Consider the following 113,984-nt stretch of genomic DNA (forward strand, 5'->3'; position numbering starts at 1 on the left):
CTTACTTAAGTATTCTCTATACCCACTGTGGGGCTTGAACTCACCACCCCAAGATCAAGAGTCATAGTTCCTCTGAGCCTCCAGCTTACAAAAGGCCCAGACATACCAACTCTTGACGCGGAGCACGAAACAGGAAAGGGTCTTGTGGGCCAGCTGCGGACGGCTGAAGATCTGACATATGATTTTAAAAACAAAACAAACAAACAAACAAAAAAACCCGTTCATTTCCATTTGCACCACAGTCTTAGAAAAGCCCAGACTGTTGTGACCAAGAACAGGTCCAAGGTTGTGGGGAGGGGCTGGGGGAGACGATAAAGGGGCAGAGTGAGGGAATGTGGGAGCCATGGAACATGTTCTGTGTCCTGATCACGGTGATTACACAAATCTCTGCACAGGTTAAAATTCACAGAGCTACATAACAAAGGGGGAAAGTAAAGTTTTCTTTATAATCATTATTTTTTAAATTTTTAAAAAATATTTATTTATTTATTTGACAGGCAGAGATCACAAGTAGGCAGAGAAGCAGGCAGAGAGAGAGGAAGGGAAGCAGGCTACCTGCTGAGCAGAGAGCCCAATGCGGGGCTCGATCCCAGGACCCTGGGATCATGACCTGAGCTGAAGGCAGAGGCTTTAACCCACTGAGCCACCCAGGCACCCCAGAAATGCACGGTTTATAGCCTTTTGAGACTGGCTCCTTTCATTCAGCATAAGGCAAATGGATTTTATACTTTTTTAATAGACTTTATTTATTGGGTTCACGGCAAAACTGAGTGGAAAGTACAGGGAATTTCCATATGCCTCCTGCCCCCAGATGCGTAGACTGTCCCCCTAGCAACATGGCATAAGGGTACCTTTCTCACTGTCGTCGAAACTGCACATGCATCATTACCCCCCAAAGTCCGCGTTTGACATTGGGGTTCACTCTTGGAGCTGGACATTCTGTGAGTTTGGACAGATGACTGATGAATGTATCTGCCATTTTAATATCATACAGAATAGTTTCACTGCCCTAAAAATCCTATGTGCTCCGTCTGCTCGCGACCCCCTCCTCGCAAGCCCCCACCACCACTGGTGTTTTTACTCCCTGTGCTTCTGCCTTTTCCAGAATGTCACCGAGTTGGAATTCTACAGCACATGGCCTTCTCGGACCGGCTTCTCTCACTTGATCATGTGCATTGAAGGGTCCTCCATGTCTTTCTTTTTTTTTTTTTTTTAATTTATTTTAATTTTTTATTTTAAAATATTTTTATTTATTTATTTGAAGGAGGGAGAGAGAGAGAGAGCATGAGTTGGGGGAAGGTCAGAGGGAGAAGCAGACTCCCCATGGCGCTGGGAGCCCGATGCAGGACTCGATCCTGGGACTCCGGGATCATGACCTGAGCTGAAGGCAGTTGCCTAACCAACTGAGCCACCCAGGTGCCCCCTCCTCTCTTTCTGTGGCTGGATGGCTCTTTCCTTCTTAGCGCCAAGTAATTTTCCATTGTCTGCCTGTCCCACAGTTTATATATCCAATCCCTCCTGATGGACATCTTGGTTGCTTCCGAGTTTTGGCACTTCTGAATAAGGCTGTTACTAACATTCGTGTGCGGGTTTCTGTGTGGACATAGCTGTCAACACCTTTGGGTAAATACTGAAGAATGCATTTGCTGGGTCTTATGGTAAGGATATGTTTATTTCTGGAACAAAATGCCAAAATGTCTTCCAAAGTGGTCGCACGGTTTTGCAACAGCGAATAAGACTCCTGCTGCTCCACGGGCAACAGAGTTTTTTCCGTTTTGTTTTGTTTTTTTGTAAAGATTTTTTTTTTTAAGTTTTTTTTTGTTTTTAAGTGATCTCCACACCCAACGTGGGGCTTGAACTTATGACCGTGAGATCAAGAATCATGGGCTCTTCTGACTGAGCCAGGCGGGCACCCCACCAACAGGGTTTTTAAAAAAAGACTTATTTATTTATTTGACAGAGATTAAGAGAACACAGCAAGGGGAGTGGCAGACAGAAGGAGAGGGAGAAGCAGTCTCCCTGCTGAGCAAGGAGCTGGATTCAGGACTTGATCCCAGGACCCTGGGATCATGACCTGAGCTGAAAGCAGACGCTTAACCAACTGAGCCACCCAGGCACCCTGCAACAGGATTTTTTTTTTTTTTTTTTTTTTTTTTTTTTTTAGATTTTATTTATTTATTTGACAGAGATCACAAGTAGGCATAGAGGCACAGAGGCAGGCAGAGAGAGAGAGGAGGAAGCAGGCTCCCCGCCAAGCAGAGAGCCCGATGCGGGACTCGATCCCAGGACCCTGAGATCATGACCCGAGCCGAAGGCAGCGGCTTAACCCACTGAGCCACCCAGGCGCCCAACAGGATTTTTAAATCAGAGAGATCCCAGCCAAAATATTGGGTTCTAGTTACTTGCAACTTTTTCTTAAAATATTATGTGAAGGGGTGCCTGGGTGGCTCAGTGGGTTAAGCCTCTTGCCTTCAGCTTGGGCCATGATCTCTGGGTCCTGGGATCGAGCCCCACATTGGTCTCTCTGCTCAGCGGGGAGCCTCCTTCCCCCTGCCCATCTCTCTGACTGTCTCTCTGCCTACTTGTGATCTCTGTCAAATAAATAAATAATAATAAAAATTATGTGAAAACACTTTGTCTTATTAAGAAAAATCTTTCTAGGGGCGCCTGGGTGGCTCAGTGGGTTAAAGACTCTGCCTTCAGCTCAGGTCATGATCTCAGGGTCCTGGGATCGAGCCCCGCATCAGGCTCTCTGCTCAGCAGGGAGCCTGCTTCCCCCCTCTCTCTCTACCTGCTTTTCTGCCTACTTGTGATCTCTGTCTGTCAAACAAGTAAATAAAATCTTTAAAAAAAAATGAAGAAGAAAAATCTTTCTGTGTTGTTAGAAAAACCTTCCCATATTGTTCTTAATTGTTCAAAACATTTTTGATGACTGCATGATAGATTTCATTGTGTTATTTTTTCCTGTCCTTGTTATTATTTATTTACTTATGTCAAAAATATTTATTTTATTATTTTTTGTATGATTTTTTTTTTAGACTTTATTTATTTACTTGACAGAGAGACATCGAGAGAGGGAACACAAGCAGGGGGAGTGGGAGATGGAGAAGCAGGCTCCCTGCTACGCAGAGAGCCCAATGCAGGGCTCGATCCCAGGACTCTGGGATCATGACCTGAGCCAAAGGCAGATGCTCAATGACTGAGCCACCCAGGCGCCCCAAAAATATTTATTTTAGGGAGAGAGGGAGTGCACGAGCGGACAGAGGGGGAGAGGGAGAGAATCCCAAGCGGACTCTGCATTCAGGGTAGAGCTCTATGTGGGGCTCTCATCTCACGACCCTGAGATTATGCCTGGAACTGAAACCAAGCCCTGGACGCTTAACTGACCGAGCCCACCCCCCCAACCCGGGTGCCCATTTATTTATTTATTCCCTTTATTATTATTTTTTAAAGATTTTATTCATTTACTTGACAGGCAGAGATCACAAGTAGGCAGAGAGGCAGGCAGAGAGGCAGGGGAAGCAGGCTCTCTGCCAAGCAGAGAGCCTGGTGTGGGGCTCGATCCCAGGATCCTGGGATCATCACCTGAGCCAAAGGCAGAGGCCCCAACCCACTGAGCCCCATCCCTTTATTTTTAAAGTAGGCTCAATGTCCAGCATGGAGCCCAACACGGGGCTTGAACTCACAGCCCTGAGATGGAGACCTGAGCTGAGATCGAATGTCAGAGGGTTAATGACTGAGCCGCCTAGGCACCCCTGTATTTCTTAATGAAGGTTTTATTTTAATTCCAGTCTGGCTATCCTTCAGTGTCATGTTGGTTTGAGGTGTGAACTGTCATGTTATTGTACTCTAGCTGGCTTAACTGTGTACCTCGGGCTTTGCGCTACCTGAGTCTTGAAATAATACTACCACCAGTATTGTTGTGGGTAAATATTTGCCTACTTCTCATATTTCTGCAGAGTGAATTCTCAGAAGTGGAAATACTGGCTTGAAAGAGGCAAACATTTGATGATTCTTGGTACACGTTGCCAAGTGCTCTCCAGAAGGCTGCAATTTATGCTGAAAACAGCAAGCCAAAGCGAGATTCTGTAAATAAAAAAAAAAATAGTCACTATTGAAATAGACAACGAGATGTCTCATTTCCTCCCAGCAACGAGTATCTGGGAGAATTCAGGCGTTGAATGTGTTTTGCTCATGTGTCCGCACGGCTGGTCTGCCTGTTTCACCATGGTATTTGTGATTTCTCTGTTCATGGTCTTTTCCTTCTCCGGGCTGGAATATTAACATGAATCGATTCGGGTAAAGCTCTTTAAGTTTTAAAGAGAGACAACCCAGTCCCTTCCTTTCTCATCTCTCCCACTGCTCGTAAGCTTAGAATGAACTCTGAGATCTCAGAGTTTCAAAATCCATTTACTCTTATTCCCTTCTTTTTTCTTCTAGTTACACGGAACTGTGTAGTTCGATTTTTAGGTATTTAATTCTTGAGACCACCTTGTGCTTATCGCTGATTGTTGCGTAACTAATGACCCCAAAACATAGCGGCTGAATATAGCAGCAAACATTTATTTCCTTCCCAATTTTCTGCAGATCAGAAATTGAGAGGATGTCAGAGCCGGATGTCACCCTGGACTGGACTCATTTTGAAGGTGACATGCTCACAGGGCTGGCAAAGTTGGTGCCGGTTGTTGGGGGGAGGTCTCAGCCCCCCATCACCTGGGCCCTTCCACAGTGCTCCTTGAATGGATCAAGCAGTCTGAAAGATTAGAGGTGGTCAAAATACCACCTATGGGTCAAAACTGGTCCATTGCCTGTTTTTATAAACTTCTGTTGGCATAGCTGCACGCCCATGTGTTTACATGTTGGCTGTGGGTGCTTTTTTTTTTTTTTTTGCAAGAACAATTTTAGCAGGTTGAATCGTGATGAGGATCACATGGTTCATGACGCATAAAATATTTACTATCTAGCACCTCATGGGAAAATTTGCCTAGCCCTGCTGATGACCAAGACAGAAACTGCAACGACGTTTATGACCTAGCCCTGGAACTCATATACTGTCCTTCTAGAGAATTCCATTGATCACACAGGGCACCCCACCTCTGATTTAATGTGGGAGGGATTCCAATATCAGGAGGTGACATTCGATCACAGGGGGCCATCTTGGGGGTTGACCACTCCATTCCTGGAATTCGTTTGAGGGTATTTTTTCAAAGATGCTTGGTTGCTTGTCTATTTATTTTTGTTTATTTATTTTTTTAGAGATTCTTATTTATTTTATTTATTTGACAGAGAGAGAGAGAGAGAGAGAGATCACAAGTAGGCAGAGAGGCAGGCAGAGGAGGAGGGGGAAGCAGGCTCCCCGCTGAGCAGAAAGCCCGATGTGGGACTCGATCCCAGGACCCTGGGATCATGACCTGAGTTGAAGGCAGAGGCTTAACCCACTGAGCCACCCAGGCGCCCCTGCTTGCCTATTTATTGTCTCTTTTTCGTTACTAAAAAACATTGATTTGGGGGTGCCTGGGTGGCTCAGTGGGTTAAAGCCTCTGCCTTCGGCTCAGGTCATGATCCCAGGATCCTGGGATTGAGCCCCGCATCAGGCTCTTTGCTCAGTGGGGAGCCTGCTTCCTCCTCTCTCTGCCTGCCTCTCCGCCTGCTTGTGATCTCTGTCTGTCAAATAAATAAATAAAATCTTAAAAAAAAAAAAAAGAACATTGATTATGTCCGGGACAGCAATCTGCTCAGTTTAAAACACAAGTCCCCAGACTCCCTTATAGCTAGAGGGGGGCCTTGACCTGTTTATGGCCAGTGAGATGCACAGGGACATAGAGGCTAGGACTTCTGGAAAGCTCTTGTTTTTTATTAGAAGGGAAAACCAACCTCCTTTTTCTTTTCATTCTTTCCTTTTCTCTTTCTTTCTTTCTTTCTTTCATTCTTTCTTTCTTAGTCATGCATAGCCACATGCAATTCGAGTGGTTCTGATGTAGTATGAGACCAGGATTTTATTTATTTTTTGTCTCCCAAATACTTAACTGCAAAATCAAACACACACACACACACACACACCTGTGTGCATCATGCAAGATTTTGGTCCATGAATTTGGTTTCCAATCCTATTGCTAAAGCAACATTGTTTCCATGGTTCCCGCTGCCTATTATGTTTTCATATCTGGCAAGGCTTCCTTCCTTTTTCATTTTGCTTCGATTATCTTTACCACTTTATCCTTCTTGGGACTTATTTATTTATTTATTAAAATAATTTATTTATTTATTTGAGAGAGAGAGAGTGCACAAGCTGGGGGGAGGGGCTGAGGGAGAGAGAGAGGCAGACTCTCTCTATTGAGCAGAGAGCCCAATGCAGGGCTCCATCCCAGGACCCTAAGATCACCACTGGAGCCAAAGGCAGACGCCCAACTGACTGAGCCACTCAGGTGCCCTGGGGATTTTTTTTTTAAGATTTTACTTTTAAGTAATTTTTAAGTAATTTTTTTTAGTTTTTTTAATTTTAAAATTTATTTTTTTAATTTTTAATTTTTAAAATTTTAAGTAATTTTTAAATAATTTTAAAGTAATTTACTTTTTTTAAAAAAAGATTTTATTTATTTATTTGACAGAGATCACATGTAGGCAGAGAGACAGGCAGAGAGAGAGGAAGAAGCAGGCTCCCCTCTGAGCAGAGAGCCTGATGTGGGACTTGATCCCAGGACCCTGGGATCATGACCTGAGCCGAAGGCAGAGGCTTAACCCACTGAGCCACCCAGGCGCCCCTTAAGTAATTTACTTTTAAGTAATTTCTATACCCAAAGTTGGGGTTTGAACTCACAACCCCAAGATTAAGAGTTATGTGCTCTCCCGACTGAGCCAACCAGATGCCCCTCCTGCTTGGGAATATTTGAGCTGATCTGTCAAGGCCCCCACCAATTTCCCATAGTATTTTAATTCAGGGTCTGGTATTTAAGGACAGCTGCTCAGGTCTGGAGCAGGTCGGCTATTGCTTTGTCTCCCTAGTTTTATTTTCTAGACCATTTATGGGGGCCGCACTGGATCATGCCGGACGTGGTTCTAAGGGTTACCCACCACTATCTGGTTTAGATTACACAATTTCCACGCTGGGCATAGGTACAATTATTTCCTCCATTTCACAGCTGAGAACACAGACGTCCCTAAGCTGCCCAGTACCTTGAGGCTAATAACTTAAACACCCAACTCTGAAGACTGTTGGAGCTCCTGCACAGTCCTGCCTCTCCACTGTGGTGCTGCTGTCCCCAGAGAAGCACTGTTCTCACCTAGAGATGACTCAAGGGATGGCAGATGTCTTGAGCCAGTCTTGGGAGGCAGCCAAATGCCCAGAGAGAATAATTTCTGTGAACCCCCTGCCTGTGTGGCCCTGGCTTCCCGGAGGGAAATAGAAGCAGCTCTGGGAGGGGCTAACTCTCTTGGCTTAGCCACACAAAATGCAGAATTTTTGTTCCCCTGGAACTTTTTCCAACAGCGTGTATGACGGAGGGCTCTCTGCCACCGCTATCCTCTCTTAAGCTGGCTGAGTCTCGATCATTCCACCAGTCCATCCATCAGTGGGAGCTTCAGGCGGGACTTGGGATTCCCCAAGGGTGAGACTGTTACCAGGTTGGCTGACTGTCCATCGAGTCTGGGTCTATGCCCAGCTGTGGCACCATGTGGCTTTCAGTCACCTGGATGGCTTTGAAGGTCTGGCTCATCCTTTAGGCACTGTGCCCAGGGCCCAGGATACTATTGGGGGCTCATGAAAATGTTTTAAATTTTATATTTTTTAAGATCAGAAGAAAAAAAGCGCATAGACAATGATGAATACATAATCATGAACCTGGCCTGGAGTGCATTAATTTTTATACCCATGCAATTCTCATTATAAATGAAGGAAGGGGCCCGTGGGTAAGTGCTTATGACCCACAAAAGTCATTCTGAGACCCTGGTGCTCTCCTCCCAGGAAAGCCCCAGCCCCACCTGCCTCCTTACCCTGTTAGGGGTTGGGTCTCATCCTATCCCTGCTCGAAATCATCATGCAGCTTCCCAGCACACTCAGAGGGACCACAGCTGACAAGGCCCCCAGAACCTCCCTCTGCTACTCACTCCTTTGCTCTCTCTACTCCAACAGCACTGGCTGCCTTGTTATTCCTCAGACACCCAATATCATTCCTACCTCCGGGCCTTTGCACTTGCTCTTCCCTCTGCCTGGAGCCTTGTTTCCTCATTCTTATCATAGTTCACTCTTTCTCATCCATCAGGCCTCAGCTCAAAGGTCACCTCCTCTAAGAGGTCCTCCCGGATTCCCCCATCTAAAACAGCCCACTCAGTCCCATCACTCTGCTTTCATGTCCCCATATCCCTGGCTGAAACTCACTTGTTTGTCTCTTTGATAGCTGTCTCTCCTGGTTCTAGAGAATATGATAACAAAACATATTATCTCTCGCAATTTGGGGGGTTGGGTGGGTCTAGCTGGGTGGTTCTTATTTACGGTTTATGGTTCTGTTTACGGGCGACTGGAGTAATTTCCAGGCTTCCTGGCTCACCCCAGTGGCTGTGGATGCTGGCCACCGGCTGGGAACTCAGCTGGGGCTGTGGACAGCACCTGTCTGTGGCCCCTCCCCATGGCTTGGGCTTCCTCACATCATGGCGGCTGGTTCTAAGAGGGAGCGCCCCAAGAGGGACCCGGGTAGGAGCCGCATCACCTTTTATGACTCAGTCATGGGGTCTAACGTCATTTCCACTGCACTCTAGTGGCTAAGATAGACACAGTTCTGCCCAGCTTCAAGAGGGGATACCTAGGGGCACCTGGATGGCTCAGTGTGTTAAACCCTCTGTCTTCAACTCAGGTCATGATCCCAGGGTCCTGGGATCAAGCCCTGTATCGGGCTCTCTGCTCAGCAGGGAGCCTGCTTCCCCACCTCTCTCTGCCTGCTGCTCTGCCTACTTGTGATCTCTCTTTCTCTGTGTGTCAAACAAATAAAATCTTAAAAAAAAAAAAAAAAGCGGGGGGAGACCTAGATCCCCGGCTCTTGTCCAGGGGTGTCAAGTTCATGCTGAAGAAGAGCAAGTTGCATGGTCAAGATTGTTACAGCTCTTTTTGGAGAATACAGTCTGCCCCATCCTCCACTGGAATGCCACGTGCAGGAGGGTTTGGATGGCTCGCTGTGGTGTCCTCAGCACCTAGAAAGTGTCTCACTCACAGTAGGTGCTTGACACACCAGGTACTTCTACTGAAACATCCTAATGCATTCCTGAAAAATCAGGTGTTCTGAAAACTCACATTTCAAAACTAATGGGATATTATTTATATGTTTATGTAATATACAAATAATATATTACTAATGTTAGAGCAGGATATTCATTACAATATACATTAAATATATATTAAATATTATATTTAATAAAGATAATTGGGGGAAAATGGGGTTGAGGGGAGAGCAGTACAACTCATGGCACTTTGTACCCAGAGCACTAAGAAAACCAGCTGGTGTCTTGGTCAAACCCTTACTCCAGGTAACCCTTCCCTGGCATCTGTGCCGGTCCTTCTCCAGGCTCAAAACCCGGTGCCTGCCTGCCTCCTCCTTTGTGGTGATGGCATTTGCTTCTAAGGCTACTTTTAACCCAGTTTAAATCTGATCTGGCCTGTGGTTGTCTTTATTCATTTATTGTTTCAAAGTAGGACAAAATGTCTTTGCAATGTCTTCACCCTGAAAGTTCCCCAGGCAAGAGAGCAGAAGGTGTCAAAGCTACTGAAGCCCTAAGTGAGCCATGGAACCAAGTCACAGAACACAGCTGTGAAATGCAGCCATGAACTCCACAAAACCCAGCCATGTGGGGCGCCTGAGTGGCTCAGTGGGTTAAACCTCTGCCTTTGGCTCAGGTCATGATCCCAGGGTCCTGGGACCCAGGTCGTCAGGCTCTCTGCTCAGCAGGGAGCCTGCTTCCCCCTCCCTCTCTGCCTGCTTCTCTGCCTATTTGTGGTTTCTCTTTCTCTCTGTCAAATAAATAAATAAAATCTTAAAACAAAAACAAAAACAAAAACAAAAAAACCCAGCCATGAAACCTAGCCACAGAACCCAACACAAAACCCAGTCACAGAACCCCAGCCATGGAACACAGCATGGAACCCAACATGAAACCTAGCCATGGAACCCAACACAATACCCAGCCACAGAATCCGGCCATGCAACCCAACCATGAAACCCAGCCATAGAACCCAACCATGAAATCCAAGGCAAAACCCAGCCGTGAAACCTACCCACAGAACACAACATGAAAGCCAGCCACGAAACCCAGCCATGGAACGCAACCGTGAAACCCAGCCATGCAACCCAACCATGAATCCCAGCCATGGAACCCAACTGTGAAACCCAGCCATGGAACCCAACCATGAAATCCATAGCAAAACCCAGCCGTGAAACCTAGTCATAGAACCCAACATGAAAGCCAGCCACGAAACCCAACACAAAACCCAGCCACAGAATCCAGCTGGGGAACCCAGCTGTGGAACCCAACACAAAACTCCGCCATAGAACTCAACACAGATTCAACCCCAGAATCCAGCCATGGATTGTAGCCACAAAACCGAGCCACAGAACCCAACAAAAAACTCAGCCACAAAATCCAGCCTCTACTTGCCTGGTGGGAGGGCATTTTATATTTTTTTTTATAGCTCTTCAGATTTTTTTCTTTTTAATAAAAAAGTCTTTTAAAATAATAATTTAATAATTCTCTTAAAATCAGATTTTCCATACGTTGTTCAGACTTCTCTTTAATTGTGAAAAAGTGCTAGAGGAAGAACACATGTGAACCAGCACTTCTCTGTTCTCTTCACCTCTGCTCTTTCTCCACGCATCAATTCTAAGTGTCAATTCAAATTTACAAAAACAACGCGCGCTGAAGGAGAACCAGCTGTTGGTGCTGAGCTGGCCGGTAGGGACTGGAAGCCCAGGTGGAAGTGCAGGACCTCCTTCCCACCTCTCAGAGGCGGCCCAGGTGTGCATGGATGAGACAGGTGTCGGCAGTGCTGTGGCTTCCTAGCTGGGGGCACTCAAGCACATTGTGCCCTGTTTCTATTAAAGGGAGCCCCAAGACCAGCTTCGCATGTGAGAGCTGTGTGCCTGCGTAGAGAGAGGGCCCTGCACCGGCTCTGATGCAGGTGTACATAAGGTGTACAATGTGTCAATTTGATACGTTGTGAAATGTTTCCCAGCATAACCATGTTAGCTACCATTCCGGTTGTGACACAGACTTACAAACCGTTCCTTTCCTTGCCGTGTGTTAGCAACATTTCAAGTGTATGATACAGTGTTGCTAGCTGTAATCGCAAGGCTGGACCTTAGATCCCCAAGCTTTTAAAATTATAACTAGAAGTTTCTGTAATATCTCACCATTTCCCCCACCCCCAGTCTCTGGTTAACTACCACTCTTCCTCTGTTTTGCTTTTGTTTTTGTCCTGACTTTGTAAATACTCCATATATAATGGAGATCATACAATCTATTTGTCTTTATCTGACTTTTTCCTCTGAGCTAATGCGTCCATCTGGAAATTTTTTTTTTTTAAAGATGTATTTATTTGACAGAGAGAGACACAGTGAGAGAGGGAACACAAGCAGGGGGAATGAGAGAGAGAAGCAGGCTTCCTGCTGAGCAGGGAGCCCGAGGCGGGCCTTGATCCCAGCACCCTGGGATCACGACCTGAGCCGAAGGCAGACGCTTAATGACTGAGCCCCCCAGGCGCCCCAAGAGAGAGAATCTTAAGCAGGCTCCACTCCCAGCGTAGAGACCACTGCAGGGCTGCATATCATGACCCTGAGATCATGACCTGAGTCAGAATCAGAGGCCAGAAGGGAGATGTGGGCCCCCCAGGCTGGACCTTACCAGGGTCGGTGGGAGTTCAGACGTAGTAGTCGATGATCACTGTTGGACTGGTTGTGATGTGTCTAAGCTCCCCCAGGGGAAGGGACAGGAAGCCCCCAGCTCTAACACGGGGTGCCTTTGGGGAGCCTGGCTGCCTCAGTCTGCAGAGCATGTGACTCTTGATCTTGTGGTTGGTGAGGTCGAGCCCCACGTTGGGCGTGAAGATTACTTCATAAAAATAAGTAAATAACCCTGGGTGGCTTTGTGTAGGCGGCAAAAACCTGTACTTCCTGAAAGGCAGGAGCACACAGGGGTCACAGGTGTGGGCTGTGGGGTCTGTGTGCCAGGCGGGCTGCCTTGAGTAGCTTATTCAACCTCTTTGAGCCTCAAAGTTTGCTTTTGTGCAAAGTTGGGGTGGCAGTGGTACCCGCACATTGTGTAAGGGGCTGGCTGGGAACTGGATAATGTATGTAAAGAGAAAGGCAGTGCCTGGCACAGGAAAACCATATTCTGACTCTTAACATCCCCCACTCGTATGTGACCTCAAGTCCGTACGGGGACCTGGGGGCACAGATTATCATTTCCATTTTCCAGATGGGAGATCAGAGCCCAGAGAGCTTGAACCCAAGAGGCTAGAGCTATGGATCAGATGCTGATAGAGCAGAGGCATCCAGCCTGTACACCTCTCCAGACTCAAGGACCCTCTCTTCACCCCAGTTAAAGCCTCAGACACCAAAGGGAAACCAGGCATCCGGTCTATGAGTGGTGTAAGTGGAGAAGAGTTCATGGGAGCAGAGTCCCGCAGAGCTCACGGGAGCAGAGGCTGGGCCTCCTAATTCCAGCCAGAATTCTTTGCTCTTTTTCTGGGTTCTGGGAAGATGGTTCCTTGTGTCCCGCACTGACACATGGATGACCCCAGTAGGACTGCCGCTGCTTCCTAATCCGGGCAGATCTCATCCTTCCTACCTGGGGCCACACACAGTCTCCAGCAAAGGGCTGTGCTCCCGGCCAGCTTGTCTGCTGCTTGTAGATTGTTAATTTTTCTCCCCAGGATGGTATTTGACTTGCAAGGGGCTGTGGGGTTCACTCGCTGGAGCCCCCACTTGGCCCATTTGGGGTTGGATGTTTCTGGAATGCAACTGACAACACGTATCCAAAAGTTTAATAAATGGCCTTTCACCCAGAAATTCTACTTTTAGGTCTTCATTCTAAGATAAAAATTAAAGAATTAGAGTTTTAGCAACATATATAATATATAGAATATATAGTAATATATAACATATATGCATACTACCTACATATAACATATTTATGTATATATATTCTATATATACATAAAATATATATGTAACGTAGTTAAATAACTATATGTAATTATATATAATAATATGTACACAATATAGTTATATATATATAATATAGTTATATCTATTATAACAATGGTAATAAATCAGAAAGCACCTAAGTGCCCAATAATAGAGTATTGGTTAAGTATATAATGGTATGGTCAAGTAGTAGAGTACTATATGATCACTAAAAAAAAAAAAAAAAAGATGGCTGTGTATCTATTTATTGACACGGGAAAAGGTCTATTATCATGAAACAAAAAATGTAGTTGGAAAAGGAACCAGACATAGATGAGGCTAGTTAATGAGAGATGGGAACTATGGAAGGAAAAATTTTAAGGGACATGGAGGTTAAATCCAAGTATTCCAATAAAGAAGTTTCCAGAAGGAACTAGAATGGTCAGTAGAGAAGGTTCCAGAAGGAACCAGAATGGGCACACTCCTGGTGGGAGGAATGACCTGCTTTGCTCAGCGTGTACTGCCGGTGTCTCCGATGGTGCTGGTCAGTGAGTTGGCATCCAATGAAAGACTACTGAGGAGAAGAACTAGGATTTGAAGAAATGGCAGGGAGGAAGTTGATTCTTTGGTGAAATTAGCTTCCACCTGAGAGGTAACCGGTTGTGAGGAGGCAGGTAGCGGACGTGCCATGTCGAGAACAAGGGATGCTGTGTGCGGGGGTGTCTGTGGCTCAGTCACTTACGGGTCTGACTCTTAGTTTTGGCTCAGGTGATGATCTCAGGGTCATGAGATTGAACCCCACATAGGGCTACACACTTAGTAGGAAGTCGGCTTGAGGTTCTCTCCCCCTCTGCCCCTCCCCCCATAAATAAATAAATAAATACAAAACAAAACAAGGGATGGGGTGAAACTTCTGTATTGGAGGTCTCTAGCCCCTTCCCTGGTGGGTCCCAAGAAAGCCAAGGGTGCTCCCTCCACCCCATCAGCCCAGGAGACTGGAGTCCTCTCTGGGGAAACCTAATGGTCTCAGAGAAAATCTCTAGGGACTGACCCATAAAGAGGAGGGGCTCAGCTTCAGTGAAACCCCCCACCAATATGAACCCCCACTTCCATCACTGTCAGCCCCTGTGCCTCGCATCCAAATACAAGATTTGGAGACACTGTCAAAACGAAAGGCAGAAACCAGCGTAAACACCGGACAAACAAACAACGTCAGGGGGAAAAAAATGCAAAAAGTGACAGAAAAAGCAACAGAACCCCACCATGATTATCTTCAGAGAAAGAGCAGAAGATGTACTGATTAGATCAAGAACGTAAGAACAGAATGCTGGTTTTTAAAATAAAAAAGAGAAACAGCCAAGTTCATTGCATCATTGTTTTTGCTTGGTGGGGGTTTGGAGGGGCTTGGGCTCCCTCGCTGAGGGAGTGGGTGGCGAAGGTGGGGTTGTACAGCCCGGGGTCCTGTGGGGAGCTGGAGGGAACAGACCAGACTCCCCAGAAGCTCTGTGAGAGAATCTTCCTAACCCAGGGCTTCGTAACAGCTAAAACCTGGAAACAGTCCACATGCCTGTCAACCGATGAGTGGATGATGTCGTCACATCCTTCCACATCCTGAGTCTCATCCAGCCGTAAAGTCTCATTTCAGCGGGGGGCGAGTCTTGAGGACTGCAGTGAAAGAAGGCAGCCGTGAATCACGGTCACATACTGTAGGATTCCATGGATAGCAAACGTCCACAACCGGCAAATCCGCAGAGACAGAAAGCAGATGAGTGGTTCAGGAGTGATGGCACGGGGGAAATGAGTTTTTTTTTTTCATTAGATGAGAATGTTCTGGAATTAACCATGCAAATCGAGTAAAAACCACCGAATTGTACACTTCAAAGGATAGATTTTATGGTGTGTGAATTGTATCTCAAGAAAATCCATAAATAAACGCATGCAGATTCTGAGTCAAACAAAAAGCAAAATGCCAATTGAGATAGGAAGAAACAAGAGCTAGAGATAATACAGAACCATGTGGGTCGAGGTAAGACTCGTGCACACAGGACGGTATACATCTGGCAGAATCAGGGACAAAGAAAAAGATACGCCCAGATTCTCTACAAAGGGTGGGATTCTCCAATGGAAGAGATAAAGCGAATGAACAGAGGGAGAAAACCATGATCCCTGCCCCCACACTCTGGCCACCCTCTCTTCCCCAAACCTGCCCTACAGTGTCTTGAATGACACAGGAAGCCAAGAGGGGAACTTGGGCACTATTTAGTAAACAGTAAAAGGAACTTTTTTCTCCCTAAAGATTTTATTTTGGGGTAATCATTATACTCAATGTGGGGCTCAAACTCACAACCTAGAGATCAAGAGTCATGTGCTCTTCCAACTGGGCCAGACTGGCGGGCCTGAAGAGAACATTTTATATAGAAATCCCCGGGATACCTGGGTGGCTCAGTTGGTTAAGCATCTGCTTTCCGCTCAGGTCATGATCCCAGGGCTCTGGGATCGAGTCCTGCATTGGGCTCCTTGCTCAGTGGGGAGCCTGCTGCTTCCCCTGCTTGTGCTCTCTCTCTCTCTCTCTGACCAATAAATAAATAAATCTTAAAAAGAAAAGAAAAGAAAGGAATCCCTGAAACTGATAAAACTACTCTTGGAGAAATATCCAGAGCCTTAATCACCCCATTATTAAAGAAAGGGACCATGAAGGAAACACAGACCTGCCTTCACGAATCAGACAAAGAACGAAACAAATATAGGAAGGAGATGTAGGCCAAGTAGTAAGAACGGAATGGATTAGAGATGAAAAAAACCCAAATGAATCAAATAGAGAAAAAAAGGTGAACACATACCTAAGAAAGTAGATTCTTTTGAGGAGACCCAGGAACAGATAACCTCTTACCACCCTGGCTAATTTTAAAAACTCAGAGCAGAAATGTAAACAAGATTAGGAGCTAAGGTCTCAGTCTCCAGGTAAACATGAAATAAGAGATCGCTCCATGCAGGTCCAGGCAACATTCTGAAAAAGCGAGACGAAATGAACAATTCCTTTTTTTTTTTTTTTAAAGATTTTATTTATTAATTTGACAGAGATCACAAGTAGGCAGAGAGGCAGGCAGAGAGAGAGAGGGGGGAAGCAGGCTCCCTGCTGAGCAGAGAGGCTGATGCAGGGCTCAATCCCAGGGCCCTGAGACCATGACCTGAGCGGAAGGCAGAGGCTTTAACCCACTGAGCCACCCAGGCACCCTGGAAATGAACGATTTCTGAGACAAATGCACATTTTGATCACTGACCCAAGGGGAACATCTGATGAGGTCAGTTGTGCTAGGGGAGAATACAGAAAACTCTTACGATGCATCTGTAACTTCATTTTATGAATTCCATTTCATGACCTCAATTCCAAAGCTTAACAATGACAGGACAGAGGAGTACAGAGCACTTGAGAATGTAGAAAAATTCTAGGGGCACCTGAGTGGCTCAGCTGGTTGACCGTCTGCCTTCGGTCGGGTCACCAGGATCTGGGGATAGAGCCCTGTGTAGGGGCCCTTCTCCTGGGGAGTCTGCTTCTCCTTCTCTCTCTGCCCCAACCCCTGCTCATGCTCTCTCTCTCTCTCTCAAAATAAGTAAATAAGTAAATAAAGAAATAAAATCTTTAGAAGAAAGAAGAAGAAAAAGGATGTAAGTCCAGGAACATATCCCAGTCTATATATGAGGAAAGTGGTATTTTAATTCTCAGGAAATAGGGTGATTTATTTTATTTTACTTTATTCTATTTTTAGGGTGATTTATTTTAAAAATGGTGTTGGCCCAATTCTGAACATCCACCTGCAAAAAACAAGTAGACCCTTAGTAAAGCCTTTGTTTATTGTTGAAACGATAAGCAAAAATATAGACCAGATAGGGCCAATACTCAAATACAAAAGGATAAAAGTTCTTCTGGGAAATTTAAGTGACTATGTGTACAATCTGAGGACAAAAGAGAGTTTCCTTAGGAGCAAAGAGAATTCTGGGTGGTAAAAGATACCACAAAATTTTGAAGCAAGTAAATCAGATGACAAAGAGTATAAATTGAGAAAAAGATGATTCAAAAAAAAAAAAAAGAAGACACAACGTGAATAAGTAGTGTACAGAGAAATGAATCCAAGTCACTCAAAATCATGAAGAAGTGCTCAGTGGGGCTGGGAGTCAGAAAATGCATTTTGAGATAACCGTGAGATACTGCTTTCTCAAACTGGGAAAAACTTTTAAAAGTGCAAACCCTCATTGCTGGTGAAGCTGTGGGGAAAAGTGCACTCATACATGGTTGGTGGAAATTTGAATTCTATACCCTGACAATATCGATTTTGGATACTAATTCTTCCCATTTATGACTTGTCAAGGGCAACTTTTGCAGAGCAAATTGATTTTTCTTTTAGATTTTATTTTATTATTTATTTATTTATTTATTTATTTTTTAAAGATTTTATTTATTTATTTGACAGAAATCACAAGTACACTGAGAGGCAGGCAGAGAGAGAGAGAAGGAAGCAGGCTCACTGCCGGCAGAGAGCCTGATGCGGGACTCGATCCCAGGACCCCGAGATCATGACCTGAGCCAAAGGCAGCAGCTTAACCCACTGAGCCACCCAGGCACCCCTAGATTTTATTTTTAAGTAACCTCTACACCCTGTGTGGAGCTCAAACTCATGACCCTGGAATCAAGAGTCATTTGTTCCAGGCACCCAGGTGGCACAGTCACTTAAGCAGCCGACTCTTAGTTTTAGCTCAGGTAGGAATCTCAGGGTCCTGATCTCAGGGTCAGGAGATGGAGCCCCACATCAGGCCCCACATTGGGCTTCACACTGAGCACAGAGTCTGCTGACATTTCTCACTCCCTCTGCCCCTCCCCCACCCCAAGGTTGCTCTCTCACTCTCAAATAAATAAATAAATAAATATTTTTAAAGATTTTGTTTATTTATTTGACAGACAGAGATCACAAGTAGGCAGAAAAGCAGGCAGAGAGAGGAAGGGAACCAGCCTCCCCGCTGAGCAGAGAGCCCAATGTAGGGCTCAATCCCAGGACCCTGGGATCACAACCTGAGCCAAAGGCAGAGACTTTAACCCACTGAGCCACCCAGGTGCCCCAACAAATAAATCTTTAAAAAAAAAAAAAGAGTCGTATGCTCTCCTGACTGAGCCAGCTGGCATCCCCCTCCCCCCTGCAAAATTTTAATTTTATTAAAGTTCAACATTTTTTTAACTTTAATGGATTATTCTTTTAATGCTGTTATCTAAAAACCTATTGCCAAACCCAAGATCCCCTAATTTTTTCCCCATGTTTCCTTCTAGAAGTTTTATAGATTTTCATTTTACATCTAAATCTATGATCCCTATGTGTGTGTGTGCGATAAAATATACATAGTAAACAACTTATCATTTTAGCCATTTGTAAGTGTATAACTCAGGGGCATCCATAACATTCACAAGGCTGGGCAACCACACCACTCTTTATTTCCAGAACTTTACATCATCCCAAATAGCAACGGTGCTCGTTAAATAATAACTCTCCACTCCCCTCCCCCTCAACCCCTGGTAACCCAGATTCAACTTTTTGTCTCTGAACTTGCTAATTCAAGGTACCTCATTATGATCCATTTTGGGTTCATTGTTGTGAATGGTGTAAGGTGTGTGTCTAGACTCATTTTTGTGCCTATGGACATCCAATTCTCCCAGCACCCTCTGTTGAAAGGGCTGCTTCTGTGTCAAAGATCAGTTGCCTTTATCTGTGCGGCTCTATTTCTGGGCTTTCTGTTCAGCTTCATTGATCTATTTGTCTGTTCTTTTGCCAACACTATAGTCCTTATTACTGAAGCTTTTATAGAAAGTCTTGACATTGGTAGTGTCAATCCTCCGACTCTGTTCTTTAGTATTGTGTTGGCTAGTCTAGGTCTTTTTTTTTTTTAAAGATTTTATTTATTTGACAGAAAGAGAGAGCGAGAGAGGGAACACAAATGGGGGGAGTGGGGGCGGGAAGAGGGAGAAGCAGGCTTCCCGTTGAGCAGGGAGCCTGATGTGGGGCTTGATCTCAGGACCCCAGGATCATGATCTGAGCAGATCTGGCAGATGTTTAACAACTGAGCCACCCAGGCGCCCCTAGTCTAGGGCTTTGCTTTTCTCTACAAGCTTTGGAATCGATTTGTTGATACCTAGGACCTGACAAAGTCTATTCAAAGTAAAAACACACAAGCCCTTCACTTAACATCTCACTCCTCGAAATCTTTCCCTTAGAATCATTAAGTGCATATAGGCATAGGTATAAAAATATCTATTGCAATGTTTTTTTTACGATTTTATTTATTCATTTGGCAGAGAGAGAGAGATCACAAGTAGGCAGAGAGGCAGGCAGAGAGAGAGGGGGAAGCAGGCTTCCCGCTGAGCAGAGAACCCGATGCAGGGTTCGATCCCACAACCCTGAGCCGAAGGCAGAGGCTTAACCCACTAAATCACCCAGGCACCCCTGCTTTGGTTTTTTGTTTGTTTCTTTTTCTTTTTGATCATGGAGAGAATAAAACCTATAAACTGAGTGGAGACCTGTCCATGAGGATGTGGCTGAATAAATTATTGTTTCATCTACACCATATAGGGAAGATCCTTAAGAAATTAAAAGGAGTGAATTCGGACCTTAGCAGAGGGTCTGAGCAGTTTCCATGGATATCTTGGGTGAAAAAGTGTATCCAGTATGATTACCTATTTATATGACCCCGTCTCTACTTTTGGTCTATGAATATGGACTTTTGCCCAGTGAGTGAGGGGTAGAGCCTGGCCAGAAACACTGTAGATGGTTAACTTGAAGGATGACCAATATAAGAGGAAATGAGAGAAAAAGAGGGTCATTTGCTCCCTTACAACAGCTGAAAATAGTAACTTCTCTCTAAAGCCGGCTTGATTTGGTAGAAACAAACACTCTTGTATTGTCTTACAAGAAATTAAAGGGGTGTCTGGTCAGAAGAGCATGTGACTTTGATCCTGCGGTGGGGAGTTCAAACCCCATGTTAGATGCAGAGATTACTAAAAGAATAAATAAATAAACTTTTTTAAAAAAAGATACCAATGAAATTTTAATAATGTAATTTACTTAGCCCAGTGTGCCCCAAAGATCATCATCTCAACATGTCACAGTATTTTTTAAAGGGCTTAGCGAAGCGTGTTACATTCTTTTTCTTTTACGAAGTCTTCGGATTCTGGTGTGTATTTTTATGCTTACATTTGGATTCGGACTGGCCACATTTCAAGCGCTCACCCTGTGGCCAGTAGCCACCAATCTGCGCAGAGTAGCTTTGGAGACCATCCATAGGAGGACTCGAGTGCCCCCTAGCGACAGGTCCGATCAACACCACCCTCCTGGACAGTCCTCCCAACTTTGAGTGGCTCCTGCCTGAAACCATCGGTAGCTGCTTGCTGCCTTCAGGTTCTGACCTTGGGCTTCATGCCTTTGTCTGGGATTATTGGGGAAACTCAAAGTGATAATAAATGTATATCATCTGGCACACAGATGCCCAATAGGGGTTGACTGAACTAATGGCATCCAGGAAGTTTGGGGGACGGGGCAGGAAGCTGCAAGAAGAGATGCTGAGAGCAGCTGGACGTGAATGGGACACCCGGGAGACAGGCTGGCCAGATCCCAGAACCCCGGAGAGATGGGTGCAGATGGCAGGGCTAAGGGTGGGTGCCCAGGTCCCACCTCCTTAGCAGGACTAACCCACACCTGGCCCAGTGGTCCCAGGTGTTGCAGAACCCACTTGTGATCACCTTCCACAAAAAGCCCTAGATGGATCCCTGCTGACCTTGAAATAGCAAGGATGTCCCCACAGTTCCCCCCTCCCTCCTCTTTCCTTTGTTCCGTGTGCTCTAGCCACACAAACTCACCCAGGGTCTTTGCTGATGCTGTTCTCTCTTGTTAGGATGCTCTACTCTTTGCTCTCAGTTTAACTCCTTGTCTGGCCAATCTCAGAGCGAGGGTCACTGCCTTAGAGAAACCTCTCCTGATGCCCCCCCACCCCGCTTAAGGGTGGGCACTGGGCACCTTCCTTCTGTGGCAATTACCTCGACTAGAATGTTAATTCCAGGAATGTGTGCTATGTTTGATGATGCATCCCACCCCCCGCCAACCCACAGCCCCTAGAACAGTGCCTGGTATGCAGTAGGCACTCAATGAACGTCAGCTGAATGAATGTTCCCCAGGCTCTACAGGAGGTCAAGGTCTATTTCTGCTTGCCTTCCTGTCAGCAGTGCCTAGTACACAGTAAGTGGTCAATAAGTATTTGTGGCAGGAAGAAATGTTGACCCCAGGCCTGGGTCACCGATCGCCTGTGTCTTGGGTTGACCATGTGGACACTGCACATTTCCACCCGCTTGATTTCACCTGATTTTTGCAGCAAAATGAGCAAAAGAGTGATTTTCTTTCCCATTTTGAAGAGGAGGAGCCGAGGTCTGGAGGTCGAGAGGCAGGGCTTGGACACAGAGCTCGGACTCCATGTCTTGCTCATTCCTGGGACCTAGTGCTGAATGGGGAACTCACTGTGGTAGGCTAAGGAACGCACCTCCAGCATCCTGATCCCTGGGACCTGTGAATAGGTTACCTAGGACGGGAACACACTTGCTGATGGGATTCAGTTAAGGACCTGGAGAAGGGCGTACATCCTAGATTACCTGGGGGTCCAATGTCATCACAAGGGTCCTCAGAACCAGGAGGTCGGAAGATTGGAAGGTGCTACGCTGCTGGCTTTGAAGATGGCCACAATTCAAGGAGTGCAGGCAGCTTCTGGAAGGTGCAAAATGCAAGGAAAGGCATTGTTCCTTGGAGCCTTCAGAAGGATTGCATCCCTAAGGACACCTTGGTGCTAGGTAAAACTGTGACCTCCACATTTTTTTTTTAAAGATTTTATTTATTTATTTGTAAGAGAGAGAGAGAAAGCGAGCGAGCACAGGCAGACAGAGTGGAAGGCAGAGTCAGAGGGAGAAGCAGGCTCCCTGCGGAGCAAGGAGCCCGATATGGGACTCGATCCCAGGACGCTGGGATCATGACCTGAGCCGAAGGCAGCTGCTTAACCAACTGAGCCACCCAGGCGTCCTGTGACCTCCACATTTTTTAAACATCATGATGGAATAGGTAGAACCTAAAATTTACCATCTTACCCACTTTTTAAATTCTTACAATTCCCCCTGACTTTATTGAGAAAGAATTGGCAAATATAATCATATTTATTTAAAATGGGCCGTGTGATGATTTGATGTACGTATACATTGTGGAATGGTTAGTCAACACTGGGAGGCAACCATCGCCACCATCCATCTCCAGAACTTTCTCAGCTTCCCAAAACGAAGCTCTGTCCTCATGAAACACTGACCCCCTTCCCCGCTCCCACCATCTACTTCCTGTCTCCATGGATCTGACTCCTCTAGGGACCTCATAGAAGTGGGACCCTATAGGAACTGTCCTTTTGTGTTGGGTTCACTGAGTATAATGTCCTCTAAGTTCACCCTCTAAGTTCACACATGCTATAACATGTGTCAAAATCTCCTTCCCTTTTCGTGCATCATATTCCGTTGTGTGGATGGACCATGTTTTGTTTACCCATTCACCTGGTGACGGTCACTGGGATTGCTTCAACTCTGGCTATTGTGAATCGCGGTGCCAGGACCATGGGTGTCTCCATATACGTTTGAGTCCCTGCCCTCAGTTCTCTTGGTTATAGACCCAGAAATGCAACTGCTGGCTCATGAATGATACTTCATTGCCAACACCGGTTTCCTTGGTTCTCATAACCTCGCTCTGAGTGGGGTTGAGGTAGCATCTTATTGGCATCACCCCAGCTCGCCGCTCAACAGTATGGAGTGGTTGTCCGTTGCCTTCTTCCTTCTGGCAGTTCCCGATGAGAACATTCTCCTGGGACTTCCTCTTCATCTTCCACGTCATGACATTCCAGATGTGGCAGGAGCGTGTCCCTTCTCTGGGCTGTGTCCTGGGTTGGGAGGTATCTGAGAGTCAGGAGCTTTTCCCTTTGGAGACATAGGTCTGTCTTCAGCTCAGGAAATGTTTGCCCGTTATTGCTCCATGGCTCTGTCTGCTTTGTCTGTCATGGGGGTGTCGGGAAGTCCTTCCCACTTGGAGGTCCCTGCCTTGCACCTCTGAGTGTCTTTGCAGGGCGACCTTTCTTCCATTGGTCCCCTGGCCAGCGGTCTGGCACCAGCAGTGGCCATCCTTCCTTCCCCTAGGCTGAGTGATGGCTCGACCACCCGAAGGCTAAGTGCTGTCAGCAGCTCTGAGATGACTCCCAATTCTCTCTGCAGAGCTCCTCGTCATGCCCCGTGGATGTGCTATTCCCACCCTCCCGGTCACTCTGTCTTCATAGCAGTCCCCTGGGACAGTTGTCCCAGGGGCTTCTTGGGCTTCTGCTCCCCGGTGGCTGATCCTGTTGGCAGCTGTCATCTCCCAGGCATCTCTACTCTGTCCATTGTCCCTTCAGCAGACAGGCTGGTTGGGTGGAAGGTGACGATGGTAATTATGGAAGCCGAACCATGAATCCACAGGAGTTCGCCATGCTGTCTACATACTCTCTCTAGTTTTGCATATGTTTGACATTTTCCATAGCGAAAAGATTTTTAAAAAGCCCGTGGGATAGCTAGTGTGAGATGACACCTGTACCAGGCTCTTTCCTGAAATGCTGTCCTGAAATGTTGAAATTTACAAAAGGTTCAACGCCGGCAGGTGCGTCAGGAGATGAGTAACTAAATAAAGGACAGTTCAGCTCATCCATGGAGCCCCCCGTAGACGTAAAGAAGGAAGAGCAAGTTCTCTCCAAACTAACACAGAACTAGGACCAAGATGTCTTAAGAAGTGAAAAAGAGTAGGGGGCGCCCCACTGGCTCAGTAGGTGAAGCATGAGACTCTTGATCTCGGGATTGTGAGTTCAAGCCCCATGTTGGGTGTACTGATGACTTAAAAATAAAATCTTAAAAAAAAAAAAAAAGACATGAAAAGAGCAAGTACATTCGTTGTGGCACTAGTCGCCATTATCAAAAGGTGGAAACAACTGAGACATCTGTCTGCTGGTGAGCAGACACACAGACTAGGATCCATCCCAACAACAGAATACTGTTCAGCCATTAAGAGGAACAAAACACCCACATTTGCTGCATGGCAGAGGAACCTTGATATCATTCTGGGAAAGAAGCCAGATCAAAAGCTGACATTTTATATGATTCCACTTATTTATTTATTTTTACTGGTTTTTTTTTTTTTTTTTTTTTTTTTTTTTTTTTGTTTTGTTTTATGTAGCTCCATGCCTAGCATGGAGCTCAGTGCAGAGCTTCAACCCAAGACCCTAATATCAAGACCTGAGCTGAGACCGAGTCCAACCCTTAACCCAGTGAGCCATCCAGGCACCTCTAGGATTTTATTTTTAAATCATTGCTACACCCAATGTGGGGTTCGAACCCACAACCCCGAGATCAGGGGGTGCTCCCTGCTGAGCAGAGAGCCCGATGTGGGGCTCGATCCCAAGACCCTGAGATCATGACCTGAGCCGAAGGCAGAGGCTTTTACCCACTGAGCCACCCAGACACCCCTAAAATGTCTAATTTTATGTTATTTGAATGTTACCTTAATTTTATAAAAACAGTAAAAAAAAGAAAAAAGACAGTCATCGAGAGGCACTTATTTAGTTTACGAGTAAAATAAGTTTTTCCAAAGAAGAAACGACAACCAAGGACAGAAGAATGTACACAGGCGCTAACATTTGTGTTTACTGTTAAGGAAAAAAGAGTATATGCATATGTATCAGAAAGACACAGCACTCTGTTACCTCCCCTCGCCCAGCAGACTGCGGCTTGGGGCTTTGCGGCCTGGGTTCAAGTCTGCCTGGGTTCTTTACTGGCTGGGAGACTGGGGTGAGTGACTTGGGGACTCTGTGCCTCAGTTTCTCCACTGTGCAATGGGGAAGATAGCAGAGCCACCTCGGGGGTCTGTGATGAGGGTTCAGCCCACACACAGGGAGCACTCCATGAACTGGGGGGTCTTGTGGTGTCCCGAGAGCCAGATGGGGAAGCGCTCAGGGTTCGGCTGCTCTCTTTGCTCCTCCTGGCCTGCTTCTGACCTCCTCTGGGCCTTCCCCTGGCCCTCCAGGACCCACCACCTCCCAGCCTCATGCCCGGGCATCTGGCCAAACTCCCCGCCCATGTGCTCCATCCTCCGGGCTCAGCTGCTTCCTGTGCTCAGACAAAGAGAGCTCTGTCCCCAGGCCACCCGGCACAGTGCCCCACACAGCACAGACTCCAGGCACCCCCTCCTGCCATATGTGTTTGTCTCCTGTCCTGGCCCTGAGCTCCTGCGCATGCTCCGCCCACCCTGTCTCCATCCCTTCCTCAAGCCCAGGTTAATGGACATGGCGGGGGTGGGGCAGGGGGCCGACGGTGGTCTCCTAGCCCAGGACACACGTGGTGGTGTCATGTCTGCCTAAGGGGACTTGAGGACAGCACAGGGGGCGGGAGGGGTACACGTGGGAAGAAAGAGCGGAGCTGGAATGACTCAGACATTCCATCATGACCTCCACAGGGGACAGCAGTGAGGGGGGGTGCTCAGGGTAACAGGGACAGGTGACAATTAGTAGGAGCTGGGAGTGAAGAACAGACAGTGTGACAGCAACAGGTGACAATGAGGACACAGCACGACAGCAACAGGTGGCAAAGAGGACACAGGCTGACTGCGACAGAGGACATTGTAATAGAAGAGCTCTGCCCCGGGACTGGTGTACTGTTGGTGGGGAGGCTCGAATCCGGTGGTAAAGGACAATGAGACAGTGTGTGAACATGACAGGTGGCAGTGGAGAAGCAGTACGGCGATGAGAGATGACCACGTTAAGACAGTTTCTGATGGTGACGGACAGAAGGAAGACGTCGGAAGGTGTGACGGGAACAGGGCTGATGACAAGTTAGGAGCAGCACAGCCTACAGGACCTTTGCCATCGACTTGGTCATCAGGTGACTCAAGGGACCTTTCCTTGGGTCTGGGAAATGCACCCCTCATGAGACAGATCCCACGACAGGACTTCGAGACATCCATTTTCCTGGCCTCCTCACAGCAAGGTGGGGATACGCCCCCTATGTCCCTCCAGCCAGGCACCCCCCTCACCCTCATATTTGACAGATGCTGGCATTGGAAGAGGTGGGAAACCCCTGGACCCCGTTTTGCTGAGGGGGGCACTGATTTCAGGCGTCTGGGACCGTTAAGCTTCATCTGAAACCCGGGGAGCAGAGAAGGATGGAAGGTGTCTTTGTGGGACCAGATCTGTGGGCAACTGGGGAGTCACCCTGCTGGCTGCTTTTCTCCTTTGTGGAGGGATTTGTGTGCAACCAAGAGCCTTTTCTGTGAAGGGTGATTTCTGTCGCTTGTAGTTTAAAAACCCTGGCACTCTGGGGGCCGGTACAGCCATTAACAGGTGACAAAGTCACAGCAACAAGGGTAAGGCGTTAAGATGGCAACACAAATGTGACAGGCAGCAGAGTAGCCAGAGTACAGCAAGGTGTGCTCTGGGTGAAAATAAGCGGGTGACAGCGGCGAGTGACAGGTGACCTTGTATAGGGACTTGGGGATGTGGCGCTAGTGAAAGGGAGACTGTGACATGCTCTGCCCTTACAACAGTCTCTGGGTGGCACTGGGATGCTGGGGAGAGTGTGGGTGAGAACCTAAATGCCCCATCAGGACAGTGTGATGTGACGGAGTGACAGCATAGGTCACAGAAAGATCCAGGTGGGGGAGCCACTGGAAAGCAGGGTGGTGTGGCAGGGGAGGCGGCACAATGACCGGGTACACTTGCTCTACGCTGTCATTGAGAACTTCTGTTCAACTCCCCACCTCCTCCGGCTCACCAAACCCTGTGGATTCCTTGTCCTCTGCTTCCAGAGAGCGGATGGGGAGAATTCTAGAACCGAAACACTGATCCACCAAGCTTCCTGGGCTCGTCCCCAGCTTCTGCACAAGTGCTGCACTGCTTCTGGGGCCCGGGGTGCCTATCCCCGTGCCCACGTGAGACACACCTGTTAGGTGAAGCGTAGACCAGGGTGGGCCCCGGCAAAGGAGCCTGGGAAGGGGGTGACAGAAGTGTCCCCAGAAGCTGGCTCATCCATGACAGCCCCTGGCTCCTTCCACACTAGAATCCTACCTATCACTGCTTTCTGGTTGATCCTGGGGTTCCTTCCCTGGCTTACCCTCCCCCGGGGAACACCAATCCAGCTGCTCCCAGACCAGACCCCGTTCTAACCCCCACAGTGCAGCTTCTAGAGTGATTCTCCTTCCTGGGAACCCCGCCATGTAAGGGGAGCCTCCTGAGGGCTCCTGGCGTCTGCTTACCTGGCCAGACTCCTCTTCCCCTCTTTCCCTTTCTCTGCTCCCCCAAAGCTCTAGCCTCATTCGATTCCTGCATTTCCACACCCTCTTGTCTCTGGGCCTTTGTCTGACCTGTTTCTCCTGTTTGCCCTTCCCTCTCTGATCTGCTCCTTTCTACTGAACCCTCAAGCCTCCCATCCCCAAAGAGAATGCTCCTTTCCTCCGCTTCTCCAGCCCAGGAGTGTCGGAGTCCAAGTCTGTCTCCTGACACCCACACTGGGTGATTATGAGCCTCTCCCTCGTAGGGTTTTTAGTTATTTAATGAGATAATGTGTACGACACCCTCAGCACCAAGCCGGGCATATAAGCATGGAATAAATATTAGCTCAAATTATTTTTACTATTTATTTATTACATTCCTGAAGTGCTGTGATGAAGTATGATCAGCCCAATTAGCTTTGGGAATTCAATAGGATAAACCAACAATTTGGGAGTGGGGCACCCAGGGGAGGGGCTTTTAGAACTGGGTTTTGCCGGGAGCATAGGAGTTTGCTGAGCGGGATAACTAAGTTTCAGGTCCAATGAACAGCTCAAATTTGATCGCCACCCTGAGTGGTGGTGTCTGTTCTCAAAGGTAATGAAGTGGCGGGTGAAATGCAGAAATTTTCACTCAGCTTGTCCAGTACAAACTGGCAGCTACAATTCTGGCCCGTGAGAAAAACTGGGGTTCAGAAAGTCTAGACCTTTCGGATTCTTAAACTCTTCATTTTGAGAATCAGATGAAAAATGTGGACTTTCTCCCCAGGAAAGGCATCTTTGCCCCATGTTTCGAGTACATTCTTAGGGGCCTCCGGATCTTACTCTAGTGAAGAAACCCGGGCTCCAGGAGCCGCCAGGTGAGTTCCCAGCGTCACTCCTGGAATTCTCTCGGCCCGAGGGAAGGGGAGGTGGCTTGAGAGGACGGAGGAGGAACTCCTAGGTGAGTCCCGGGACCTCCCGGCCCTGGCTTTCTTCCCGACCACCCCCAAATTGGAGTCCCACCTCAGGGCTACCTCCAGATCAATTCCTACCCGAAAACGCGGTCCCCGCAGCCCACATGCTCCCTCCGCCAAGCGCCCTGAGCCCCCCCATCCAGCGGCTCAGCCCGGGCCACAGCTCTGGGTCCCCCTCCCGTTTCTCCAGCCCCTCCGAGCCTCACCCGCAGCCCCGGGCCCTCCCCCGGCTCCAGCCCCTCCCCCAGTCCGGATCGGAGCCCCCGGCCCCCGCCCCGGGAGCTTCGAGGTGCAAACGCGCCCTCCCCCGACTCCTCCCGCCCCCAACTCCCCCCGAAGCGGCGGCTCCGGGCTGCGATCGCGGCGGGGTCGGCCTCTCGGTTCGCGTTCCCGCCCCCGGCGCCCCGCGCGGCGCGAGCTACCCCTTGAGCGCGGAGCCCCGCGTCCGCTCGCCGTGCCGGCCTCCACGCGCGCCGGCTCGCAGGTCGGGGGAGCGCCGGGCCCGCGGCGGGGCGCGAGCGGGGACGGCGGGGGCCGGGGAGGCCGGGGCGAGGGAGGGGGAGGGGATTCCTTTGTTCGCGGCGGCAGCCCCGGGCCCACCCGCTCCCCTCCCCGCGCCCGGCCGGGGCGCCGGACCCGCAGGTGAGGGCGGAGCCGAGCGTGGTCGCAGCCCGGGGGGTCCCTCGGTCCTCGGGCCCCGCCGGGTGGCGAGCGTGGTCCGCGGGCCCCTCCTCGTTCGCGGAGCCCGGGACCGCTCGCTTCCCGCCCGCGCCGCGCGCGCCCTCCCTGCTCATTCATTCGAGCACCTCCCGGGCGCGGGGCGCGGAGGCGGGGCGGGGGTGGGGGGTGCCGGGTCAGGCCGGGCCACGGGCCCCGGAGCCTGGGGGAGGCGGGGAGCGAGGCTGCGCGGGCCCTGAGGCTGCCTGGAGAAGGCGTCCTCGGGGCGCAGACTGGCGTGGAATGGCTTGGAAGCAGGAAGGTGGTGTCCCTCCGCAGCCAGGTCGGCTCCTCTCTGCCTCTCCGCCAAAGCGGACAAGGGTCTCTTCCTTCTTCAAGGACCTTGGGACCAGGTCAGGCTCTCTCTGCCCAAGGCCCAGAGAGGGGCATCCAGCTGCCCAATGGCACACAGCACAGTCCTTGCCCGTTCCCTGCCTGAGCCCAGTTCTTCTCCCTGGTCTGGAAAGGAGGGCCCAAAAGGGCTCCCCAGAAGGCCATTTGTCCTACCATCTGCCCCTCCAAATATTCAGCTTCCTTCCTCCTACCCTCCGCTGGTCCTCTCCTAACCAGGAGTGGTCCTGTCCTCATGCCCCGCCTCCCAACCTTCAGGTCCTGGAGAGAACAAGCCACCTCCTGGGAGGCGGTGGGACACCCTCCCCCCTCCACCTCTTCCCCTCCCTCCCTTCTGCCTAGGCTTCAGCACTCGCCCACAGCCAGCCCCTCACTAACTGTGCGATGGCCTTAGTTTGCTTATCCACAAAGTGGGCACAAAAGCTCTTCCTTCCCTGCTGGGTGGAGGGAGTGCCCTACCGAGAAGGTGCACCTGCCACCTCCACCCTCCCAGCCAGGTTTCTGGGAGTTTCCTCCATGTCTCCTGCCTTCTTTGGAAGCAGTCTCCACCTCCTGGTGACTCCACCTCCTCACTTTCCCTGGAATTCTGTCCTCTCCTCTCTCCTCTGGACCCCTGCCCCAGCCTCCTCCACTGCATGCTTCCTCCCAGGTTCCTGAGAGCCTTTCCACGCTCCAAACACCCGTTCTCCTGTGTTCCTCTACGTCAAGCCCTTTAAGGGCTCTCCATCACCCTGGATCTACAGGTAGAAGTTCCACGACACAGTGCACTCCTGCGACACCAGCCCGCCTGTCCCTCTCTCCCTCTGCTCTCACTGTGCACTTGGCCCCAGCACCTTTCTCTTGGCTAACTCCATCTCTGAGACATCACACCTCCTCCAAGAAGCCTGCCCTGATTGTTCCCCTGCTTCTGGGTCAGGGCTCTAGTAGCTCCCCCATCACACCCGGACCCCTCACCCCCCATTTCCCATAGCCCTGCCATCATCCCAGCGCTCCTGGTTCTGGGTAGTCTGTGGCCAAGGGCTTCTGCTGGGGTTGACTCTGTTTCCTCTCGACAGCCTGTAAGGGACGACACATCATGGTTCTGAAGGGGCTGGCAAGGAGAGGGGCTGGTGCTTTCACCATGGCCTGGGGCCCCCTGGCTCGACTCCTGCTGGCCTGGATGGCCATGTTGTGCTTGGTGGGAGTCCAGGGCCGTTGGGACAAGGCCTTGGAGTCTGCAGGTTCTGGACACGTGCGGAGGAGAGGCGGCCCAGGCATCTTGCAGGGGTGCGTGGTACCGGGCATGCTGAGAGGGTGTGGGCTGGGCTGGGCTGGGCTGTCCCGTTGTGTTGGGGGGAGCAAGGCCTGGGGAACATCCCACAGGGCGGGGGCTCACCAGCTATGCCACGCTTTCCCGAAGGCCCAATGTGTGCGGCTCCCGTTTCCATGCCTACTGCTGCCCTGGCTGGAGGACATTGCCAGGCGGGAACCAGTGTGTTGTGCGTGAGTGCCACTGCCATCTGGAAGGGGGGGCGGTGCTCGGGCTGGGACGCTGGGGCAGTTCTCTGACCTGCTGGCAAGCCGAACCCCAAGTGGACTTCCAAGCGGACTTGGCCAGGGGCGTCAGGCTGAACCATGGGATTGGCCCTTGCCTGTCCTCAGGCTCCCGGGCCACCTGCCCTGTTCCTGTCCTTTGCGCTACTACCTCCCTGTCTCTCTGCCTGCCTGTCTCCGCTCTCATTCCCTGTCTCTGTCCCGTCTCTGTCTCTATCTCTCTGTCAGTCTGTACCTGCCACCTCGGGATTCTAGAATCTGACTCCACTCCCAGGAGAGCCCTCCGGCCCAATACCACCGTCACCGACCCAGCATGTCCGGTTTCTGTCCTCGCCGCTCAGCACTTCTGGCCCAAAGAGCCCAGCTCCCGATGGCTCCAGCAGACACCCAGAAGCTGGCCTGGGCACCGATGGGATGGGGAGGGCACAGGAGTCAGGTCCCGGTCCTGACCGTCATCTGATGCGCCCCTTCCAGCCGTCTGTAGGCACGCCTGCGGCAAGGGCTTCTGCTCCAGACCCAGCCTGTGCGCCTGTGCTGATGGGAAGCTGGCCCCCAGCTGCGGGGTGACCCGAGGTGAGCTGGGGAGAGGGGAAATGTCCCCTAGGGAACCCGAGGAGAAGGGTAGAGGCCTCCAGATGCCACTGGGGCACGGGGTGGTGGTGCTACAGGTTGGCTTTGCCGCAGGCCAGAGAGGACGAGAGCTGGGCCAGGCAAGCCTAGTGCTGCGGCTGTTCACAGGCCTTGCGGGACTTGTCGCTTTACTGTGTGTCCCTCCTCCCCGTCCTTAGGGTCAGGGTGCAGCGTGAGCTGCATGAACGGGGGTAGCTGCCAAGGGGAGTCCTGCCTCTGCCAGCGGGGCTACACCGGCACTGTGTGTGCGCAGCGTGAGTATCCCCCAGGAGCACCCGGGCCTGGGATCCCGGTGAGCGGTCTCTGACGTCACCTGCCCACCGCCCATGGGTCCTTTTTCTGTGACCAGGGTTTGGAGGGAGGTGCTCACCGTCCCAGTCTTATTATTGGGTCTGGACCCAATGGTGGGGACTCCTGAGTGAAAATGGGCTTTTCTGGGCCCCGGCTCCCTCTGCCGCTAGGGGACATCAGGCTACTGTCCTCTCTTCTTCCGCAGCTGTCTGTGACCATGGTTGCCACAACGGGGGCCGTTGCATCGGACCGAACCACTGCGCCTGTGTGTATGGCTTCATGGGGCCTCAGTGTGAGAGAGGTACCAAGCTGGGCATGGAGGGAGGGGCGTGGGTGGATGGAGGGGGGCTTCCTGGCAGCCTCTGAGAGGTAGCCAGGCCCTGGGAAGCTCCAGCTGGCCTCCTTTCTGGTGTGTCTGATGCTGTGAAGGGCAGAGAAACTGTTGCTCCGGAGAAGGGTGTGAAGGAGGGCTTCCTGGAGGAAGTGATAAGTCAGAGTTCATGGGGGGGGCCAGCCCCCTTTTATTGCAAACCACCCCCGACTGTCATAATCCTCGGCCATCAGTCAGTGTACTGCCAGGGCTGAGGGGGGCGGGATCACCTGTGGGGGCCTTTGGCCAAACTCAGACGATGGAAGCAACGGTGTATTGTGGAAAGTTGGTGCTGGGGAAGGTGGGAACAGCTGGATGCCAGTCCCCGGCTGCCCTATGCGTGGGCCCGAAGCTAAGCGGGGTGGTTGAGGTTCTTGCAGAAGATCCAGGAGGGCGACTCAGGGTGCAGAGAACTCACGGAGCCCATGGGAAGCTGGGAAGGAGAAAGCCAACAAGAGCGGGCAGCGTGGGACATGCCCAGGCCGGGAGGCTGGTGGGGTCTCGGCTGTGCGGGCGGTCAGACCGCCCCGTGCGGAGCCCAGAGCCGGGGATGCGGGCAGGGCCTGGGACTGACCCCGGCGTTGGGAGGTGCTCCTGAGAGAGGACGCACATCGGGGGCCGAAGCCCGGGCGGAGAGGGTGTAGCCATGAGCCAGAAGCCGGGGCTGGGAGGGTTACCTCGGCACGAGGGGTGGGGTGATTTTAGAAACTGGAATTTGGGCTGGCTGAGCGGGAGGGAGGATCAGTGCGGAGGGTGAGAGGGGGGAGGCCCAAGTGGGTGGTGGATGGTGCGGGCCCCATCCACCCTCTGGAGAGGCCAGAGTGAGGGGGAGTCCTGAGTTCTGGGTGAATTAGGTGAGATTCTAGAATTGTTTTGGCTTCAGGGAGTCAGGACCATTGTAGATTTTTGTGCAGCTCCTCCTCCCCCTGGGTCTGGGGGGCTGGCTTTGGCTTCTCCTTCTGGGAGGGGCTTCCCTTGGTCCATTGCCAGCCCCTTGATTGGAACCATCTGGAGGTTGGAGCCAGGAAGCCACATCTGAGCCCGTGTCCCAAGGCGGGGGCACCGATGAGACCCCTTTGGCTGGGTTCAGGGTTCAGGGGTGGAGTGTTGTAGGCCCAGAGCCTTGGGGCAGATGCTGGGGTCCTCCTTGGGTCTGGGAGATTTGGCAGGGCAAGACGCAAGCTCGTGGATGAGACAGGCTCTCCTGCTGGGTGTCTGTGGTCTCTGCCCAGGCCAGAAGGGAGTTGGGGGGCTGGGGGAGTGGTCACATTCTTCCGGTGTGCCCTGGGATTTGCGAGCTTGGCGGTCCTGGCCTCCTTTTTGGAGGCTGGTTGGAGAAGGCTTTGGAGAGGAGGGGAATTGAAGGGTGAAGGGCTGCAGTGATGGAGAGGCTTGGGGTGCGAGGCAGCTGGGGGCCAGCTCCCCAAATCCGTTCGTCTCGCAGACTACCGCACCGGCCCCTGCTTCGGTCAAGTGGGCCCCGAGGGCTGCCAGTACCGGCTCGCAGGTCTCGTGTGCACCAAGGCGCTCTGCTGTGCTACCGTGGGCCGTGCCTGGGGCATCCCCTGTGAGCTCTGCCCTGCGCAGCCGCACCCCTGCCGCCGGGGCTTCATCCCCAATATCCACACAGGGGCCTGCCAAGGTAAGCGAGTCCGCGAGGACGGACAGCTGGAGCTGAGTGGGAGCCCTCGCGGCCTTGCTTCTTCCTTCCGATGGGCCCCTCATTCCCTTGCAGATGTGGACGAGTGCCAGGCTGTCCCTGGCCTGTGCCAGGGCGGCAGCTGCCTCAACACCGTGGGCTCCTTTGAGTGCCGCTGCCCGCCGGGACACTGGCTCAGCGAGAACAGTGCCAAGTGTGAAGGTGGGCCATGGGAGGGCGATGGGAGGGGGGTGAGGAGTAACCTCCCCTGTGCTCAGGCTCCCTGGCAAGGAGTAGGAGGGGGCGGGAGGGCTGCGGGTGGACCCTCTTCTGACAGGCGTCCGTCTACACAGATGTAGATGAGTGTCTCAGCGTGCCAGGCCTCTGCTCTGGGGGCGACTGCACCAACACCGGTGGGAGCTTCGTGTGCACCTGTCCCCGTGGGTTTGCCAGCAGCCTGGACGGCTCCCGCTGCCTGGGTGAGCGGGGGCCTGAGGGGTCTGGAGGAACAGAGCGCAGAGAGGAGAGGGGTCCTTCGCTCATCCGTCCTTGCAACCCTCTGGCCTGGGGGTTCCTCCAGCCCTCGGTTTCCCTCCCGTCTGGCATTCTGGCGCCCTACCCATCAGCCTTTGTGCTCTCTAGACCCCAGTCTGGCCCTCCGTCTCTGTGCACACTGTAGCTCTCTGGTCCTCGGTCTTGATCTCTTGGGCCCACCAGCCCACTGCCCCTCCCTTCCGCCCTTGCCACGCCCACCTCCCCTTGGCCCCGCCCCCAGCCGCGTGGTCCCTTTGTGGCTCTGACTCTAGGGCCCTCCTGCCTCCCGTGGTCCTTCCTCATGCCCTCCTGACCCTCCAACCTCCCTCCATCTCTGTGTCCTTCTTCTGCCCATTGGTTTTTCTGGCTTCCTACCTATATTCCTCTTTTCTCTCCCACACACTTTTTTTTTTTTTTTTTAAAGATTTATTTATTTGAGAGAGACCACATGCTAGTCCGGGCTGGGAGGCATCCCAGAGAGGGAGAGAAGCAGACTCCCTGCTGAGTGTGAGCCCAAGGGGGTTCCATCTCACAACCCTGAGATCATGACCTGAGCTGAAATCAAGAGCCTGACACTTAACCGACTGAGCCACCCAGGGGCCCCTCCCAGATGCTTCCTATCTTGCCCCACACCCTCTGTTTGAGATAGGGAAACAGGCCCAGAGAGGGGAGGTTTGCTTGAGCGAACTCGGTAAGTTTAGAACAGATACATGCCTGTACCCATGCCCTACCCAGACACTCCCCCACTAGCCAGGATGAGGTCCTCTGCGCCATGCCTGCCCCTGGATGCTCACCCCCCACACCCCGCCCCAGTGGCAGGGGACCCTGGGCTCTCACTCCCTGTCCTGCTGTTTGGATGAACTCATCAGTAGACTTTAGACATTGTCAATGGCTAATGGGCCAAGCCAGGATTATGGACCCTTGTGGTGGGGGATGGGCAGAGTTTAGAGAGGAGGGAAGGGGCTTGGCTGTTCCCCAGCATCACCAGGGCCCCTGGCTGGGCCTCCACCAGGCAGGGCTGGAAATATTGTGTTTGGAGTTCTGCCCATGTGTTGTGGCCAACGTTAGACCTTCTATTCCTCCCCCCTTGGGGGCTGTCATCTCCAGCATGGAAGATACCCCTGGGCAAGTTCCCTGGAATAAGGGGTCCTCTCCCAGCTACTAAACAGTGGAGCTTAGACTTGAACCAAGGTCAGGCTGCCTCTGAACATGGGCTTGGGATGCAGTCCTGGGTTCCATCTGCTACCTGAGCTGCTCACAAGCTCTGTGACCTCGGGCAAGTGTGCCCCAACTTCCTCATCTGTCAGATGGGGATCACAGAAGTACCTACCTCTTAAATACAATTTTGGAATGATTTGCCCGGGGAGCTGGGTATAGTCGACACTCAACACATGTTCACAAAGACAAAAGAACAGTGCTGCTGGGGTGCTCAGTGGGGCCTTGATCACAGCGGATGCTTTAGAATCTAAAGCAGCATCATTTTTGTTAAAATTCTTATGTTCTGTTTCTGTCTCCCCTACTTGAGAAGCAGCTGCTTGGTCAGATCCCCTGGGGTTCTGGTATCTGATTTCCTGTCCCCTTTCCCTCTTCAGTAGCCGGTGTGACCTTGAATGAATCTGTTGACCTCCCCCAACCTGGGCAGGCCTTGTCCTGTGGGGGGGCTTCCCGCCCCTGTCAAGGGTGTAGGATGGTGCTGGGAGTGCAAAGCCCCAACTCCTCCATGTGCGCCTGGGGGTCCCCATGGGTTGGGGCAGGGGAGGCAGAAATGTTTGCGTGTTGGTGCGCCCGTGTGGCTCGGGTGGTTGAGCGTCCTACTCTTGATTTCTATTTGAGTGGTGGCCTCAGGGTCTTGAGATCAAACCCTGAGTGGGCTCCATGCTGAGTGTGTAGCCTACTTGGGATTTTCCCTCTCCCTCGACCCCTCACCCTGCTTGTGCATGTGCTGGTGTGCTCTCTCTCTCTCTCTCTCTCTCTCTCTCAAAAAAGAGAAATGTTTGCGTGTTTTCTCAGCCTGGGGCAGGGCAGGGCATGGGGCTGCTGTCAGGGGCCCTCCCAGCTGGTGGAAGAGGTTTCACTGTGGGCCACTGGCCAAGATTTGTGCATTTTTAAGCTAAAAATATACTCTTTGAGCCTGAGAAATCTGATCATGGCATAACACTGTTAGACTCCAGAGCAGAATGGGATGGGGAAGGGTGTCCATGGTTCTCCAGTCCAGGAAGCCTTTGCCTCAGTCCCCCTGAGGCTGCAGTCGTCAATCGAGCAGTCTGCGCCTGGGCCCCTCCTCAAATTCATAGCCTCTTAGGCTATGAATTAGGTTTCCCGAAATGCCCAGGGCTATCAGGTGGGAGCACATAGCCACAGATCCCTGTGTCTGACCTTCCTGCCAGGGCAGACCCCCAATCCCAGAGGTCTTTCTCAGTGTGGTTGAATGCCTGGGGTGACAGGGAGCTTATTACCAATGCCTGCTGTAGGTGCTGGAAGGCTTTTGCTTGGAATGAGCCCAAATCCATCTCCCGGGATAATTTGGAAATCTTTGTAATAAGGTTCTCATCCAGTGAGAATCGGCTGCGTGCCAGATATGGGTGCTTCACTTTTTTATCTCAGCAACACTCTTCCAAGGGGAGGTGAATGCTCTGAGCACCCCTGTTCCAGGGATGGGGAAACCGAGGCACAGAGCTGCAAGGAGTCCTGTCCTGCTGACTGTTTTGGAGCTGGGGTTTGAACCCAGGACTGGTGACCAATCCTTCCCGTCCCCGTCGCAGACTACCGGGCCGGCACCTGCTTCTCCACGCTGATTGGAGGCCGCTGTGCTGGAGACCTCGCTGGCCATTACACTCAGAGGCAGTGCTGCTGTGACAGGGGCAGGTGCTGGGCAGCTGGCCCAGCCCCTGAGCCGTGTCCTCTGCGGGGCTCTGGTGAGTGGCCTGGGGCTGCCCCTACCCTCCTCTGCCCCCAGACCTCCCTGCAGAGGAGGGGCCCTGGGACACGACAGAGGGCCTGACCTTAAACCCTGCTTCTTTGCAGATGAGTTCCAGCGACTGTGTGTGCAGGGGCTCCCACTGCTGCCCTCCTACCCTGGCCCCTTACCCGGTCTCCCTGGCTTTGGGTCCAATGGTGTGCGTCCTGGCTTTGGGCCGGGTCGCCACAGCCCCCATGGCTCCAGTGGGCATGGTGTTCCCAGCCTGGGCCTTGGCAATGCCCACATTGGTGAGGCCTGGGACTTGGGAAGAGGGATCCAAGACCTGGGGGAGTGGGTCCAGGCTTCAGAGGGTGGGTCAGCTCTTTGGGGGTTGGGGGTCCTAACCCAGGTGAAAGTACTTACAGTGGTCTGGACTGGGCCTAGATTTGGGATCTGGGTCTGAAAGGCAGGATCTGGGCCTTGGGTGAGGGTCTGAAGTTAGGGCACCACGCCAGGCCGATGTGGGCAGGGTTCCAGCCTCAGAGTGGGCGTCCCAACGCAGGGGCAAGCCCTCGACTCAGGGGCACCTGTTGTTCTCTCCCTCGGGCACAGCCACCTTGAACCGGACCATTGACATCTGCCGACACTTCACCAATCTGTGTCTCAATGGCCGCTGCCTGCCCACCCCTTCGAGCTACCGCTGCGAGTGTAACGCGGGCTACACGCAGGACGTTCGAGGGGAGTGCATCGGTGAGTCCCGGCTGGGTGGGCGGGGCCGCGCCTGCCGGTGGGCGGGGCCGCGCCTGCCGGTGGGCGGGGCCGCGCCTGCCGGTGGGCGGGGCCGCGCCTGCCGGTGGGCGGGGCCGCGCCTGCCGGTGGGCGGGGGCTCAGGGTCGTCTGCCCGCAGACATGGACGAATGCACCAGCAACCCCTGCCACCACGGAGACTGCGTCAACACCCCGGGCTCCTACCACTGCCGGTGCCGCGAGGGCTTCCAGGCGACGCCCGCCAAGCAGGCGTGCGTGGGTATGGCTGTCCACCGGAGAGCGGGGACGCCGGGGCTGCAGGGCGCAGATCTGCGGCCTGAGTCCGGGTCTCACCGCCTGCCGCCTTCCCCCCACCGCAGACGTGGACGAGTGCCTGGTGGGCAGCAGCCTCTGCCGCCACGGCCGCTGCGTCAACACCGACGGCAGCTTCCGGTGTGTCTGCAATGCCGGCTTCGAGCTCGGCCCAGGCGGCAAGAACTGTGTGGGTGAGTTGGGGATGGGCGGGCGGGGAGGGGGCCTGGGGGCCCCGGTGGCTCCCGTGAGGGCCACTTGCGCGTCTCCCCTGCCGCATCACCCACGTCCCTCCCGAAGATGGAGGCTGTGCTCCCCCTTCGGAACCCAGACAACCTGCCTGAGATTCCATCTTGCGCTTTGTTGCCTCACTCACTCTTCATTGCCCCGCTCCCGAGTTCATGCCATGAATCCCAGCAAGGGCTGTCCGACCCGGGACCGAAGCGCGTCCTCGGACCTGCTGGGTGGCAGCGAATCTGGCTGAAAGTATGGGATCAGGACCTTGGTGGTGGTGGTGGGGAGGGGGTGTGCCTGGGTCAGGCTCCCCGCGGTGCTCCTGGTCTTACACCGGCAGGCAGCGTTGTGTTGTGTCGTCGCCTCGCCCCTGTTGGTGGCCAAGTGACGTGCCCGTGTGGGGGTGGAGGGCCACATCTCGCTTCTTCACTCCTCAGCTGACGGACATCGGGGCTGTTTCCACTTTTCACAATTACAGAGAATACTGCGGTGGACATCCATGCACAAATTTTCGTGACATTTCGTTCATATCTTTTCCTTTTCTGGTGCAATCTTTTTGGTGCAAAACTGATGCTTTCATATTTGTTCCTGCACTTACCTCTTCCTTCCCCTAGACCATGTTTTTGTCAGCTGTTTTCCCCTTTTCTTTGTTTTAAACGGAGGTGAGATAAATGCCGTCATTTAGAAGTGAACATTTCAGTGGCATTTAGTACATGCCCAGAGCCGTGCGACTGCCCCCTCATTTATTTAACTCTGAACAAATATTTATGGAGCACCTACCTGGGCCAGGAGGGAGATGCAGACTGAGGAGACAGCCCTGTCGAGCCCCAGGGGAGCTTGCATTCCAGCAGACAGACTGACGTCCAGGCAGACAGAATCACAGACAAACCACGGGGTGCCCAGTCGGGCCCCCAGCTTCTCTGGGTGGGGTCCTGGGGGCTCAGCACTCGCTCTGCTGCATCACCTAGAAGTGAGCGGGAGGTGCTGGTCTGCAGGCAGGGCTAGCCCAGCGAGGGGTCGGGTGTCCCTAGATCACAACGAGTGTGCCACCGCCACCACGTGCACCAACGGAGTGTGCATCAATGAGGACGGCAGCTTCACGTGTCTCTGCAAATCCGGCTTCCTGCTGGCGCCCAGCGGCCACGCCTGTGTGGGTGAGGCCAGGGGCTGGGTAGCATGGGATAGGACGGAAGTGACGGTGATGGGCGGGGAGGGGAGAGATTTGGGGAGGACGTGATGCAGAGCCCCCGGGCCTCCCCCACCCCCACAGACATCGATGAGTGCCAGACTCCAGGCATCTGCGTGAACGGCCACTGCACCAACACCGAGGGCTCCTTTCGCTGCCACTGCCCGGGGGGACTGGCCGTGGGCGCGGACGGCCGCCTGTGCGTGGACACGCATGTGCGCAGCACCTGCTATGGAACCCTGGAGCAGGGCTCCTGTGCCCGCCCCTTCCCGGGTGCGGTCACCAAATCCGAGTGCTGCTGTGCTAGCCCAGACCACGGATTTGGGGAGCCCTGCCAGCCGTGTCCTGCCAGGAACTCTGGTGAGTGTCCTGCTGCCTGACCCTACCTGCCTTTTTCGTCCCTGTACGCCTTCTAGTTCATCACCCCGGGGGTGGGAAGGCACAGAGGTCTTGCATGGGTTTGTGGGGAGGACATCTCTCTGCCGGTGCCTCTCCCCAAGTAGAGGCAGCAGAAAATCACTCTCTCCATGAGGGGAGGCATCTTGGTCCCAGACTCTTGTGCGACGCAGCCTTGGGAGTGGCTGCGGCTCAGCACTGACCACTGGCCCCTCTTCTCCCTGTCCCTGCCACTCCAGCCGAGTTCCAGGTTCTGTGCCGCGGCGGTCTGGGCGTCACCACGGATGGTACAGGTGTGTGGCCGCGGGTGTTGGGAGAGGGCTGGTGGGGGGGGGGCACCGTGTCAGTTTGCTGTGTCTGTCCTAGCCAAGGACCCCAGGCTGGGGGGCTCAGCAACAGAAACGTATTCTCCCGCAGCTCTGGAGGCTCAAAATCTGAGATCAAGGTGTAGGCCGCTTCGGTTTCTTCTAAGGCTGTGAAGAAGGAGCCCTTCCTTGCTTCTCTGCCAGTTTCTGGTGGTCAATGTCAATCTCTGGTGTTCTTGCCTTGTAGAAGTATCTCTCCGTTTTCTGCCTCCATCTTTACGTGGGGCTCTCCCTGCGTGTGTGTCTGTGTAAATTTCTCCCTTTTGTAAGTAGACAATCATCATATTGGCATGGATTGGGAATCTACCCTCATGACCTTGTTTTAATAGGATTACCTCCGTAGAGACCTGCTCTCCGTGTGAGGCCAGGTGCTGAGGTCCTGGGGGTTAGGACTTTAATGTATGAATTTGCGGAGGACACGATTCAACCCACAGAGCTGGGGATGGTGGATGTGTAAAGCTATGCTTTCTCCCACGGCTCCTTTCCCTCCTGATCTGTGTTTTCTGGCCCGCTCACTCTGCAGCCTCTGTGATTCTTTCGGTTGCCCCCACAACCGGACAGTCCCTACCCTGGGGTCCCGGGCTGATCTCCTGTGGCCGGCAGGTCTTACCCCAAAGTGCCTGATCTGTAGAGTTGAAACTTACAAGGAAAGGAAATTTCCCTTGTGTGTGTCTCTGTGTTAGTTGGCTGAACACACACACACACACACACACACATGCAGAAACGAAAGGATTTAGGATACAGTTGATTTCTCACTGACTGCTGGGCCATCAGGGGAGGACAGATGTCTGGACCACCACGCTCTCATCCACTGAAAGGCATAGGTCTGGAGCCAGATTCCTGGGTTCGAATCCTGGCCCTGCTGTTGACGGATTGTGTAATGGGGGGGAAGCTACTTACCCTCTCTGCTTCTGTTTCCTTGTCTGCAAAGTGGGGATAGTAATAGGACCTGTTTCAGGGATGTCATGAGGGTATCGTGAGTCAACACGCACAAAATAATACACACTCTGTAATGTCAGCAATTATGATTGCTTTAATTTTTATCACGTTGCTGCTGTACAAGTTTTTGTTCCATGGGTTCCAAACTGAGGACAACCCCCCCCCGCCCCCCGCCCCCCACGGCTGCACAGGTACATTTGGCAAGGTCTGGAGAAATATCAGGAAGGCATGGGGTTGGCATGGGGTGGGTAGAGGCCAAAGCATTCTCCAATGCACAGGACGGACCCCGCAGCAAAGAACAGCCCCAAAGGTCCACAGTGTCGGGAAACCGCGGGTTTAGAGGGAAACGGGGCGGAGGAGGGTTCTGGAGACTCCCGTGAGCCCGGCAGCCGCTCCGCCTCCTTCTTGCCGCAGACATCAACGAGTGCGCCCTGGACCCCGATATCTGCGCCCACGGCGCATGTGAGAACCTGCGGGGCAGCTACCGCTGCGTGTGCGGCCCAGGCTACGAGGCCGGCGCCGCCGGCAAGGAGTGTGTGGGTGAGCGCGCCCAGCCGATCGCGGGCAGGTGCGCGGGCCGCCCGCGCTGCACCCCCTCACCCCGCTCTCCCACCCCACCCCGCAGACGTGGACGAGTGTGCTCGCAACAGCCTCCTGTGTGACAACGGCTGGTGCCAGAACAACCCCGGCAGCTACAGCTGTTCCTGCCCCCGGGGCTTCAGCTTCAGACGGGACACGGAGACCTGCGAAGGTATCCGGTCCCAGCGCGCTGCCTGAGGCGCGTGTGCACACACGGGCGTGCACACGGACACCTGAGTGTGGTGTGTACACACACACACATGCTGGAAGATGCATGTTTACTCATTCAAACACAATCACGGGCAAATAGTCCCACTTGGTCTCACACAGTTATACACACGCATGGGTGTCGTGCACTCGAACACTCAGACCCACATTCACACACCCACTTACTCTCACACTTGACTCGCTTGTACTCGCAGCCACACAAAGTCACATGCTTATGCGTGCATCCAGACCTTCACACGTTCACATGTGTGCGTGTGCAACCAGGCACTTGTACTGGTACTGACTCAGAACACATACACACACCCATATTCACACTCGTAGACAGGGCCACCCAGTCATGCACACTCTCTAAGAAATGTGTGTGCCCACATTCTCATGCTTTCACATTAGGCTCACGCTTAGATGTGTGTTCACACACCTGTGCCTTGTGCATGCACACGCATGTATACACACACGTGTCCAACCATGCACACACTTTGCAGCAAGGTCCTCGTTCCCCAGCATGTCCCCCAGCATGTCCACCAGCATGTCCCCCGTGTGTCCGTCCTCAGACCCCGCTCCGTTCAGCCCTTGGAGCTGCCTGCTTCCCGGCCACATCCTGGCTTTGTCCTCTCTGGGCTTTCCTCCTGCCTCTCCTCCTCTTGTGTGCTGTGACCCCCTTGAGGGTCACTGAGCCCCACTGTGTCTGTCCCTCCCCATCAGTCGCGTGTGCATGCTCACAGGACCCTCCGTGTCAGCGTGCCTGCATGGGTGTCCCGCACAGCTCAGTGCAAGCACTCGTGCGTTTCTGCGCATTCCATCCCTGGGCACCCTGCCTGCATGCACATGCCGTGTCTGTCAGGTGCACGCGCATGGATATGCATGTGGTGGCCACTAGGGAGGAGGGGGCCCTGGTCAGCTGGGGCCCCCTCTCCAACAGCTCAGGACCCAATGGGGGGCTGTCCTTGCAGACATCAACGAGTGCCTGTCCAACCCATGTGTCAATGGTGTGTGCCGGAACCTGGCCGGTTCCTATGCCTGCGAATGCGCCCCTGGCAGCCGGCTGGGACCCTCTGGCACCATGTGCCTAGGTGAGAGGGCCCCGAGTCCCATGGAGTAGCAGGGACTGCTACTGCTGCCCAGCCCTGCATCCCATCCCGGGGGAGGGTAGGTCTCTGTGGGTCAGCCTGCAGGTGCGGGCTGGCAGGTGAACGCGGTCACCGCCTGCTCCGCAGACATCACCAGGGGCACCTGCTGGCTCAAGGTCCAGGAGGGCCGCTGTGAAGCGAACCTGCGTGGAGCCTCCCTGCGGTCTGAGTGCTGTGCCACCCTCGGCGCTGCCTGGGGGAGCCCCTGCGAACGCTGCGAGCCTGGTAATGCCCTGGGAGCCCCCCACCTGAGCTCTGGGGGACCACCCAGGCATGGCCACTGCGGTTTCCTGGGTGCCCGTTCAGAGAACGGGGCTATTGATGGAGAGAGTGACTCCTGTGCCCACTCTGGTTCTCCCAACCACAGACCCTGCCTGTGCCCATGGCTTTGCCCGTACAGCGGGGCTCACCTGTGAAGGTAACTCCCAGCCCTTCTGTAGTCCCCCCACCCCCAGGTAAGCGACACACCGACAGGTGCAGGTCATGGGGGGGTGCCTGGGGTCCTGAAGTCTTGAGATCGAGACAGAATTTTCCCCTCCTTGGTACCCAGGTCTGCCCCTGAGGTTCCCCATTCCCCAAGGCTGGCCCTGTTCCTTCCTACCTCCCAAGGGACAACCTGGCTGTCCCAAGTCCCAGGGGAGCAGCTCCAGGCCTTGCCCTCCTCCTGTTCTGTCCCCGCCCAGATGTAAATGAGTGCGAGGTCTTCTCCGGGGTCTGTCCCAACGGGCACTGCCTCAACACTGCTGGCTCCTTCCGCTGCGAGTGCCCCTACGGCTTGACGCTGGATGCCACGGGCCAGCTGTGCGTGGGTGAGTCCGTGCGGGGCCACCTGCCCTCCCTCCACTGTCCCTACCCCTGTGCTTGGAGACCCCTCCTGGGGTCAGAAGGGATTTATGGAGACCTCCGGGACCCTCTGCTCCCTGCTCATTTCTTGCTGACGTGTCTCAAGAGAGGGTCTTGTGTGTTTTGGGGGCTCACCCTTTCGCTTCGCTGCCCTTTAACAAGGCCCGCGGCACCTGCTAAGGTCTTGTGATGTAGCGTCTGCAAATGTATTCATTCTTTCTCGTCACCAAAGAATTTTGATTCGGGGTGGGTCTGCTCACTGGGCACCCCTAGTGTGCCCGCAATCTCCCTCAGCATCCCGGGCTCCAACATTCCTTCTGAATGGCTCCCCCTCAGGCGCAGAGATCGGAGCTGTTTAGAGGGAGACCGCATGACCCATGTGGTGGCAGGTGTGCTGTGGTGTGGTGGCAGGGGACGGGGGACCCGGTGACTGTTGCCCTCTGTGTAGACATGCGCCTGGAGCCGTGTTTCCTGCACTGGGACGGGGATGAGTGTGGGGCTGCCCTGCCTGGCAAACACCGGATGGACGTCTGCTGCTGCTCCGTGGGGGCTGCCTGGGGGGCTGCGTGCGAGGCATGCCCAGAGCCCGAGTCCCCAGCATTTGCCAGCCTGTGTCCCCGGGGCCCGGGCTTCGCCAGTAGGGACTTCCTGTCAGGCCAACCCTTTTATAAAGGTGTGTGCAGCACCAGGAGCCCCGAGGGCAGGGAGAGGGCACAGCCCAGGCGTAGGCCTGGAGGTGGGAAGTGCATGGCCGGGGCGGGGGGGGGGGCACAGAGCGTCTGTGGGGAGAATCCCCACCACAAAGCCTCTGGAGCAAACCCAGGGAGGTGTTTGACCGACCGCACGTTCTGCTCCCGGACCGCAGACGTGAACGAGTGCAAGGCGTTCCCCAGCCTCTGCGTGCATGGCGCCTGCAGGAACACCGTGGGCAGCTTCCGGTGCTCCTGTGCCGGGGGCTTCGCCCTTGATGCTCAGGGAAGGAACTGCACAGGTATGGGCCTCCCTTGGCCTCCGTGGGGAACGCCGGCCGGAATGGGGGCTTCGAAGCAGATGTGGAGTCGAGACCCCCTTCCATGGGCACCTCTAGTCCTGGCTGCCCGCCGGCGGCATGACCCAGGGCAGGTTGCTGCCCCTCTGGCCCTTAGGGACCCTGACTGTGAAAGGGGGGCTGACAGAGGGGACCTCCAGGGAGGAAACTCCCTGCAGTTGGCTGGTGGGCGCACCCCTGGGCTCAGTTCGGCAGCTCAGGCTCCCACACAGCCCCCGCCAGTGTCTACAGATGTGGAGTCTGTCCCCTGCCCCTTTCTCTGCAGACATTGACGAGTGCCACATCTCCCCTGACCTCTGTGGCCGGGGCACCTGTGTCAACACCCCGGGGAGCTTTGAGTGCGAGTGTTTCCGTGGGTACGAGAGTGGCTTGGTGCTGATGAAGAACTGCGTGGGTAGGTGGCCGCGGGGCTGTTGCGCGGGTGGCCCCGGGCAGGGTGATGTCCGAAGGGTGCTGGGGCTGAGGGGAGGGGTGGTGGGTACGCTGCCGTGATGGACGAGGCAGGGGTTGTGGGGAGAAGCTCAACCCAGCAGAGACCCGGCGAATCTGGGTGACACACGGTGGCGTCCCGAAGGCTGCTGGACCTCGGGTCTGTCATGCAGAATTGAGGCCTAGGGACCGAGGTCTGGGTGAGTTCCCCCAGGGCAGGGATCCTGTGAGAAGAGAAGGCCCTGGAGAGAGGAGCTCCTCTTCCCTTTTTTATGTATTCTGTGAACATTCCATGTGTCTCTACTGAGAAGAACCACTAAGCGCTCAGCAGCAGGCAGCCCGTCTCTCGGAGCTCATGACCTGATGGGGAGACCGATGTTCCTAAAACGAATCCCCAGATACATGCAAAATGGCCACTGTGAGAAGCCCCTGAGGGGGCCACATGGTGGGGTGGGGTCCCCAGGGATGGCCCGTTCTGGGGGGACCTGAGGTTGTGGCTGAGAGAGAGTGGGACTAAATGTGGCGATGAGGGGCTGGAAGATCGGCCTGAAGGGAGAACAGCAGGTGCCAAGGCCCTGGGGTGGGCCCGAGGGGTGGAAGGAGGGACACAGGACTGGAGCTTGAGGAGGCTGGAGCCGCAGCCCGCTCCCCACGCTGATGCCTGGAGACTGTGTGCTACAGGGTGGCTTCTCAGGGTCTCCTTCAGTGACTCTGGGAATGTCAGCCTCATGGCCCTGACTGTCCTGCAGATTCCAGCTTCCTTCTTGGGCTGACTTGCCCCTGCCCCTTTCAGCTTAAACTCTCTCACCTGAGCTCCAAGCCTCCGGGCTCTCCTGGGCAGGGCTAGGGTGTGTGTGGGGGGAGGGGGGGAGCAGCTTCCATGAGCCCGGCCCCGCCCTGCCCTCGTCCAGGCTTTCACAGCTCCTCTCTCTTCCACATGCCCAGACGTGGACGAGTGTGTGCGGGACCCACTGCTGTGCCGGGGCGGGAGCTGTGTCAACACGGACGGGAGCTTCACATGTCAGTGCCCCCCCGGACATGCGCTGACGGCGCAGGGCCCCGCCTGTGAGGGTGAGCGTGCCCCCAGTGTGCGGGCATCGGTGGGGTGAGTGTCGTAGTGGGAATGCATGTTTGTGCACGTCTGATGACGTACCTGCGTGTGAGTGTGCACGTGTGAGTCCATGAGTCCGTGTACAGGTGAGCGGTCGCACGTGTGAGATGGGAGAGCCTGTGTGTGTCTGGTGGAGGTGTGTATTGGTGTCTATACAAGAGTGAGTGTGTGATTTTCGTCTATTTGTGGGTCTGCATGAGCTTGCAAGAAGTGTGTGTGTCAGTATGGGTATGTGTCTCAGTATGGGTATGTGTTTGCTCCTGGGTGAGGGTGTTTGCAGGTGAAGGGGTCCGAGGGTGTGTTTGTGTGGGGGTCTGAGCGTGCAGCTGAATGTGCATTGACACAAAGGCAGTTGTGGGTGACAGGTGTTTGTGAGTCCGTGGGAGTGCACATGGTGTGAATGTGTGTGTCTGTGACTGTGAGTGTGTGTGTGTGTGAGTGTCTGTGAACCAGCACGTGGGTGCCGATGTGCGTCTACAGCGGGCGAGTCTGTGCATATAGGGAGCGTGTGTGAGCCTTGTGAGTGGGCGGAGTGTGGGCGTGTGTTCGTTCAGGAAGAGTGTGTTCCGTGCGAGGGTGTTTGCACGTGTGTGAGAGCACTGGTGCACACGCGTGTCCGAGTGTCTCAGGGGCCTGTAGATGGCAGAAGTGTCCATGTCGGCCATCCGCTCACACCTGGCCCCACGAGCCACGCGCTCTCCCCCACAGATGTCGACGAATGTTCCCTGAGTGACGGCCTGTGTCCCCACGGCCACTGTGTCAACGTCATTGGGGCCTTCCAGTGCTCCTGCCACGCTGGCTTCCAAAGCACGCCTGAAGGCCAGGGGTGCTCGGGTGAGACCACGCCCACCTGCCACGCAGAGGGGCGGGGCGGGGGTGGGAGTAGCCCGCCAGCCCCAAGCCTGGCCCCGCCCCATGGCCCCGTCCCTCCACCTCTGCCCTGCCTCCCGCAGACATAAACGAATGTCTCACTGGGAACGGTGGCTGTGAGGCGCACTGCACCAACACGGAGGGCAGCTACCGCTGTGGCTGCGGACGTGGCTACTCACTGATGCCTGACGGGAAGACGTGTGCAGGTATGTGGGAGGGGGGATCCAACAAGCCGTCCCAGGTGAAACCAGCCAGACCTGGGACAGGCCAGGCCAGACGCTGTGGCAGGCCCCCTTGGGCTCCCCCTCCATTCCTGCCCAATTACAGCCCAGCCGCCCTCCCTGCTCCCCTAGACGTGGATGAGTGTGCGGAGATCCCGGACATCTGTGATGGGGGCCAGTGCACCAATGTGCCTGGGGGCCACCGCTGCCTGTGCTATGAAGGATTCATGGCGACTCTGGATGCAAGGACATGCGTTGGTGAGGAGCTGGGCCTGGGGGTGCAGAAGACAGCGTCTGAACTCACAGGCCAGGTCTTCCACGGGGAAGCACACAGCCGAGGCCGACGTCGGGCCCCTTCCCTGTCGCATGCCCCTTCCCTGTCACATGTGGGCAAGGGGGATGGGCCAGAGCCTGTGGGATCAGATTCAGAGCAGCAGAGCCCCGAACGCTGTGCCAACCCCTCCCCCGGTACCTGATACACATAAAGGTTCATACCCTGCTTCCCGGGCTGCATTTTAAGATCACTGCACCCTGAGGCCTCTTAGATGTAACAGTGAGCAAAATGGAAGGACACTCAGAACTGCTCCCTGAGCCCAGCTTGGGGACCCCAGGCTTCTCAGACCGTGGTCATTGTCCTGTCCGGGCTGCCAGGCTCTGGGGAACAGGTGTCTGCCCCGTCAGGGCACGGCTGGGGCCAGAGTGGGGACGCTCCAGGAAGGAAGAGTGTAACTCCCTCCCCAGGAGACGAGTCCAGCCGGGTGCAGCTGGGGGTTCTGATTGCAGGAGTCTTAGGGAGCACTTCTGCGCTTCGGGTCAAATCAAACAGGGAATTCTTTTATGGCTCCGTGCGCTTCTTGCAGATCCACGTTGGCATAAAGGCTCGGACAAGGCCTGTAGCAGAAAAACCCAGCTTGCTTCATTTAGCCCCATGTGCTCCAAATGTATTCAGCCACAAAATCATTTTGAGAACATGTGCCGGATACGTGCCACAGAATACGCCGTGTCACGTGTTGACATTCCTAGTCGCCTGGTGGTAGAACCGGAAGGAGCTCCCCAGTCCTGGAGAAGGACGGGGACAGCCTCAACACGTGGCAGGCCACGCAGCCCCGCTCACGCACCCCCTCCACCCTTACCTGCTTCCTCTCCTGTCATCCCACAGATGTGAATGAGTGTGACCTGATCCCTCACATTTGCCTCCACGGGGACTGTGAGAACACAGAAGGTTCCTTTGTCTGCCACTGCCAGCCCGGTTACATCATCAGCAAGGGAGCCACGGGCTGTTCCGGTGAGCAGGCGGCCAGGGGTCCTGGGGTCTACCCCTCCCCTCAGGGCTGAGTACAGCCAGACCTCATTCTTCTAGATTTGCACAGGTGGTGTTAAAGCAGAAACAGGACCAGGTCAGGTTCCCCCGGGGCTCCCCTTAGCACAAACCTCTGCAGTCCCAGGTGTCCCCGGCAGTGTCCCCAAAGCATGCCAGCCTGATGACTTTAAGCGACACGGGGGCACACATTCCAACATTTCAACAGTCCTTGGTTTGGGCGCCTTGCGCTGCTGTCACAGTTTCATCCCAGCCTGGTGGCTCACAAGTGCAGAAGTGTATTCTCCCTCGAAAATGGTCCTGGGGGCCAGAAATCTGCAATCAGTGTGTGCACAGGGGTGGTTCCTTCCTGGGAGTCTAAGGGGAGGATTTATCCTGTGCCTCTGCAGCCTTCTGGTGGTGGCCACCAGTCCTCCATGTTTCTTGGCTCGTAAATATGTCACTCCACTCTGTCTGTCTTCACCTGGGCTCTGTCTGCGTCTGGGTCCAAATTTCCCTCTTACAAGGATGCCGGTCATTGGATAAGGGTCCCCACAGTCCAGGAGGACCCCATCCTAACTTGCTACATTTCCGAATAAGGGTCCAGTTCATTGGTTCCAGGAGTCAGGACTTGAATGTACCTTTTTGGAGGATACAAATACAAAAACACAGTTACGCAATTATCTGAACGCGTGTTAGAGCCCCACGTTACGAAACGGCATCACGCCCGTGACTTTGTAGAGACCGTGGTCGATGTAAAATTAGCTTTTAAAATCCATTCGCCCAAGTAACAGCGCAGAGGGTGTAAAGAAATGACCAGTACCCAGTAGCTCACGGAGGTGGTAGGGGGACGCTGCAGAGCGTAGAAGAGCGAGGCAGACTGCAGACTCGGCTGTGGATTGGAGACTGGTTTAGAGGGAAGCCTGCTCTAGAACAAGGACATGCGCGTTAGGACGGTTACTCTTAAGGTCTAGGCTAAGTCTCTCTTGTTGCTATTTCAAACTACTGCAGGGCTGTTGGGAGTCATACCTTTTAGGCTTTAGGGTTTTTCTTCTGGGCTCTGGGTGAAGGTGGAAGCTACTGGAGTGGGGGGGGGGCTTTCTGGGCCAGCCCTCCCCCAGGAGGGTCCTTGCTCCCCCCCGCCCACCGCTGCACTGTCTTCCCGCTCTGCACCTGAGGCCCTAACCCTAAGCCCCGGGCCTGGTGGGGGTGCTGTGCCCTGCTGCCCTGCTTCCACTCCTGACCCTCCCGTGACCTTTTTCCTGTCCTCGCAGACGTGGATGAGTGTGAGCTTGGGGGACACAGCTGTGACAGCCACGCTTCCTGCTTCAACGTCCCTGGGAGTTTCAGCTGCAGGTGTCTGCCAGGCTGGGTGGGGGACGGCTTCGCATGTCACGGTGAGTGCCTGGGGGCAGGCGGTCTGGGCAGAGCAGCAGAGGTAGGTCGGGGGCAGGTGGGGGAAGGGTGCAGGGCAGGGGTGGCTGGACCGGGGGGGTGTGTCTGTGGGGGCTGGTCAGGGCCGAGATCGGAGGGTCTGCCTCCCTGCAGCCCCCCAATGCACACACTTCGGGGCTCCGGGCTCCGGGCTCCGTGTCGTGCAGACCTGGATGAGTGTTCCTTCCGGGAGCACCGGTGCAGCCCCAGAGCCGACTGTCTGAACGCTCCGGGCTCCTACCGCTGCGTCTGCCACCGCGGCTTCAGCGGGGACGGCTTCTCCTGTGAAGGTGAGAGCGGGACGGGGGCCCGAGAGGGGTAGCCATGAGGGCTGGATTCCGAGGGGGTCACGGTGGTCAGCGGGCTTCCCGACCCACCCCGACCCACCGCCCACACCACGCTGGGGTGCTGGAGAGGACGTGCCTTCAGCCCGCGGGGCCACACACCTGGCCCAGCATCACGGGGCGCTGTCTTCTCCCCTGGACTCCGGATGCACGGAGCCTTCGGGGTGTGGGGACAGGAACACTCGCTTCCTTCCCCAGACCCCTCCACCCGGGTCCTATGTCACCACGTCCCCTGTCTCCCTGAGCCGGGGTCCGAGTTCCCAGAGTGGCTTGCCTGCTCCCAGGAGCCCTGGGTGACCACAGAGGGTTTGACTGGGGCCATCTGCCCACCCTGTGCGGGTCCCGGCCCGCTGGCCCCCAGCCCTCTGCCTCTCGGGGTCCCGCAGACAGGGACGAGTGTGCTGAGGACGTGGACCTCTGCGAGAACGGGCAGTGCCTCAATGCCCCGGGCGGGTACCGCTGCGAGTGTGAGATGGGCTTCAGCCCCACGGAGGACCACCGCGCCTGCCGGGGTGAGGCCTGGGGCTGCCGGGCTGGGGGACGCAGCAGGCGGGTCCCGGCGAGCAGGGCACCAGGAGCAGGCTGCCGGGAGAGGCGGGCTGACCTGGGGCCCCCACAGATGTGGACGAGTGCATTCTCGGGAACCTCTGCATGTTCGGGAGCTGCGAGAACCTGCCTGGAATGTTCCGCTGTGCCTGCAGTCGGGGCTATGAGCTGGACCGCAGCGGGGGCAACTGCACAGGTGTGGGGTCAACCGGGCTGCGGGTGTGCGCGGGCGCTGGGCTCACTGACCCCTGCCCTCAGACCTTCTCGAATGTCCTGTTCTGCGGGGGGCTTGTCTCACTGCCCCCACGGATTCCTGTTCCCATCGACCTGTCATCTCTCATCTCCTGGATGAATGCAGGGAAGGAACAAAGCGTGCTCCCTCCACTGCGGTCGTCGGAATGGTCTCTTACTGTTGTGCTTAAAACGGGGCTCAGCAAACTCTTCCAGCAAAGGACTAGCTAGGAAATCCGTGGTTTTCCAGCCATATAGTCCTTGTCACAGCTCCTCAGAGGCCTTGTACCTCGAAGCAGATACAGGCAGTATGTAAATGAGCGGGCATGGATGTGTGCCAATAAAACTTTATTTACATGGGGCTCAGCAAACTCTTCCAGCAAGGGACTAGCTAGGAAATCCGTGGCTTTCCAGCCATACAGTCCTTGTCACAGCTCCTCAGAGGCCTTGTACCTCGAAGCAGATACAGGCAGTATGTAAATGCGTGGGCATGGGTGTGTGCCAATAAAACTTTATTTACATGAACAGGCAGGGGGCTGGATTTGGCCCCCAGATAAGAGTCTGCCAACCCCTGGTTTGAAAACATGTTCTAAATGTTGGCTTTGTACGATAGCGGCACGGAAGCCAGGGCACAGGGAACTTTCTAGGGGCAAACCTCTATGCCAAGTGGAACAGAGCCAGGAGGAGAGGGGGTTGGACAGGGCAGAGCAGCTTCTGCAGGCTGCCGTCCCCTCGGGCTTTCTTCCGAGCGGGGGACATGGCCTCGCCCCACAGCCCCACATCTGACACTGAGGGTTTCAGCTTCCCCGGAGGGAGGCGGGAGGGACGGGCGTCAAGGGAGGGCTCCCCGCTGACGGTGCCCCCCTACTCCACAGATGTCAATGAGTGCGCAGACCCCGTGAACTGCATCAATGGCCTGTGTGTCAACACCCCTGGAAGCTACCTCTGCCACTGCCCCCAGGATTTTGAGCTGAACCCCAGCGGGGTGGGCTGTGTGGGTGAGTAAGCCTCGGCTCCGCCTGGGGCTCTCACGGCAGGTGAGCTGGGCATACCACTCGCTAACTGCCCCTTTCTGCCTGTTCAGACACCCGGGTCGGGAATTGCTTCCTGGACACGCACGACCGGGGCGACGGCGGCATCTCCTGCATGGCGGAGGTTGGGGCCGGCGTCAGTCGCGCGTCCTGCTGCTGCTCCCTGGGGTGGGCCTGGGGCAACCCCTGTGAACTGTGCCCGATGGCCAACACCAGTGAGTCCCTGGGCGGGGGGACACAGGCGAGCACGCCCCAGGACTCGGGGAGTCACCTTTGCTACGGGAGGGACCCTGAGAACCAGAGAGGGAAAGGGGCTGTCCTGGGTCACACAGCACATTCTTGACGGTTCATTGGCTGTGCCTCTCTCGATGCCATCCCTTCCTGCGAATTTTCTGTTTCCCTTCACTTGTTTCCTCCGCCCAGCAGCAAACAATGGGAGTTCCTCTCTGTCCTGTGCAAGGGGCTGGGGACCCAGGGAAGGATGAGCCACAGCCCTGCACACTGCCCCACACCCATCAACCAGTGGTCCCTGGGCTGTGGGAGTAGAGCGATTCTAAGGGTTTGTTTGAGGCCCAGTGATGGCCGTGGAGAGGAAGAGGGTAAGAAAAGCCTTCCCAGGACAAGGGGCTTAAATGAGGTTTTGAAGGATGAGTAGGAGTTTTCCAGGCAGAGCAGGGGGGAGGGTATGTGATGCAGTGGGAATAACATGTGCAAAGGCCTCGGGTTCACACGCCTGTCCACCTGTTCAGGTGTGTGTGTATGTCTCTGTGTGTGTGTCTGTGTGTCCATGATGTCCATGGTCTTTCTTTCAACGGGGAAATTTGCAGTCGCACTGGTCTGCTTTGGGGTCAGAAAACATTTCCTCTCTCCACGCTCAGCCACTAGCACACAGTTCATCGGTTCACATGTTAGATGTGAATATATTTACACACACACACACACACACACACACACAGAGCCCATCCTCCCAGATTGACCAGGGTCTCTCGGCTGCAAAAGGCTGAGGAGGTCAGGGGTTGTAGTTGGTGTCGTAGTGGGGTGCAGGGCCCTCCAGGACCCCAAGTCCCCTGCCCTCTCTGGGCTCTGCCCCTCAGAAGCGCCTGTTTCCCTTGCAGCCGAGTACAGAACCTTGTGCCCGGGGGGCGAGGGCTTCCGGCCCAACCCCATCACCGTCATCCTGGAAGGTGAGTTCCTGGCAGACCGTCCAGCCACGTACCCGCTGCTCGACCATCGTCTCACCCCAGCTTCACCCAAGTGCAGCCGTAGGGGCCCCAGCCCTTCCTGCCCGGAGGCCAGGCTGTGATACTAAACTGTTCTAGTTCGTGGTGATTTTTTTTTAATCCACCCCTTCTTCCAGCTGTTGGTCTGTGGGCCCATCCGCCGTCCATCCGTCCACTCCTCCTTCCCCCACCATCCGTCCATCCGCCCATCCGTCCATCCGTCCATCTTGTCATCGACCTACTTGCTTCTTCAGGCACAACTTCTTTTATGCATCCATCCATCTTCCTATCCAGTGGTCCCCTACCCAGTGACCCATCCCTCCACGCACGCAACCATTCTTTTTTTAAAGTAAGCCCGACGTCCAAAGTGGGGCTTGAACTCATGTCCCTGAGATCAAGAGTCCATGCTCTACCAACCAGCCAGCCAGGCGCCCCCCATCCCTCCAGCCTTCTATGTACAGGGCTGATAAGATTGGAGAGGAGGAACCAGGGCATGGATGGATGGATGGACGGATGGATGGATGGACGGATGGACGGACGGACTAGGAAATGAAGAGAAAGGGGGTGAATTCAGGGTGACACTGGCCCAAAACAGTCAAAGTGAAACCTCCAAGATCAGCCCTGGCCTGAGCCCTCCAGAGAGCCAATGGCTCTCAGGTATTCTCGAAAAAGCAGGTCGGCTCTCCTTGGGCCCCCCGGAGAGCCCAGGGCAGGGCATCGGCGTCCCCAGAGGCCTCTGCTTGGACTTCGCTTCTAAGCACGGCTCCCTCACTCCCCGACAGACATTGATGAGTGCCAGGAGCTGCCTGGGCTGTGCCAGGGGGGCGACTGTGGCAACACGTTTGGCAGCTTTGGGTGCACATGCCCCCCTGGCTACCACCTCAATGGGGATACCCGCACCTGTGAGGGTGAGTATGCACCCCACCCCCGTTCTTCCTCCCTAGCTGCACATCTGTCCTCAGGTGCTGGGTCCTGAAATGACCCTAGGCGCCAGCTCACCTGCCTTGCTGCTGATGGAGGGGGGGGGGGGGTGGGCATCGAAAGGGCAGGGAAGGCTTCCTGGGATCCTTCTAGATGCTCTCTGCTCTGCTGCCTCCCTCTGACTTCCTACCCACTCAGAAACGGCCTGGGTTTGCTATAGCAGCGATGCCCTGCCTCCTTGGGGCAAAAGCTGACGGAGGCCCAGTGCTGGGAGTGGGAAGGGACAGATGCAGAGGGAGTAGCCGCACTGTTCCTTCAAGCAGTGCCTCGCCTGCCTCCTTCCTGCTCTGCTAAGTGCATCCTAGTAACAGCCAGCAGGTACCTGGAGTCTGTGTGTGTCACCCCCGCACTGAGCATCTGCCGTTGTCATCTGTTCATTCGCCACAGCAGCCCCATGAGGGCGTGTTCCTTTTATGATCCCATTTTTCAGATGCAGAAACTAAGGCTCAGGGAGATAAGTGACTTGCCCAGACGCACCAGCTAGTAAGTGAGGGAAACCCAAATATCCTGGTCCTTGAGTCTGAGCTCTTCCAATACAGTATACCAAGTCTGTCTATCCATCCACCCATCCGTCCGTCTGCCCATCTACCTGTTCACCCATCCTTCCCTCTGTGTATCTACCCATCCGTCCACCAATTCATTCTGTCTCTCCGTTTCAACAATATCGAGTGGACCCCTACATGCAGCCAGACACCAACACCAGCGCACAAGGACAGGATATGTATCTTCTTTCTCAGAGCAGTGCTCTTTAGAAACTCAAGGAAATGGGGAAGGAAGGGAGAAATCTAAGATCAACGCACCGATTTCCATTGTACATGGAGGTGGAAGCTGTCACACCTTCAAGAATCAGAACCCAGATACTTGAAATACACTTCATTCCTCTCTACCTCCCACGTCCCTTAGGATATCAAGGGAGAAAGAGAAATGCCCCGGGTAGCTTGCCTGGGTCATTCAGTCAGTTAAATGTTTGCCTTTGGCTCGGATTATGATCTCAGGGTCCTGGCATGGAGTCACGCACCAGGCTCCCTGCTCAGCAGGAAGTTTGCTTCTCCCTCTCCCTCTTCCTCTGCCCCTCCCCCTACTCATACTCTCTCTCTCAAATAAATAAATAAAATATATTTTTTTAAAAGTTCTTATCAAAAAATAACGATCACAGGGTCAGCAGACTTGACCCTGAATGTTGACCTTGGATGTGCAGCCTTGCAGGACTAGCAGTGTGCTTGAGGGCTGCAGTCCTCTCAGCCCTTCCCAGCAGTCAGACTCAAGGGATGGGACTTGTGCAGTAGCACAGGAAGCTGTTCTCTGAAGGGCCCACACTTGGCTTAATGCTTTGCTCTTGCCATCTTGAAATTCTTCATGAGAATTTCTTGAGAATTCTTCATTCTATCTCCAACAAGGAAGCCCTGGTCTTCATTTTGCCTTGGGCATGTTCTGTAGCTGTAGCTGGTCCTTGTCGAATGTGGGTCTCACTCCTGGAATTGCTGGGTTGTATGGTGATTCTGTTGACTCTTCTGTTTTGGGTGAGGAATTGCCAAACTGTTTTCTGCAGTAGCTAAGCATTTTACGTGCTCACCAGCAATGTGCAAGGGTCCCAGTTTCCTCACATCCTCATCAACACCGGTATTTTCCGTTGCTCAGAGTTATACTGTCTAGGGGGTGTGAAGTGGCATCTCATTGTGGTTTTGATCTGCAGTCCCCTGATGACTAATGACTAATGAGCATCTTTTCATGTGCTTGTTAGTCATTCATATATCTTTGGAGTAGTATCTGTTCACGCCTCTGCCCATTTTTACATAGGGTTGTTTGTCTTTTTGTTGTTGAATTGTGAGAGCTCTTTATATATTCTGGGACCTGGGTGGCTCTATCTTCAGCTCAGGTCATGATCCCAGACTGGAGGCTGGGCTCAAGTTCTGCAGTGGGCAGGGAGCCTGCTTCTCCCTCTCCCTCTAGCCTTCCCCTCTGCTCATGCTCATGCTCTCTCTCTCTCAAATAAATAAAATCTTAAAAAAAAAAAAAAGATCCTTATTAGACCTCTGACTTGCAAATAGTTTCTCCCATTCTGTAGTTGGCTTTTCATTTTCTTGATGGTGTCCTTTGATGCGCAACAGGCTTTCATTATGATGAGGCCCTATTTATCTAGGTTTTTTTTCTTTCTTCCACAGCTGTGCATTTGGTGTTATCTAGAATCCATTGCCAAATACAGGCAATGTCTTGCAGTTGCACCTTTTTCTAAGAGTTTTATCATTTTAGCTCTTCTATTTAGGACCCCTACTTCTTGGGACTTAACTTTTGCATATGGTGTCAGGGAGGGATCCAGCTTCCTTCTTTTGCATGTGATTTCCAACTGTCCCCACACGCCTTGTGAAAGAGACTCATCTTCCCCCCATTGAATGGTCTTGGCTCTCCTGAGCTCCCCTAAATCACATGACAAATGGTTAATTTCTGAACTCTTCAGTTCTAGTCTATGGATTTATAGGTCTACCCTTGTGCCAGCGCCCCACTGTCCTGATTACAGGAGCTTTGTAAGTTTCAAAATTAGGACATGTGAACCCTCCCAACTTTATTTTTCCTTCTTCAAGATGGTTTTGGGTATCTCCTGCAATTCCATATGAATTCAGGGTAAGCTCTCCCATTTCGGCAGAAGTCATTGGGATTTCGAGGGCCTTGCATTGATACTGGAGATTGCTTCGGCAACTACTCCCCTCTCAACAGTGTCAAATCTTCTGACCCATGAACGCGGGGTCTGTCCATTTCTGTGGGTCTTTTAAAAATTTTTCTTTTCGCGGTGATCTTTTGTAGTTTTCAGTGTTCAACTCGTGCACCTCTCTGGTGAAACTTATTCCTAGGTATTTAATTTTTTGGACGCGATTAGAAGCAGAATTTTCCAGAGTTTCCTCTTCGATTTCTCACTGACAGGATACAGGAATAAGGTTGATACTTGTGTGTTGGTTTTATCTGCCGCAATTATATTGACCTCACGTGTTAATTAGCCCTAACAGGTTTTGTTCTGTGGATGTTTTTTATAAATATTTTTATTTATTTATTTGACAGAGAGAGATCACAAGTAGGCAGAGAGGCAGGCAGAGAGAGAGGAAGAGAAGCAGGCTCCCCGCTGAGCAGAGAGCCCGATGCGGGGCTCAATCCCAGGACCCTGGGATCATGACCTGAGCCGAAGGCAGAGGCTTAACCCACTGAGCCACCCAGGTGCCCCAATTCTCTGGATTTTTTTAAAGACTTTGTTGTTTTTAAGTCATCTCTACACCCCATGTGGGACTCGAACTCACAACCCCAAGATCAGGCATCACCTGCTCTACCCGCGGACCCAGCCAGGCGCTCCTTTGTCTTGGGCATCCTTTAGGCTATCTTATACATCACATTCCATGGTTGTGAGTTTTCGCCTGGATTCCAGAGTTCTGCAAAAGTTGACTTCAACAGCTTTTGCCAGCTCAGTAGATTTTGTGGAGGAACGGGGGCTGGCGTTCCTCACTCTGCCCTCTTTGAGGACGCCACTCCTAGCGTGCTGGTATTTCCACCGCCTGTTTTTGCACAGCCTACCAGCTAAGAATGCTTTTTACATTTTTTAAATGGTTGGAGAAAATCAAGAGAAGAATAGTATTTTGCAGTATGTGAAAAGTACATGAAATTCACATGTCAAGTTTCAAAAATCGAGTGTTATTGGAACGCGGGCATGCTGATATCCCTCCTCCCTTTTTTTCCTTTTTTCTTTCGATTTTATTTCTTTATTTGAGAGAGCGCTAGCAGGGGGTCGGAGGGGAAAGCAGGCTCCTCAGTGAGCAGAGAGCCCCATGCAGGGCTCGATTCCAGGACCCTGGATCAGAACCTGAGTCGAGGCAGACATTCAACCAACTGAGCCACCCAGGCACCCCGCCATGCTGATTTCTTTACCTATTATCTGTGCCTCTTCTCATACCGCAGGTGTAGAGTGAATGGGTGTCAGAGACCGCTGTTTGGCTTGCAAAACAAAAAAGTTTACTCTCTGCTTTTTGAAAAATCTGCTGCTCCTGGATTAGAAAACTGATCAGACTGAGAGTCCTTTTTTTCCAAAAACACTTGATGCATGCATGGGGTGCTTGTTTCCTGTCACCTCTCATTAGGAAGCACACGGCTGCCCCATTCTTGGTGATCGTGTAATTGACTCATGGGCTCAGGTGTTATTATTTTCATACTAGCTTAATTGAAGTGAGAGCACAGTAATTTCCCCCTCCTCCACTTACTGCCATATTGAGTCTCCCCTTATCACTAAGATACCTGCACCATTTAAGCTAATCTTGAAACCAAGTTCAAGCCCATGATGAAGTGGCTCCATCAGATCCAGATCCGGGGTGGGGTTATATAAACAGCTCCCAGATGCTCCCCCTCCCTCCCCTGTAGACATCGACGAATGCTCTGAACACTCGGACATCTGTGGCCCCGGTACCTGCTACAACACCCTGGGGAACTATACCTGTGTCTGCCCCGCGGAGTACCTGCAAGTCAATGGTGGCAACAACTGCATGGGTATAAAATGTGATGACTGGGGAGACTAGATAGTTGTGGGAAAAGCACTTGGGTGTGGGAGGGACTTCTTGGAGTCTCCATGCTTTGAAAGAGTGCACAGAGGTGTGTTTAGGGGAATAGAGAGATGGAGGGTGAGTGTATGAGTGGCTGGTCAGCAGCAGAGAAGAAGATGCAGGACTTGGGGGCTCAGGGCTGCCATGTATGGTTGTTCAGGTTGTGCTCTGCCCCCCAAAAACTAGACTATAAATGGCACCTCATGTGTCTTGGGGGAGAGACATCAAGCCAGTTATTTTCAAATGGATCCATGAATGAGTTCTCAGCTCTCTGGCTCTCTCTTCCTCTGGCTTGGTTATCTTTCATCCACACCCCTCTTCCTAACCCAACTGCAGACATGAGGAAGAGCATCTGCTTCCGGCACTATAATGGCACGTGTGGAAATGAGCTGGCCTTTAACGTTACCCGGAAGATGTGCTGCTGCTCGTACAACATTGGCCAGGCCTGGAACAGACCCTGCGAGGCCTGCCCCACTCCTGCCAGCTGTGAGTACCCTCCCCCACCTTCCTTCCAGCTTGGTCCTTGTTAGTGCAATATTTAAGGGGGCACACCCTGCTTAGGGTGCCCAGATTAGCCCTCATCCTACATTACTCTGATGAGGGCTGAAGAGTTTCAGTTATGTCCTAGTTGGTGTATGGATATCCTCACTCTTAGGGTGAGCAAAGCATCCTTCCTTCTGTTTTGCACATTTGGGGAATTCAAAATGGGTCAGTGAAGCCTATATTTGTGGTAAAGATCCTTGAGCAGGGGAAGGGGCAGACTCAGGGAAGCTCTGGTGAGGACTGCTAAAATGTTGGTTGCGATGAAGAAGGGGGTTCCGCGCGGGGAACAGCATGAGCAAAGGCCCGGAGCCCCCGACCACGCGAGCAGCTGGAGCGAGAGCTAACAGAATGATCTGGCAGCTGGCCCAGGTATCAGAAAGAGCCGAAAGAGGAGGGCAGTGAAAGTGAGCAATGAGGAGGTTAAAGCATTAGTTCTGGGGGCTGAATGTGTCCCCCAGATTCATATGTTCCAGCCCAGATCTCCAGTCGGTGGTGTTAGAAGGTGAGGCCTGGGGGAGGGGATTAGGTCCTGCAGGGGGAGTCCTCCTGAATGGGGTGAGCAGACAGGGAAAGCAGATGATCTCCACCACATGAGGACAGAGTGGGAAAACAGCCAGTGTGAACCAGGAGGTGGCTCTCACCAGACTCCGAATTCTTGGACTCCCGGCCTCCGGAACTGTCCGAAATACATGTCTGCTGCTTTGGCAAACCCCCACCCCCAACCGCCGCCACCAGCACCACGCAGCCCACGCTGGCTAAGACAGGTGGTTTCCTAGGGCTGCAGCAACCAATGACCACAGACTTTGTGGCTTAAAAAACCCAGAAATTCATTTTCTCCCAGTTCTGAAGACTGGAAGTCAGAAGCCAAGGTGTCAGGTGTCGGAGGCGGCCATGTCCCCTCCAGACGCCCTAGGTTCGAATCTGTCTTTGCTTCTTCCAGCTTCTGGGGGGCTCTGGGCATCCTTCGTGTCTGTCCCCAATCTCTGCTTTCACGCTCACATGGCTTCTTAGCTCCGAGGCTCTGCGTGTCTCTTCTTATAAGGCCACCAGGCTTTGCATTCTGGGCCCACTGTGATCCAGGATGACGACATATTTTTAAATTAAATTAAATTAAATTTATTTATTTGACAGAGATAGAGAGATCATAAGCAGGCAGAGAGAGAAAGGGGGAAGCAGGCTCCCCACTGAGCAGAGAGCCTGATGCGGGCCTCGATCCCAGGACCTTGAGATCATGACCTGAGCCGAAGGCAGAGGCTTAACCACTGAGCCACCCCCAGGATAGCCTCACCTTATCTTGATTCCATCTGCAAGGACCCTGTTTCCCAAACAGTCACACTCAGGGGTTCTGGGTGGACACGAACTTGGGGGACAGTGAGTGTCCGTCCAGGGCAGGGCGATGGAGAGGGATGGTTACAGGGCACTTCTGGGAAGATGCACATGTTCCGGGTTCTAGGAAACAAGATTGGGCAGACCCAGGCTTGTGCAGGCTGCGGGGGAAGAAGCTGCAAATTGCCAGCTCTGGTCAGGAGATTGTCAAGACAGATCAAAAGTCACCCTTAAGTTGGATGCTGGGACTTGGGTATCTACCCGGATCTCACGCACCTGAAACTGAGCTGCAGGTAGATTCTGACAAGGCAGGAGTCCACGCCAGCCAGGGGTCCATTCTTATCACGATGCAGATGGAAGAGTGAGTGGGAGCCAGGGTAGGCCCCCGGCGAAAGGTGACAAGGGGACACGGCGCTGCCCCGGTGGGGGCGGGGGGAGGGGAACCCAAGGACAGTGCCATCAGCTGTCCGGTGCCAGCATGGTGGGTGAGCAGGGAGACCCAGGGAGCCTTCCCTGTGGGCTGCCCTGAGTCCTCAAGGCTTTGCTAGGGAACAGCAAAGGGAACAGCATGTGCGAAGTTCTGATGGCACGGCAGAGTAGGGCATCTCCTGGTGTGTGATGAAAGCAGTGTGATAGGAGGGCAGGAGTTACTGCTGGAGTCGTAGGGCCAGAGGGGAAGGTCTTGAGGTCCAAACTGAAGAGTCTACCTATTCTGGGGAGGACAGCGGGGCATGGGTGGCGGCCCTCGTGCAGGGAAGAGATGAGCGAGGCCACATTCTCTGCGTCTCTGTGTTGGAAGATCACACTGCCAGGTCGACGGCTGCCCGTTGTGCCGGTCAAAGCACAGGGAGGAAGAGGGACTAGTTATCGGGAGGCCAGCTGTGGGCTGGGCTGCAGGGATTGGAGGAGGCAATGCAGGGGATCAGGAAGAGGAGGTGTCCTCCCTGGGAACCTGCAGCTCCAGCATCCTCTGCCCCGTTCTCCTTTGCCCAGTGGACTACCAGCTCCTGTGCGGACACCAGGCCCCCGGCTTCATCATTGACATCCACACAGGGAAGCCCCTCGGTGAGTGACGGTGGCTCCCCGCCCAGAGCCCCAGTTTCCTCTGTCCCCAGAGCCCCGACCTCTCCCTTCCACACACGCTCACCCCATGCTCCCGCACTTCCAACTCCCCAGACCAGGCCAGGAGTCCTGTCGCCAAACACCACCCTTTATTTGAGAGGGGAAAAAAAAGTATTTTTATCAAGTTGTTACTCATTTTTAAAAATTCTGATAAAACACAACACGATATTTACCATCTTAACCATTGTTTAGTGCACAGCTCAGGGACGTGAAGCACACATTGTCATGAAACCACCCCCACTCTGTGTCTCCAGAACTTTCCATTTGCCCAAACAGAGACTCTGTCCCCATGAAGCACGGACTCCCCAGCCCCTGCCCCAGCCCCAGCTCCCACCATCTCCTCTCTGTCTCTGGGGACAGGACGACTCCGGGGACTTCCTGGGAGTGGAGTCCTACAGGATGCGTCCTTCTGGGTCTGGCTTCTGTCCCTAAGGTTCCACAATGTCCCTAAGGTTCATCCATGTTGTCACAGGGTCAGAACACTTCTGTTCTGACTACACAAGGTTCTGTACAGTCTAATCCCCATGTGCGACATTTTAGCCGTGCAGAGTCGAACTGACGAACCCATGTCCAGCCGTTTTCACCCCATGGAGGTATCCTCCTTATCTGAAACAATCAGAACACGGCAGGTGCAGTGACTGTTGTCAAACCAAAGTCCCCTTCACACTCCCACAGTTCCCATGCCCGGGGGTTTCTAGATCCTTCTTCTTGCTTTTCAGTATACATAGTGGTCCCCACTGAAAACGTATGGCAATGTTTCCTGGGGAGTGAGAGATGTTATAATTCTAGAATGCCCTACATAGTGGTCAGCCACTCACCTTTTGTCAGCCAGCCACGAGTAGTGGAGCCCTGGGCAGGTTACTGCCTGCTGTGCGGCTCCTCTGGACCTGCTTCACGAGCCCGTCCCCCTGGATGGGCACTGGGTTCCCTTTTCCTACAGTTGACCCATGAGCAGCACGAGGGGGAGGGGCATCAAAGCCAGTGCAGTCAAAACTCCATATGTAACGCTTGACTCCCCCATCACCCAGCTAATAGTCTGCCTGACCGGAAGCCTTTCCAATAGGGTAAATAGCAGATTAATGCTTATTTCGCACGTTGTGTGTTTAATACACTGCATTTCTATAATAAAGTAAGCCAGGGTCCAGAAAACCTTATTAAGAAAAGCAGGAGGAAAGTACTGCGTTTCTATAAAAACTAAACACTCCTGCATCAGTGGCCCCTTGTGGTTTGAACCTGCACTGTTTAAGCGACAACTGTATACGTAACAGCTTCAGTGGGATTTAACTCACATATCTCACACTTGGCCCAGCTCAAGTACAGTTCTGGGGTTCCCCTTGTCTTCACAGAGGGGTGCAGCCAGCACCAGGATCTAGGTTCAAGTATCTTCATCATGCCAAAACAAACAAACAAACAAAAAACCCTCCCCATGAGTGGTCACTCCCCGTTCTGTCCTCCCCCAGCCCCTGGCATCCGCGGTTCTCTCTGTGCCTGTGGATTCCCTCTTGTGGGCATTTCACAGCCCTGGGGTTGTATGGTACAGGTTCTCGCATCAGCTTCCCTCACTGAGCTGCGTGCCCTCGAGGCATGCCATGTTGTGATCCCCCAGGAGGGACAGGCAGCCTTGCTGGGCCACAGCAGGTGGGTTTTCAGTCGGGAGACACACGCACCTCCTGCTCTTGGTCCCGCATCCTGCTCTCTCTCTGGTGGCAGAGGGATTTTGGCCACTGCAGAATCCTTGGTTCCGGGCTGAGGGGTAGGAGGAGGTGGCCAGACTGTGCGGGGCAGGGGGTGGGGGGCGCGAGCGGGGAGGGGCCTGGCTCAGGGCCCCTCCGGATGCTCCCGGGGGCTGGGCTGCCCCTGACAGCTGGCGCCCTCCCCAGACATCGACGAGTGTGGGGAGATCCCCGCCCTCTGCGCCGGGGGCATCTGCATCAACCAGATCGGGAGCTTCCGGTGCGAGTGCCCCACCGGCTTCCGCTACAACGGCGTGCTGCTGGTCTGCGAAGGTGCCACCTGCCAGACCTCCCCGGCCCTGGGTGGGAGGCTGCTTCCCCATCGCGTGCGCTCCGGACGTGTCATTTAAGTGCCATAAGCCTCAGTTTCCCTTTCTGTAGAATGGGGCTCATGCCTGTCCAGGGGCCTCCATCCCACATCACCGCTCTCCTTCGGGTTCCTGCCCCTCCCAGAGGGAGTCCCCGCTCTGAAGCCTGGGGCAGGGTGCGGGGCTGGATTCCAGCAGGCAGGCCTCCTCCTGCACTCCTCCCCGTTGGCTGTGTTCCGCAGACAGGAACGAGTGTGCCGTCGGGGCGGGCCCCTGCCAGCAGAACGCCAACTGCGTCAATATCCCCGGCAGCTACCGCTGCGTGTGTGCCCGAGGGTACAAGCTGTCACCCGGCGGGGCTTGCGTGGGTGAGCGGGGACCCCAGCAGGGTGCAGGATGGGGGCTGAGGGTATAGGGTATGGGACAAAGTGACCTGAGTAGGGCATGGTTCTACAGGCTGTGCCACGGGGTGGCAGGGATGCCGAGCACCTGTTAATGGGGTGGGGGGTGGGAGGTGGAACCGGAACCTGGTGCTGGCAGCAGCTTGAATAGGGGCTTCCCCGTCATGGTGCATGAGGGCTCAGCAAACTCTGTGTGTGTGTGTGTGTGTGTGTGTGTACACATGCACGCATGCAGAGGAGGGGTTCTGGGGACCCCACACTGCCTGCCCTCCCCCAGGACGGAACGAGTGTCAGGAGATCCCAGACGTCTGTAGCCATGGTGACTGCATAGACACAGAGGGCAGCTACATGTGCCTCTGCCACCGCGGCTTCCGGGCCTCGGCGGACCAGACCCTGTGCACAGGTGAGAGTCCGTTCCCACTTCCTCCTGGAGAGCGAGGCTGCCAGGTGAGGCTGGGGTGGCGGCCACAAGTCTGCACCTCCCCTGGGGTGAGGTCGGCACCATCATCCACCTGGTTCACAGACAAACCCAGCTTTGAGTCCCGGCACCTGAGAGCTTGGGTAAATGACTTATTCATGCCCTTGGGCCTCAGTCTGCAAAACGAGATTGATAAATAGGTCCAGGGGCACCTTTGGCCATTACCCTCCAGGTGTCCCTTGCCCATCCACCTGGACGGGACTGGGTGCAGGGGAGGCGGGCTGGGTCCGGCCAGGCCCTCCCTCCCTGCGCTGCCCGATGCTGTGGTGAGCTGGATAGGGCTTGGGGGCTTTGCTCCGGCAGACGTCGACGAGTGTGACCGGCAGCCATGTGGAAACGGGACCTGCAAGAACATCGTCGGCTCCTACAGCTGCCTCTGTTTCCCTGGCTTCGTGGCAACACACAGCGGAGATTGCGTGGGTGAGCCACCTGGGCTGGGGGGCAGCCCTCATTGCTCCCCCCCCCCCAAAAAGTGGGTCCTTGGCTTCAGGGTCCCCCTCCGAAATAAAGGATCTGGCCCCAGGGATCCCGTCAGGAAAACTACAAAATTTCCTCACAACTTCAAGATTTCCCGCACCTCTTCAACCATCGGGCCAGGGGGTCTCTCGCTAGAGTGTACACTCAGCTTCGTGGAGGCAGGTAGACAGGACAGGGAGAACAGCGAAGACCCGGGTGATGGCTTATGGCTGAGTGCAGTGGTTAAAAGCATGCATTCCAGGGCCAAGCAGCATGAATCCAAATCCCAGCTTTGCTACCTGCCTGCTGTGTGACCCCAGACAAGTCAACTACCTTTCTGGGCTCCTGTTTCCTCCTATGCAAAAAGGAGATTAATAGTAGTCCCTACCTATATTAATTGTAGATCAAATGGACTGTAATAACAACTATTACCAGAAATGAAGAGAGAACTCATATATTTGGGGGCAATTCTCTGAGAAGACATGACAACCGTAAAATCATATGCATCTAACAATAGAGCTTTAAAACATATGATGTAAAAATGGACAGAACCGAAAAAGAAATAGGTAAGCCCACAGTTATAGTTGTAGACTTCAACACTCCTCCCTCAGGAAGATGGGGGGACAAGGAAAAAAATCAGTAAGGTTAGGGAAGATCTGAACAACAATGTGAATCACCTAGACCTGCTCAGTATTTATAGAACATTCCAGAACACACATCCTTCTAAGTGCACATGGACATTTACCAGGACAGCCCATATTCTGGGCCATAAAACAAACCTTAACAAATTTAAAAGAATTAGGGTGCCTGAGTGGCTCAGTTGGTTAAGTGTTGGACACTCGTTTTTGGCTCAGGTCATAATCTCAGAGTCTTGAGATCGAGCCCTACATTAGGCTCCCCACTCCATGGGAAGTCTGCTTCTCTCCCTCTGCCTCTCCCCCAAACTCGTGTTCTATGCCTATCTTTCTCTCTCTCAGAATTAATAAATAAATTTTTTTAAAAACACTCAAATTTAAAAGAATTGAAGTCATACAAAGTAGGTCCTCAGAATATAAGTGAATTAAAGTAGAAATCAGTCACAGAAAGACATCCAGAGAAATCCCCAACTATTTGGAAATGAAACAGCATACTGCTAAAGGATCCTGAGATCAAGGGAGAAAGCATAAGGGGAATCAAAAAATATTTTGAATTAAATGAAAATGGAAACAAACAAAATTTGTGGGGTTCAGCTACTGGAGTACCCAGAGGCAAATTCATAGCATAGTGCTACGATATTGGTATCTGCTTCACCGGCTAGTGGGAGATTAATATACAGAGCCTCACACATAAGTACAGGATCAACTAAAGTCACTACCCTCCACGTAACTGCCGTGTGGACAAAAGCACAAGGGAAGCTCAGGGTCCCTAGACTGTGGGTGACCCCTGCCTGCCCGTACCCCTTCTGCAGACACGGATGAGTGCACCACTCTGGTGGGGCAGGTGTGCCGATCTGGCCAGTGTGTTAACACAGCCGGCTCCTTCCACTGCCTCTGCCAGGATGGCTTCGAGCTCACAGCCGACGGGAGGAATTGCATGGGTGAGTCTGTCAGCCCCCCGCTCCCAGCTTACCTGCAGTTGGTACTTCCAAGCGATCATGGTTCCATTTCGTAATCAGGCATTTATCTCAAGTTATAAGAAGAGGGGTGCCTAGGTGGCTCAGTTGGTTAGGCGACTGCCTTCGGCTCACGTCATGATCCCAGGGTTCTGGGATTGAACCCTACATGGGGCTCTCTGCTCTCTGCTCAGTTTACAGTGAGGCTGACTTAAACAAGGTTCTAGATGGGCGCCACAGAAATCACAAAAGGGTCTGTATGTAGCTTAAGATCAGGACTTGCTTCTCCTTCCCCTGGATGCCATGTGGCTTCATGGGTATATAACCCTCACTTGAGGGCCGGGAGGGTCCTTCCCTGGCTCTGCCTGTCTTCCTGAGTCTTAGCCCTTCCCCTGGATCCAGAACTTGTTCTGGGGCCCTTGGCCATCATGCAGTGACCGTAGGAGCTGCTCCCTGTCCCCTGTCATGGGCTGGTGCTGGGACCCCTCCTCTTCCTCTCCACAGACACCAATGAGTGTTTCAGCCTCTCGGGAACCTGCCTGCCAGGCACTTGCCAGAACCTTGAGGGCTCGTTCCGCTGCATCTGTCCACCTGGCTTCCAGGTGCAGAGTGACCGCTGTGTTGGTGAGTCCACCCCCGCCTTCCACTCTGGGGCCAAGGAGGCATGTCCGGGCCTCTGTTTTGCCATCTGTAAAATGGGAATGCCAGCTGGGGTCATGGTGAGGGTGGAGGTGTACTTAGCACAGCACCCAACAGAGCTCCATACACAATTACTGTTACTAGGATCATTTGGCCGCTTGGTCTAGGTTCTCTATCTGGGGCCCATAGGCTTCCTCATGAATCCTGTCAAACAGGCATGGGTGTTGGCTCACACTGCACATAGAACACCTTACTCGATGAGTGATGGTTGGTCTGGCCTGTCTGACCTGAGCTCCCCTGGTGTAATTGGCCAACTGGGTGAGTTTGTGCCACATTGGCTAATCTGGACCAGTCTAGCCTAAGCAGATGGGCTAGCCTGGCACAGGGTGGGCTAACCTCGATCGGGCTACCCTAGCAGTTACCCTGAGCAAACTTCCTCCAGTGTAAGTTAAGTTTATCCAACCTTGATTAGCTTTGTACAGAGTTAGTCTCTAAAGACGAACTTCTCCTGACTGTGATTCCTATCCTGGAGACACCTTCTAGGAAAGACACCCACCCCCACCCCAAAACAGCCCAGCTGGTGTTCTGGCTCATGCTGAGTTCTGAGGGCCCCTGGCCTGCATTGGTCCCTGGACCCTCCCCAGCTGGGCCCCCACTCTGTCTGCCCCTTCTGGCAGCCAAGGCTGTCCTATGCTGGCAGAAGTCCTGCCTGCCCCCACTCAGCTTGTGTCCCGCCCCTCTAGACATTGACGAGTGCTTGGAGGAGCCCAACCTCTGCCTCTTTGGCACCTGTACCAACAGCCCCGGGAGCTTCCAGTGCCTCTGCCCACCTGGCTTTGTCCTCTCTGACAATGGGCATCGTTGCTTTGGTGAGTCTGTGGCCTGAAAAGCATGCAGGGCTTGGAGAAGAGCTGGAAAGGAGGGAGAGAGGGGCCGGTCAGCCAGAAAAGGGGGCTGCAGTTTCTGTGTGGATTTCAGATCTCCCGGAGCCCTACCTGGACAGAGGTGCTCTCTGTATGGGTGAGGTTATTCGAGTCCAGACAACCTGTTGGCCAGACAAGTCGCTTCTGCGAACGGCTATCCTGGTGCAGGCTGGGCTAACCTGGTCTCCTGGGGTTTGGTCGTCCTGTGGTGGCTGCGGTTGCCCTACCTGGGAGGGCTTCATCTCAGCTAGCCCAGCCCTGTCCCATGGGGGCTAGCCTCAGCCAGTCCGAGCCAGCCTCTTCTTCTCTCCCAGGTTAGGGGCAACAAGGGGGTGGGCCGGGCAACTCGACCCGTGTTTGTTGTTCAGAGCCCAACGTGGCCTGGAGGATTCTCGAGTTGAGGAGAATCTAGGGCTGAGGACTGGGGGGAGGGGCGGTCCACGACAAGGATTTGGGGTCTCCAGTCCCAGGTCCTCTGGCTCGCCAGAATCACTTTGTCTCTCCAAGAAGGGGCCTCTGAGCCAAGAACAAGTGTGGCTGAGTTTGCTCTCCTTGGCAAGGGGGCACCCCTACAGCTGTGGAGGTGGGGTGTGCCTGGAAGGAATCCCCAGTGGTCCAGGGGCCGGCCCTCATTGGCCCAGGGTGGGTCACGTGTCCATCTCCGAGCCACTCACCACGGTCAGGGGTCTGTGGGGTCCTGATTGGCCGCTGGCAGGGTCCGGTAGGCGGTTCTCTGGATCCGGCTCCGAGCCGGGCATCGCCGATGACCCTTCCAATGCTTGCCTGGGCATCACCCCACAGACACGCGGCGGAGCTTCTGCTTCACCCATTTTGAGGCTGGGATGTGTTCTGTGGCCAAAGCTTTCAACACCACCAAGGCCCGGTGCTGTTGCAGCCAGAGGCCTGGCGAGGGCTGGAACGACCCCTGCGAGCTGTGTCCTCAGGAGGGCAGCGGTGAGCGCCCCGCCCTGTCCAGTGTCCCCGCGGCTCCGTCTGCCTGCCCACCCGCAGCCGCTCAGGGGGCTCCTGGGGGCGGCACCGGCCCCCGACCCTCACCTCCTTCCCCTCTTGGTGTCCAGCTGCCTTTCAGGAGCTCTGCCCCTTTGGCCACGGGGCGGTCCCAGGCCCGGATGACTCTCGGGAAGGTGAGCTCCTCGCCCACGTGCTAAGGGCCCCTCCTCCGCCGCCCGCCTCTGTCTGAGCTCTGCCCCTGTTCCCAAGTCTCAGGCTCCCTCCTCGACCAGTGGGTGGCCCCGGGGGCGAGGGAGAGCGCTGGGAAGTGACAGACGCCGTGCGGGCACCCCCTGCCGCCCGCAGACGTGAACGAGTGTGCGGAGAGCCCCGGAGTCTGCACCAACGGCGTCTGCGTCAACACCGACGGCTCGTTCCGCTGCGAGTGCCCCTTTGGCTACAGCCTGGACTTCACAGGCATCCGCTGTGTGGGTGCGTGACCAGCCCCCAACCCCTGGGAGGAAGGAATAGGGTGGGCAGGGCAGGCGCCACCCAAGGCAGGATCCTGTCCCTCAACCCCTGTCACTCTCTCCGCCCGCTGGACCCTCCTCCCTGTGGTTCACTCCCTCATCCCCTCGCGCACTCTGGCCAGCACCCTGCGCTTGCCTGACCTGCATCCCGCCCAGAGACCAAACCTGGCCCTGTGTAGCCTGCAGAGGTCGGTTGCGGGGGGATGGGCCCTGACCGCCCCCTTCCGCACCCCCAGACACAGACGAGTGCTCCGTGGGGTACCTCTGTGGTGAAGGCACCTGCACTAACGTCATCGGAGGCTTTGAATGTGCCTGCGCTGAGGGCTTTGAGCCTGGCCCCATGATGACCTGCGAGGGTACGACCCTGTCAGTCCAGGAGCTGGGCTGTGTGACGGAGGGCGCCCCTGGGGGCGGGGGCGTGGACTCCACAAGCCTACCCTGCCCAGCCGGCGCCTGCACTGGCCTCCGCAGACGTGGACGAGTGCTCCCTGAACCCACTGCTCTGCGCCTTCCGCTGCCGCAACACCGAGGGCTCCTACGTGTGCACCTGCCCGGCCGGCTACGCCCTGCGGGAGGACGGAGCCATGTGCCGAGGTGGGACCGGCTGGGGTGGTGGTGGGGGCTCGCTGGGTCACGGTCCTGGAGAAGACAGGGAGTTGAGAGCTTGGGCCTCCCCAAGGTGACACGAAGAGAGGGGAGCCCTGGGGCACGTGGGGTGCTATGGGGGCTCTTCTGTGAGTGGCGCCTCTGTTGTGGAAATGGGGTCCCGAGTCCCACAGGTCAGTGGCTGTGGTGGTCTGTCTAGAGCTGAGTAGGACAGTGAGGACAGCAGCTGTGCCCCCCAGGGAAGGCGTGGCAATGTTTGGAGACAGTTTCTGTTGTCCCAGTTGGGTGTTGGGCAACAGGCATGGAGTGGCCAGGGACACTGGTCAGTAGACCACAGACCTTGGAATGGCTGTCCATCACAAGGGGCTCTCCTGTCCCCAGTGTCCTCAGTGTCAGAGCCGAGAAGCTCTGGGCTGGGACTTGGGGCCTCCAGGCCTCCTTCAGGGTTAGGGCTCCACGGGCTGTGGTGAAGGCCAGAGAGACTCCCAGACTCAGATATGGGCATGGGGTGCAGGCAGGGGTCCGCTCTTGACCCCTCGGCTTCTCCAGAGGCCTGGGCACAGGGCAGTGCTGCATGAACTTCACTCTTGCCCTGCCTGGGGCTCCCAGAGCGCGGTGGGATCCAGGCCCCCACAGCCTGGGGCCAGGCCACGGTGCACCTGACCTTGGCCGCTCTCTGTCCCTGGTTACTGGCAGATGTGGACGAGTGTGCGGATGGCCAGCAGGCCTGCCACGAGCGGGGCATGCTGTGTAAAAACCTCATCGGCACCTTCACCTGCGTCTGCCCCCCAGGTCTGCGGCCTCAGCCCAGCTCCGGGGAGGGCTGCACAGGTATGGGGGCGCTTTGGGGGTGCAGGGACACCCCTGGGGGGAGAGAAATCAAAGCAAGAGAATGTGGCAGGAGGAGACTCTCCAGGGTGAGGGGAGGCTGGCCTGGGGGGCTCTGGCCTCCCCGGCGGCCTGCCTCATGCCCCCCACCGCAGATGAGGACGAATGTCGTGCTCAGCCCAGCCTGTGCGCCAATGGCCGCTGTGTCAACACCGAGGGCAGCTTCCGGTGTGACTGCGACCAGGGTTTCCGCCTCAGCCCTGCTGGCACCGAATGTCATGGTGAGTGTGGTCCGGCACAATGGACATGGCCACCCCCACGTGGCACTGCTGCCTGGGGTCTCCCCAAGCCGATGCCCTCAACACAGATCACCCCAGAGCCAGCTCGGCCCTCTTGCCTCCCAGACTCCAACTCAGAGATGCTCTGGCACCGGGCTGGGCCGCACGCCAGCTCCCTGCAGTCACCAGCAGCCTCCTCTTCCTCACCCACTCCAGTCCCCAGTCTGTCCCTTCCACGTCATTCATCTGCTCTGTCCCCACTGTCTGTCCCGCATACTTATGCAGGCCTCCTCCCCAGTGTTCCCTGGCCTCCGGGCCGCCCTTGACCATCCATGCTCTCCGCGGCTGGGAGATGCCACCCTCTGACCTTGGGAAGCCGCCCTCTCTGCAGCCGCAGGCATCTCTCTGGCCCTGTGGGTCTGCTGCTTCTGCTGTGGTCCTGGCCCACAGAGGGCATCTAATGGGGCTGGAATACGGTGGTTTGAAGGGTTTCACCCTGTGCCCACACACAGCATGCCAGACACATCTGGGATCCTTGCTAGACTCTCAGGGCTGCCGGACGCCCCAGGGAAGGGGCCCCCCGGTGGGCACGGTTCTCCTGCTCACCACCTCCACCTGTTTTCCGCAGACGTCCGGCAGGGGCCCTGCTTCTCCGAGGTGCTGCAGGCCGTGTGCCAGGCTCCATCAAGCAGCGGTGAGGCCGTCACAAGGGCCCAGTGCTGCTGCGGGGGCGGCCGGGGATGGGGGCCCCACTGTGAGCTCTGTCCCCTGCCGGGCACCTCTGCCCACAGGACCCTGTGTCCCCACGGCTCCGGCTACACCGCTGAAGGCCAAGGTGGGTGGCGAGTTTGTTCATGGTCAGGTCTGTGTCCTAGAGGGAGCTGGGGTGTGTGAGTCAGTGTGTACCAGGGCCCGTTCTCACCGTGTGCCTCTCTGTGCTGGCTGGTGTGCAAGCCAGTGTGAACCGGGGCCTGTTCTCACCGTGTGCATCTCTGTGCTGGCTGGTGTACGAGCCAGTGTGCACTGGGGCTTGTTCGTTGCTGTGTGCGTGTGTGAACTGAGGTGAGAGGGTGAGCAGGTGTGTGTTCTTTGTTCTCTGTGGACTCGTGAATGAGCCTGCAGAAGTGTGAGCTGGTGTGCCTTCCCCTTGTGAGCAAGCTCGGTCATGAGGGTGTCTCTGTGTGTTCTTGAGTGTGTGAGCGTGTTAATGAGCAGGTAAGTGTGCCAGTGAGGGGAGGAACTGGGTGTGTCTTGTGTGTGCTGGCTGCATGAGGAGAAGGTACCAGAAGGTGGCTGAGTGGGACCGAGCCCATCTGTGTGGTTTGGAGTCTAGCAAGCGTCCGCAAGGGTAGGTGCGTGTGTGAGTGTGTCTCTGCACGAGTGTGTCCCTTCCAGTGTGTCAGTGAGGGTGAGACTAGTCATCCCAAGGAAGCAGCCGTGACACCAGGGGCTGAGGAGGAAGTGCCTTTGTGAGGGTATGTCTGGGGGGACGGGAGCCCCTGAGGGTGTAGCCTTGTGAGTCTGCAGGAGCGTCAGCGTGTGGCTGGTGTGCAGTGTGTGCGCGTCTGTGCTTCCGTGTTCGCGTGTGGGTGCCCTGGTGAGGTGGTGGGGAGAGTGTGTCCCCGCCAGGTGTTCTCAGTGTGTGGAGGGAGCTTCGTGAGTGTGTCCTGCTGGCAGAGGTACCACTCACAGCCCAAGGGTGGGGTCTCCAGGGTAAGAGAGGGGACACAGAGGCTGGCATGGCCCCAGGGAGAGGGCTGGCGGACACAAGGGCGGAGCTGTGCCCCAGTGACCCCAGACGGCCAGTGCAGCGGAGCCCTGCGTGTCCCCCAGATGTGGACGAGTGCCGCATGCTCGCTCACCTGTGCCCCCACGGCGAGTGCATCAACAGCCTTGGCTCCTTCCGCTGTCGCTGCCAGACTGGCTATGTGCCCGATGCTGCTGCCACGGCCTGTCTGGGTGAGCCTCCCCACCCCCACCCCGGCCCCGCCCCCGCCCCCTTTGCGCAGCACGTAGCCGGTGCTTCTGGCCTGAACCGGAAGCAGTTCCCTGCCCTGATCACTTTCCTTGTGGTGGTTTGTGCATCCTGAGATTTTAGCAGATGTTCACCTAAGTCAAGGATCAGCAAACTCCAGCTCAAGGGACTAGTCCGGCCCTCCACTTGATTTGTTAATAAATTTTTATCGGCACCCAGCCGCGCCTATTTGTTTTCTTTCGCTCTGTGGCTGCTTTCCCACCGCAAGGGCAGAGTTGAGTAGCTGGAACTGAAACCATGTGGTTTGCAAAGCCAAACATGTCTATTTTCTGGCTTTTTGTGGAAAAAGGGCCAATTCCTTATGTAAGCCCATACAGTCTGGTTGGTTAGAGCCTGAGTGGAGACCCCGGGACCCTGAGTCTCTGGGAACATCTGTCTGACCCCCTGCCGACCCTCTAGATATAGATGAGTGTGGCCAGGCCCCCACACCGTGTGCCTTCCTCTGCAAAAACACCGAGGGCAGCTTCCTGTGCGCCTGCCCCCGCGGCTACCAGCTGGAGGAGGACGGCAGGACCTGCAGAGGTGACGTCCCCCCCCAGGCCCTGTGGGGCTCCATCCCCAGTCCCCCTGGGATGTCCCGAGTGTGTCCCCAGCCACTCATCCCCTCCCCACTGCGTGGCATTGGACGCCAACCCTGGGGTCTTTCCCCTGGGAAGCCCCCAGCCCCAGGGGTCCCTGCTCTGAGCTTGCGGGGACCGTCTGTGCCGCAGACCTGGACGAGTGCTCCTCCAGGCAACACAACTGCCAGTTCTTCTGCGCCAACACTGTCGGCTCCTTCACCTGCCGCTGTCCCCCTGGCTTCACCCAGCACCACCAGGCCTGCCTTGGTGAGTCGTGCCCCCCCCCCCACACCCCCGGCTGATGCAAGGCACCAAACTTCGCTCATTTCCGAAATACATAGCGAGCGCTGAGTGTGTGCCAGACATCACGGACACAGGTGATCGGAACAAAGTCGGCACTCTGCGGGTGCTCAGACCCCGGTGGCAGTCTCCTTCCTCACCCTAGGGACGTGGGAGGCCTGCTCTGAGGAATCCCTCTGACTTTGCCCTGACCAGTCCCTGCTGGGTCTCTCTCCTAGAGCTCCCCAGGGTGCTCCCAAAACCCAGGGGCTCATGGGACCCAGAGGGGAAGTCGGTTCACAGCTTTGGCTGCGGGGGGGCATCAGCCACTCCCATCACTTTTGAGTGTCTTGTGGCTTGAAAGAATGAGACCCCCTCTGAGCGCCAAGGTCAGCCGTGGGTGGCCCTATTCAGGCTCCCACTAATGCATTCAGCCAGCACCTACTGAGATCTCCCGTGTACCAGGCAGTGGTCTAGCCCAGAGGGATGCCCACTCCAATCCCCTCCGTCAGGCCCAGCCCCTACTTGATTTTGTTAACAAAGTTTTATGGGCACACAGCCACACCCTTCCATTTACATATGGCTGCTTTGGAGGTCCAACAGCAGAGCCCAAGCCAAGAGGTTGCAACAAAGTCACACAGATTTTTCCCAGCTGTCCCTTTGCAGAAGGGATTTGCCTAGCCCTGGCCTAAACCCTGAGGGCACAGCAGTGATCCCAAGAGGCCAGCCCACTGTTGTCACCGACTGTCCCAGCCCTTCAAAAGGGACATTTGTACAAGGGGCTGAAGGAGGTACCAGAGTGAGTCGTGCGCCCACCCGGGGCCGAGCCTTCTGAGACTGGAAACATGCGTTTCTCGTTCTCTGCACAGTTATTTTCCCCGTCTCTGAAGAGCACGTCCAACGTGGCGTTTGTATGTGGGGAGCTCTAGGCAGGTCCGCACGCGGGGACCCCTGGGCCAACACACATGCCCATACACCGGGCAAGCTCATGTGGGACTCCTCTCCCACGGATTGAGGGCTCCAGACCATTCCTCTCCCACACCTGTGTAGCCTGCACTCCTCGTGGGAGGTCTTAGGCTAGCTAGGTCAGGGATTGCCACACTTTTTATTTTCTTTTTTTTAAGATTTTATTTATTTATTTGACAGACAGAGATCACAAGTAAGCAGAAAGGCAGGCGGGTAGGTGGGGGAAGCAGGCTCCCCGCCTAGCAGAGAGCCCGATGCGGGGCTTGATTCCAGGACCCTGGGATCATGACCTGAGCCAAAGGCAGAGGCTTTAACCCACTGAGCCAACCAGGCGCCCCATGCCACACTTTTTCTATCAAAGGCCCAATAGGAGATGTTTTCAGCTCTGTGTTCTATATGGCCTTAGTAGAAAACACTCAGCCTTGCCCTTGTAGATCAAAAGCAGCCACAGACAGTGCATCACAAATGAATGGGTGTGGCCATGTGCGGGTGAAATTCATTTATAAAAACGTTGTGGGGGGCCAGCCTCTGTTTGCTGATGCCTGAACTAGAGGATCAAACTTACATGACCAGGTAAGGTCCCCGGCCCTTGGTTTGCTTTGCTGGATGCAAGGGAGAGAAACTGCCCTAGTGCTGGATGTTTCTCTCTGGTGGGTCCTGGCAGGAATCCTGGGCTGGTCTCTGTGGCCCCTCAAGGGGTAGCTCAGATAGGGGTGTGTCCACGAGCAGATACAGGGGCCCCCCGGCTTAGAAGTGCCATGTCCCCTGTGTCCCTTGCACCCAAGAGAGATTCCACATCCCCAGCAGGAAGTGTCTAGGATCAAGGATCTTCAAACTCTAGGAAGCCAAAACCAGGGTTCCCCACCAGAAATGTGTTATTCCCCAAACCCCAGCGTGGGCCATTACCACCATCACCAGCCTTATCTCTGCTGCGCTGCTGTCACAAAAACACCCTAGACCGCAATGAGGGGCGGAGCTTAAACAGTAGACCGGGGCTGCTCACAGCTCTGGAAGCTGGAAGTCCAAGGTCAGGGTGCCGGGAAGGTCGGTTTCTGGTAAGGGCTCTCCTCTCGGCTTGCAGACAGCTGTCTTCTCTCCCGTGCTCACAAGGCAGAAGAGAGCAAGCTCTCCGGTGTCTCTTCTCACCCCATCCTTGGGGTCCCACCCGTGGCCCATGGAGGGCAAGTCAGCCACCCCGGGTCGCATAGCTTTGGAGGCAATGCTGATGAGGGGGGTGGAGTGAAGTCCTATAGGTGCGTGATCTCGAATATTCGGGGCACTTCTGGGAGATGGGGACAGATCCAGATCTCTTCACAGAATGAGAAACGGAGGCACAGAGAGGGTCAGTGACTCACCCTGAAGCCACACTGTCGATCAGGCAGTGGGTCCAGCATGGTGGTCTCTGACCCGAATCCCCTAACCGCTAGGCTGTCCCCCCCCCCCCCACCCCGTTCTCTGTCCCCTGCAGACAATGACGAGTGCTTGGCTCAGCCTGGCCCGTGTGGCACCCGTGGGCACTGTCACAACACACCCGGCAGCTTTCGCTGTGAGTGCCACCAAGGCTTCGCCCTGGACAGCTCGGGCCGTGGCTGTGAAGGTAGAGCTGGGCTTTGGGTGGGGTGCGGGCCCAGGCTGCGGTCCAGAGGGCCTCCAGGCAAACCATCTGGCCCTGTCCATGTCTCGCAGATGTGAACGAGTGTGACGGGCCCCACCGCTGCCAGCACGGCTGTCAGAACGAGCTGGGGGGCTACCGCTGCGCCTGCCCTCGGGGCTTCACCCTGCACTCGCAGTGGAGCCAGTGTGTGGGTGAGTGAGTGTCCAGGGCTGGGAGAGAGCAGACAACCAGGAGCCACCCCCCAACCAAGGATGCTGGGACAAGCACAATAAGCCACCCCCCATCCAGGATGCTGGGACAATCCTAAAGGACAGATGGTCCAGCCTGGGAGGTTGGGCACTGCCCCCACCTCCATGGCTGGGGAGGCTGGGGAGTCCGGGGGCCACAGAGCAAGCTTGGCAAAGCTCAAGTCCACTTCTTAGGGAGTAGTGGCCTGGGTGGGACTCAGTGGAGAAGGATTCTGAGTCAGTACCTGTGATCCCTGGGAAAGAGTGCTGGGATTGATTAGTGATGCCTGCCACGGTGTGGCAATAGGGAATAGGAGCGTGCGTGCTGCATCTTCTCCATAGCTGCTGCAGAGGCCCTCTGTCTGGGGGACTAGCCTTCGGCACCCCGACCTTCTCCATCCCATGCTTTTCTTTGTGCTCAAAGCCCTCCTCATGACAGCCTCATCCTTATCACCTCTCTCCGCTCCTCCCCTACAGTCTGGCTTTCACTCTCTACCCTCTCCAGTCTGCTCTCTGGAGGCCCCTCCAGCTCCCCTGCTCTGGGCACGGTTGTCTGCACCTCCTGGACACTCTCCTCCCTCAGCCTCTCTGATGCAGCTGTCCCTGCCCTCCCGCCACCTCTCTGACACTGCCTTCTCTCTGGTTCTCCTCCTGCCCCCGATGGTGGGTTCTGGGCTACATTCTCCATCTTTGTCCTGCCCGGTAGTGGTTGGCCCCTGGGGACTGCGCAGACCTTCCCCTCCGCTGCCAGTCCCTCCCGGTTGGCCCGCCTCCCCCTCTGAGCACGCATTCTCTCACTCCTCCCGCTGTGGTGTGCCCGGGACCCACCTTGCCTCAGGTCCTGGGATACAGAAGTGGGCCAAGTAGCAGACTCCATCCCTGCTCTCTGGCTCTGGCTCTCTAGTGGAGGGGACCAGGAGTAATTAGGCCAGTGGTTCCCAACTGGGACTGGTTCTGCGCCCTTGGGGACATTTGGAAATGTCTTAGAGACCTTCCACTCATCACGACTGAGAGGTGGGCCCCCCTGGCATCTCGTGCGTGAAGGCCGTGGGTGCTGCTCAGTGTCGAGTGGTGCACAGGACAGCCCCCACCATAGGGAATGATCCGGTCCCCAGTGTCAGGAGTGCCATGTACGAAACCTCATTCTAGATTGTTCCACGATTTGGGATTTCTGGGAAATTTTGAGAACTGCTTTGAAGGACTACAGGGCTGGGGCAGCTGAGGAGTGTAGGGGTGAGGCAGACCTAGCCCAGGGCCTACGCAGAGCCTGATGAAGGGTGACGCTGACCCAGGGCTTTGAGGGAGGAGGGGCCTGAATTAACTGCGCGGGGACTGGCAGTGCCGTGGGCAGGGGCTCTGGGGGTGCAAAGAGCCCCCCGCCCCCCATGTTCTCTCTCTTGCTTTCCCCACTCACAGACGAAAATGAGTGCATGCTGTCCCCTGCGGCCTGCGGCAGTGCCTCCTGCCACAACACACTGGGCGGCTTCCGCTGCGTCTGCCCCTCTGGCTTTGACTTTGACCAGGCCCTGGGGGGCTGCCAGGACATAGATGAGTGTGCAGGCGGGCCCTGTAGCTACAGCTGCACCAACACCCCTGGAGGCTTCTTGTGCGGCTGTCCCCAAGGCTACTTCCGGGCTGGGCAAGGGTGAGGGGCTGGAGGGGGGTGGGCCGAGGTTCCCCAACCCCACAAGAGCATCTGTGCGCACATGTATGCGTGCACACGCGAGCTCACACCCCAGTCTGGTGCAGTTGCCTGTGCAGACGCGAGCTCACACCCCACTCTGGTGTAGTTGCCTGCGTGGTGCACCTGCGTATTTGCACATAAACACCTGTAGGTGCACACTTCCCTGTAGTGCCCTTGAGCATGTGCACGACTCACACCTATGCCAGCACCGTGGTCACCCTTATGCATTCGTAGATCTTAGCGTGCACATGTGCACACATAATACACACCAGCGTTATGGGGTGCCTGCAGGTCCACATCTCTGCCCGCGGGGAGCCAAGGGATGTACGCACACATGCGCATGTGTAGGCACACACACGAGGCACTCCTGCACATTGACACACCAGCACCCGTCCCCACGAGCAACATGGCTCCGAATGGAGAGTGGGAGCTGGAGGGGGTGGCGGGGGCAGAACCCCACAGCCTTCCCCTGAAGACCCATCACCCCCTTGTCCTGGCCCAGGCACTGTGTCTCTGGCCTGGGCTTCAGCCCTGGACCCCAGGAGACCCCAGACGAGGAGGAGCTGCTCTCATCTGAAGCCTGCTATGAGTGCAAGGTCCATGGCCTCCCCCCTCATGACCGGCCACGGCGCAGCACCTACGGCGGTCACCAGGTGGGGAGAAGGAAGGCAGAAGTGAGATAGGAATGTTGGGTCTGAGGGGCTTTCAGTATTAGATTTAACCAAATATGCATTACTTTGCCCTATTTCCCCCTCGCTTCTATCCCTTTCCTATTGTTGCCATTGTTTTCCATAAGCTTCACAAGGGTAGGGCCCTGCGTCTGTAAGAGTGAGTGCAGGTTGTTGGGGCTCCTGGGATGGGCACCCACGGATCTGGGTTGGGGGGGCTGCCCCCCACCTCTTGCCCTGCCCCCAGGCCCCCTCCCTGGGCTTTGCCGGCAATACCAAAGACAGCCAGCAGGTGTCAGCAAGAGCACATGTCTGAGCAAGACGGGTTGGGGGCGGGTGCTCAAGTCTGCAGACCAGAAGGGCAGGGAAACAGGACTAGCATTAACACAACCACAAAGCACCCCTCAACATGTAAATGAGGAGGAACAAACACAGCAGTGCCCAGAGCCAAGAGGAAGAAAACACAGATCACCTCCTTTAGGCCTGGCTGCGTCACCCAGCCCGGGTTAGCCTGCCAGTGAGGCCGCTGGCTTATTCAGGGCCCTGTCCGACTGCCAGGACCAGGAGCGCACTCAGAGCAGCTCACATAAAGAGGGGTTTGTCATCTGCACACAGGGGGCTCTCAAAGAGCCCAGATGCAGGAAGCGTAGCAACCACCCCTACCCCGGGGAACCGGAAAGCTCTCAGGCAGCTCCTCTCTGTGGCCCCTACCCACTGCATTCTGATTCTTCCCGCCTCTGACAAGCACCTGCCTGGTCTTTGTCCACAGGTGAGCCTGGCCAGCCTCGACTCGGAAGCCCCGCTGACCTTGGGCCTGAACCTTTCCCGCCTGGGCCGGGCTGAGCACATCCTGGAGCTGCGGCCAGCTCTGGAGAGCCTGGGGGGACGGGTCCGCTATGTCATTGCCCGTGGCAACGGACCAGGGTTCTTCCGCATGCATCACCTCCCGGGCCTCAGCTCCCTGCAGCTGGGGCGTCGGAGGCCTGGGCCTGGTACCTACCAGCTGGAGGTAGTAAGCGTGGCAGGGCCCTGGAGCCCCTGGCCGGAGGGGCTGCTGACGCCAGGGGGCGGGGCCTTGCGGCTGAAGGTGCACCTGCGGCTGCTGTAGTCCAGAGGAGCCCGCCTCTCCTGCCTGACCCCAGGCCCCTCCCGCAGCCCCCATCTCTGGACTCCCTGCGTGGGCACTGCCCCGTCCTTGCCTCTTCTGGCAGGATTTGGGGGAAACTGATGTCACTCAGCTCACCACACACCGCAGAGAGACCCTGGTGACCCCAGTGAAGCCTTGGCCTTGGGGGCTACTGATCCCACCAGCAATAGGATCACTGACCAGGTGGAACCCCAAAACTCAGGAAGAGTAAAATGCAATTCTCTGACCTCAGGCGAACCCAGCCTCTGCCCAGGGGGACCCCCAACAGTCTGTCCTCCCCGGAAGCCAGCTGGAAGCCATGGCATGCACCGTCCTCCTCCAACAACCAGGGTCAAGGAGGGGCCTGTGATTCTCTATAGCTGGTCGATCTCAGGCTTATGCTGCTGCACTGCACCGTGGGTCACCCCTGGGAGGCGGTGGGACATGGGAACGGACGGCTGGTGTGGGCCTGGGGCTTGACTCTCCGAGCCAAAGAGCCTGTGGGGCCCCAGCCAGAGTTGGTGACTCACAGCCAGGCTCAAGCCCCCGGTGGGGTGGGCTAGGGTTCCAGGCCGCTATTATAGCAGAAGCAGAGATGACAATAAAGTTATTTTGGGTTAAGTCTGCCTCTCTGCCATGTTCTGGAAGTCAGGAGATGCTGTGCTCAGCAAGGCCAGGTCAGGCTCACAGGTCAGGGAGCAGGAGGTCCCGGAGGGTAGGATAGACTTCAGCCCGGGGCTTGGAGGAGAAAGCGTGCAGGTGAGACATAGGTGAAAGCTACCTTCCGCCCCGGGGTTGGGAGACAAGAGTCCCAGGGTGAACTTCAGACTCATGACTGACACAAAGCCAGGCTGCCGGTGGCCACCACTGGAAGCCCTGGTGGGGTTCACCGGTCCAGATGACAACGGCTCACGCTTCCTGACCATGTGCGACGTGCCGGGCCCCGTTCTAAGTAATCTCCAGCATTGACCCATGTCGTTGTCCTTGGAACTGCCTGGAATAGACACTGTTGGGCTCATCCCCAGTTTACAGATCGGAAAACAGGCTACAGAGCAGAAGGTGACCCTAAGTGGCAGGTAGCAAAGCCAGGGTTCAAAATGGGGCATCTGGGCCCGCCTCTCTGCCGTCACCAACCGGGCCATCATGCCTGGTTCCCCGGGCGGGCCACATCTACGCACCATGATGGCCCAGCTCCGTACCAGGAGACCGTGGACGCGTGGTCAATGTGAGTGTATGCCATGCCTGTCGCAGACAGTACATTCTTTTTTTAAAGTTTACTTATTTATTTTTTTAGCTATTGCTATACCCAATGTGGGGCTGGAGCTCACGACCCCAGGGTCCTGACCGCCAGGCAGGCAGCCCCCCCCCCCCGGGGAGTAATGCATTTAGTCCCTGTTGACTTGTCTGAGAAAAGCAGTGATCTCACCCATTCTATGAGACAAGGGGGGACCAAGGCTCACCGAGTTTGTAAAATCTGCCCGAGTTGCCTCCATAGCCTAGTGGGGCCTGGGTGCAACCCACTGGCCCACAAACTGCCTCTTGTCCTCTAGAGAGGGAGCATTTGGTTTTCATCTGGAATGTTCTCTGTCATGCTGGAAACACACTGCCAGAGGACAGGGCAGTTGGATGGCTTGAGTCTGGCCGAGTGACCAGAGTATGGCCCTACCTCTCCCTGCAGGATGGTCACTGATGCCTGGGCTGTATTCTTGGCCCGGTTTTGGTCCCCTTGGCCTACGAGGAGCTTCTCTGGACCCCTGTCAGAGCTTGCAGAGGACTCCTCCGCATTAGCTGGGGATCTGAGCCCAGGGATCTGAGCAGAACAAGCACAGTGAGCCCCGTTTTAGAGGCGAGGAAAGAGGTGCCAAGAGAACGAGTGGTTTGCCCAAGGTCACCAGCTGGACTCGCACCCGAGCCTGCAGCCAGCATGTCCCCCAGGAGCCGTCCGCCGTGAGGACTGCCAGCACAGATCTGGGGGTGGGACAGTCACGTGGGATTCCACACAGGCGGGGGCCGCGATGCACAGCCTATAATGAAACGTGACCGACAGGAACGGCATTCTGTCAAAGGTTTATTTAAAAACTGTAGAAAAGCACGGTCTGGGAGAAGCATCCAGGGATGGGTGCTTTGCAAGGACTCAGAGGGACCCAGGCAGGCGTGGCCCAGGACGGGTGGCAAGAGGCTCTGGTAGGCGAGGTATTCCAACCATCCTCTACAAACCCACTGCTTAGCGCTGACTCTGGCTCCTGGAGCAGGCAAGGGGGCTCGAAATAAGGTCAGCCCCCTCCTTCCAGCTGCCTGAGGAGCAGGATGTGGCAGGGGCGATAGGAGGTAGCCAGCCGCAGGCTCAGGCACAGGCACAGAGATTCGGCCCAAATGACAGGGAGGCTGGGGCACCCGGAGCCGCAGGGGGCCGTTGTGGTGAAGAAAGGTCCAGCCCATCTCGTGCTGGGCTAATCCTGGAGATGCTCGGGCTCATGGTCCTGCAGGGGGGATTGGAGAGGCCGGCAGGTGACCGGGACTGGAGTGGAGCTGGGGGCCCTGCCGCCCTTGGTCATTTCCTTGCAGTACTTGCTGAAGCCCCCTAGGCTGGGTTAGGGCAGTAAATGGCCACCTGAGTGTCAGCCTGCAGGGCTGACACAGGGCCAGCCTCCTTGGTCCAGGAAGGGAGTCCCCTCACCCAATCTGCTGCTCAGGAGCCCTCATCCTGTGGCAGTGGTGATGGGTGGATAGACAGCCACATCATCAGAATCCTTACCTGCATTAGCTTTTGTTCGGAAGGAAGTTTCCCTCTTATTGATTCTGCCGGGCCTCCTAAACTTGGCTGGTGGGAGTTTGGAGTTCCCAGGGCCTGTCTTCCTACATCTAAAGGGGGGGCCTGTACCAGAGAGAAAGGAATAGATAAGAGTTCCGTCAGTGCTCTCTGAGCACCTGGATCCAGCCGAGCCTGAAACTGTTGGCTAGTCACTTGAGCTGATGAGCTTCCCATTTGCTTGAGTTTGCCATCTCTAGCAATGGAAAAGTCTGGGCTGAAAGAGTTGTTCATTCACTCAGTCTCCACTCACCAGCAATCTGCCCTCTTTGGGGTGGTGACAGCTGTCAGCATGCTGGACTTTGATCCCCTCCTTTGGGGGTTCAGAAGCCAGGGGCCCACAGCAGGGAGGGGGAGGCCCCAGATGCTAGGCTTGGGTTTCACGCACCGTGAAAGTGTCTCTGGAGGTGTTTTGGGAAGGTCTTGTTCCCAGCATCCAGGAAGTCTGTCATCTTCTGCACCCAGGTGTCCCTCGGGTTCGCACACAGCACCTTGTTTTTCGGTAATAAGAATCTGTGGGGGTGGGAAAGCGGGTCCCCAGGTTAGGGTGGGAGCAGGGAGCAAAGTTGTGAATGAGCACCGCCCCCCCGCCGCCCCAGCCTCCTGTGAGCCCACGCACATCACGGCAGGCAGGTTGCAGCTCCCGCTCACTTCCTGGCGCCGGTAGCCCTGGGCAAGCTGGAGCCGTTGGGGCCGCACGCAGCGGTTGTAGTGCAGGCAGCAGTCCTCTGAGACACCTGCAAACACGGCCGGAGGCTCAGGTCGCTGTGCGCACGCACACTGGGCAAGCACTGCCCCAGACGCACGCACCCCGAAACAGACCACAGCCCTCCCAGCCCCGGTGATAAGGAGGCTGGCTCGGCTCACCTTTGACCCCTGATATGGGGAGTTGGTAGGAGTTGGAGGGGGTCCACAGTCCAGGGCTGGGATGGGCCCAGGACCACACAATGGGTAAGGGATCAAAGCTGTCTCTACTCCTGCTCTGGGGTAGAGGGCAAGGGGTGCAAATGGTATGCTCCAAGGGGGGGCCAGGGGCCCCCATGCCCAGCCCAGTCCCTTCTAAAACGAAGGGTCTGGCCAGCTGCTTCTGATGTCCCAGCTCCTGCTCCAGGCTGGCCCTCCCGCCTAGAGCTCTCTCAAATGCCTCTGCCTCTGTCCCCATCAGAGTGACCACTCATTCAGCGGGCCAGAAACCAGGACGTCTCTGTTCGTTTACTGGTAGGTTGAAAAAAAGGCATCTCGAGTTCCTACTAGGTGCCGGATGTGTGCAGAGCGGAATTGGACATGGGGATCTCCCAGCCTGGGGACAGGGGGAGCCCAGAGGTCAGTTGTGCTGGGAGGTGGAGGAGCAGGGACCCAGAGCAGGGCGGGCTTGGGAGAGGAGGTGCTGGTGCCTGCAGGGCCGGGGAGGATGAGCAGGGGGACCTGATGAGACGGACAAGGAGAGGCCTTCAAAGCCCTGTGGGATCCATCCCTCCGCTGACCCCCGCCTCCAGGTGCCACACCTGGGTTCTGGCCACGTGCAGTAGTTGGGATGGGGGAGGAGGACTTGAGTGGTCTCCCGCATCTCCAAACCGTGGCCCCAGAGGGCAACGGGCAGGGGTGCTGGAAGGACCCTGGCTTGGAGTACCAGGCAAGCCGGGGGCCATTCTGTCCCCAAAATCAAAGGGCCCCAGGATGGGCCTCTGATAGCAGGACAAGGAGAACGAAGCCCAGCCCCAACCTGGGCAAAGGTAAGGTCTCCTGGAAGCAGGGCTAGGGCCTCTCAGGCCCAGTGAGGGGCAGGCGGGGCAGGGCGGGCAGGGAGGGTGGGGGTGGCTCTGGGGCTTTGACCAAGCCAGGGTCCCTGCTTAGCCAGTTACTGGGGCTCAGCTGCCTCCCCTGGGGCCCTGTCCTATGTCCTAGGGACGCAGGACACAGTGGCCGGGCTCTTGGTGGACACTGTATGTACCAAACCCTCAGATGCCTAATAGGGGGAGCAATGGGAAGGGACTCCCCATTAATAGCAGTAATGGCTGGCTGTGTTGCCACCGGGCACTGAAGAATTTTGCAAACATCAGCCCATTGGATTCTGGTGTCCTGTCTCTGCAGCGGGAATTCAGAGCCCCACTTTGCAGATGAGGAAACTGAGGCTCATGAAGACTGAGTAGTAACTCTCAGCCAGACTGCACAGGTAGCCTGTGGGGGAAGGGGGACACTCACTCCTGTAGGGTCCCATCGCTGCAGTGTGCCCCTGGCTATGCCACCCCTGCTCCTCACAGTCCCTGGGCTAGCTAGAGTCCCGGCAGGGAGGCCTTGGGTCACGAACCCCTTTGGATGCATCACAGGGGCTCTGGAAGGAGGGGCTGGGGGGCCTGCATGCCCTGGGGAGGTTCACAAATGCCAGGAGTTCCTACATCCCTGGGGGGCAGGAGTTGTCCAGCAGAATTCAGGGCAGAGATGGAACAGGGAGGCTTCTGGAGGAGGGGAGGGGCAAAGGGGGGAGGGCAGGAAGGAGGGGTAGGGAGAGGAGGGCTTCCCAGGAGGCAGGGTGGGCATGGCCCAAGACATTACCTTGAGCGTGGATGGTAGACCAGGCACCCACCAAGCTGGCCACGAGGCAGAGCAGGAGCCGCGGGTTCATGGTGCAGACTGGGCTTCCTCCTCGGCTGTGTTGAGGAGTAAGGGGAGAGGTAGGGGTAATGAGGACCCAAGATGGACAGCAGCGGGCCCTGGGAGCACCCCCATCTCAAGTCCGACCCCCAGGGCCCTCTGCACAGGGGAGGGACCAGGAGTGCTGGTAGGGCCCCTGCGCTGGTCTCAGCCAAGATGGGGGGGGGGGCCCCAGGGTGCGGAGAGGGGTCGAGACTCACCAACACCTGCAGGGACCCAGGAGCTGTGCCTGCAGGAGTGTCTCCACGCTCTCCTGCCTGGCAGGCTATTGGGTATCAGCCTTTATAGACGGGAGCCCCACCCTGCTGCCAAAGGCCCTCCACCCCCCCCCCGGCCCCCCTCCTCCTCTCTCACTCAGCCTCCGCCTCCACCTTGGGTTTCTCCCAGTTTCTCTTCCTAGCTCCTCTCTCCCATGTCAGGGTGCGCCTGGAGGGAGTTGGCTGTAGATACCTGGGGACACGAGGACCTACTTCAAAGAGCTGGCAGGAAACACTGCCTTTCTCAACTATGAGGATGTGAGACAGACAAGGGTTGGCTCCCTTGGGGGCTGGAGGCTGGACCACACAGATGGACAGACACAGCCTGCCCAGGCCCCTTGCAGGCTGGCTGCCTCCGGAGCCCCCGTGACTTCCTCCCCCATCTCAGCCAGCCCCTGCTTTCTCCCCCAAGGGACCCTTTCTTCTCCTCGCATTCCCTCTCCTGCTGGACCCCAGGGCGTACCTCGGCTTCCCACAGACTGGCCTCAGGCTGCCTAGAGCCTCTGCCTTGTTCCCTGCTCCCAAGCCACCTGTTCCCATGGGGCCCTGACTTCACCCCACTTTTTTCTCCTTCCCCACAATGGGGAGCCTTACAGTTCTGCAGAAATGCCCTGGTTTTGAGAGCAGGAAAATCCATAGAAGCAGAAAATAAAATCCGCCATTGCCATGGGCTGGGAGGGAAGAACAGGGGTTCGGTACTACGAGTATAGTAAGCCCATGAACCTTACGCTTTCTCTTTTTAAAGATTTTATTTGATCTGTTTTAAAGTTTTATTTATGTGAGAGAGAGCAGGCACACGCTCAGCAGGGAGAGGGGCAGAGAGAGAGGGAGAAAGACTCCCCAAGCAGATTCCGGGCTGAGCCCAGAGCCCTGGCCAGTTGGAGCTGATTCCAAGACCCTGAGATGGTGACCAGAGCTGAAATCAAAAGTCAGACGCTTAGCTGACGGAGCCAGCCAGGCGCCCCTGCGACCTTCCCTTCCAGCGGTATATGAATTTTCTCGAATATTATCTGGGGAAAATGTTATTAACAACCACCAGAACAAAGACATGCTCTAGTTTGGGAAGAAATGCCCGGATTCCCAGGTAACCACGGCGACACGAAGCAAAGCAAAAACCCATGCAGAAGGCCTCTTTTGCCTTGCCCTGGCTCTGCATGGCTCACCCGGTCAGAGGTGCCGCCGGTGGGAGTGGGCGGTTGCCGCGGGAGGGGGCCTCTGCAGAGACCTCGCAGCTGATCGCTTGAAACTTTTAAGTTTTTAATCCCCCGCATCCTTAACTGGAGACCACCCCAGGAATTTATCACTGTCGTACCCATTTCTCATCTCCCCGTCCCCCACCCCCAGCCCACGGGAGCCCCTTGGCAGGGACCCTTCAGGGGGGCTCCCCTGGATGGTAGCGAATTGCTTTGGGGGCGGAGCTTTGGCGCGGGGCGGGGCCTAGGCGTGGGGTGGAGCTTATGAGCCATGCCCCGCCCCGCTCTGGCGGGTGAGCCACAGTGGGGCCCCGCGCCTAGCAGTCCCAAGGCAGTGGCTGTGGCTGCCCCCAGGGCCCGTGAGACTGCAGTTCCTCGACCTCCTGCTCTGGGTGGGGGAGGGGGGCGGGACGCGGCTCCGCGTGGCTGGGGGCGTAGGGACGCGGCGTGGCGGGCCGGCTAGCTTCTCTGCTCCAGTCTACTGCACCTGCTCGTCCCGCCAGCGGCAGCCGCCAAGACGTGGTGTGACCCCGACTTGGCCGAGATCCCCCGCGAACTAGCCCACCACCCCTCCCTCCCCCGCACGGTTTGTCCCACCCGCAGTCTTAACGCGGAGGAGACTGTCTGAGGCACACGGGCGCAGGTGCTCCCTTTGGAGTGAGTTCCTCTGGGGGCCTGGCTAACTCTCATTTCTCTGCTGGAGAACCCTCCCAGGTGTTCAGTGTTGGACAGCTTTGCAGAGGAAGAGACAGAGGGTCAGGGAGGCTCTGAGAGTCATCAGAAAGGCACAGGGGCCCTGGGGAAGTGCCACCAGCTGAAGTGGGGGTCCTTCTGAAGTTGCTGCTGCACATTAGATTCCCCCCCCCTTCCCAGTGCTGTGGACAGCTCTCCTGAACCTCTGGTGTCCCCAGCTCCCTGCTCAGGTGGGCTGGGAAAGCAGCAGCTAGGGGCCCTCCCCCTACGCCTCCTTGTTGCGCATGTCAGGAGGAGCACACCAACCCTTCTGGGGGCCTGGACTCCCGTTGTGCCTAGCTGCCTCCTGCTCTGGCCCAGATGCACAGTGGTTACCAGGCAACTGGAGGAAGGGAGGAAAAAAGGTTTTTCTAGGATGCCTTGCAAGCCTCTGGCCTGACTTTCAGCGACTTAATTTATAGACTGTCCCTGTGTGACCCCTTTCACTGTGCTCCTGATGTGGCTGACCTTGACACCTCCTAGAAAGCTGGCTTTGGGGGCTTCCCTCCGCGGGCTGACCAGTGGTCTCTGTGTTCCATGGGGTAGCTGCAGTGACTGTCTGTCTAGGTGGGGGCCAGGCCGTCCAGAGGGACTTGGGCCACTGGCCCTGGTTGCATGCAGCCTTGGCCTCAGTCCTGGTGCTTCCCCTGCTCTCACAGGACGTGTGGGGGACAGGCCAGCTGGACTGCCCCAGCTAGGAAGGGGGCCTCCTACCAGGCCTGCCAGGCTGGGGCACAGGCAGGGCTGTTGTGGGGAGGAAGGGCAGTGGGCTCTGAGGTGACGTGCCCATGGGGCCCTCCAGGAGACCCTCTGTGAAGTTGCTGAGCTCTAGTCACCCCTTCTACACAGGTTTCCTGGGCGCCTCTCCCATGCCGGCCATTTGCTAGGCCCCGGGGTGATGGCCGATGTGTCCCAGCCACGGAAGATGACAGTGATGTCACCGATCCTTACCAAACATGTGCTGGGGGCGATTCGTTACCTTGTTCATTCAGCGAACACTTAGCGAGTGCCGACTGTATGCCAGGCACCGGGCTGGGTGCCAGGGGAACCAGTGAAGGAGACAGACGGTCCCAGGGTAGAGCACACAAGACACGCGGCAAATGTGAAGCAAGATGCTTCGAGATTAGGATCACGGGTATAGTCCTGGTGTGACGGGAAGACGCTGGGGATGGCCTGGGCTCCTCCAAAGAGACTGGCCGGAGAGGATCACAACTCTGTAGGATTAACATTCGTCCCCATTTCACTGGGAAAAACTCAGTCAACTAAAGCACAAGAGGTTACATTGTCTGCCCAAGTAAGCGGCGGCGGGTTCGAAGCTCGGCTCTGAGCCGGTCGATTAAGCGGCTGCCTTCAGCTGGGGTCACGATCCCAGAGTCCTGGGATCGAGTCCTGCATTGGGCTCCCTGCTCACCTGGGAGCCCTCGTCTCCCTATCCCTCCGCAACTCCCCACCCTGCGCATGCTCCCTAATAAATAAATAAATAAATAAAATCTTTATTTTTTTATTTTTTTTAATTTTTAAAAAAGATTTTATTTATATATTTGACAGAGATCACAAGTAGGCAGAGAGGCAGGCAGAGAGAGGAGGAAGCAGACTCCCCACTGAGCAGAGAGCCCGATGCAGAGCTCGATCCCAAGACCCTAAGATCATGACCTGAGCCGAAGGAGCCACCCAGGCACCCCAAATCTTTATTTTTTTAAAGAAAAGCATGTCTTCAAAAAAATTTTAATACTGTATTTTATTTAATCCTATCTATAAAAATATTATCATTTCCACATATAATCAAATAAGAACAACTCATGAGATATGCGCCCCCTTTTTTGGCATAATAGAACTTGGCTATAGGTTCACAGGGCGTTTCAAGAGTCGTTCGAACAGCCCGGTGGGGCGGCTAGCGGCTACCTTAGTGGGCAGGGCGGCTCTAGCCTCAGATAATTGTTATTCATAATTTCATACTGATTCTTTTTTCATTTCTGTTCTTTATTAAGACTCTTTTTAAGGGGCGCCTGGGTGGCTCAGTGGGTTAAGGCCTCTGCCTTCGGCTCAGGTCAGGATCCCGGGGTGCTGGGATCGAGCCCCACATCGGGCTCTCTGCTCGGCAGGGAGCCTGCTTCCCTTCCTTTCTCTCTGCCTGCCTCTCTGCCTAATTGTGATCTCTCTCTCTGTCAAATAAATAAAGTCTTTTAAAAAAAGAAAAGACATTTTTTTTTAAAGAGCAGCTTAATTTTCGCTGTGATACCGAGGGGAAGGTGCAGAGATTTCCCACATACCCTTTGCCCCACGCATGGACAGTCTTCTTATCAATCCATCCCGCCCTGGAGCCCCGGACAGCACGTCGCTATCATCCAAAGTCCATAGTTTATATCAGGGTCCACTCTGGGGCCCTGTGTTCCATGCGTTTGTACAAACGTATAATGAGACGCATCCATCTTTATGGCATCAGGGTACTTTACTGCCCTAAAAATCCTCTGTGTTCCAAGCATGTCTTTTTTATGATGTTTCAAAAGCCGGGACCTCCCTGATCATGGAAGGACTGCCCGTCCCAAGGTGAGCAGATTCCTAGAGATCATAAATGCCTCCCAAGCAAACCTCCCATCTGCAAACGAGCCGATCCAGAGCCCACACCAGAGCCCCCTCCTTTCTGGCTCTCACACTCAGGGACACTGTCCCCTGCCCTGATCACCCCAGAGCCTGGTGCCAGACAACTAAGACACAGCCCCTACGCCCCAGAGCCCGCTGGAATCATGCAAACCAGCCAGTGAGCCTGCAGGGGCTGCCTCACCCATTCCCTCGCACGGAAACTGGAGTACAGGCTCTTACCCACCTTTTTCCTCACTCCCTCTGCCTCCTGACCAACTCTCGTGCTTCCCCCTGCAGCCCAGTGTGGCAGGGTGTGCCCCCTACTCTTGAGATCTGTGAATAGCAATTTTTTTTCTTTTTAATGATTTATTTTGAGAGAGAGAGAGAGAGAGCGCATGTGTGCATGAACGGGGGAGGGGCAAAGGGAGAGAGAGAGTCTCAAGCAGACTCCACATTGAGCAGGGAGCCCAAGGCAGGACTTGATCCCTCTACCCTGAGATCATGACCTGAGCCAAAACCAAAAGTCGGACACCAGATGCCGACCCAGATGCCCCAGCAATCTGTCTTTTCAATGGCCATTGCCTCCTGATCTGTTGGCCTCACCACATCTGAAAAAGAACAAAACCTATCTTTGAAAACAGGTGCCAAGTAATGTGCAGAAAGCTGGAGACAGAGGGCAGCTAACAACATACCACTCCCCGCATAAGCCCCCAGCCGATGCGGGATCATAGTCCACATTCTGGAGGACCGTCCACGTGCAGACTGTGGGGATGCAGAGGGCAGCCCCCCAGGTCTCCAGGGAGAATGGCTACTGAATGGAGACCTACAGGGGAAGCAGGTGTCAGAGGTCAGACAGAGCAGGACACCTGAGGGACATGCCAAGTGTAGGACAGCTGGGGCGGGAGATGGGGTGGGTAGTGGAAGATGAGGTGGGAGGGGCAGTCTATTCAGGGCCTCCCACACTGAGCCAAGAAGGGTGACCTTCATCGAAAGGACACTGGGGAGCTGCTGAGGGATTTAGCCAGGGGAGGGTTGTGGTCAGCCCCGTGTCTGAGCTCTACCAAGGTCATGCAGAAGATACAGTGTGGGGACATCAGCCCAGGCAAGAGAAGACTCAAGAGTAGCAGCCTGTCTTTTGTTAGGGCTTGAGCAAGGCCCTTTCTAGTCCCTTCCGTGCTCTACACCAGCAAGAACTAATTCAGGAAATATTTACCGAGAATATTTACATGCCGGGTTTGGTAGTTACAACATGTGACAAGACAGATTTAGTCCCTACTATGACAAAGATTTTTTTTAATTTTACCTTTATAACAATGGGTTTAGAAAGGCATCTGAGGAATGCTGACATGACATTAAACAGGGAACCGGAAAAGAGAAAAAAAAAATAACTAAAATCAGAATGAAAATGGGGCAGGGGCAACTGGCTGGCTCAGTCCATACAGTATGCAACTCTTAATCTCAGTTCCATGAGTTCAAGTCCCATATGGGGCTAGAGAGCACTAATAAATAAACAAACAAACAAATAATTTTTAAATGGGAAGGCATGAACTACTGCCCTCGCAAAATTTTTTTAAAGGATTAGAAGAGAATATTATGAACAGTTGTACACCAACTAATTAGATAATCTAAATGAAACTCACAAATTGCTGGAAACAAGGTACCCAAACTGATTCAGGAAGAAACAGAAAACCCGGAAAGGGTTACTACAGGTGAGGTGACTGTATGTGCAATCCAAACCCCCCAACATATTACTCTTAAGTCAATCGGAGAAAGACAACTATCATATGATCTCCCTGATATGAGGAAGTGGAGATGCAACGTGGGGGGTTTGGGGGTAGGAAAAGAATAAATGAAACAAGATGGGATCGGGAGGGAGACAAACCATAAGTGACTCTTAATCTCACAGAACAAACTGAGGGTTGCTGGGGGGAGGGGGTGTCGAGGGGGGGGGTTATGGACATTGGGGAGGGTATGTGCTATGGTGAGTGCTGTGAAGTGTGTAAACCTGACGATTCACAGAGCTGTACCCCTGGGGATAAAAATACATTATATGTTTATTAAAAAAATAAATAAATTTAATTTAAAAAAAACCAACAAAGAAAATGCAGGCCCAGATGGCTTCCTTGGTGAATCCTACCAAACATCAAAAGAAGAATTAACACCAATCCTTCTCAAACGCTTCCCCAAAAACAGAAGAGGAGGGAACACCTTCTACCTTATTTTATTCTATGAGGTCAGCATTACCCTGATACCACAGCCAGGCAAAGCCATTGCAGGGACCCATGTCCCTGATGAAGACAGATGCAAATTCCTCAACACATATCCCCGAAACTAATAATACAGTATATGTTAATTAAGTTGAGTTTAAATAAAACAATTTTTCAAAATCCTCAACACCAGGGGCACTTGGGTGGTTCAGTCAGTTAAGTGTCAGCCTTTCGCTCATGTCATGATCCCTGGGTCCCAGGATTGAGCCCTGTGTTGGGCTTTCTGCTCAGTGGGGAACCTGCTTCTCCCTCTTCCTCTGCAACTCTCCCTGCTCATGCTGACATTCTCTCTCAAATAAAAAAATAAAATCTTAAAAAAAAAAAAAAAGTCCTCAACACCAGAGTAGCAAACTAAATCCAGGAGTGTATTAAAAGGATCATGGACCATGAGCAAGTAGATATATCTTGGGAATGCAAGGATAGTTCAACACTTGAAAATCAACTTAATATAACACATTAATAGAATGAAGGAAAAACTACACAATCATCTCAACAGATGCAGTGAAAAGCATTTGACAAAATCCAACACTTTTTCACAATAAAAGCACTCACCAAACTAGGAATGGAAAGAAACTTCCTCAACATCAAATGATAAATGGCATTTACAAAATACCAGTGCTGAACATTATACTCTGCAGTTGAGAGATTGAAAGCTGTCCCCCTTAGATCAGAAACAAGAAAATGGTGCCCACTTTCATCACTTCCAATCAACAGTGTGCTCAGTGCTAGAGTTGGAGCAGTTAGGCAAGAAAAGGAAATTAAAAAGGCAATCAAACTGGGAAGAAATAGACTATCTTCACCAATGACATGATCATATAGAGAGAAAAATCCTAAAGAACACACACACACACACACACACACACAATTAGAGCTAATAAAGCCAGCAGAGTTGCAGAACACAAGCTCAATACATTAAAAAATCAGTTACATTTCTATACAATAGCAATGAGCAATTGACTAGGAAATTTAAAAGACAATTACATTTACAATAGCATCAACAAAAAATAAAATACATAAGAATAAATTTAACTAAGGAAGCACAAGACTTATGACTAAAAACTACAAACCATGCTTAAAGAAATTAAGGAAAATCTAAGTACATGGAAAGACATCTCCATGTTTATGGAAGGCTTGACATGGTTATGATGACAGTACTACCCAATGTAGCCTATACATTCAGTGCAATTCCTATCAGAATACCAATGAACATTTTTGCAGAAATGGAAAAAGGGAGTCTAAAATTCATAAGGAATTGCAGGGGACACTGAAAAGCCAATCAAACAGGAGACAAGGGCTACCATGAGGGGAGTGGGACCAGCCAGGCAGGACTTGTCAGAACCTGCAGCTCCCTCGGGCTGCTATGGCTGTACACATCCTTCCTCTGAGCAGCCCCAGCCTGGCACTGCCCCTTGCTTGGCTACAGAGCTCTGACACCTCCACCTGGCCAGATTTTCTTCTTCTTCACAGGGTTTGCTAGGTCAAATCCACAGGGCCTGACTCTTTAAGAAATGCTCTGCAGACCCCTTCACCCACCAAGAACAGAACAGATGAAAATAGAACTGTGTGGTTCAACCAGGGGTTGGGGTGCCTAAGAGCACACCCAACCCCATTCACTCTAGGTATGTGGGAACCCTTAGGCCTCTGAAAAGAGTTTGAAAAACCACTGACTTAGCGGGGGTTGGGAGGAGTCAAATCCTTAGGGTAGCACATTGAACTGGTCAAATTTTCTATTTCTTCTTGTGTCAGTTTTAGTAGTGTATTTCTGTGAATTTGTTCATTACTCTCAGGCTATCTAATTTGTCGGCATTTAATTGTTCATAGCATCGTCTTACAAACTTTTACTTCTCTGAGGTCCAGAGTTTTGTCCCCACTTTCATTTCTGATTTTAGTTATTTCCTCTTTTTTCTTTAGTCTAGGTAGTTTGTCAGTTTATCATAAAACCAACTGTTGGTTTTGTTGACGTTCTCTGTTGTTTTGTATTCTCTATTCCACTTATCTCCTCTATAATCTTTATTATTTCCTTCTTTCTGCTAGTTTTGGGGGTTAATTTACTCTACTTTGTCTAATTCCTTAAGGTATAAAGTGAAGTTGTTGGTTTGAGATCTTTCTTCTCTCTCTCTCTTTTAAGATTTTATTTATCTGACAGAGATAGAGAGAGCACAAGCATGGGGAGCAGTAAGCAGAAGGAGAAGCAGGCTCCCTGCTGAGCAGGAAACCTGATGCAGGACTCAATCTCAGATTCCTAGGATCATGATCTGAGCCAAAAGCAGACGTTTAACCAACTGAGCCACCCAGGTGCCCCCACGATCTTTCTTCTTTTTTAACGCAGGCACTTATACCTTTACACTTCTCTGAGCAGTTTTTGCTGCATTCTGTAAGTTTTGGCATGTTGTGTTTTTGTTTTCATTCATCTCAAAATAGGTTTTAATTTCCCTTGTAATTTCTTTTTTGGCTCATTGGTGTTTAAGAGTGTGTTGCTTAAGAATTCCAGATGGCCAACAGACACATGAAAAGATGCTCAACATCACTCATCATCAGGGAAATACAATCAAAACCACAATGAGATATCACCTCACACCTGTCAGAATGACTAGAACCAAAAACACAAGAAACAACAGGTGTTGGTGAGGATGTAGAGAAAAAGGAACCCTCGTGCTCTGTTGGTGGGAACGCAAACTGGTGCAGCCACTAAAGAAAACAGTATGGGGGATCCTCAAAAAATTAAAAATAGAGCTACCATGTGATGCAGTAATTCTACTAATGGGTATTTACCCAAAGAACACAAAAACACTAATTTGAAAAGATATATGCACCCCTATGTTTACTGCAGCATTACTTAGAATGGCCAAATTATGGAAAGAATCCAAGTGTCCATTGACAGATGAATGGATAAAGGCAACATAGCACGTATGCAACAGAATATTTCTCAGCCATAAAAGAAAATGAAACCTTGCCATTTGCGATAACATGGATAGAGCTGGAGAGTATAATGCTAAGTGAAATGAGTCAGAGAAAGACAAATACCATATGATTTCACTTGTATGTAGCACTTAAGCACCAAGATAAATGAACAGAGGAAAAAAGAGACAAGCCAAGAAACAGAGTGCTAGCCATGGAGAACGATGAGATGGTTACCAGAGGGGATGGAGTAGGGGATGGGTGCAATACATAAAGGGGATTAAGATTATGGTTATGCAATGAGCACTGAGTAGTGTATAGAAGTGTTTAATCACTGGATTGCACACCTGAAACTAACAGAACACTGTATGTTAACTGGATTTTTTTTTTTAAGTGGTGTTTAAATTCCAAATACTGAAGAATTTTCCAATTTTCCTTCCATCATTCATTTCTAGCTTCATTCTGTTGTGGTCAGAGAGGATAGTTTGTGTGATTTCAATCTTTCAAAATTCACTGGACTTGCGTGGCCTGACTTATGGCCTATACAGGAGGATGTATGACACGCATTTGAGAAGAATGTGTGTTCTGCTGTTGTTTGCTGGAGCATCCTCAGCATATCGAGTAGGTCTGGTTATAACTATTGTTGAAAATGGGGATTTTCTTTATCAGGTAGGAAGGATGTTAGGTTTGAGGTTGGTGTTGAGGGGAATAAGTACCATGACTTCCAATGCTTTGACGAAACCTCATGCGAGGCCTTCTGGCCAAGCGTCTGCGATTTCATGTTGTTGGAGCCTTCGTTGTATCCCTGGGGGTTGCAGCTTTCTTTAAGTTTGCTGTGGCTGAACCCAGAAAGAAGGCATATGCAGATTTCTACAGAAATTATGATTCCATGAAAGATTCTGAGGAGATGAAGAGGGCTGGTATCTTTCAGAGTGCCAAGTGATTTTGGAATGTACAGAATTTCTTTGGGTTGAGTTCAATTGAAGTTTGTCACTGACATGTGTTCCTGAACTCTGAAGCACGAATATTGGTTTATGGAATCATTTGTCTTGATAAATAAACAACTAACAAATTAAAAAAAAAACCTGTTGTTGAAAATGGGAGTACTGCAGTCACCAGCTACTACTGTAAAAGGGTCTATTTCTTCCTTCAGTTCCACCAATGTTTGATCCATATTTTCTGGGGCTCTGTAGTTTGGTATGTATATGTTTATTTTTTTTTTAATTTTTAATGATTTTTTAAAAATTTTAAGCAATCTCTATACCCCACATGGGGCTTGAACCCACAGCCCTGAGATCAAGAGTCCCACAGTCCACCTGCTGCACTGACCAGGCACCCTGGTAGGTGTAGGTTTATAAATTTCATATCTTTTTGGTAGATTGACCCTTTTATCAGTTGGTAATGTTCTTCTTTGTTTCTCATAGTTTTTTTTTTAAGATTTTATTTATTTGTTTGACAGACGGAGATCACAAGTAGGCAGAGAAGTAGGCAGAGAGAGAGAGAGAGGAGGAAGCAGGCTCCCTGCTGAGCAGAGAGCCCCAATGCGGGGCTTGATCCCAAGGGAAGCACGATCGGAAGGCAGAGGCTTTAACCCACTGAGCCACTATCCCAGCTCTCTTTCAATTACTATTTACGTGGACTTTCTTTTCCCCTCTCTTTCATTTCAATCTATTTGTATCTGTGGATCTAAAATGAGTCTCTTGTGGAAAGCATGCAGCTGGATCCTGTCTCTTATCTCTTCTGTCACAGCCTGCCTTCTCTTGGGAGAGTTTAATCTACTTATCTTTAAAGTAATTACTGATAAGAAAGGACTTACTTCTGGGGTGCCTGGGTGGCTCAGTTGGTGGAGTGTCTTGCCTTCACCTGGGATCATAATCCCAGAGCTCTGGGATCAAGCCCCACATTGGGCTCCCTGCTCAGCAGGGAGTCTGCTTTTCCCTCTCCTGCTCCCCCTGCTTGTGCTCTCTCTCTCACTCAATCTGTCAAATAAATAAATAAAATCTTTTAAAGAAAATATAAAGGACTTACTTCTGCTATTTTATTATTTGTTTTACAAGTGTGTCTTATACTTATTTTGTTCCTTAATTTGTTCATTACAATTTTCTTCTGTGTTTCATTGATTTTTTTTTTACAGTGTGCCACTTTGATTCCCTTATTTTGTTTTCTGTATATGCTCCATTATTTTCTTCTTATTTACCTAGGGTGACAGTTAGTGTCCTCAACTTGTGACAATCCAGTTCCAATTAGTACAACTTATCTTCAACAGTGTAAAAACTCTGCTCATCTGCATCCCTTCCCCTTTGTATTGTTACTATCACAAATTACATCTTGATACATTGCATTCCCATTAACATACCTTTATAATTCTTGCTTTATGGACTTGTTTCCTAAATCATATATGGAGGGAGGGGTTACAAACCAAGAATACAGTAAATCTGGATTTTATATTCACTTACATGGTTACCTTCCTAGTGTTATTTTTTCCTGGGTCTTCTAATTGCTAGCGAGTGTTCATTTCAGTCAGAAGGACTCTTTTTAGTAATTTTTTGTAGGCCAAGTATACTAGCTTCAAAGTCTCTGAACTTTTGTTTATCTGGGAGTATCTTAGTTTCTCTTTCTTTTCTGAAGGATAGTTTTACCAGATACAGAATGCTTGGTTGACAGGTTTTTTTCCTTTCATCACTTTAAATGACTTTCGCTGTTTACTGGACTCTATGATATCTGATGAGAAATCAGCTGTTATTCTCACTGGCAATCCCTTGTATGTAATGAGTCACTTCTCTCTTGCTGCTTTAAAGGTTGTCTTGGTCCTTCTTTTTCTTTGTAAAGATTTATTTATTTGTTCATTTTAGTGGGGCAGAGGGAGAGAGAACGTCAAGCAGATTCTGTGCTGAGTGTGATCTCATGACCCTGAGATCATGACCTGAGCCAAAACCAAGTCAGCTGCTTCACTGACTGTACCACCGAGGCACCCCTCTTGGTTTTATTTTTCAATAACTTAATTATAATGTCTGGTGTGGATCTCTGGTTTATTTTCTGCTTGGAATTTGTCAAATTTCTTGCACGTACAGATTCATGATTGTTACTAAACAAGCAGTCAGCCACTGTTTCTTTGAAAGTTTTTCTCGTTTTTTCCCTGCCTCTGGGATGCCCATTATACCCTCGCTTATACTCTTGCTGGTGTCCCAAAGGGGTCTCAGGTCCTACTCATTTTTCTTCATTCTTTCTTCTTTTGGCTCCCCAAACTGGATAATTTCAATTGACCAATTTTCAAGTTCAGTGGTTCTTTCTTTTGCCCACTGAAATCTTCTGTTGAAACTGTCCAGGGAAATTTTCATCTTGTCTTATTTTATGGCTCCAGAATTTCTATTTGTTTCTTTCATATAAGTTCTCTTTCTTAGATAGTCTCTATTTGATGAGACATCATTCTCCTGATTTCCCCTAGTTCTTTGTCTATGGTTGCCCTTAGCTTTTTGAGTATACTTAACACAGTTGATTTAAAGTCTTCAAGTCTAATGTATGTGTCCTCAAGGGATCACTTGTTAGTTTCTCATTTTCCTGCAAATGGGCCATGCTCTTGTTTCTCAACATGCTTCATTTTTGTTGTTGTTGAAAAGTAGGTAATTTGAATACTACAATGTAGTAATTCTGTAAATCAGGTTTGTCCTCCTCTGGGTTTGTTGTTTGCTGTGGGTTGCAGTTGTCTGAATGACTTTCCTAGAATTTTTAAAAAGATTTTTATTTATTTATTTGACAGACAGAGCTCACAAGTAGACAGAGAGGGAGGCGGTGAGGGGGGAGTAGGCTCCCCACTGAGCAGAGAGCCTAATACGGGGCTCGATCTCAGGACCCTGAGATCATAACCTGAGCCGAAGGCAGAGGCTTTAACTCACTGAGCCACCCAGGCGCCCCTCCTAGAATATTTTTAAAACTGTATTTCTTGCTGTGTGTGGTCAGTTCCTTTAGCTTCTGATTAGCAGCTGTTGGACATTTCTTAAAGGCCTGAAGGAAGGACACAAGGAGGAGGAGGAGGGGGAGGAGATGGAGAAAGGTGGAAAAGGAGAGAGGAAGAGGGCAGGGTGGAAGGGAGGAAAGAGGAGAGGAGACAAAGTACTTTCTTGGTGTTTGCAGACTGACTCTGCGTTGGGGCACTCCTGTAACTCCAAGCCAGGTCACTTACAACTCTGCCTTAGCCTTCACTTCCTGCTTGGGGTGAGACTAAAGATCACCGGAGGTGAACACTTAGGGGCTTCTAAAATCTTTTCTGAGCACACATCCTGCCCTGGGGATGCGAGGATTTTCAAAGCCATTATTCCCCCAAGTAGCTCCTCCCCCAGCTTTTCCTCTCAGGCTTTCAGCACTTCTATTGTTTGTCCCAACTGTCATCTTTTCCCGCATATGCAGCACTTTGTTCATTTGCCTGTCAGCTGTACTCAGGGAATGCCCTCTGCATAGTCCCTCTCTGCTTTGAGAGCTACAACGTGGGAAAAACAGAAGCCAGGGCCTTGCATCATTCCTTCAAGGAACCCCCAGACAGGTCAAAATAGGCACACACAATTCCTAAGGAGATAACGAATTGCTCTATTTGAAGGAATGGTACAAGTGTACGAAGTGGACACCACTGAGCGAAAAGGGCATGGAACACACGGCGCACGTTCACTCCCTGCCATGGACGTCACTCATGGCTGCGGGGAAGCCTGTCGAAGGCTCAGTCATTATCACCCTCCTGGGGTGCCCTTGTCAAAAAGAAACTGCCATGCAGGGGTTCTGGGGTCCTTTTTTGTGCAGGCTGGTTAGGTGATCGCCCAAGTCTTTGATGGATGTCACCCTCACTGGATGAAGTTACAGGGATGACTTGGCCATTTTTGTTGATGGCTGCTTTGTGCAGTGCTGGTGGTGACCGAATCACATTTTGCACCAAGAGTAACCTATGCTCCGAGGTCTCCAGCTTGCTCTCCCAGTCGCCACAGTCTGCTTTCTTGCCATCCTGACGAAAACTTGGCCACCTTGTGGGTCCCACAGTGCCATCATTTTCTCAGCACGGTCCCTCTCCTCAAGAGCTTGGTGAGGAAAATCAGTGGCAACATTCCTCAAAGCCAAACTCATCATGGTCAGAATAGAAAGATGGGGACAGGCAGATGCAGGAGGTACAGAGTTCAAAGGGGATCCGGTGGCTGACGGTGGCCTCCAGGTCCTGGTGGTGGTCCGAGCCCTCCTGTAAGGGGGATACCATTGTCATGGTTGTCACCATGGCAGGTGGCTTAGGAGGCTGGTGGCCGAGGGGCATTGGAGTGGCAACTGGTGCTTTGGAAGGGTCCAAGGGTGCTGGGAGCAGGTGTTAGCACTCGTGGCTTGGGACAGCGTGAGTACCATGGATGCTTCTGAGAGCCTACTCTCTGCCAGGCCATGTTCCAGAATAGGAGGCTACACAGTGAGTGATAGGAACTAAACCCCTGGCCTCTCACAGCTCACATTCAAGGGTAGGGCTTCTCAGTCCCGGCACTGTGGATACTAGGGGCTAGACACTTCTGTGTTGCCGAGGGTCATGCTGTGTGTCACAGGATGCTGGGCCGCATCCCTGGCCTCTCCACCCACTAGCTGCCACGGGCATGGCTCCCTGGTTGTGACAGCCCCAACTGTCCCCGGACAAAAATCCCTGGCTCCCCCAGCTGTAGCAACAAAGAATGCAACCGCCACTGTCATCTACTTGCAACACGCCAGGTCCCCTCCCCAGGAATTTTATATCCACTGATGCGACAACTGAGGCTGGGGCCAGTCAGTGCTGTGCGCGGGGACTCAGGGCCGAGCAGCTCGGCCAGGCCTGCTTGACTGCAGAAGTCTGGCACCTCCTAACTGCTGGGCTGAGCGGTGCCTCCATTAAGAAAGGAAGGGACGGGTAAGCTGAGGGGCCCAAAAGCCCCACAGGGCCCCAGGCTGTACCCAAGCTGACAGCAACAGGGGGTCGGGGCTGGGGGACTAGGGGGCATGGTGCTCAGCCCGTGGGCGGATCTCCCCCAGCTGACTCTGGCTGCAGGGGCCATACTGGGCCGTGCTGGCCATGCGGGTGTTTTGGTGCCGTGGGGCGAGTGGCAGCTTCGTCCTGGGCTGCTGCCGCCAGCCAGTGCCAGCCAGGAGGGGGGCAAGGCCAGCTACCTCGCGGGGCTCATGGGGTGGGACCCGCAGAGGGTGAGGGTGTGGCGGCTCCGGTGCACAGCCCACGGGAAGCCCTGCGACTGCTGAGAGCGGATGACAGCACAGGACGGGTCACCTCCCACACACGTCAGCTCCCGCGGGCTTCGAGCTGAGCGAGCAGTCCCCCCTCCTCCAGTGTCACCCAGACAAGGGGGCCCGTGTGTCCACTCCCTCTACCTCCTTTGGACACCATTTTCTCCTTTCTGGCCCTCCCCAGGGACAGGTGGGTCCCCCAGGGTTTTAAAATGTAGGTTTTATTATTATTATTATGTTTTTTAAGTTACATTTTTAAAAAGATTTTATTTATTTATTTGACAAACAGCGATCACAAGTAGACAGAGAGGCAGGCAGAGAGAGGAAGGGAAGCAGGCTCCCTGCTGAGCAGAGAGCCTGATGTGGGGCTCGATCCCAGAACTCTGGGATCATGACCTGAGCTAAAGGCAGAGGCTTTAACCCACTGAGCCACCCAGGTGCCATATGGTGAGGCTAACAGAGCAGGAGACAGTCCATTACTCACAGACCCCAGGAGGAGGGGGCATCACACCCCGTGCGGCCACGCAAGGGAGCAAGCAAGCCAGAGACGCGGGCAGGAGCCTTCACAGTGGTTTCTACAGGACGGAAGGCAGGGTCAGTTGGCTTAGGACCGGCTGGTTTGAACAAGGTCTTCGGGCTCTGGGGGACAGTGGCCGGCCTAGTCATCTGGTCCTGGGCCCTGGGGACATCAGGGCAAGGGGACACTGCCTTCTGGAGCGTGGCAGCCTGCTGATGGGTCGGAGGAGGAGCGGAGGCAGGCGAGGCATGTGCTCTCTCTAGGATCAGCGAGCCCTGGGAGGGGCAGTTCCTCCCACAGCAGCGAGGCCCCCGGAACTCAAAGCATCAGAGCAGAGAAAATAAAAACCACAGCGGACACTTTCCCCACCTCTCTGCTCCCACCACCGGTTCTCCCGTCTTGCCTGTTTGTGCGGCCACCCCGTCTGCTGGGGATGAAGGCCAAGGATGCCTCTCCAGTCTCCCCGACCCCAAGAAACCTGGCATCCCCGACCCCTCCTGCCGACTGTCCCTGTCACCCCTGCTCCGGCTCCACGGGTCCCTGACAGCTGCTTGTGTGGCCCGCAGACCCCTGGTGGCTCCCCTAGGGCTCCCGCCTGCCTTGGCTTTGAAGATCCACCCGCTCTGGGTCCTTCTCCCCTCCTCTCCGTCACCTCTGAGACAAGAGCATTTTCTCACGGTTCAGTCCCTGGTCCCTTTCTCTGGGGTCAGGCTGAGGCCACACTACGAGCCCCACTTGGTATTTTTGCTGCTGATAAAGGGGCTGGAGGTGCCTCCTGGGCTAGGTGTCTAATTGCAAACTTCTGAACGCAAAATTCACTTTCCCTTTTATGTTGGCTAAAAAAAATCCAAGAGGCCTCTTCCTGGGGATGGGGGCGAAAGGCACGGGGCCCATGATGCCATGAAGAACGCGAGACTTTCCAAGTCTGCAACGTGAAGCAAAGACAGGAGCTTTCTGGTCTTTTTATGTGTGATCCTTGGGTGCGTGGAGTGGGGAGAAAAGGGCCCCCCCCCCCGGTCTGCTTCATTGCGGTGTCCTCAGCCTGAGAATATCTGGTCCACCCAAAGCCCGACCCCCAACCTTCATACGCGGAGTCCTCGGCACAAGCGGGAGAGACAGCAGGCCTGTGGTAGAGCACAGCTCGTGCCCCAAGAAGGACAGAGGCCAGCTTGACCGCCCAGCACCCCCATCCCCGACTCGGGCTCCAGAGGGAAGCATGCCTGTCCCGAGCTCCCGTGGCCACCATCATAAACTACCCCCAAGCAGAGTGCCTAAAAACAACATGAATTTCTGATCTTTTGGTTCTGGAGGGCAGAAGTCCTCAAATCAAGCTACTGGCCGGGCCAAGATCCTTCTGGAGGCTCTGTGGGCCATGTGTGTCTTCGCCCCTCCAGCTTTCAGAGTGGCCCATGCTCCCTGGCGCATGGCCTTCCTCCTCCTGCAAAGCCAGCAGTTGGAGCTCAGTCTGGTCTCTCTCTGTGTCCTACTTCTGTTGTCTCTTTCTCTCTCTGGCTCGGACCCTCCTGCCTCCCTGTCCTAAGGACCCTTGTATGACGTGTTGCCCTCGGCATCACCCAGGATCATCTTCTCTCTCCAGAGCCTTGCCTCAACCCCATCTGCCAAGTCCCTTCCACTGTGGAAGGTGACAGCGTCAGGTTCCGCGGATGAGGACATGGACACCTGGGGCCGGGGACGATTCTGCCTGCCACAGCACCCACGGAACACTTCTTGGGGGAAGTGGTATGTGGACCCCGTTCTGGAAAAGGGCGGGTGGGGGTGGGGAGAATTCCAGGCCCCCGAACAGGGCACATCAAACAGCAGGCTCCCCGAATAGCTGCCCCGGATGTGATCTGAAGGCCCCTGATATCAGCCTCCGAACCCCAGGCAAAGGAGGTCTCTTTCCAGGCTTGGTTCTCTCAGGTGGGGGATTCTCACCTGGGCCGATTTTGCTCGCAGGGGACACCTGGCAATGACCGGACAGAGAACTGGTTGGCACAGCAGGGGAGGAGGGACGGCTGGAGCTGCACTGCCCCCGCCCCCCCGCAGGAAGACTCCTCCAGCTCAAAGGTCAATGGGACAGAGAGAGAGAAAGAGAGAGAGAGAGAGAGGCCCCGTTTACAGCACAGAGACTATTAGCTGCTTCCTGGCTCTGTCTCTCCAAACTTGGAGGGGCTCCCCCCACCCCCTAGAGGGATTCTGCTCAGAGACCTTTGGCCTTTCACAATAGTCCTGCCTTTCTTGGGAAAAGCAGCTTTCAGTTCCTCCTGACCCTTGGCCTGCCCTGGGTGCACTCGGATGGGTTAAACACTCCTCCCCCAGGAATGCAAGACCCAGACCCAGGACAGTGGCCTGAAGAGCCGAGGTGCTTCTCCTCACCCCAACCAACCCCGCTTCACCTTGCCCCGCCCCACTCCAGGCTGTCACTCTGGCCTCTGGGTCCCCGCACGCACTAAGGACACAGGACACTGGTCACTGGGAGGGCACTAAGCTAGCTCATTCACAAAGCATGGGGCAGCAGGGGACAGAACGGGTGACGGGTGGAGGGGTTAGCTGTGTGGTCTCTGGGCTGGGGCAGGAGTGGGGAGACCTTGCTCACCAGCCATGGAAGGGACCCTGGCGTGAGTGGCCTAATTCACCACCGGGGGCAACAGGGGCGGGCCAAGCCAGAATGGGACAAACCCAGGCTGGGGTCTTAAGTGTGGCTGGCCTCCCAGGAAGGGCCTGTTTCTAGCCCCTTCGGCCAACAAACCTGACATCTTCTGGCTGTCAGGCCCTGTGCTGGGCACTGGTGGGGATGAGACCAGCCGGTCCCGTAGGGAGCCATAGCGACGGGGGAGAGCAGGGCTCGTGCTGGCGGCTGCTGGGGGCTCTCAGCTCTGTTCTCATCACAGCGCCTGTGGAAACACGCTGGCTGCACTGCTACTGCAAGGGTCGGGGCTGGTGGCCAGGGGAAAGGAGGGAGGCAGGGGTATGAGCAAAACCGGGCCTGGTGCGGAGGCACGGAGGGGTCCTGTGGGGCTTCCCTCTCGGTGTGAGCCCAGTGGAACCCCTGCTCCTAGGGGCAGGACTGTCTGGGAAGATGGCCAGTGTCCCCTCCCCGGCAGCTGCTCCGTGGATCCCCTTTCCTGCTCCTGTGCCAGCTGTAGCTCATCTGGCCAGCCTCTGGGGACATCCATGGGGCCCATCACCAGGCCTGAGCCCCTGACGGATGCCCCCCCACCCATCCTCCCACCGGGGCTCTGGGCCAGCCCCATCCACCAGAGAATCCCGCATCCCTAACTGCAGAGGCTGGCAGTGCCCATGGGAGATAAGGGCCACCTGAGCTGAAACCCAGCAGGCCTACCTAGGGGGACGGACCGAACTGTGTGCCCCCTCCAACACTCATGTGTCGCAGCCCTAACCCTCAGGGCCTTGGGATGTGACTGTATTTGGAGGGAGGGCCACTGAAGTGGTGATCAAGTTAAAATGAGGCCATTAGGGTGGGCCTGAATCCAGTGACTGGTGACCTTACAGAAAGGGGAAAAATAGGACACAGAAGGAAGACCGTGTGAGGCCACGGGGAGAAGGCGGCCATCTGCAAGCCAAGGAGGGACACCTCAGAAAAACCAGCCCTGCCAACACCTTGAGCTTGGGCTCCTGGCCTCCAGAACGAACCGTGAGGAAAAAACTTTGTTTACTAATAAAACGATTTTACTTCAAATGGACCTTCACATACATATGATAATATCAAACATCTCTTTAGGGGCGCCAGCCGGCTCAGTCTGTGGAGTGGGCGACTCGAGGTCTTGGGGTTGTGGGTTTGAGCTCCACGTCAGGTGAAGAGATTACTCAAAAATAAAATCTTTTTTTTTTTTTTTAAGATTTATTTATTTGACAGACAGAGATCACAAGTAGGCAGAGAAGCAGGAAGGAAGAGAGAGAGAGGAGGAAGCAGGCTCCCTGCTGAGCAGAGAGCCCGATGTGGGGCTCGATCCCAGGACCCCAGGATCACAACCTGAGCCGAAGGCAGAGGATTTAACCCACTGAGCCACCCAGGCACCCCCCAAAATTAAGTTTTTTAAAAAGGAAAGGCATCCACACAGTGGCCAACCTAGAGGCCGGGAGCCACTCTAACTCCATATGGTCGCAGGCCTCTACCCATTTTTTCTAGTGAATGGGCAATTCATTAAGCCAGCCTCATCTCTGGGCATTTGGACCAGTGCCAAGCCGAAGGTCTAGAATGCCAAATGTCCTTCGGCCTACAGCCCTTCCATGGGTGGCTCAGGAGAATGGTCAGCACTTCAGCGACAGAGGCAGAAAGTGAACCTCTTTCTATGCTGGGCAGGTATCTTCCAATGGGTGTCTTTCTGGCATCACATGGCTGCCAGCCCTGGGGAAAGCCAGTGTGGGGGTTCTGGCAATGCTGGAATGATCTACACCTTGGGTCCTACCCTTGGGCCCCCTGGTTGACTTGCTCTCAGGTTTGTGGACTCTGCCTGCAAACTGTTTCTGACCTTTGCTCCCTTGGTTCTTATCAATTTGCGTGAGCTCTTAATAGACTGATAACACATGGCTTGTTCCTACCGCACACCTTGCTCTCCACGGCACACCGGCAAGCATGGGGCGCTCTGAGAAACGTGTGCTTTTGGAAACAATGTCTGGGGAGCTGAGAGGTTTGAAGATTTTGTGATACGGGGAGTGTGGGTATTGCTGGGGGGTGGATGGGGGGAGGACCCAGAAACAGAAACACCTGTCCTCAGTGTTCCTGTGCCGGCACATCAGGGGCCGGTGGGAGGCACCTTGCACGCAGACCACAGCACACGCATGAGCCCCCCGGTCTGCTTGCTGTGAGTCGCCATGAAGAATGAGGCTGGAGACACGTTTCAGCCAGCGACAGCCTGCCTGTGACAGCAAGCACGGAGCGTCCACCTCATTTATAAACAAAGGATTGAGGAAAACGGTCTCTCAAAACATTAAACATAGAGTGATCAAAGGACCCCGCCATCCCACTCCTAGGAATCGACCCAAGAGAACAGAGAACATATGTTCGTATAAAAACTCGTCCGTGAAGGCTCACAGCAGCGTTATTCCCAAGAGCCAAGGGGTGGGAAAAGCCCCCTGTTCATCACGTGATGACTGGATCAAGAAAATATGGTGTTGCCACAGTGAAATGTTACTCAGCCACGAGGTACCAGTTCACACTCCAGCGTGGATGGACCTTGCTGAAGGATGCTCAAACACAAAAGGCCACATGGGACGTGATTCCAGCTCCATGAAGTGACCAGAACAGGCGAATCCCTGGGGTCAGGAAATAGACTCGTGGTCGACAGAGGCTGGAGAGTGACTGCTAACGGGCATGGGTTTCTTTCACTCTGGGGTAAAGAAATGATCTGGAACGACACAGTGGTGAAGTTTGCACCACTTTGTGAATATATTAGAAACGCCTGAATTTTCACTAAAAAAAAACCAAAAAACAAAAACTGAATTAAAAAGCACTGCAGAAAGCCCCACAAATACAGAGGAAACATTACCCCAGCAAGAAAGAGAACTTATATGCCATTAAAAGGAAACATCAGAAACCTTAAAAACGGAAACTAAAAGTGGTAATGGCTGCTACACTGTCAGCGTGGGACCGAGGGCGACCGGGTGAGGACACCTGGAGGTGAAAGTGATGGCTATCGACAACCCCAGGACAGCAGGGAAAGCCAGGCCATGCTGTGACCCTTGGGAACCAGACCTGCAGGGCCTTTCCTAACCTTTGACCTCAGGAGAGATAAAACGCCCAGTGCTGTTCTTGCCAGAAAGATACTCACGGGAATGGTTATGGGTCAGTTGCAGAAAGATCATTCTGGAAAGCAAAATGTGCCGTGGTTGTCCAGGTCAGTGACCCACGTTATCTCAGGGGTGGCATTCCAAGAGCTGCGGTTTTCAGACAAAAAGCAGATTGGGTGCCTGGGTGGCTCAGTCGGTGAAGTGACCGACCCTTGATCTTAGCTCAGGTCTCGATCTCAGGGTCGTGAGTTCGAACCTCGCACTGGGCTCCACGCTGGGCATGGAGCCGACTTAAAAAAAATAAAATAAAATAAGAGCAGACCCTTCCTGCTCTCTGCGGTGTCAGTCGCGTTAGACGCTCAGCTCGGTGCCTGCTTCACGCCTGTCCCTAAGGCGGTGGTGCCACCTGCCTTTCACAGATAAGCAAACGGAGGTGCAGGGACATAGGAGCACAGCAGCGCCGGAAAGCAAGCCCTGCATTCCTGCGCCTCCTCCACGGCCGGGTTTTTCGGGGCAGAAATGTGCACACGCAGGAACCAAGGTGACCCACACGTGGAAGGGGCCGGTGTCCTTGGCACAAGGCCATGACCTCCAAACTGTGGCTAACCTGAAAATACATGCTGTTGCCTAAGGAAAAATAAAGAAAGTTTCCTGTTTCTTGACACAACTGACCTATTGGGCATTTGAGATGGAATTGGATGGCAGCAGTAAAGCGTGCTGAGTTCCAGAAGGCTCTCTGGGCTTGTCCAGGCCCGTCCAGCCTCTGTCCTCCTCAGCAGTGTCTGCTCCAATGCCTCAGCTCTGCTTGGGAGGCCAGTAACTGCCTGACAGTGAAACCCGTTTCTTGTGTCCCCAAAATAGCCCCCACCTATGTTCGCAGCCCTGGAAATGGTTCAGACGTCACGGCTTCCCCTCACATCACTGGGTCTAATAAATCAGGACACCTCCTTCTCCACTTTTGACTGGGCACTGACCAGTTTCCGGATCCCACCTCGTCAACATCTGGAACCCTCCTGTCCATATCCAGCCCCCCGGTTCCCTGCCCTGGCTGTCTACCCCCTGCCTCCAGTTTGTTTTCCTCGTATAAATAAGCAAAGGCAGTCTCTCATCTAAGATTCTCTTTAGCTACAAAACAAATTCTTGTCCATGCTCGTTGCCTGGGACAGGTGCATCAGTGCCCTGTGGCCGCTGTGACAAACGGCCGCCCTGCATTCCTGCAGGAGTGCAGGCTAACTCATCTTTGTGTCTCCTGAACACACGCTTACTCTCTTATGGCCCCCCGAGGTCAGAAGCGTGAAAGCAATCTTACGAGGCTAAAATTAAGGTGTCAGCCACGCTGTGGGCCCTTCTGGGAGTGCTAGGAGTAAATCTATTTCCAGGCCTTTGCCAGTTTCCAGAAGCTGCCTGCACCCTGTGGCTCAAGGCCCCTCCTCCACGGGCACAGCCGGCAATGGGCACGCCGGCCGCTGCTTCCGGCATCACTTCTTTGCTCTGATCCTCCCAATCCCCTCCCATGGGATCCCTGTGATTACACGTGCCGTGTGGATCATCCGTGATAATCTCTCCCTCTGCAGATCCTTGGCCGGGTTCCCTCTGCCAGGTAAGGTCACACAGCTGTAGGTGCCAGAGATGAGGTCACAGCCGTCTTGGAGGGGCTGCGATTCTGAACAGGATTCATGTACTTCTGAGAAGGGCCCGACAGTAAATACTGTAGGCCTGGCGGGCCATTCGGTCTCTGTCACTAGGCCTGGCTATGTAATTTTCAGGGCCTGATGCAAGACAGAAACGAGGGGCCCCTCGTGCACAGATAACTAAGAATTTCGACATGGTGACAGAGGAGCAGGGTCCAGTGAGACCCCACAGCATGTCCAGCCAGGACGCGGCTCTGCCTCTGTGGCTGTGGCTGGAAAGCCGCCACGGGCCATGTGCAGACGACAGGTGACGCTGTGACACTACCCAACCTAATGGGACACCTAAATTATAATTTTCTCACGTCATGAGATGCTATTCTGCTTCTGCTTTTCCTTTCATTTTTGTTATAAGTAGGCTCCATGCCCAGTGTGCGGTTTGAACTCAGGACCCTAAGATCAAAAGTCATGTGCTCCACCCACTGAACCAGCCAGACGCTCCTCTTCTGTTATTTTTCTCAACCCCTTAAAAACATAAACATCAAAGGGGCCCGGATGGCTCAGTTGGTTAAGCTTCTGACTCTTCGGCTCAGGTCATGATCTCAGGGTCGGGAGATCGAACCCCGCCACGGGCTCCACGCTGGACATGAAGCCTGTTTGGGACTCTCTCTCCCTCTCCCTCTGCCCTTCCCCACCTCCTCGTGCACTCGCGCTCTCTCTCTTTAAGAAAAAAAAAGAGCAGCCCTCACTGTTAGTCAAAGACAGTACAAATACGGTGTGGGCCGAGTCAAGCTGTAATTTGCTGGCTCCTGGTCTACAGGATAAAATCCCTGCTTCTCTGCCTGACTCTCCAGGGCCCTTTGAGGCTGGAGACAGATGTCTCCCCAGTGCGACCTCACAAGCTGCATCCAGTGCTTCTGATGGCTCCTGTTTCCTACCAGATCCCCTGGGACAAATCCGTGCCTGCGCTCCTCCGGGGCCCCTCTGTCCAGAAGCCCTACCTCCCACCTGCTCCACTGTATTCCAGCTTGGACACTGAGCTCCATGAGAGGTGGTGCTCTGTGCCTATCCCTTGTCACCCTGGCTGGATTTCTGTGTCTCTGTGTCCTCCTCTCCCTTGGGTGGTGAGGTGCCCAAGGGCGGGAAGGTGGGCTAAGTCATCTTTGTGTCTCCTGACCTCACCAGCCCTCAGAGCTGGTTCTCAGAGGGATGACAAGAACAACCCAGAATCTGGGTGGCTGGAGCCCTAAGAACAAAAACTGCTTTTTACCAAAAACAAACCAAAATAAGCCCCCCACCAACCAAGAACTTCCTCTCTCAAATTCAGACCAAGAAAATAAAGATCTCTGAGACTAAACAGAACTGGGTTCCAATCCTGACTGTCCTTACCAGACATGTGCCCTTGATAAAGTCACCTCCCTTGCTCTTAAGACTGAGTCTCAATTCGCCACGGCCCACCAGGTGCTGTGTGACTTGCCCCTTCCAATCCCATGAGTCTCCTCTCCCGTTTGTCTCCACCACGGGCCTCTTCTCAGTCCCTAAGTGTGCCCGACTGCTGCCTGAATCAGGGTCTTTGCACTTCCTGTTCTTTCTGTCAGAAACATTCCGCCCTCCCCTTTGCCTGCTGACTTACCCTTCTTGCCACAGCTGCAACCCCTCTGACGTGGGAAGCTTTCCTGGCCACCCCCAAAATGAGGTTCTTCTGCCTCATGCTTTTCTGGCATTCTGAACCTCTGCAGATCGTAATTATTTTGTAATGATCGTAATTGTGCAATTTCTGATCACTATAAACAAGAATCAGATTTAATAAACACGTCACACCAAAGGTTCTAAGAGTGGGGAGATCATTTAATTTTCCCAGTGCCCTCCTGGAGTCTTATAATCACCCGCACTTCACGGATGGGGAGGCTGAAGCTCAAAGAGATTAAGAAAACTCACCCAAGGTTGCACACCTTGTCAGTGCTGGAGTTGCCCGCCTTCAGCCCATTCCCACAGGCTGACTGTGACCTCCGTGTGGCATGGCTACTGTGGTATCCCCAGGACGGAGAACCTGCAGGGCACACTGGGGCCAAGTAAAAAGTACTGAGGACCTAAAAGAAATAACACCCCAGTGGCAACGAGCACTCCGAGTGCCCAGATCTTGATTTCTAAAGCTAATCTCTAATAAAAGGAACCAGGCGGGGAGAAGTGGCTGATTCTAGGACTGGGGCAGGAAATATATGAGATGAGCCCGGAACATCTTGTAGTACCAGGAAGTAAGGAAGTGTTCCCAGGAAAACAAAAACACCCCAAGCCAAACACACTGATGGGAGTGTGTTAAGGGGTCACAGGAGCCAGCTGGAAAAGTTCCCGATGGCCAAAGCTGGAAGAATTCGAACAACAGAATACAGTTGTGTTGGATTATAACCCAGAGTAGGAAATAAATATCCAGCGGCCACACTGTTCTAATGAAATGATGGGTAAGCTAATAAGTCAGGGAGAGAACGCTCCCATGCAGAATTCCACATAATTCACATAGACCTCTCACGTAAGGAAGATTTCTCATTCTTTAGGCGTGTGCTGCATATAATGATTTCCTTTCGAAGTACACACTACAGAAAGGTGGAGGTCAGCAAATAATTGTCCAGTGGAGAACCCTGACCAATGCTACCTCAGCCTGCAGTCAAGGTCAACATCAAAGGGTACAGATAATGCTGGCTGTAGGTACCCTTACAGGAGGTGATGAGAGTCACGCTTTACCTCTGGGGTTCTTCCTTCCCCCAAACCCATCATCCCAGTCTTATCACAAGAAAAACACCAGACAGATTCCAATAGAAGCGCATTCTACAAAATACCTGATCAT

General features: G+C 54.0%; 2 protein-coding genes across 5 annotated transcripts; one reads left to right on the plus strand and one right to left on the minus strand.

Moving 5' to 3' along the window:
- Window positions 1–30,606: 30,606 nt before the first annotated feature.
- On the plus strand, window positions 30,607–82,234 carry FBN3 (fibrillin 3). 4 transcript variants are annotated; one of them, XM_059159767.1, is made up of 64 exons: window positions 30,608–30,840; window positions 30,974–31,056; window positions 31,582–31,680; window positions 31,896–31,991; window positions 32,234–32,329; window positions 33,843–34,040; window positions 34,134–34,259; window positions 34,391–34,516; window positions 37,334–37,486; window positions 37,596–37,778; window positions 38,083–38,220; window positions 38,378–38,497; window positions 38,598–38,723; window positions 39,795–39,917; window positions 40,034–40,309; window positions 40,585–40,638; window positions 42,064–42,189; window positions 42,275–42,400; window positions 43,407–43,526; window positions 43,671–43,808; window positions 43,951–44,001; window positions 44,267–44,392; window positions 44,875–45,099; window positions 45,292–45,417; window positions 45,740–45,868; window positions 46,849–46,974; window positions 47,723–47,848; window positions 47,968–48,090; window positions 48,238–48,363; window positions 49,265–49,390; window positions 50,677–50,799; window positions 51,004–51,126; window positions 51,567–51,692; window positions 51,800–51,922; window positions 52,833–52,955; window positions 53,042–53,203; window positions 54,104–54,172; window positions 54,991–55,116; window positions 59,582–59,707; window positions 60,097–60,246; window positions 62,623–62,694; window positions 64,632–64,757; window positions 65,035–65,160; window positions 65,471–65,596; window positions 65,975–66,091; window positions 67,575–67,703; window positions 68,223–68,342; window positions 69,101–69,226; window positions 70,082–70,234; window positions 70,360–70,425; window positions 70,598–70,723; window positions 70,998–71,117; window positions 71,233–71,355; window positions 72,064–72,198; window positions 72,351–72,476; window positions 73,102–73,308; window positions 74,307–74,432; window positions 74,908–75,030; window positions 75,219–75,335; window positions 77,782–77,910; window positions 78,000–78,119; window positions 79,572–79,800; window positions 80,342–80,492; window positions 81,277–82,234. In XM_059159767.1, the coding sequence occupies exons 1-64, from the start codon at window positions 30,650–30,652 to the stop codon at window positions 81,613–81,615; spliced, it is 8,565 nt and encodes a 2,854-aa protein (XP_059015750.1). In that variant the 5' UTR covers window positions 30,608–30,649; the 3' UTR covers window positions 81,616–82,234. The 4 variants fall into 4 exon arrangements, with proteins under 4 accessions (XP_059015754.1, XP_059015750.1, XP_059015752.1 ...); XM_059159769.1 differs by having other exon boundaries at window positions 77,782–77,859; XM_059159770.1 differs by lacking the exons at window positions 74,908–75,030; window positions 75,219–75,335.
- A 1,454-nt stretch (window positions 82,235–83,688) lies between these two features.
- Window positions 83,689–87,366, minus strand: CCL25 (C-C motif chemokine ligand 25). The gene is made up of 6 exons (XM_059165121.1): window positions 87,295–87,366; window positions 86,996–87,090; window positions 85,062–85,179; window positions 84,831–84,955; window positions 84,389–84,508; window positions 83,689–84,113 (listed from the first exon to the last, which is right to left on the minus strand). Exons 2-6 carry the CDS (start codon window positions 87,063–87,065, stop codon window positions 84,106–84,108), a joined length of 441 nt encoding a protein of 146 aa, XP_059021104.1. The 5' UTR covers window positions 87,066–87,090; window positions 87,295–87,366; the 3' UTR covers window positions 83,689–84,105.
- Window positions 87,367–113,984: the final 26,618 nt, after the last annotated feature.

The sequence above is a fragment of the Mustela lutreola genome, chromosome 2, assembly GCF_030435805.1.
Source record: "Mustela lutreola isolate mMusLut2 chromosome 2, mMusLut2.pri, whole genome shotgun sequence".
In the NCBI taxonomy this organism is placed as follows: domain Eukaryota; kingdom Metazoa; phylum Chordata; class Mammalia; order Carnivora; family Mustelidae; genus Mustela; species Mustela lutreola.

Bases quoted from the DNA above. Each gene is read 5' to 3' on its own strand.
- FBN3 (XM_059159767.1), top strand. From the start codon at position 30,650: ATGGTTCTGAAGGGGCTGGCAAGGAGAGGGGCTGGTGCTTTCACCATG. The intron at 32,330-33,842 runs GTACCAAGCTGG...TTCGTCTCGCAG, and splicing joins GGGGCCTCAGTGTGAGAGAG to ACTACCGCACCGGCCCCTGC. The intron at 38,498-38,597 runs GTATGGCTGTCC...CCCCCACCGCAG, and splicing joins CGCCAAGCAGGCGTGCGTGG to ACGTGGACGAGTGCCTGGTG.
- CCL25 (XM_059165121.1), bottom strand. From the start codon at position 87,065: ATGAACCCGCGGCTCCTGCTCTGCCTCGTGGCCAGCTTGGTGGGTGCC. The intron at 85,180-86,995 runs GTAATGTCTTGG...CCGTGTTTGCAG, and splicing joins GTCTACCATCCACGCTCAAG to GTGTCTCAGAGGACTGCTGC. The intron at 84,509-84,830 runs GTGCGTGAAACC...TCTCTGGTACAG, and splicing joins CCTCCAGAGACACTTTCACG to GCCCCCCCTTTAGATGTAGG.